This window comes from Ceratotherium simum, chromosome 11, assembly GCF_057802395.1.
Source record: "Ceratotherium simum simum isolate JZ-2026a chromosome 11, ASM5780239v1, whole genome shotgun sequence".
Classification (NCBI taxonomy): domain Eukaryota; kingdom Metazoa; phylum Chordata; class Mammalia; order Perissodactyla; family Rhinocerotidae; genus Ceratotherium; species Ceratotherium simum.
The window spans coordinates 44,119,983-44,264,161 of record NC_141910.1 but is presented as its reverse complement, the minus strand read 5'-3'; the positions used below and the strand labels follow the sequence as shown (position 1 = coordinate 44,264,161).

The 144,179-nt window shown below is 38.9% G+C and overlaps 2 protein-coding genes across 3 annotated transcripts; both read left to right on the top strand.

The window, feature by feature from the left end:
- The first annotated feature begins 33,973 nt into the window (after positions 1–33,973).
- On the top strand, positions 33,974–125,561 carry RMDN2 (regulator of microtubule dynamics 2). 2 transcript variants are annotated; one of them, XM_087436879.1, is made up of 11 exons: positions 33,974–34,029; positions 55,773–56,240; positions 84,441–84,615; positions 85,794–85,896; positions 89,398–89,458; positions 97,980–98,055; positions 99,411–99,488; positions 102,684–102,782; positions 113,594–113,647; positions 113,736–113,816; positions 125,196–125,561. In XM_087436879.1, exons 2-11 carry the CDS (start codon positions 55,789–55,791, stop codon positions 125,247–125,249), a joined length of 1,233 nt encoding a protein of 410 aa, XP_087293005.1. In that variant the 5' UTR covers positions 33,974–34,029; positions 55,773–55,788; the 3' UTR covers positions 125,250–125,561. The 2 variants fall into 2 exon arrangements, with proteins under 2 accessions (XP_087293005.1, XP_087293004.1); XM_087436878.1 differs by lacking the exon at positions 33,974–34,029 and adding an exon at positions 40,657–40,789.
- LOC147915988 (uncharacterized) lies at positions 68,575–69,652 on the top strand (the record flags this gene model as incomplete). Its single annotated transcript, XM_087436438.1, has 1 exon — positions 68,575–69,652. A coding segment is annotated over one exon (1,026 nt), but the record flags the coding sequence as incomplete, so codon positions are not given.
- Positions 125,562–144,179: the final 18,618 nt, after the last annotated feature.

The window sequence follows — 144,179 nt, the reverse complement described above, 5'->3', positions numbered from 1 at the left end:
TGCTCAAAAGTTGCTGGATGGTCAAAAATATGACAGATATCTACTAAACCTAGTCAAACCTCAGGTCATGGCATGGGTTTGGTTGTGAGTACCTCACTGAAGAGAGCATTTGCAAACTGGAACCAGGATAGCAGGGATGGTGAGGAAGCCTGACACCATGACTCAGGGGTATTTATAGATTTGGGGACATAAGGCCAGTCTTCAAGTCGCACGATTGATGTTTCCTAATGGTGAAGGAAGGGCTTGCCCAAGGAAGAGAGATTGGACTTGTGTGTCTCCAAAAGGCGATACTGGGACTACAGGGTGATATAGTAGCAGAGTGTTCTGCCTCTCAATCAGCGTGCCCCAAGGACAGACAATGGCCCCAGCAGGTGACGGGGTTGCTGTCACTTAAAGTTTTGAGGCAGAAGCAGATGACAATATGTTAGGGCACAAAGAAGGGATTCAAATATCAGATGAGGATTGCACTAGATGGCTTCTAGGTTTTCATCATTTTGTTCTTACCTAATAACCCAGTTATTGGTAGGTACTAAGGGCCAAATCATAATTCTACATGAAAGCAGTACTTTTAAGGAGAAAATGCTTGATTTTTTTTTATCTTGTCTTTATATTTAATTTTCTGATTCCTGATTCCTTACTTTCTTTTTTAACAGTAACTAAGTAACATTTTTAAAACAGTATAGCTTGTTCCCAATCTGACTCCAAAGTCTGGTTTTTATCTCGGGCCTTCTGCGGTGTTGGAAGACTTGACATGCCTTTTGTGTTCTGTAATGTCTTCATCTGAGCAACGGGCCTGGAATGGTTGATCCCCCAGTGCCGATGCCAAATGTTGACTGGATAGAAGTTGATGAATTTATATAGGAACTAAGCGGTTCCAATCTGTTTTCTTTTTCTATGTATGCGATTCCCTGTCTGCATTCCAACCTTCGTAGAGAAGCCCTGTTCAGCTGCCCCAGTTTATCACCTCCATGCAGAGGTGGCGGGGCAGGCTTGGGGCTGGGAGTGGGGGCCACGTTAACCTACTTCTTTCCACACTGCTCATAGGGTTACAATTTACACACGCGCACAAAATATGTTTTGGAAAGTTACTTTGCAAAACTGTGAGTCTAATGCAAGGCATACACACATTTCTAAGCTAAAAGTCAAGGTTTTTTTGCTTGGATTTAACCTAACCTTCTTTTGTTCTAATCCAAACTTCACATTGCTTGACATGACACAGATTTCCTGAGTGATCGAGGCACCATTAGTAACAGGCACTTAGGCCGTTGTGTCCTTTTTTGTAAAATGGGAAAAACAACTTCTGTTCATCTGCAAAGCGCAATAATGGATAGGTTTGCAGATAAGATGCCATGGTTTCTGAAACCGTCATGGACCCTGTGTTCAAAGAGTGGTGTATGTGTGCGTGTGTGTGTGTGTGTATGTGTGTGCATGTGTGCGATGGGGGTGAGGATAGGGAAGGGGTATAGGAAGCTGCAAAAATAATTTTAAAAAATTTCTTAGTGCTTTGCTGACCCTCTTCAACCAACTTTTAACCCAAATAACGAAAAGCAATTATGTGGTACATTCACAGGCATTTATTTATTTTTTCCTTTATTCTTAGAAAGCATTCCTTCTGGGTTGTTTTGTTTTAGTTCTGAGCAGACAGCTATGCTGTGTGAGAATAGAGGGAATCTTCATGAGCAGGTGTTGCAATCAAATAAAATTTACAACAAAAGATAGTCTGACAGATATTCACGATATGGATAATACCTCCAGCCTGCACAGTGATTAGCTAGAAACGCTAAGCAGTGATTCCTATAAATGACTGTAATTAGTAATCTTTTAACACAGCTAAACCAACTCATGGTGTCTCTTAGAATTTCTCTGGAATCTATAAATAGAATATGTTAAGCATCCCCCGACAGTCTAATTCTCCCGCAGAGACCCTGCCTTCTTTCTCTGTCTCCACTCCCCACTCCCTTTCTTTCTCCTTCCTCCACCGATCTCTCTCCTGCAGCCAACCCAGCTCAAACAGTACTTTTCACTCTCAATTTTTCTCTCCTTTTCATTAAAAGAGAAAAATTTTGCATCTGATCCCCCCTGCCCCAGCCAAGTGGGCAGAGTTGCACGTGCCCATGACCTCTTTCTTAAAGACTCCCTACAGGGCACCCCAGCTGTCTCTACTCCCCAGCCCTGCAGGGAGTAGGTGGGCTCAGGAGTCCAGGTGGCCACGGGCTAGCTGGGGTGGGATGTGGTGGGCAAACTACAGCAGACATTTCTTTACCATGAGCCTATATACTAGTGAGGAAAGAGTGAGGTAGGCAGGAAGGAGGCTGGGCAAAGGGGTGGAGAATGGATAGAGGAAACCAGCTGGCCAGGAGACCTGTGCCCCTCAGAGCATTAACCCCACGGCCCCACCCCCTGCTCCAGCACAGTGAGGCTGCGGCCAAGGCAAATAACTGTGCACTCTTACAACTCACCTGCTCCCCCCATAGCTCACCCAGAGCTGCAGAAAGACAAGCAAGCCAGCTGTTCCCACCTCCAATTACATGCAGATTCAAAATGTTTAGAGGTCAAATGTTAGAGAGAAGAGAGAAGATGAAGCTACTGAGCATTTGAAGTACAGCCCAAGAGAGGGTAATCAGACCGCACTGCGCCATCTGGGCAGTGCAAGAGTCTCATCTCCTCCCCTCTACCCTCCTGGCGTGCCTCCTACCCTCCACTTGCTCTCCCCTAACCCGCACACACACACTCAGACACCTTCAGTTCCCTGAGGTCGCATGTCAGAGGCAGTTATGGGGCTTGGAAAACAGTAAGAGGCTTCTGAAACCTAAAGAGGTAGAATGTGGACTTTTTGCAAAATGATTTCTGTTTACTGCTCCCGGCCCTGCAGCCATTGTGCCCCTACCTCCCAAGCCCCGCTGTCTATCAGGCTCCCCAAGTCTGAAGGCACAAGGTAGCTAAAAGGAGCTCTAATTCCTTCCTTCCTTCACCTCAAGGAAGCTGCTAACAAGACAGATCATTCTCATTGTCTCAGCAATCTCATCGGCTTCTGCTCTGGTCCTTTACCCGTGATTAGCCATGTCCTCCCTCCTCGAATTTCCTTGGGATTCTCTTCTGTTGCTACTGACTTCTTGTCCCTGGTACAAAGAACCCGGCCCTGTATCTGTCTGCTTTCTGGCTGGCAAGCCAGGTTAGGCTAGACTGGCTTGCTTTTGCCTTAGGGGCTGGGGGAGGCATAACAAGCCAGAAGAGGGACCAGGAGCATCGACCACCAAAAGGAGGAATGATCACAACTTGACTGTTTCATCTTTACAATTGCCAACACTTTCAATACAGTATCTGATATTCATTCAACAAATCGTTATGGAGGGCCACCTCTGTGCAGTCACTGTTCTGGACTCTGGAGTTACAGAGGGAAAAAGACAAAGTCCCTGACCTCGTGAAGCTTCCATTCTAGTGGAGGAGACAGGCAATAGACAATAAACATACAGTAGAAAACCAGCTAGTGTAGTGGACATTTATCATTCTTTTTGGCTGCCCAGAATCTGAACCTCCATCCTGGGTCTGGAGATTCCCTGCCTCATGGAGTCTTGTGGGGATGCAGAGCCCATGGCCCACTACATAGAAACCAAAGATAGTGGTTTGATCAGCCTCCCTTGTAGAATGAGTCAAGACACACTGGCCCACACTTTGGGTCAGGACCCAGGGCCTGCAGAAAATCTCCGCTCGTGGTGCCAGCATCTGCAGTGAGGTGGAGACTCCAGGACACTGGAGGCAGTGGGGTGCAGCAGAGCTAGTGTCTGGGACAATGGCATTGGTGACATAAGCTGTGGCAACGGGGCAGCAGAGTTCTCACCAACTGGTGTGATACATGCATTGTTCTTGGCTATGAACCACTGAGCCTTCCCAACCATTCCTTGTGCTCCCAAAGTCTATTAATAAATCCCTCTTCTTAAACTAGCCAGGGTTTCTCGTGCTTTCACCTAAGGCCAGGTAACACTTAATACGGGTAGTTACAAGAGCAGTGACAAAAACAAAGGGAGATGAGGGGATGGAGAATGATGGGAGGCTATTTTATTTAAGTGGTCAAACAAGCCTTTCTCTGGACTTTTAAGTCTCTCCAGAAAGCAAGAGGGCAAAGCCGCGTGAAAACCTGGGGAAAGAGAACCCCAGAGAGAGGCCCCCAGTGCAGATGTGAGGCGTAACCAGCTTGAGTCTAAGGAAAGCCAAGAGGGCCAGCGTGCCTAGAGTGGAGATATACATCATATAAGTTGAAGTCGGAAGGACAAGCGGGCGCCAGAGCCGGGGCTAGAGCTGGCTAGACCATTGCATGGAGTTTGAATTTCAGTCTGTCTGAGGGAAGCCCCTGGGTGGTTTCGAGCAGGAGACGACATGGTCTGGACGTTAAAAAGAACGCCCTGGCTGCTGTATGGAGAACGGCTCGTAGGCAGGTCAAGAGTGGAAGCGGAAAGACCGGAGACTATTGTGGCAATCCAGGAGCGAGGTGGTGTGGCTGGTCTTCATCAAGGCCTAGGGTATTTGAGGTGGGGGTGGTGAGAGGAGGTCAGATGAGGAATACATTTTGAAGATGGAGCTGACAGGCCTCATGGTGGATTAGATGTGGGGTTGGAAGGAAAGAGAGGAGTCAGGCATGACTGCAAAGTTTTGGGACTCAGCCACTTACTGAGATGGGGAGATTAAGAGAAAAGCTGGTTGGCGCTCGGGGAGGACGAGATCAAGAGTTCGGCTTTATCTTCTGTTACGTCATGTGTAATGCTGCATGATCTCCTTAATTTTTGACGGACTATAGTTTATTTAATCAGTCCCCTGTTTTTCATCATTTAGGTTGGTTCCAGAATTTTCCTCTTATCAAAGTTTTGTTAAAGCAAAGATTTTTATACATCCATGATTATGATTATAAGCTTAGAATATATTTCTAGACGTGAAATTTCTGGGTCAAAGGATGGCTTAAGACTTTTGATACATATTGTCAAATTGTCCTCAGGAAAATAACAACTAGTTACATTCTGCCAGCAATGGATGTGTGCCAGTTTCTTTACGTCTTATCAACGCTGACAATATTTTAGAAAAAGTTTACAATTTGACTAGCCATAAATTTCACTGTTTCAGTTTGCACTTCCTTGATTGTTAATGAAGCCAAACATTTTATAGACTTATTGACTATTTCTTCTTTTGTGAATTATTTTCCCTTTGCCAATTTTTAATTGGCATTCCACCTTTTTCTTATTTATTTGTAAGAACTATTTATATATTAGAGATAAGAAAATTTGATTTCATATACTTGCAATTTTTCCCCAGATTTCTCATCTGCTTTTAAATATAGTTTATGTTTAATTTTTAAAATATACATATTCTACCTTTTTAGAAGTTGATTATGAGGTATTTCATACATTTTTTAAATTTCTACTGTATATAGCACCTTTTTCATTTTATCTTTGAAATTTTTACTGCTAGGACAAGTATTAATTTACATATATTTATTTTCTAACTGACTATTCTCTGATATCTCTTTTATATTATTTTCTTTTTCAATAGGTTCTCTTTGGTTTGTGGTGTAGATAATTACATCACGTGCAAATAATAATTTCACCCTCCTTTCTTCTATACCCTCCCCTGATTTTATTTAATTAGCTAGAACCTCCTCATTGTTGCTTAAATAGCATCAAGATGGCCAACTTCTTCCATTCTTCCCGACCTTTAACGTGAAGGCCCCTGTTTTTCCACTATCTACATGGTGTTGACTACTGGGTCTACATTAATGTTCCGTCATTTATTTAAGTAGTAATCTTTAAAAAAAAGAAAAGAAAAGAAAGAGTTCAGCTTTAGATCCAGTGAGTGTGCAATACCTATTAGACGTCCCAGGGGGATGCAGAGTCAGCAGTTGGCTGTAAGAATCTGGAGTTCAGGGGCAAAGCCAGAGCCGGACTAAGCATGTGGGATTCCTCAGCACAGAGAGGGAATTTATAGCCATGCAACTTGGTGTGTTCACCCAGGGGTGAATGTGCCTAGAGAAGAGGGGCCTCAGGACAGAGCTCTGGGGAACCCAGATGAGGAGATTACAAAGACGAAGAGGATCCAGCAAGGGGACCGAGAAACAGGAATAAAACCCAGGCTGCTGTGTCCTAGAAGTCAAGAAAAGAAAACGATTTACAACGACCCTGTGGGCTTCCAGAGAATGCTTGTATCCCGCAGGTAAAGGGGCTGAGTCTCAGAGAGGCTGGGCCACCCGTTTCAGGGCTTGGCCCAGTACCTCTTCCAGAAGAGGCCCCCCCGACTCCAGAATGTGCTTCACTCCACACAGGGCAGGCAGCAGTGTGGCCACACACCATGCCCGCCCCCTTTCTCTCTGAAAAGAGCGCATTGTAACTTCTTTAGGAAGGAAACACCTTCATCAGGAGGAACATGATTCACTTCCTGTTAGAATAGATTTTTACTTAGGATCAAGCTCCATGCCAGCCCCATGCCCACAGGGAGCAATGAAGCAAAGAGGAGGAAGGGGTACCCCAGATGCACGCCTGTGGAAGCGGGTTTAGCAGGAAAGTCTCTGGAGAGCTTAGAGCGTGGGGTGCTGCAGGCCTGCACATGCAGCTTCTCTCAACCAGAAACTCTCCTCTCTCCTCCACGAGTCTGTCCTCTTGAAGGGCCTGAGAAGTGGCATAAAGGCAGTCAGTCTGGGTGCTTTGTGGGTGGGTTAGTTTAACCCTTAGAAGCCTGCCAGCTCTTTCCAGGGAAGGTTAAAGCCAATCATTCTTTCAGTCATTCAACAAACTCTGCTGAGCACCTACTTTGTGGTAGGCCCTTTACTGGGTATGGGGACACAGCAGTAAAGAAAAAAGATTGTTTCACATCCCCCTGAACTTAGAGTCTAGTGGGAGAAATTAAACAACCACACAAACACCTCTATAATCACAAATGTAATGAGGCTCTAAGGGAAAGTTCCCGGGGCATATGATGGCGGTCCTGATGGAGGCCAGGCAGGGATTCCTGCCTGCAGAAGTAATAGAATCTGTAAACGCAGGAGGGAGGAGGGCAGGAATTTGCCCCCTGGGCTTTTAGAAGCTGGCCAGTCACTGTTGTGCCATAGCAAGGATGCTTTTGGTCCCGAAAGCCCAGATCAAATAGTGGAACAGGAAAATGGGTCACCTATTCCTGGCAGGAACTGAGAAGCTGAATCTGGCAGCCTAAGGCGGCTGGTATGGGGAGTATTCTCCGGCAGCAGCGTGGGGTCCAGGTTCCTGAAGCAGAAATGACAATATCTACCATCACAGCAAATAATTGTGACTCTTTTGCTAAAAGAAGAGCAGAGAATCATATAATAGTTCTATTTTTAATTTTTTGAGGAAGCTCCATACTGTTTTCCATAACGGCTGTACTAGTTTACGTTCCTGCTAGCAGTGCACAAGGGTGCTCTTTTCTCCACATCCTCACCAACACTTATCTTTTGTCTTTTTGATAATAGCCACCCGGACAGGTGTGAGGTGATATCTCCTTGTGGTTTTGATTTGCATTTCCCTGATGATTAGAGATGCTGAGCACCATTCGAATTTCTTCTCTTGAGAAGTGTCTATTTTTTCATATGTCAAAAATATTCAATTAGCTGTTAAAAAAAAAAAAAAGAAGAGGAGCAGAAGGAATGTCTATGCCTCTCGTGAAAGTCAAGGGAGAGATTCCAGACAGGCTTCTTTAGGGTTGTGACTGTCTCGGTAGCTTAAGTATACCCAGTTAGTCTGCTTAGTCTGTGCCCCGCAAACACGTACCCCACAGACACACACCCCTGTCACCTCCACACAGACTCACACTCCCACAGAGCTGAGGACAGAGAAAACTGTTAGGGAAGGAAAGTATAGGCTACCTCAAATGACTTATATGCTTTGGATTCAAGTGTTCTTTTATTTAACTTTCTGGGTAGCTGAATAAGCTAAACATTCCTTTTATGGGTGAAAATACCTTAGTCCCTTTTTGTACATGAATCTAATACACCAAAGATTATTAAATTGTTCGTGGACAAATAAGGAAATTGAATTTTATTCTGAATTTCAGTTTTCATTGTGTTATGTTTGTATCTATAGGAGGTTGGGTTGAATGTATGGAAAGGATAAAGGCTTATTTGGATATAGGGTATTATAATTCCCAAGGTGTTTACACTACATTGCTGCATTTGATCGATGCAATTGTCCTGTGAATTAGGCAAGAAACGGTTCAGTTTTACAGATAAGGAAACTTAGGTCCTGAGACTTTAAATGACTTACTCAAAGGCTGGATAATTCATTTGTTTGGTTTTTTCCCCATCATATTCCTCTGTGCTATCTTCAGGGCTCTAGAATGGAAGTTACGTATGTTTTAAACTAAATTCCTAGTTGTCTTAATATTCACCTCTTCCTAAAATCATGGTGCAAAAACTAAAATCTGTCTAACAAAGAACTCTAAATTTAGTGTTTGTCTGGATAATTAAATTTTATTATATTTTGTTTTAATCCTGTTAATGAAATTACGCAAATAGCCCAGGAGATCTCCCCTAGAGTCCCAAATAAAATACACATGGATCATATACACGTCCAGCTCAATTATATGGTGGTTCCAAACTCTTAATTTCAACCTTTCATTGGAATGAAAATCGTTACTTTTTTTTCACCAGGTTTTTTTTTTTAACGGCTAAAGAAAGGAGTGGGGGTGGCGTGTATGGCGGCATCTTTCTCTCTTTTGACAATCAGCAGCGCCATCTACTGTCAAGAAATAAAATCATGAAGCATTACAATAACGATGAAAATTAGGGCTTCATGAGGGAAAGATAGTTTTATACCCCCGGGAATTTAACTGATATAGATTTGTGTACCCACATTTTAATTTTAGAGCACAACATCCTTAAGCAACTTACAGAAGGAACCAGATGAAATTAAAATATTATTTATGTATTGCTTAACTTTGGAAAAGGATAAAAACGGGGTGAGGGTCAGCTAAATTACTTAGTAGATATGCGACTTCTCCCACCCTCAGTCTCTTCATCTGTAAAATAGGAATAATTGTACTTAAAAGGTTATTTTGTTGATTAAATGACATACGTAAAGTTTATCCCAAAGCTAGCAGAACAAGGTAGCTGCTGTTAAATAACACTGACTAAGCACATGTTAAGTATCAGTCTGTCCTAGGAACTTTCCTCACAGCAATCCTGTGAGATGGAGAGATTCGAGAGAGCAGGTACTGTGTCCAAGATTACACAGCTAAGTGACAGCCGGGTTTAAATCCAATTTTTCGTCTAGTTCCAAAGTTGTTCTCATTCCTGTTAATTCAAAAACATGGCTCTGAATCCCCTTCTGATATCTTTCTGTGGATGTTCGCTCTGAGGCCATCAATGAGAATATGCTTTTCATGTATTGATATGGGCCCCATCCTTTGTGGTCTGATGCATGTATCTCATTGTATAGATGTGCCAAGTTTGCCTGACCATGCAATACATACATAAGAAAGTAATTTCAGGAAGACTCTCAGAGAGTTTCATATGCAACCTTGATCATAACCAAGGACAAAATTGATGATAAACCTACAGTTCCACATGTTCTCGTAGCATTTTATACGGACTTCTCTGTTACTATTATCTCATTGTGTTATCAAAGTTTTATACAAAGCTATCTTTCTTTCTGCAATAGAATTCCTCAAGGGCAGAATTCATGCTTGTTAAATGAATGAATGGATGAATGAAAAATGATTATGTTATTATTTCTCCCAGGATAGAGAGATGATGCCTCTGTAAGGTCTTTGAGGACAGAGACCTGAAATTCTCCCCACTCCAGCACATAGTGATTATTCATTTGAGATTTATTGACTGAAATTGAATCAGATTGGCTAAAAATTGTCCTCAAGGTATTTCCTTGCAGACAAACTGCTTTAGAATGCCATTCTTTCTCCTTTTTTTTTTTTTTTTTTGGTGAGGAAGATTGTCCCTGAGCTAACATCTGTGCCAATCTTCTACTTTGCATGCGGGATGCTGACACAGCATGGCTTGATGAGCAGTGTGTAGATCTGCGCCCAGGATCCGAACGCTCAAACGCCAGGCCGCCGAAGCAGAGCGCACAAACTTAACCACTACGCCACCGGGCCAGCCCCCATTCTTTCTCCTTTTTAATAACTAAATCCAAAGAGTATTTCTTTTAATTCAGATTTCTTCTTTAGGGAATGTGAGAAGATTTTACTGAGATTTAAAAATATCAACAATTAGAAACTGATAAAACGCATATATAAATCACAAAATTTTACTACTAAAGTTGCTTTTAAAACTAAGGGTGTTTTGCCACTCATCTGTTTAAAAAAGAAGAAGAAGAAGAAACCTACTGCATAGAAACGTTTTGAGTATTCTGTGAAATAACATGTGACAGCGTCTAGCACAGGGCTTACTCACTTCATTCTTACACTTAACAGTATATTTCCTGAGGTCCCACTGTCTGCGAGAGAGACAGTGTTTTAGATACTGATGGGACGACAGTAAACAAGAGAGATAAAATCCTACCCTCATGAACCTTCCATGGGAGATGGGGGTGGAAGGGCAGGAAGGGAATCTGACAAAGAATCTAACGAAAAGTGCTATAGAGAAGAGTCAGGCAGGGGCAGGAGACCAGAGCGCCAGGAGGCGCTGGTTTAGATAGATCAGTCATTGAGGGTCTCGCTGAGCGGTGATACTGGAGCGAAGAGCTGATAAGGAGAGAGTGCAGCATGGGGATATCTGGGAAAAAGCATTTCTGTCCCAGAGGACAGGAGAGATAAGGGTCCCCTAAGATGGAAGTATGCTTGGCTTAATAAATGCTAAGAGGTGTTCCTTCCCACCTCTGCTCCCACACCTGAGCCCTTTGGTTTTCCCAGTGGTGGCTCCCATGGTCATACTGATTTAAGATGCGTAGGTATTGGTCATGTCTGCATGTAGATGTAAGGACCTCATTGACAAAGACCTGGTGCTTGCAGTGTGCCTCAAAGGATATAAAGAAAAGTAGCCAAATTGAAGTTCTCCGTGGCAAACTTCAATTGAATTGAAGACCCTTCCTGCTTTATGACTATTTGATTTACCATGTTGTGAAAGGTGACTGGGTTTCCAGGTTAAACCTCAAGACCCCACTTAACATCTAAAGTAGATGGAATGTGGGGGATTTGCAATAGAATACAGTAGAAAACACCTCTGTTACCAGCGTATATAGCACAATGTCTTAAATTCCATTTCAGTTCTGACATTCTATAATTCTATGATATATAAAAGGAGCAAAGGGAAAATTCATTACTTTTAGTAGAGGTTGAATGGGCCTTTGTGAGTTGACCCAGAGACCCAACAAACACTTATACCATTCTCCCTACAGAAAAATGAGTTCTGGGTTTCAAATGCTACACTGATGGATGTTCTGAACACAGACCATTCGTGAATTGGAGACTTCCTGTGGTGGATGAGAGTGTCCCTGGTGACAGTGGACAGGAAGAAATTAAAGAGCAAAGCCCGGAACTACTGTAGCTGGAACACTATGGGGGAAACACTAATCATGACAGCAAGCCAGATACAGAGTCCTCAGAGGGCTACAAGCTACAAAATTGCATGGCAAGTGCTGTTAAAACATAAGGCAGCAAACCACAATTTGGAGAACACACTGCAAGCCTTCTGTAGAAGTCAACTGATCAAGCTCTGGAAGAGAGTCTAAAAATATTAGTGTGCCTTTCTCTTTAAATATTGGGGGTACATGCCCTTCTCCCTAGGCAGCCTGAGGTGTCATCTGTCTCTAGGATTAAGATTGTTACAGCAGGAATGCAAAGTGGGAAAAAAATTGATATTTGGAATAACACCTTCAGTTGTTCAAAATAGGATTTTGTAGCAAAACACCAGTCTGGAAAATCAGGGCTAATTCAGAGTTAGAGAAAGTTGTTCCAAATTCTTTTCTTTCCTTTTTTAACATATTAAAGTCCACACAGGACCGTAAAAGTCCATATAGGAAATAAAAAAGAGGTGAAAGGAAATTCTTTCTTTTTAGACCGGGGAAGTGTAGGAAAGAGAAAGGGGGAGGAAGCTGATGGAGTAGGTTAGACAACAAGCTTCTTCATACTCCCTTCATATTTCTTCATACTCTTATACTTCATACTTCATACTCTTCATACTCCCTTGGTGCAAGGAAACTTGCACCAGTGAATGTGAATCAGCTCACTGCTTTATTCATCGAGAAAATCATATTAAAAATCTTTTAAGTTAGCTGACCTACACAGTGTGCTCAGCGACATAGTAAAAACTGAATGATATCAAGGCCAACACGTTCAACTCAAATCGTTCTCTTTATTATGTATTAATATGGACGCTGAGCTATAACAATAACAACCATTTCTTGATAAGGTATGATGGTTATTGAGGGGACCTATAATTACTGTCACTACAATATGTAGAAACTGTGATTCTAAGCTTCTAACTTTTGTGCTTGCTCTTTGATCTTGTCTACCATTGAAGAGCATGCTGCCTGCCTTCCTTGCATGGAAGTATTATGATCATTAAAAATATTGAGGCCATCAAACAAATAAGCAAGTCTGGCTGTCCAGTTCACATCTACAAAAGCTGGAACTAAATTGGCTTCTTACCTTGGAGAAACACTATGAGTTCATTTCATAGTTCAAACATTCTTGACTTGATGATCTTAATCTAGCAAATTGGAGGAACGTTATCACCAAACATCTTATGCATTTGGTAGAATGCTTTGAATTTTTCCATTGAAAGACAATTCACACATAAGAAATCCATGGATATGGAATCCATTTCTTTCCCTGAAAGATCATTTAAATATTCCACAGTAACGAGGGAAGAAAATAGTAGAACTTCTACTTTCATTTTTAATTAAATTTTATTAATGTTTAATATTCAAAATATCAGTAGAATTGTACATAATTCATAAATAAATATACATATACTGGGGATGTGAGCTCCAACAATTTTTGCTGATTGGGGTACATAATCAGTAAAGTTTGGAGTCCACTGGATTAGAAGATAGAAATACCAGGATATTTTAGCCTGATACAATTAAAGATTTAATTTCTTTAATTCCCCTTGGACTGATTCCTGCTGATTATATCCTGCCACGTATGTATATCTATATGGAAAAAGAATGTTGATGATATAGACTTTGAATATTTCCAGACTTGTGACCATGATTTCTCATACTAAAGTAATAAAGTCGTTTCTGATTATGATTTAGTTTGCCATGTAGCTTAACTATAGGGAAAATATGTACATGATCCAGCCCATTTTTCTTATTGGGAACTGAGTAATTGACATTTTGGTGTTTACTTCAGTCTCCTGAAGTTAGTCTCTAACCACAGTTAGTCTCTGAGGGTTTGAGGAGTCTGAGGCTTTCTCTTTGGGGATCCTGGAACGAGGTGACTCGGGCAGGAGTGATCCAGCAAAGATCCGCCAGCCACCTAGGATCTTCTTTTTTTTTTTTTTTTTTTTTAAAGATTTTATTTATTCATTTTTTTCCCCCCAAAGCCCCAGTAGATAGTTGTATGTCATAGGTTCACATCCTTCTAGTTGCTGTACGTGGGACTCGGCCTCGCGTTGGACGGAGAAGTGGTGCCTCGGGGCGCGCCCGGGATCCGAACCCGGGCCGCCAGCATCAGAGCGCGCGCACTTAACCGCTAAGCCACGGAGCCGGCCCTAGGATCTTCTTTTTAACCAGTGGTTTCCAAACTGTGCTTCTGGAGCCCTGCCCCTCCACAGTCTTCTGCATTCTACCCCACCTCCACCTCACAGTTCTGCCTCAATCCATTTTCTATTTTCAGCTTTGGCATAAGATTTGCTTCTAAGAAAAGTTGGAAAACCACCTCCTTACCCGACTGCCACCATTTGCATTGCTTTCAACGCTGAGTTCTCTGGTTTCGTCGAGTTGTACCTGTAAATCTACAGGCACGTCTATTCTTGGATGAGCGTTTCTTTACCAGGCTCCATTTGTCTGCCTCCACATCAGATAAAGGAACAGTTTGTATGAAAAATTGAGCTGAAGGAAGAGATTTGAAGCCCAAGCCCACAGAAATGCACCTGAAGACTCAGAGAATTGACTGGATCCCCTTTTCCTTCCTTTCATATCCTGTTTGGGGCTCGTATTGATGGCTAAACCCCGGCTTGATATCTCAATATTGTAAAATGCCTTGCAGTCTGCACAGAACTTTACCATGCCCAATCGTATTTGATTCTCAAAACAGCCCCACGCTGGGCAGTCATTATTATTACCCATTTTACAAACAAGGAGACCAAAGAAACTCAGAGGGGTTCAATAACCTGCCCGCACCCCTTTTGAAGTCAGGCCCTCAGACTTTAAGTTCAACGTTGCATCTTAAAGTCCCTTGAATAAAGACAGTGCCCTCTTTTGTTTGACTTAGTGGGAAGCAGCCCAGTGAAACTTAGTGATTTATGTTTACCTCTGAAGCGAGTAGGTGGCAGCACGCTAGATTAGGTGGAGGCTGAAAGGAAATATAAGGCAGGCTCCAGGGAGCTTGCTGCCTTGTCAGTAAAACAACACATATGCACATGAAACTCTTAAAGAAAAATAGAAGAATCCATCCTATTTTGTCATCAGGATGTACCAATTTCTCTACATAGGGAATATCAGAGGAGTACAGTTCACTGCAACCTTGCCTTTTCAACAGTAAGTGAAATAAATACAAAACCCAGCAGTAGAAAGTTTACTTTTTGGATGTGTACCCATAAACTGGGAGAAAGAATGGGATGACAGATTTAGTTAATGGGGAAGAAGGATTTCCCAGGATTGGAAAAGAATATGGAAGAAAGAAGAGCAACCTATTCTGATTGTAGCATTGGGAGAGGCATGAAATTCAGGTAAGGCGTGTCTGCTGAACCTGCCAAGGAAAGGAGTTATGAGAAGAAGCCTCTAGACATCTTCAGATTTGTCCTCACCTGTCTGGGTTTTTCTGCATGGTTTTCCTCTGTGGAGGAAGACACTAAATAACTTTTCATATTTCATGATTTTATGATCTTTTTGACTGCCATATATGTAAGGAGATGAAGATATTTTTATTATTTCAGTGGCTGGTAGGTGAATTCCTCGTCACAGGAGTTTCATCCTTGTTGGGAAAGTACTCCATAGGGCCACTCAGAGTAAGTTAGTCTCTGGCCGGTTGGGGGTGGCCGCGTGGGCTGGTGCCAAGGCAGAATGGGAAGGGCATAGAGTGCAAGGGGATGGGATTGTCTGCCCCCTAGTGGAGGGATGGAGGTGAAGTTAGAAAGTGGAGGACGGAGAAGGGAGGATACAGGAGATGGCAGAATGTGGACTGTGACATCACACGACTCCCTCCTCTGTGACACCATTAACTTCAAGAGATGATTGAGGAGAAAGACCAGTTACAGAAACCTCCAAGGGCCTGAGTTTCCAGGTCGACAGGAGGCAAAACAGAGGAACATTTGTGAGTGAAAGATCTCAGCCAGGTTCCATTAGAAAGTTTTCTAAATCCTTTCAAAGGACAGGGAGGCCTCAGCTGACATCCAGGTTCCATAGTTACTCACTTTAAGACTTTTTATATCTGAACCAATACAAATTGCTTGCTTTTCTAGTTTTTAAGTTTAGGGGGAGGTTGTACTAGGTATCTTTTTGGTCCTCCTCAACTCAAGACACCATAATTCTTTTTATTTTCTAAATTACAGTTTCTGAAAATCTGGTCTTTGAAGGCCCTCCAGGTGGTCTGTGGCTGCCCAAATGCAATGAGTAGGTTTCGTTTGGAGAGTATTTTCTGCTAGAGACTTGAGTTCTCCATAAAAGGGTACAGAAATAGATATTTGAAAATTATAACCACAGAGATGGTCACATACTAGGCAAACACTTCAAATGATATGGTGTGTGTGCATTTGTGTGTGTGTTTTCTGTGGCTGCAAGCAGAAGCTTTGAGGTAGGTGGTCCAAGGGATTCCTTCAGTGTGGGTCACAGTCTGAAACCTCATTTGAGATGAAGTTAAGCCAAACACTTCTAAGATGCTAAGAAATCAAATCACTTTGTTACAGAATCTTTAAAACAGCTATTTGTAACGGATATTTCAACTGAGAAAATATCTTGACCCTAAACTTTTGCAATGCATTTCTGACCATAACGGAGGGATATCTTGGCCACATTACCCTCATGTCCAATTTTATTTCTAGTAGTATAAATAGCCACTCAGCTTAGAGGTTTAGTGCCCCTATTTTAGGGGATGGTTTGGAAAGAAATTGGATAGGAAATCCATTCTCAGAAAGGGTCTTTTGAAAACCTTCGTTAACCCTTATCATGGTACCTATTTTCTAACTTCAATATAAAGAAATGTTGCCCTATTCATTGGTTCAAATCCATGGCAAGAGTGCAGATCACTCAGACAGCAAGAATTTGGTGGCAGTATAGTTTTATCTAACCTCCCAAAGTCATAAAAAACAGATATGGCTGCTAGAACCGTAAAAGAAAAACACTGTGAACATCGTCAACAAAACTAGGTGAAAACAAATTCTCCCAACCCCAGAATATGGGCGGTGTGCCAAAACATGAGATAGCAGCAGGGCCTGAGAGAGAAACGATAGTCCAGAAAGATCTTATGAGCCAGAGGATCGATAAATTACCAGCAAAACTCACCCTGAAAGGAGAGGACCACACACTGTGTGAGAACCTAGGTGAGCAAATTAAAAAACATGCAGTGAGAAAGGCTCCAATATGGTGGGGAAGGTGGCTGGACTGTGCTGCTGTGGTAGGCTGAATCACAACCCCCCGAAACGTGTCCACATTCTAATCCCTGGAACCTGTCAATATGTTTCCTTACATGGCAAGGAGACTTAGCAGATATAGCTGAGTTAAGGATCTTAAGATGGGGAGATTATCCTGAATTGTCCAAGTGGGCCTAATATTATCACCCTGCTTTCTGGAGGGAGGCAGGAGGATCAGAATCAGAAAGGAGATGTGACAACAGAAGCAGAGGTTGGAGTGGTGTGCTTTGAAGATAGAGGAAGGGGCCACAAGCCAAGAACTTAGGCAGCCAATAGAAACTGGAAAAAGCAAGGAAGTGGATTCTCCCCCAGTCTCCAGAAGGAGTCCAGCACTGCCTATATGTTGATTTTAGCCAAATGAAACTGTTTCAGACTTCTGACCTCCATTGTTTTAAGACACTGAGTTTGTGGTGATTTGTTATAGTAGTCATGGGAAACTAAGGCAGATGGAAACTACATTTCCTAGAATCCCCTTTCGTGTCTGTCCTGGTTAGAGCTGGCCACAAGAAGAACTTGGACAAGATTTGGGAAGCAGAAGTGAGTGAAGCAGGAGCCATTTCTCTCTGAGGGTCTTGGTGATGAGACAAGATGCCCTGTAGGGTCCAGATTGGCCTCACGCTCCTCTGCTCCATGTCCAGCCCTTCTTCCAGACTGCAGACCCTGCTGACCCATAGTGGCCCCAGGCCTCCCAGCAGATGCTTGGCTGTGAACCCACAGAGGCCATAGCTACATTGAGGCAAGAGCTTCCTAGAACTCTCCACAAGCTCCCTTTCAGAGCCCCACTTCAGCACTGGACACTTGGCTTCTCAGATTCCATTGCATTCTCCAACCTGTCCTCCACTACCAGAGCTTTGAGAAGATTAGTCAGATAACGTCGGTGTTACTCAAAGTGATTATGCCATTTACTTGTCAATGAGTGGAAGTTTCTATTGCCCCATAACCCCAACAACACTTGATATTGGCTGATTCTTAAATTTTGACCAATCTGTAAGCTATGTGCTGATATCTCCTTGTGGCTTTAATTTGCATTTCCCTGATAACTAATGAGGTTTCGTATCTTCTAATATTTTTAGTGGCCTTCTGGATTTCCTTGTCTCTGAAGTGCATGTGACTTTTCCTCATTTTCCTACTAGGTTGTCTCCCTTTTTCTTATTGATTCATGGTTCTTTCTATACTCTGGATATTCATCCTTTATCGATTATACATATTGCAAATATCCTATCCCACTGTGTGGCTTGCCTTTTCACTATCTTTAAAAATTTCCTAACTTTGATGTAGTCAAATTTATCAGTTTTGTTTTAACGGTTAGTGCTTATTGTGCATATACTAAAACCCAGAAATGCTACTCCTAGGTATATACTCTAGAAAAACTCTTGCAAAATTCTCTAGGTACAAGAATATTCCTAGTAGCATTGTTTCTAATAGGAAACAAAACAAAAGAAAACAAGAGCTGGAAGCTCCCTAAATGTCCACCAAGAGAGGAGATAAATCCACATAGGCAGGTCCATAGAAGGTGATGAGCTTCAAACACATTCATCCACATGGATTTGTCTCACAAACATACTGTTAACTGGAAAAATCATTCCTTTTATGAAAAATTCAAAATCAGCCTGAGTTAAATAATATATTGTTTAGGGATTAAAAACAGAGGTGTTAAGCTTTAAAGAGAAGGAAAGGAGCACTTCAGGATTAAGGTTACCTCTGGGGAGAGGGAGGGGCTGTGAGATGAAAGGGGCACACGAGGGGCTTCGAAGGTGCTAGCGACTTTCTCCTTTTTAACCTAAGAGGTGTTTGCACAGCTGTTTGCTTTATTATTCTTCTTTGAAATGAGCATATGTTTTACATACTCATTGTCATATGATCTATTTTCCCAATAAAACATTTTAACAGATATTATTCTCCTAACAATCATATTTGTCATCCTGGTTTAAGGGAGCTGAATAGAAGATTCTGAATACTTTAAGGGAGCAGTTCCCACAAGCCAGCCTGAAGCTGTTGCATCAGAATCACGTGGGTTGTGGGTTAAAACTGAGACTGCCAGCCCCCACCAGGCTACAGAATCAGAATGTTCATGCTGGGGCCGAGGAATCATTGTCATTGTGCCCAGATAATTTTCTACCTAGATATGTCAGGCCATCCCAGAGCATCCAGTCCTCACAGTCATCTTTCTGAGGGCATCAGTGGCTCCCTACCTCCCTCTCGTGGCCAGTTTTTCCACCCAACCTGAGCAGAGGAAGCCAGCTAAGATGAGCAAGGAAGCAGACAGATTCTGTCCTAGGAAGTGGTCTGTCCGAGTTTGGCGGCAGCTCTGGACTTGCCAAAACAAAGTGTCTAGAACCAATTAGCTTATCTAGTATTTCTATTGAAGTCCTGAGTGCTCTAGCTCAGCTTACTTGCCTGTAACTTACCTGTGCTCCTCCTGACAGGGAAGATCTCATGGACCCATAGACCCCTCTTATCTGCTCCAGACCCTCCTGTCACCTGGTCCTCCCTGCCCACGGAGATGCCCCAACTGTGGATCCTGCCTCCCAAATTGGACCCATCATCCGCACACACCTGCCTTACATCATCTGGTCTCCTTTTCTGCCTGAACAAACATCTGTGGTCTAACTAGACCCCTGGTCCTGGGCTCTCCCGCATGATCCTGTCCTGTCCTGCCCTTTGACTTCCACAAGACCAAGGCTGATAAGAGGGTAAGAATCAAAAGCCACAGAGAAATGCAGCCCTGAGACAGATGAATGCCCTGAGGCTGCAGTGCACTTGCTCAGTGCCTGCTGCTTCCCCCACCCCCATCCTCCTTCCTCCTTCTTCTTTCTCCCCTCCTCAATCGGTCAGTTTCTGATTCCTGATATTGACCTCGGAATGGGCAGGTTCACTCAGAAAAATCATGGAATTGGTGTAACTCAGAGGAGGAGCCTAGATCAGACCCCAGGGGCAAATTCCAAGTGCATCCCCAAGAGCCCCCATTCACTTTGCCACACCACTGTCCCCAGCTCAGACCCTGTGAAGAATCCTGAATTTAGTCCCTGTTATTATACATGGCCACTGTGAATGTATTATACATTCTCTTGACTGAATAAGTCCCTGCTTCGTCCCCAGGAAGTCATAACCCACCCAGTATAGTGTAATGTATAGTGTAATGATTAAAAATATGAATTTAGAATAAGAATTGGATTGGAATCTCTGATTGCTTATATGCTGGATGATCTTGGGACATTATTTTACCATCTCTAAACCTCAATTTCCCCATCTATAAAATGGGGATAATAATATCTAACTCAAAGTTTATTGTGATTATCAAATGAGACAGAGCATAAAATACGCTTATCACATTTCATACCCATGGAAGTACTTAATAAATATTATTTGTTATTATTTATTATGAAGTCCAGACTTTTTAGGGCTCAAAAGGCTGTATCTTAGGAGTGGAATCATTTGGGGCCCTGGACAGCATCCATTGCCCAAAGGCTCCTTTGGAAACAGCCAGCTCGCCAGGAACTCTGTAGCGAATGCTCCTGTTTGATTCCATTCTGGCTGTCTCCTCCAAACTCCATAAAGACTCTGTCCCAGCAGCTGGAATCTTCCGCCAGGGATCACACCTGTCAGTCAAGTCAGCCAAGGCCATGCTCAATCAGGAGAGTGAACCCCCTTCCTTATATACTCTCCCGCTGGCTTTCTCCCTCTCCTCCTCACTGCTTTTCTCTCCCTTACGCCTTCATCCTGCTGAGAATGAGAACGAAATAATGTTTCACCCACACTCATCTACTGTCACTCAGAGTCTGGGGATTGAGGCTTCCTGGTTCAGAGAACACTGTTTTCTAATCAGGTGTCACATAGTTCCATGCTTCATATGTAATGGTTGAGTCCCTCAAAGAAACTCTTCAGAGCAGCCCAAGAAAACAAAACAAAACAAACAGAAAATGTGCTGGATATTGCTCTGTTGGGTAGTCCTCTGTGCACACATTCTGCACCGCTGGCAGACCTCTGCTCCTACCCTCCACTCTGCTTGGCTTACTCAGCGCTTTCTTCCTCCTGCCCTCCCAAGTCACGTCTCTGTGATAAGGAGCATGTCCCACTCCTTGGGATACCTCCTACTTGAAGGCGGCAGCCCTGTCTGCCGAGAGGGCCCATTCCTAGGGACTACGGCGTTGACCAGAATTCACACCCAAAGCAGCCTTTCCTGACTCACTGGGGATGTTTCCTTAAGTCATCCATCTGTTCTCCAGGACATAGGGCCTGGAGACTCTTTATTCATAGTTAGACATTGGGGAAAATGAAAACCTCACAGTAACTTGAGATAAGTAACCTCACAGTAACCTGAGATAAGTAACCTCACAGTAACCTGAGTAAGACCCGAGATATGGACTCAACTTTGCACTCATTGGCTTGGTAAGTATTTTCCCCTCTCTGGTTCCTCATCTGCCAAATAGAGGGCTAGGCTGGATGGTCTAAGAGGCCTCTTCCAGCTCTGATGGGTTGACATCGGGTTCACCAGTGCACAAGATGTCACACCTGTTCTTCCTGCAGCACTGCCCTTCTGAGAAGCTCCCGGCATTCGGACAACACGCCTGTCTGCTTTATTCTCCGATGCAACTTCAAGGCTAGGTCCTTGACTCAGCTAAGACACAGATCCTATAAGACGACTTGCTTGAAGTCATAAAGTAAATCAGCTTTAGAGGCCAAACCAGCAACCCAGTTCTCCCTCCCAGGTTTATTTCAAGACTGCCCAAGACTAAAACAACCCCCGCTGCCACTACCCCCACAAAAATTCTTGATAGGTTTCCATCCATGCAAAATTTCTTTTTAACTGAAATTTTAACTTTCAAAATAGTGTATATTTAAACATGTAGATTGTCATCATTCAAAACTCTTCCTTTAACCTGCATGAAACATGCCTGAAAGAACATTTAGAAATTGTGGTGAAACTATATCATCCTTTTCTTTCAATGTTCTTTTTTTAAACAAGAAAATTCAGTTTGAATACACGATGCACATGGTACTCAGGGCTTGGTGGCACTGATTTGACTTGGGGTACTTAGTATTCGAAGCCCTTCGTTTAAGAAACTGAGTGCTTTATATGCAAGGCTCACTGGCACAGAAACCCACATTGGCTCAGCTCTGAGTACTGAATCCTCAAACCAGTCAGGCTCCCAGGAGGGAAAACTACTGAAAGCAAACATTTTTTCCCAAGGCAACATTATCTTATCTCTGACTTTGTTCCCTTATCTAAGAAGAGAGGATCAAATTCTTCCTGCTTTCCCAGAGCTGTACTGTTGGAAGCAATTTTGATTTCTCAATCTCAACTTGCATTCAACTTTGTGAAAGGACATTAGGGATTTTGCAAGATTTCGTGGTCAGAAAGTCTCTTTTTAGATATTTATGCTTAATTGTGTCACCATCATTGTTACAAATTGGCCAATCTGTCTCAGAAAGTTATGCATACCCCACTCAGGTAGGAAAGCAGGCAAGGGTTTCTAAAACCCTGTGGGATGGAGAGCGAGTGGGGGAGGCGGAAGTGCTGAGAGGGTCATAAATCAGAAAAAGCTTATGGTTGGGCCACAGAAGAAACAAAATGCTAGACCTTGAAACTAAAGGCCATGGAAAAGACCACAGACATCAGCAGCTGAAACCAGAGCATGAGCCCAGAGAGGGGAGGGGATGGGGTTTGGGCCCTGAAACAAACTCCCTGTCATGGGAAGTGATTCAGAAACAGAGCATGGCCACACCAGGGGTATGCCAGGGTGATACACGAGCCTCCCCAGGAGCTTAGCTCACTCTCAGGGAAGAGAGAGAAGTGACTGGCCAGGGAGGGGAAGAGTCCAGACTTAAATTCTGGAAGTGACTGAGTTACCTTGAATAGGCAATTTTGATTTCTTCCATCGTGATGCTAGCCAGAATTAAGGGTTCTACCACTAAATGCAGTCACAGATTAATAAAGTGACATTTCTGCATGTTTGAATCTTATGACTGAAAGACTTACCTGCTATACTAGCAATGTTTTGTTTTATCGAAGGATGTTGTAGTGGATCTCTATAAGGATCCACTAACTTCCTAATTCCCACATCGTTTTGTGAAGATAAATGCTAGAATCTTTTTTTTTAAGTGCCATGAGACATGGAGCAAATTTTTCGTGTCCACTTGGAAATTTGTTTCTATATGTGTCGTTTGTCAGAGAAAAAACATTAAGTTGTTTTTATATGAATACAGAATGTGATTTGTGCAGGAAAAAAAATCTTTCTTGACCTCCTATATTATTTAGGCCTCTGTTATGTTTCTGGCAACATAATATGTTACTGGGACACATTCTCCTTTTTAATACAGGCCTTACTCCTTAAAGTGCAAAAGCATGTTAGCGGGAGGGCTAGCTCAGCTCACGCTCAGCATCACATTCCCTGAAGTCAGGTAATCAGCTAGAATTACTGTCAGGAGGTAGGAAACATCTGGGCCTGAGCTGTTCTGATGTGAAGTCAGGTTTAGAAATCCGACTCACTTTTGTTGAAACATTTAAAGGAAGATACTCAATCTGTTAAGAAACAATTGTGTCTTCTCGCCCACAAGGTTTACTGCACAATTTCCATTCCCCTCCCTGTTCTTGCCATTTGATAGAATGTCAATGAGATGCTGCTTCCCTCAACAGAGGTACAAATGACAGTTACTTGTTTTTCTAAAATAGATCCCTTTCAGCTGTGGCATGGGTATGATCAGTTATGGCCATTGAGACATAAGGAACATCTGGGGAAATTTTCACTCATAAAAAAGAAAGAGGTGAATGAGAAGAGCCTCCTTCTTCCCTCCTGCCTTTTGAAGCAGTTGTGAGAGGGCATGATTCCTGGAACTGTGGCAGCTATCTTGCAACCATGAGGATACAGGCCTAGGATGAAAGTCAATATGCTGTGGATAGCAGCATGAAAATATGGAAAGTCCCTGGGCTCCTAATGACACTGCTGAGATGCTGAATCAACCTGACCTCTAGAATTTTGGAGATGTGAGATAATAAAAACTCTTAGTGTTTAAGACACTTCAAGTTGGTTTTCTGGTACTTACAGCCAGAAGCATCCAAACAATACATTAAAAGTCATAGAAAGGAGAAGTAATTCCCATAGGCTATGAAAATGGGATAAAAATGTTTTAGATTGTGTTCTAATCTTCCTGCTGTGATTCTATTGGATCTAGAAAAATTGGACAGGGAGAATCACGCAGATGAGTATTCAGATACCATGATTAGACATCCATTAAAATTATTTTAAACATTTATAGACAAAAAGCAAATTTTAGTTTACCTATAATAATTCTCAATGCTTTGACTTGTTTTAAAAGTCATATTTTCTTTTTTCTTAAAAAAATCATACTCTCCAGGCCCAATTTCTTTCCTTACAGATTTTTGAGTCTACCTTGTATAACACCCTCAAGGCGCTATTCCTGAGAGCTCTCCTCTTTCAAAAGTGCTCACCCACCTGGTTACCATTTTCTCCTGTCCTCTTTCTCTTAATCTACCTCTCCCAATCCTGCTGAAGGCGTCTGAACCATAGGCTTTTACATCAACCACAGAATATATAAGAATTCTTGTTTCAGCAAAAAATCTTGCCTGAGTCTGCCAGCAATTGGTAGTTCCTACAAAGATATTCTTAGACTCCATAGTGTATGAAAATGCAGCATTAAATTAGGATACTGTGATTGGATAGACAGTGATGTTGCTTAAAAATTCTTCAGCACAAGAAGTCTCTTGATACAGTTATGTTAGTATATTATTGTATGACATGAAACATTAAAGAAAGTATTGTATAAAGACAAGAGAGGGACAGAGAAGAAGTTATCCAATACATACCCTAGGCATTTTAGATCCACTATTGTGTATTGCAGAGTTCCACATCTGGATGTTGGTTACATCCATTTCTGGCCAATGAGCTGTAAGCATAAGTTTCATGAGACAGCTTTTCTTTCCTGGTAACTGGCATCCTGTCTGTCTCTCTCTTCTTCCTGCATTGAGCAAGACAAGCATTAGGACCAAAAGCCAACTCTGAGGATGATAGAACAGAAAGATAGAGTCTGCCTTTGATGGCATCATTGATTGACAAGTCAATGCCAGCAACCACTTTTCTCTTTTTTAAAGTTACTGTTAGTCAGATTATTTTATTGTTATTCCTTATAGTTGGAAGTATTCCTAAGATATATATTTTTCCACTTTCTCCTTCAGGCAAAAATTCTCAGACCTCACTACATTTAGAGCATGTGACCAAAGAAACCCATGAAAGTATCAAATACATTCTCTACTATCAACCATAGATGTATAATTCCTCCTGTGTGTCCTCCTCCTCATCATCCTTTACCTAGAGATTTACAACTGCTAATGGTGAGCATGTGGCTTTCACCAATGAAATTTCCTGCGTTTATAGAATTCAATGGTGGAAGAAAAAATACTCCAACTACCGAAATTAGAAAGCAGAAAGTCCCATAGGCTGGGGAAAACACATCATTATCTCGAATATCATATCATACTCAATAGACTGGCAGACCTGGTAAATCCATACAGACAATGAAGTTGGTCTGTTGACTCAACATATTAACCTATATATAACCCAGATTTCACCAAGACTCCCCAAATAGTGAGTATAAGTAACATTACATTAATATTAGTACTCATTTGATGATTCCTTGTCCCCAGTTGCTGATACAGGATCTCAATTCCCTAAAAATTAGGATATCCCATGCATTTCTGGAAGTTCCCAGGAGGTGTCTTATATATCCTTACAAACTTTTAGAAAAGACTCTGGGCCTCCTCTCAGTATGACGTGTACACTGATCATCTGCTGTCTCCCAGTGGACACCAGGACTCGGTATTTGCCCCAGGATTTGGCCCTGGTCCTCTGGACTTCACATTATGTACATTAGAGTCTTCCTGGTGGCAAGATCATCTTCATGCCCTTCACCCTGAATCTCATTTGTCACTCAGGACCAAAGAACGCCATTTCATGAAGCCCTTCACTAGAGAGATCATATTGAGACCAGACCATCCTCTTCATCTCATTATCTTTCTCTAGGTTCCCAACCTCCTCCCTTTTACTTTGTGTGAACAGAATTTTATTATAAGTAAACTCTTCAGTGACTGCTCTATTAGTTCACAAAATAAGCCCAGTCATGCCCAATGCCAGCACACTTTATCTCCATGTCCCCTGCTACTTCCCCAGTCCACACCACCATCACTGTCCACTGGATGAACTAAACAGCCTCCCAGCTGGACTCTCTGCTTCTATGTTTGTCTCCCACTCCATTCTCAGAGTATCTAGGATGATCCTTTAAAAATGAAAATCAGATCCTTGTACTCCCTTGCTTCCCACTGTACTTAGAATGAAATCCAAACTCCTTTGACAGTCTCTATCATGTGGCCCCTGCCTATACCTCCAGCCCCATCCTGTACCACTGTCCCTCCATCTTATGGTGCAGCTACACCAGCCTTCTCCTCCTTCATCTAGCACTCTAAGCTCATCCCCACTCTAGCACCCTGGCCCAGCTGTTACCTTTGTTTGTATTGTTTTTCACTTAGATCTCCCATGGCATTCAGATCTCAGCTTAGAGGTCTTCTCTCCATGAGGTTTTCTCTGACCACTCAGTTTAAACTTGCCCTTCTGTCGCATTCTTCTGTTTCATTTGGCCATAGCCCTTAGCTCCGCCATCTTGTTTGGGAGTCGCCGGCTTGTTTATTGTCTCTCTCCCAATGAGAACATCGTTGCCCTGAGTCACTGTGTGTCTTGTTCACTGCTGCATTGCCAGACCCCAGAACAATGCCAGGCACATAGTAGGTGTTCAGTGGACCCTCAGATACAGCCTGGGTCATAAACATACAGCCTCAGTCCATAGACTTGCAGCAAAATCCTTTAAGTCACATAAACATGCCTTTTTCCTTTCAAGGCCCCAAAGGGCATACTGTGGAATATGTTTACATAAAGTCTTCATAAAGAAATCAGGGCAGTATTTCCATGAACAGGGTCCAGTACTAAGTAATTCTAGATATAAGGACAACTTTAAACATGTGCCTAAATGATGTCATTTCAGGGGTTATGACACCACCTCCTGTCCCTAAAATTCATCCAGGGCAGAATTTCTCAACTTTGGCACTATTGACATTTGGGCCTGATAATTCTTTATTATGGAGGGCTGTCTTGGATGTTGAAAGACGTTTAGTGGCATTCCTGACCTTTCCCTCCTAGATATTAGTATCTCCTCCCCAGTCATGACAACCAAAAATGTCTCCAGAATTTGTCCTGGGGGTAAAATTTTCCTGGGGTTGAGAACTACTGCCTAGGGTTTGTTGAGGTGAAAAGCCCATAATCAGAGCTATTAAAATGCAACTTCCTCTAGAAGCGGCCTCGTTTTACTCTTACTTCATCATTCTCTCACTTATTCAACAATTAATTATTCAGTAGATGCCATGGACCAGAACCAGAAATAAGCGGTGGAGATACAAAAGCCATGGAGACATACAGTGCGTGCCTCTGCACGCTTCCAGACTTGTGAGGTCTCAGATTGAGAAACAGACAAGTGCCAAATGGAGGGCCAAGGGTCGTGATGGAGGAAGTATGGGGGCCAAGGAAGGCCAGAGGAAGGCTAGAGAGGATTTGTCAAATCTTTTCTGGAGGACTCATTTTCAATAGGTCTGAGTGCTGGGGTGGGAAGGGGTGCAGAAAGGGAGACAAGGGGCCTCTAAAGACAACTCATTTGGCAAGTTGGGAAAGGTTTGGTGGCGTTTTTATAGAGAGAGATTTTAGCAGTCCCAACATATCAAGTCTACTAAGTCTTTCTTTGGTATGCAATCTCTGTATTTACTTAACAATCTTACTGAAGTTCAAAATTTAATGTTCAAAGGGTTGCCACCACCCTTAGAAGACTAAGAGGAAATCAAAGTAAAGGAGCTTTTAGGTCTGCTTTTCAGGGTAAAAGGAATCCCTGATTCCTTACATGGATGTGGTCAGGTCCAGCTTGAAGAGAGGAACAGGCACAGGAGTTGGGGGTGGGGCTTATAACAGTCCAGGGTGTGCATTTGTCTGGAGTGTTCCTGGTTGCCTCTGGAGGTGGAAGGCAGGGGGGTGAGGATTGGGAGATGATTCTATTTAATCAGCTAGTTTTTTATCCATTAACAGTACATTGTGACCATTTCCAATTTTCATATGTATACCAATACATAGTTCTCAAAGAGCAGACCCCAAATCAGCAGCATGGGAAACTCGGAGAAATGTAAATCCTCAGGCCCCACAGCAGACTTATTGAATCAGAATCAAGTCTTGAGTTTTAATAAGTGCTCCAGGTGATTCTGATACATATTAAAGTTGGAGAACCACTGATTTGTATCATCACCCTTGACTGCATAACATATCACTGATTGTATTACTTTATTAGTAAAAATATTTTCAAATTATGATAAGCAAATAAGACTTATTTTAAAAATTTAATAATGCTGTTCTCCTTGATTAGAAGTATAAGAAATCCTAGAGTTTGCTCATTAGTGCTATTACGTTGTAAAAATAAATTAATTTAATTTGGCCATTCCTCCAGGAACCTATTTGATTCAGGTAACAGCCCGCAGGGAACACCTACAGGGAAATAATCTTTCCCATCTTTCCTTTGGGTGAAATATTGGCATTGGAGTCTCTGAAAATTACTAAGGTAACTAATTAAAGCTGGATTATATTAAGTTTGGAAAAGCACCAAACCATTTCTTCTTCCTATGCAGAAGAATACCAATAGTCCTATACGATGAACACTAAGACATCCACGTCTTAACAGGGAGCTGAATCAGAACTAGGAAGAGTAAGTTCTTATGGTGAGTTCCAAACATCTCAGAAATAGATTCCTCTAATGTCAACTCATCTGCATATAAATATGGAACGAATTTATTACTCCAAACTGCTGGCAATTGTGTTCCATCAAATCCCCTTTGTCTACTGCATAGTGCGTACCCTTAACCATATTGCAGCCTGACCCCATATGGAAATGTAGGGAAATGGAAATGTAGCCTAGTTAACATTTCAGTCTTCGGTCCAGAAGGTCTATGGGCAGGCTAGACTTGTTCTCCATGGCTCCCGCTCCATCCTTCCTCTCCTTCCTTCCTCCCTTTTCTGCTGCTTTGTTATCAGCACAAGTAAGAGAGGCCGGAGAATAGATGCTTCCTTATGTGGCTCCCATATGCTAGCTGCCTTCTGCCTAGTTGGTTTTGATGCTCCCTTCAACAGAAACAGCTTCTGTTGGAGGTGGCCAGCGGGGCAATTCAGGTCCTGTCCCCCTGTCTCTTAGTCATCACAGCTGATCTAACTCATTGAATCATTGTAGCCTGGGTGTGGGCAAGTGGAGGGCACACCTGACCCTACTGGTGTGAACACAGTCCAAAACAGCTCCTATGGGTAATGGCAATCTCTTTTTCAATTTGAATGGGTATTCTGGCTCACCACCCAGCTGAGGGCACAATGCCACATTTTTTGTGCCACATTTTTCTCCACTCCTTATTACGGTCCCCAGTATGTCTGCAGCCCCCAATAACCTCCCTTACTCTGGGGAGTGTGGGCACTGATAGAGTCTCTCTTCAGTTTTTCTTGGGAACATTTCTCTCTCTCCAGCTGGCCACCTTACCTTGCCATCCTCCTCAGGGTTCTTCCCAGACTCTGCAGCATAGGGTGCAGGACAGCAAGCCCTGACTCCGAAGATGTCCAGCTGGAGATGAAGAGGACAGACACCCATTTTTGCATCACAAGCAATTCTCTTGGCAAACTCCCACCCATTCATAAGTCCCGCAGCTACAAGAGGGTCATGGAGCATCTAGCCTCTCTTTACAAACACTGCACTCCCCCGGGTGGTATTTCTCCCTCCACAGACTCAAGAACCAAGTTGAAGTGTGTGAACGGGGGGAGAGGGTCTGCTGGCAGTTGTGGAGATGGCCCCTCTTCACAAGCCCAGTAGGGAAGTGGCTGTTGTTCTTTCAACTTAGAGTGTGGGTTACTTAGCACTTCTTGTTTTCAGCTAAGGGTCCTATCACCAATTCTCGGAAAAACAAGAATGATCCCATTGGCTCCTTTGCTCTTTCTGGAGGTTCACAAGCCCTACTTCCTTCTCCTCTGTCCTCTCAGTACCATCCTCTCAGTGCCTTGTCTCCAATTCTAGTTCTGCTCCTAATATGGGTTTCTCTGGCACCCTGTTAGTGGTGCTTTTAGATGGCTTTTGCAGCCATGACAGATGAAATTAAAGACTTACTTATTATCCTGGATATTTAGATATTGTAAACATACATGGAGACAGAGTGGGCAGCCTTTGTACTATTTTTCATGACCTAGATTTTCTTTTTTTACCCTTTTCCTCTTCCTACCACAACTCTTAATGAATTATCCCTGTGTGATTTCCTTCAATGATCTGATTGATGATCTCAGATAGTTAGTCTAATAAGTGCCTAAAACCATAGTGTTCAAGATAAACAAAAAGTCCTAAGAGGGCTATTCTCTTTGAATTGGAATCTTGAGAATGGTTCCTCAAGCAACTCATATTGCAAATATGGGCCTCCCTTATCTTTGCTGATTATGGCATAAATTCAAAGGCTGCCAAATTTTATCATTCTTTTATTCCTGAGATATACCTCAAGAGGCTCCTACTTTGTGTGAGAATAGTTGTTAGAAATTGAGGCAATATTTTGAAAAGTACATTTTCAATTGATCAAGTGTTTTGAACCTACACACTTACACACTTAAATTTTCCTTGTCGGTTAGTCCAAACTTCCACTTGAAAGTGTAAATGCTTGCTCTGTTTGGGCACAAGTGTGACAGATTTTCCCCCAAGCTATGCTAATAAAGGTCACACCCACCCCCCACAAGGTCTCTGACTTTATCTGTAGAATCCTAGAAATGCTCCTGTAGATGTCACCTGAAGGTTTTTGAAAATCTAAGTGACCTCCGTAAGTCCCATCTACATCTTTGAATTTATAAACACACTACAGAACCTAGAGCTAAAATATGAATAAACTGTGTTTTCCAGAAAAGCACTGGACTGGAAAATCTGAAGACAACTGGAAATCAACGCTAGGTGAAGATATTGAACGTGCTTTATCGTCTTTAAGATATTGAGGATGTTTCATAAAAAACTGGGTATTTCTACAAAGCAACTAGTATTTTGCTAGTCACTTATTAATAAAGGGTAGCATTTTTGTTCTTTAATATTTTTAAGTTTCCTTTCCAACTAAGTAAAATAAATAATGCACAAGGGGGAAACTTAAAATCAACTTCTTATTTTGTGCACTGAGAATTAATTAGCACTATCTTATCTTCCTATGTACTCCTTGTCTGAACCTAAGCTTGCTATCACTGTCCAGCCAACACACAGCAGAAAAATACACTAGCAACTAGGCTTGAGCTGGAGAGGGGAGAAAGCCGTCATTTGTGAGTGAAGATCTGTGAGCTTCTATTTACTGTGTGACCTGGATAAGTCGCACTTAATCTCTGAGAGGCTGCATCTGCAAAATGGAGATGAAAATCCGTGCTCTGCCTGTCTCAGAGATTGGGGTGACAATCAAACACAATCATGTGAGAGTTCTTTGAATGCTCCAAAGTGTCCCATGAAGGCAAAGTGTCATGTGTCTGATAAAGGAGGCAGAAAGCATTCCCATCCTCTTGCAACAAATCTTTGATTGTACCTACTGGATATATACATCCTGAGAATTAACTTGTAGGAGAACAGGAATTTGGCAAGGAGAGAGAGATTGTGAGGCAAATGATTAATCTGGATGATAACAATTAACCTGTTGGCCAAGTACGAAAGAGCAGGTGCTGCTCATATGATCATTGCCTCACTTCAGGCCAAGAAGGCTTCTAGCACACGTGGGCTCTGAGAGCTGCCAAACAGGACCCAGAGCCCAGAGTGCACCTGTCGCAAGACATTGGAGAAGCAAAGACAGTTTCCTCTCATGCTCAGAGAAAGGGAACTATTTTCTTATCTCTCTCTGGCGGGAGAAATCACAAGGAGAACCTCTAGTGAAGTACTCAGTTTCATTCAGTACTCAGTACTGAATTTCATTTGGTTCCTTTTAACCAATGGTCTTTGAATCTCTTTTTACATAAAAGAACAAAAAGGAATAAAAGATTCAACAGTGGCTCCTCTAGGATAACGCTGCCTCATCTCATTTTTACTTTAGAAATTCAGGAGTAAATCATGGCCCATACTGCCACATGCATTGTTTCTCAAAGGGTGGTCCATGCAACATCCACTTGGAATAATATTTTGAAATGCTAACTCCTGGGCCCCATCTCAGAACTAACAATCTGAAGCTTTGGTGGTCAGAGAATCTACAAAATCAGCAAGCAACCTAGTTGATTTATATGCACATAAATATCCCAATCTTTCAGTGTGCCATCTTGATTACAAATGCTACCTAAAAGATTTAGTGGGCCTTGCAAAGCAGAAACCGGCGACACTAAAACATTTTAAAGTATACACATATTTAGAAAGAATTCCAAACATTGGATAGTATAATTCTGATGAGAAAACTAGTTTGATAAACAGAGCTGGCTTTAGGCAAAATTTAGGTTTCTGAGGTAAGGTCAAAAGTTCCCATTTAATTTTGGAAACTTCATTTCTCCTTTCTCAGCTTTCTTACAATTCCATATTCCATCATCAATGGGACTTTCTCCTCTGTAAGCTACCTTACCTGGCATTAGCCAATTAAAATATTTTTTTAAGCTATCACATAGGCTGGTCACACATGTGCAAACTTGCCAAAACTTCCAGTTGACAAGTAAAGAATTCAGATACCTAGATATTTTAATTTACCCATCAATCTATTTATTCATTCGTGATATGTTACTGAATGTCAAGTACTGAGGGGAGAAAAATGAATAAGACATGGCCCATGCTTTTAAGAGAAGGTACCCAAACTTAGAGATTAAGAACTTATATTCTTTCGATGTTGGAGCATTGCTAAACCAGCCCGCCCAAGCATTATTTAATTCTCAAGGAAAATGTGTTTGTGTTTGACCGTGCTATCTACTGTTAATTAAGGGTTGAGATTCTGTGAGGTTACATGTTAATTTATAGACCTACCAGCAACTAGTGGGTAGAGGCCAGGAATGCTGCTCAACATCCTACAACGGAGAATTCTCCCTACGACAAATAATTCTCTAGTCCCCAAAGTCAATAGGACTGGGGTTGACAAACCCTATTCTAAAGAGATCAAAAGCCACTAATCTGGGAAATCAGGAGACCTTTGTCCTCCTTGGTGAGAGCAGTTTTAGTGGCTTCTGCAGTGGGCTGATAAATGGTTTGGAAGTCAGGAAGTGAAGCCTGTGAGTGGAAATTTTTCTCTTAAAGTTTTTCGTAGTAAAGGGTGTGAGACAAGGTAGCAAAACAGGAGGGGAGGCAGTGTTAATGGAAGGTTTTTTTAGGTAGGATAATTGTTGGTACTAAAGTATTTTAAAGTATTTGTATCAACTGAAATGTTCATTTTTCATTTAGATGTTTGATGCCTTTGCAGCCGCAACTTAAGCCACAGTGGCAATATATTATTTTGATGAAAGATCTTTACAGTTTCTACATCTTAAAAAGGGGAGAAAATAATACTACTTATTTATGGTCATGTCTCCATAATCGCAAACATTTAGCAAAGGAAAATAATGACAGTGCCTTTATGTCTCAAGTTGGATTCTCACAATTAAATATTTTCTGAAAATCTTTGAAGCTATCATCACTCTGTAAAGTCTTATTGTATTTCTGTATGTAAATATCTAAATTATTCAAATTAGTGTGTTAACAGTCTTTCATTTATTAAATGCAGACACTCCTTGAGTCATGCTTCTTGTACCAGGAGTGACTAGCCAGTCATTATGTCCAGAAGAAAAGTTCCTCTCAGCGCTCTTCTGCTTGAGAAATGGGAGGTTTCCATTACCAAGAGAGGGAGTAAATGTCATTACTGTCAGAATTGTCTTTTTTTTTTTTTTTTTAAGGAGTGTAGAGGGTTTTTTTTTTTTTTTGCCTTAAGTGAGAAAGTTAAGGAGCCCTGTGGGTAAATGGTTAGTTCTTTTTTTGCTAGAAATCTGGCAGAGTCTGTGCTTGTGGGTAGGAAGAATTTTTTTTAATTAGCTGGTAAGCAGATGCCATAGCTGAAAGGTAAGTCTCTCTTTTCATTGGACAGTTATTAGCTACTGCAGCTGGCAGGGAAAAGTCCACTTTTTTTTTTTTTTTAAAGTGGAAAACAGCCAAGGCCATACCAACAGACTGGTGATTTCCTGACATCGGCAGTTCAGAGTTAGAATTCAGCTGAAAACCATACGGTATGTTATCATATAGATTATGAAGGATTTTGTGGGGTTACTTAGGAAACAAACCACAATTTATAAGCGTGGTTTTCATAAGATATGTTCCAAGTTCTTTTTTTTTTCCAAATTTATTTATTTATTTATTTTTCCCCCAAAGCCCCAGTAGATAGTTGTATGCCATAGTTGCACATCCTTCTAGTTGCTGTATGTGGGACACGGCCTCAGCATGGCCGGAGAAGCGGTGCCTCAGTGCGCGCCCGGGATCCGAACCTGGGCCGCCAGCAGCGGAGTGCGCGCACTGAACAGCTAAGCCACGGGGCCGGCTGTTCCAAGTTCTAAACAATCAAACTACGATTATTTTGGATCGCAATACATGTGGGTTGGTTACTTGCTTTATGAGGCAAGCTTTCTTCTAAAATCATTACAGTGGTGAATTTCAATTTTCATTCTTTTCTAGATTCACTTCTCTGAGTGAGAATATAAATATGTGTCTTAATTATAATGATTAGATTACAATTATTATAAAATGGAAAAAGTTTTAACAATGGGTTGTTATTACCGTGTCTCTGTTGCAGCATGAAGTGGGTTCTCTCTGTAGATTTTTCTGCATACCACTAAGAGGCTGTCTCTATCCACTGGACAATTTCTTGAAAGAGATCTGCTCCTAAAGGGAAAATGACTTTTCTTTGTATAATCTGAGGACAGTGGGTCTGGAAAACTGCTAACCTAAATTATTCCCAACAGAACTTTGTACAAAATTGACTTACCACCCAAGTCCAAAATGAAATCTTTTGTTCTACTTATAGTTAGAACTATCCAGTTATTTTAATTAATTTGTGCATACATGCATTGTAACAATATTTTGTGTAACTGATGAACATTTGACTTTATTTTTAATCTGCCACGAACAGTAAAACTGACCTTGGCTTGTGAAGTTGACTTATATATTGTCAAGGATGTCCCTGAACATTTTCTCTCAAGATGAAGAAAGAATGCAGAAGGGAGGGGCAAAGTTGCTCTTTAATCTGAATTTGTTGAGCTCCATTTTAGAGTGTATCCAAGGCTGTACTTTGAACAGGCTGACCATAGAAAATCAGTGTAAGAATGTGACTTACAAAATCTCCTGCAATTTCTAAAGAAACTTCATTCCTATCTTGAAGTGTCACAGAAAAACTGCTGATAATCATTGAGCAAGGCTAGTTTCAATCAGGCAAGGTATACACCTTTCTGAAAATGACTGTTTCTTCATTGAACAAAAGCTTAATTTTTCTAACCAAACAGCAAGTTTCTACTAAGAATTCTATGTTTTAATGAGCTAGGTATATTTTCAAAAAATTGATTCAACATTGAATTGCTAAGTAGTGTTACATAAATATTGTTGCCAACTTTTCTTTCATATACATCTTTCTAAAATATCGTTTCTGATTTATTCAGTACAGGAATATTGGCTCAACTGTTTTATTGTATTTAAGTGATTAATAGTTTACTACACTGATAAGAATAATAAGAATTTTCACATATTGAGGTATATGAGGAAGCCATTCTGGTTTAAATCTGATTCGGTCTAAAACTTGTTTTTCCCAGAGCAACCTGACTGATGGCCCACCTAATATGCATTGTACATCTGCTTCAAACATTTCCCCAAAGCAAAGAATTCACTCTTTAAAGAAGGATGAATGTCTCCCTTTCTCTGAAGCCAATATCAGTTCTTTGAAGATAAGCTTTTCTTCCCTGAGAACCAAGATCATGCTGACCTGCTGTGAATGTGCTAAACCTCGGCAAAACATGTCCTTGTGACTTTGGGGAAAAAACATTATATTCCTGTCATGCTTGATGTATGTTCTTTATTCTGAAACAGTATATAACCATGCTGTAAACCACGTTTCTCTGGAGTGCTTTCTTCCCTGGACAAGATAACACTTCTGGGCTAGTCTTCAGCATTAGCATGTTAAATATCACTCTCTTTCTCTTATCTGTAGATTGGTTATTGATTGTTTGCACCGACAACACTAATCACTTAGTCTTATCGAAATATTTAATAAACTTATCCTCATGCCTTTTTTGAAGAAAGTATTTTTGCCTTGGAAGGTCTAATTTAGTCATAGTTATCGTTCAGAAATTTTTTTTGGTAATTTTCTTGTGTTCTAGGGATCTCTTAAATTTAAAAAAAAAATACAAAAAACTGTTTATATTAGACACAGTATTATTTTTCCTCTTTTCCCCAAATCCTATTCCTAGCCTAACCTGAATATAATAGACCCACCATAATTGTATAGCTTAGAGATAATGGTAACCCCTACAGGGAAGCCCTCCGTGGGGTAAGGGTTCCGATCTGGAGATTCAGTCCCTCCTGTAAGAGGAGCAGTGAAGGCTGAACCCCAATAACCCCAAATATTCTTCTGTCCAGGGGAATGTTGCCAATTGGAATTGGTATTCAACCAATACCAATATTGGTTGAATATTACCAACAGAGAGTTGGTAAGGCCCTCTTCTGCAGACAGAAGAATATCACGTGAGAAGTGCTATGATGTGCTTACTAAAGGGTGCTATGAAGTTTCCCCTTCAAACGTTCTGTCAGAGGCAGCAAGGCCTGGTTCACAGGGAGTGGTTAGGAGGGAAGGCTCTCAGACAAAGCTAGGTTTGATTTGCCTCTAAAACTGACTGTGTGGCCTGGGACAAGTTTCTTCACCTCTTTAAGCCTCATTTTCCTCACCTGTAATGATATTTACCTCACTGGATTGTTGGGAACATGGAATAAGATAACTCATGTAGGGGCTGGCCCCATGGTGTAGTGGTTAAAGTTCAGTGCACTCCACTTCAGTGGCCCGGGTTCGCAGGTTCAGATCCCGGGCATGGACCTACACCACTTGTCAGCCATGCTGTGGCAGCAACCCACATACAAAATAGAGCAAGACTGGCATGGATGTTAGCTCAGGGCCAGTCTTCCTCAGCAAAATAAAAAAAAAAGGTAATTCATGTAAAGAACAAAGCAGGAACTGAGTATAAGACTCAATCAATGTTTTTGCTGCAGCCGCTGCTCCTGCTGTTGTTTGCTCTCCTCACAGTCCACAGGAGAACCTGGAGCTCCCGTTATGCCTGCTGGCTCCTCCCTCCACCCCTGCTCTCGTCTGTACAACCAGCCTTGAATCTCTCCTCTCTCTCTCAATGGTTATTGTGTTCTTCATTTTAAAATAATTTCTTCAGTTATTTAGCAATAAATTACTCTCTTCACCCCAGCCTGGAAAAGACTTTGCTGTTTTGGGGTAGGAGTTGGGGATGACATGGTGGTACTAACATACTTTCAGCTCAGCCCTCAGTTTACAGATGAAGAAATTCAGGGTGAATTAGAAAACTTGAAGAGCAAAAATGTAATGTATTGGAAGGTAAATTGTACTATCTGACCATCACTAATTCCTGAGCTTTAGAGTAAAATCCAGATCAAATTTCTAGAACAAAAAGAAGAGTATATCTTCTCAAGGAAATGGAGGCAAAACTCTTGATTGCCTTCTGACTAAATAGTTCATTTTCTCTTAATGGTCTATTGACTGAGTAAACTGACACGTGATAAAAGGATTTGGAAATAATTACACGACAAGGAACTCTAAGAATAGTTAGCCATGGAGTATACTGGTAACTGTTACAGGGCTAATACTAACTGTCATTTAACTGCTTCCTGGAAATAAAACCACAGATAAAACCCAAGAAAAAAACACACCCACACAAACCCTTGACACACTTCTCAAATTAATACTATATGAAGGGCTACAAATTTCTTAATGCTTTCCTCTTGAGTGTTCATGTTACTTTCGGAGAAATGTTTTCAAATATTTAGCTAATATAGAGTACATGCACTGTGCCAGGCTCTGGGGATACAAAGGTAAACACATTCTTGCCTTGAAGATGTTCACAGTCTCGCGGACACAACAGTCACTGACTAAGCAGTAACAATACAGTGACATGAGGGAGGTGTGCTGAGAGACAGCAGGGAGGGGTTTTGTATTCATTTAAACTCCTTATCCTTCCGCAAAAGTCTTGACGGGACACAGATGATTACTCATTTGGGGGAGGAAGAGAATGTGTAGAGCAGCTGCTCAAGTGAAGTGGATGAGACTGGATGAATTGGTTTTTGACAGGTGGCAAAGTGCAGGGTATTCCAGGCACAGACAGCAGCCTGAAAAGGACACAGAGACTGGAAAATGGGTGGCTTAGGGAAACATGATGAGGTAGTTTGGCTATAGCTGAAGTATTGGATGATGCCTGGTGAAAATGGTGGGGAAAAGCTGGAAAAGTGAGTGGGGACATATTGTGAAGGGCCTGATGGTCACAGGGGCCAGATGATTGTAATGCTGTGCTAGGTGTGATGAATAAAGTGTCTTAGGGGACCAGCCCAGCGGCACAGTGATTAAGTTTGGCATGCTCCACTTTGGTGGCCTGGGGTTTGCAGGTTTGGATCCTGGGCATGGACCTACACGCCGCTCATCAAGCCAAGCTGTGGCAGCATCCCATATAAAAAGTAGAGGAAGATTGGCACAGATGTTAGCTCAGGGCCAATCTTCCTCACCAAAAAAAATTATTAAAAAAAAAGTCATAGTTTGGGCTGCTATAACAAATGACCATAGATTCAGTAGCTTAAAAAACAAATATTTATTTCTCACAGTTCTAGAGGCTGGAAATTCAAGATCATAGTGACACTATGGTTGAGTTCTGGTGAGGATCCTCTTTTGGGTTGCAGACAGCTGGCTGCTTGTTATATTCCCACATAGTACAAATAGAAAGAACTCTGGTCTCTCACTCTTCTTCTAAGGGCATTAATTCCATTCATGAGCGCTCCAACCTCATGACCTAATTATTGCCCAAAGGCCCCACCTCCAAATACTATCACATTGGGGGTTAAGGCTTGAACATGAGTTTTGGGAGAACACAAACATTCAGTCCATGATAGACAGCAACTGTGAGATTCCTAGTGGTTTTCTTTTGTTTTTTATTCAGAAGTTCCTTTAAGACTGTACAGTCCTAGGAGGAGAGAGGAGGGTGAGAAGGGGGAGGCATTTCTTTTTTATGTCTTCCCTACAACAGTGCCTGGCAATGATAGCTTCTCTCTGTGCTAGTTTTAACTTTACCAAAGGTCAATGGTTATCACTGAGTTTCTACCTCTTAGATAATTTTTACCGATCAAGGAACAGAATGAAAAGTATTCAAGGGCAGGCAGAGGAACAGGTGTTACACAGGTGCACAGGAAGAGTCCAGCTATTTTACCCTACCTCCTGAACTTGAAGAACAAGTCAGTGCCAGCTGCCATCTTCCTCCTGGAGCAGAGAGTTGGTAAGGCCCTGTTCTCAGCCCACACGCCATATTTTTCTTAAGGACCTCTTCTGTGCTGTGTGCTGGGGATGCAGCACTGAATAACTCAGTGGGTTCCTCTGGAAAAGCTTAAGTCTCAAGGTGCCTTAAGCTTCTTTTAAGTATTAATGAAGAGACAGTAAAGTTTCTTTTGTCACCAAATCTTGTTTAAAAAACAACAAACTATTATCACTATGCATGACAGGTTTACATTATATTGTATTCTGGTTAAATAAATCAAATATTAGCATTATATTGTAATACTTTTGCAAACCATAATAAAATGGGAGTCAAAGCAGTTCTTAGAAGGGAGTGCTTTACTAGTTTCAAATCTTAGAGATTAAGGTTTGTTGTCTTGCAAAATATAACTTAGTTTTAATAAAATGACTATGCTTAGGCTTACTTATTCTTCAGTGCAGCTTGCTTAAAGTTCAACATACATCTTACAGTCTTAAAGATCCTACAGAATCCCCATCAGTAAACAGTATTGTTTGGATGTAATATCAGCCTTCTGATTTTTCAGAGGAGTTTTTTTGGTAAATAGGAGTGTACTCGTTTTTAATTTCGTTCAGTACATTGGTGAGGAATTTAGTAATCAAGACTAAGTTCTCTGCAAGCCCAGATTTCAAGCTCCACGTGAGGACAGTACAGAAGGGAGTGGGTGTGCAGTTTTTAAGAGTTTATTTGGCATAATTTTATTTTCATTATACAAACCACAGAAAGTGAAGCTGAGTAAACTCTCCAACGTTAAGCATCTGAGAAGATAATGGTTTTCATCCAAAGGCAACTAAGAGTGGTGGGGGGACCAACAGGTTGCGGAGTTTGCTCATTAAAAGGGAATGTGAGTTCAAGTGAAGTTAGGAAACGTGGCTGCGGACATGATTACTAATTAGTGCAAGACGTCTGCGGTTGCCTGTCATGCGGAGGAAAGAAAATTCAGGTTGCGCCTGGAGAGGGGCACAAAAGAAGGGCTGGGGGAGCGGGAAGGAAGCGGGGTGAGGGCAGGTTCGGGGAGCGGCAGCGATGGGAGGCAGCGCGCTGGGAGGTGGAAAGTGCGCGCCGAGCCTCCGGCCGGGCCGGGCGCGGGGGTCTGGGGGAAGACGGGCTTCGAGGGGAGGCGGCAGCCAGGCGACAATGTCCGGTGCGGGCCGAGGCGCCCGGCGGAGCGCCGTTTTCTTCTGTGAAAGGTGTGCCGGGCGCCCGCCCGGGGAGCCGAGCCCCGCGGGAAGAGGCGGGTGCCGCGGGGCGTGCGGCCGCGGGCTCCTCCCCCGGCGCCTCCGCTATTTGGGTCAGGACGCGGCGGCCGCGGCGCCGGACCTCGGGACCCGCGGGCTCCGGGGCTCCTGTTTGCCCGCCTCTTGCCGCCCACCCGCCCCGCCCGCAGGCCCGCGGTCCCCGGTCTCCGACAGCAGAGAGGCCTGCGCGGCGAGTACAGGTGCGTGCGGAGGTGGGCAATGGGCAGCTGGACGGGCGGCTGAGGCCGGGGGCGCGCGGAGGGCTCCGGCAGCACTTCCGGCGGCGGCCACTGCACTTCCGGGTGCGCGGCGTACTTCGACCCCGCGCTCCTGTGGAGTGTCCTCCCGCGGGCGGGCGGCCGCTGCTGTGCTTTCTCCCGGCGGCAGAGCCAGCCAGCAGCGCCTTCCCCGGGCTCGGCCCTCGATGAGCTGGCGCCTCGGCAGCTTCAGCCCCGGAAGTCCCCGGAACTTCGCGCTCGCCGCCCGCCGTGGGGTGCGTGGGGATCCGGCCGTGTGCTGCCGACCCGGCAGGTCCCTGCAAACCCCGAGGAGTTTCTGCTGGGGACACTTGCGTCCCCGCTGGCTCCCTGGGTCTTTCCTTTCACCTTCCAGCAGACGTTTTTCTGTTTTGTTTTGCTAAAACTTGAATTCTCTACCTTTTTTACAAAACGAAGGCCAGATTTTCAGTGCGACAAACATTTGCAAATAAGCCAAACATCAGGGAGCCCTAAATAAAAAAAATTATAAAATAGGAAAAATAATGAAAACCTGGTGAAATACGAGTATTAGAATTCGCTTAGAAAGTATCAGATTATCCAGGTCGCTGTGGGTAATCTGATCGCTAATGCAAGGTCTCAGAGCGATTCCCTTGGGAAACTTAAACCTCAGGCTTGTGTGTAACCGTAATGTTCCTTTACTCTTCTTGCAAGATTTTCATACATCCCCGAGTTTATCAAAGTTATGTATTTTATATATTTCCTCCTATGAATCTGCTGATGACTTAAGTGACTATATATGCTAGAATATTGCTGAAAGCATTATAAATAACTTGGTAAAGCATAATTTCCTTATGTAAAAATTAATTTTAATTAAAGCTAGATAGAACACAGAATTAAATAATGTTCTCTGAAGTTAATTTTTCATGACAGTTTCTACAAAGGAATTTTAATATAGAAATTTCTTCAGAGTTGACATTTTGATGATTTATTATTTCAGTAGAACTCTTGATTCTCATCTCTGCAAAAACCTTTATGTATTATAAATTAATTTTAGATGCCAATAGTTTATATTAAAATAATGTCTATCATTTTTCGTTGTTATTACTAGTTACAAATTGAAACTCGTAACAGGAATAATACTTAGCATCTGATTATCAGGTCAATAGATTTTTTAATTATTGTGTTTTTATATTAAAATGCAAGTGTATACTACTAATTTGATAATTAACTGTATTAAAGTTATATAAATGACATAACTTTTGAAATTATACTGCAGGCAAGCAAGTGTTGTGATTTATTACTTTTCTACATTACTTTTTAATGAATGGCATTTTTCAGATTACTGGCTTAAAAGCACATTCATTTTATACTGATATAAAACTCAAACATAGCTTCAGCTATTTGTGTCTAATTATGGTTATTTAAAACCGGTACCTGCTCCATTGATTCTAGTTTTTTTCCAAGGTGGTTTTTATAGTTCTGAAGTCATATTTCAGCTCTGAACATTTCTGCCCAGTCAGCATTCCCCTTCATGTCCTTGTTGATGCTTTCTGAACCTTCCTCATGCAGCAGTGCATCCAGGAGTTATGAAGGGTAACAGTTCTCACTTCCTAGTTGGATGACCCCTGGGTAAATGATTTGACAGCTGTGTGCCTCAGTTTGCTTATCTGCAAAATAGAGATAATAATAGGACCTGCCTCAAAGAGATAATTTGGGATTGGTATAATTCCTAAAGAAAAGGTCAAAGAAAAATTAATATTTTTGGAGGCCGGCCCTGTGGCCTAATGGTTAAGTTCAGCACGCACCGCTTTGGCTGCTCGAGATCAATTCTGGGGTGTGGACCTACACCGCTGGTTGGCAGCCATGCTGTGGTGGAGACCCACATACAAAATGAAGATTGGCACAGATGTTAGCTCAGGGTGAATCTTCCTCAGCAAAAATAAATAAATAAATAAATATTCTTTCCCACCTATTTAGACCTGGTACCGACTCAGGGATAAGATCTCTTTCCTTGTGGATTTTGACTCCCATTTATTTACTTATTAAATGAAAAAAATTTCAAACTAGGCTTTGTTTTTTAATGTAAAGTTCAAGGAAGGCCCAGCAGGAATTAGCCAAGAAAGCAATCAGAATAGGAAGATTTCTTTTGATAGACCTCAAGATCAGCATATGAACATCTTGCATTAATTTTTTTTATTGACAAAAAAGAGCAAAGATGATCAAGCTTGATGCATGATTATTAGATGTGATGCATATATAGGTCATGGGCAAATAGTGGCTTTTCTTATCTGTTTGCCTTTTTGCAGTAATCTTTCAAAATAATTTTGTGTTGTGATATAATTTTGTGGAAATAAAATTGAACAGCTAATAATAATAACCTACAATTTTAGCTAAATTACAAATTGATCTGAATCTACTGCTGGCATGCCTCCTGGATAGGATGGGAGTGGACAGATGGCTAGACTTACAGTTCACAGTTATACCAATTAGGGTAAAAATACTTTTTGCTTAAAAAATAATTTATTCCAGGCAGACTGTACCCTGAGGTCAGGCAGGCCAGATTAAGCACATGGGCTTTCTACTGGAACCCTTAGCTTCAGGAAAAGGGATTCTTAATTCTCATGGATATAATATTCACCAACGCCTGAGGTAGTTTCTGGAAGATTATTATTTTAAAATCATTACTCTTCTTTTACACTTAGATCTGTAATGAAATAGGGGATCCAAATAGAATACTTCCTGTGTTCATTGCATGTAGTCTAGTATATTACTCAGGATTCTAAAGAGACATTCTTTTAGGATTTCTTGGAAATGGATTCTTGCTGCTGCTGCTTTCTCTTCCATAGGGCGTCATTTGAAACATCACATTTAGTTGGCCATTTAGAGTATAAGAAACAATAATGCTTTGCTTGAGTATGTGGGATCATAGGATATAAACCACAGGAAGGCGTATTTCAGCTATACAACTGAATTCAGAATTTGCCCCTTTCTGATGCTCATTCCTGCATTCTCACTGTCAGCTGTTTATTTTGTGTCTTATTTCACTTAGAACAATGAAGCAATCAAAGAGAACTTGCATAAGCTTCCACCATCACATCTACCCACCTTCCTGAGTCTGCTCACATAATCTGCCTTTTCTTTCATTGCTCTGAATGAACGGTTTGTGTTTCCATCAAAGGTCAACCTCTGCCCTTGTGCACTAGAGACCATCCATCCGTTTTGCCTTCTCGAGTTTACTGATGCAGCATTTCTCTCATCTTTCTTTTGCTTCATTAATTTATCATCTTATTTTTTTATTTTTTTGTTTATTGCAGTAATATTGGTTTATAATATTGTATAAGTTGCAGGTATACATCATTATAATCTGTTGCTGCATGGATTACATCATGTTCTCATGTTCACCACCCAAATACTAATTACAATCCGTCACCACACACATGTGCCTAATTATCCCTTTCACCCTCCCCCCTCCCCCCTTCCCCTCTGGTAACCACCAAGCCAATCTCTGTCTGTATGTGTGAGTTTGTTGTTATTATCTACTACTTAATGAGTGAGATTATATGGTATTTGACCTTCTCCCTCTGACTTATTTCACTTTGCATTATACCCTCAATGTCCACCCATGTTGTCACAAATGGCTGGATTTCATCGTTCCTTATGGCTGAGTAGAATTCCATTGTGTATATATACCACATCTTTATCCATTCGTCCCTTGATGGGCACTCGGGTTGCTTCCAAGTCTTGGCTATTGTGAATAACGCTGCAATGAACACAGGGGTGCATGTATCTTTACGCATTGGTGTTTTCACGTTCTTTGGATAGCTGGATCGTATGGTAGTGGAATAGCTGGATCGTATGGTAGTTCTGTGCTTAATTTTTTGAGGAATCTCCATGCTGTTTTCCATAGTGGCTGCACCAGTTTGCAGCCACCAGTGTATGAGAGTTCCCTTCTCTCCACATCCTCTCCAACACTTGTTTCCTGTCTTGTTAATTGTAGCCAATCTGGCGGGCATGAGGTGATATCTCATTGTAATTTTGATTTGCATTTCCCTGATAATTAATGATGTTGAACATCTTTTCATGTGCCTGTTGGCCATCTGTGTATCTTCTTTGGAGAAATGTCTGTTCAGGTCTTTTGCCCATTTTTTAATTGGGTTGTTAGTTTTTTTGTTGTTGAGATGCATGAGTTCTTTATATATTTTGGAGATTAATCCCTTATCAGATATATAGTTTGCAAATATCTTCTCCCAATTGTTAGATTGTCTTGTTGTTTTGTTGATGGTTTCTTTTGCTGTGCAGGAGATGTTTAGTTTGATGTAGTCCCATTTGTTTATTTTTTCTGTTGTTTCTCTTGCCCAGTTAGACATGGTGCTTGAAAATATGTTGCTAAGACTGATGTCAAAGAGTCTACTGTGTATGTTTTATTCTAGAAGTTTCATGATTTCAGGTCTTACTTTCAAGTCTTTAATCCATTTTGAGTTAATTTTTGTATATGAGGTAAGGTAATGGTCTACTTTTATTTTTTTGCATGTGGGACAACACCATTTGTTGAAGAGACTTTCCTTTCTCCATTGTATATTCTTGGATCCTTTGTTGAAGATTAGCTGTCCAAAGATGTGTGGGTTTATTTCCAGGCTTTTGATTCTATTCCATTGATCTGTGTGTCTGTTTTTGTGCCAGTGCCATGCTGTTTTGGTTACTATAGCTTTGTAGTATATTTTGAAATCAGAGAGTGTGATGCCTCCAGCTTTGTTCTTTTTTCTCAGGATTCCTTTAGCTATTCGGGGTCTTTTGTTGTTCCATATAAATTTTAGGATTCTTTGTTCTATTTCTGTGAAAAGTGTTGTTGGAACTTTGATAGGGATTGCATTGAATCTATAGATTGCTTTAGGAAGTATGGACATCTTAACTATGTTAATTCTTCCAACCCAAGAGCACGGAATATCTTTCCATTTCTTTGTGTCTTCTTCAATTTCTTTCAGCAATGTTTTATAGTTTTCAGTGTACAGATCTTTCAGCTCTTTGGTTAAGTTTATTCCTAGATATTTTATTCTTTTTGTTGCAATTGTAAGTGAGATTGTATTCTTAATTTCTCTTTCTGCTACTTTGTCGTTAGTGTATAGAAATGCAACTGATTTTTGTATGTTGATTTTGTATCCTGCAACTTTACCGTATTCATTTATTACTTCTAAAAGTTTTTTGGTGGATTCTTTAGGGTTTTCTATATATAAAATCATGTCGTCTGCAAATAGTGAGAGTTTCACTTCTTCCTTTCCAATTTGGATCCTTTTTATTTCTTTTTCTTGCCTGATTGCTCTGGCTAGGACGTCCAGTACTATGTTAAATAGGAGTGGTGAGCGTGGGCATCCTTGTCTGGTTCCTGTTCTTAGAGGGATAGCTTTCAGTTTTTCACCATTGAGGATGATATTAGCTGTGTGTTTGTCATATATGACCTTTATTATGTTGAGGTACTTTCCTTCTATACCCATTTTATTCAGAGTTTTTATCATAAATGGATGCTGTATCTTGTCAAATGCTTTCTCTGCATCTATTGAGATGATCATGTGATTTTTATTCTTCATTTTATTAATATGGTGTATCACGATTGATTTGCGAATGTTGAACCATCCCTGCATCCCTGGAATAAATCCCACCTGATCATGGAGTATAATCTTTTTAATATTTTGTTGTATGTGATTTACTAGTATTTTGTTGAGGATTTTTGCATCAATGTTCATCAGTGATATTGGCCTGTAATTTTCTTTTTTTGTGTTGTCGTTGTCTGGTTTTGGTATCAGGGTAATGTTGGCTTCGTAGAATGAGTTAAGGTAGGCTGCCCCCGTGGCTTAGCGGTTGAGTGTGTGCACTCCACTACTGGTGGCCCTGGTTCGGATCCTGGGCGCGCACCGACGCATCGCTTCTCCGGCCATGCTGAGGCTGTGTCCCACATACAGCAACTAGAAGGATGTGCAACTATGACATACAACTATCTACTGGGGCTTTGGGGAAAAAAAGGAGGAGGATTGGCAGTGGATGTTAGCTCAGATCTGGTCTTCCTCAGCAAAAAGAGGAGGGTTACCATGGATGTTAGCTGAGGGCTGATCTTCCTCACAAAAAAAAAAAAAAAAAGAATGAGTTAGGGAGCGTCCCCTCCTCCTCAATTTTTTGGAAGAGTTTGAAAGTATAGTTATTAAGTCTTCTTTGAATGTTTGGTAGAACTCACCAGGGAAGCCGTCTAGTCCTGGACTTTTATTTTTGGGGAGGTTTTTGATTACTGTTTCGATCTCCTTACTGGTGATTGGTCTATTCAAATTCTCTATTTCTTCTTGACCCAGTTTTGGAAGGTTGTATGATTCTAAGAATTTATCCATTTCTTCCAGATTATCAAGTTGGTTGACATATAACTTTTCATAGTATTCTATTATAATCTTTGTGTGTGTGTGTGTGAGGAAGATCAGCCCTGAGCTAACATCCATGCCAGTCCTCCTCTTTTTGCTGAGGAGGACCAGCCCTGAGCTAACATCTATTGCCAATCCTCCCTCCTCCTTTTTTTTCCCCCTTTTTCTCCCCAAAGCCCCAGTAGATAGTTGTATGTCGTAGTTGCACATCCTGCTAGTTGCTGTATGTGGGATGCCGCCTCAGCATGGCTGGGCAAGTGGTGTGTCGGTGCACACCCGGATCCGAACCCAGGCTGCCAGTAGCAGAGCGTGCACACTTAACTGCTAAGCCGTGGGGCCAGCCTCCCTCTTATAATCTTTTGTATTTTTGAGGTGTCCGTTGTAATTTCTCCTCTTTCATTTCTGATTTTACTTATTGGAGCCTTCTCTCTTTTTTTCTTGGTGAGTCCAGCTAAAGGTTTGTCAATTTTGTTTATCTTCTCAAAGAACCAGCTCTTGGTTTTATTAATTTTTTCTATTGTTTTTTTAGTCTCTATTACATTTATTTCTGCTCTGATTTTTATTATTTCCCTTCTGCTACTGATTTTGGGCTTTGTTTGTTCTTCTTTTTCCAGTTCCTTTATGTGCATTGTTAGATTGTTTATTTGAGGTTTTTCTTGTTTGTTGAGATAGGCCTGTATTGCTATAAACTTCCCTCTTAGAACTGCTTTTGCTGTATCCCATAAGTTCTGGCATGTTGTATTTTCGTTTTCATTTGTCTCCAAGTATTTTTTGATTTCTCCTTTGATTTCTTCATTGATGCAATTGTTGTTCAGTAGCATTTTGTTTAATCTCCACATATTTGTGGCTTTTCTGATTTTCTTCCTATAGTTGATTTCTAGCTTCATACCGTTGTGGTCAGAAAAGATGCTTGGTATTATTTCAGTCTTCTTAAATTTATGGAGACTTGTTTTGTGGCCTAATATGTGATCAATCCTGGAGAATGTTCCATGTGCATTTGAAAAGAATGTATATTCTTCGGTTTTTGGATGAAATGTTCTGTATATATCTACTAGGTCCATCTGTTCTAGTGTGTCATTTAGGGCCAATGTTTCCTTATTGATCTTCTGTTTGGATGATCTATCTGTTGGTGTAAGTGGAGTATTCAAGTCCCCTACTATTATTGTGTTACTGTCTATTTCTCTTTTTATGTCTGTTAATAATTGCTTTATGTATTTAGGTGCTCCTGCATTGGATGCATAGATATTTATAAGTGTTATGTCCTCTTGTTGGATTGTTCCCTTGATCATTATGTAGTGCCCTTCTTTGTCTCTTTTTACAGTTTTTGTTTTAAAGTCTATTTTGTCTGATATGAGTATTGCTACCCCAACTTTCTTTTCATTGCCATTAGCATGGAGTATCTTTTTCCATCCCTTTACTTTCAGTTTGTGAGTGTCTTTAGGTCTAAAGTGTGACTCTTGTACGCAACACATATATGGGTCTTGTTTTTTAATCCAGTCAGCCACCCTATGCCTTTTAATTGGAGCATTTAGTCCATTGACATTTAAAGTAGCTATTGATAAGTATGTACTTACTGCCATTTTTTAACTTTTTTTTCTCAGTGTTTTAGGAGTTCTTCTCTGCTCCTTTCTTCTTCTCTTGCTCTCCTCCCTTGTGGTTTGATGGCTTTCTTTAGTATTATGTTTGAGTTCCTTTCTCTTAGTTGTTTGTGTATTTATTATAGGTTTCTGGTTTGTGATTACAGTGGGGTTCATATATAGTAACCTACGTATATAGCAGTCTATATTAAGTTGATAGTCTCTTTAGTTTGACCTCTGTCTGAAAGCTCTACTCTTTAACTCCCCTCCTCCCACATTTTATGTTTTTGATATTATATCTAACCTCTTTTTTGTGCATTTGTATCCATTACCCTCTTATCATGGAAATAGATAATTTTTCCTATTTGTGGTCTTCTCTTTTCCCCTTAAATGAGTCCCTTTAGCATTTCTTGTAGTACTGGTTTCTTGGTGACAAACTCCTTTAATTTTTGCTTGTCTGGGAAACTTTTTATCTCTCCTTCCATTTTGAATGATAACATTGCTGGGTAGAGTATTCTTGGCTGTAGATTTTTTTCCTTTTAGCACTTTAAATATATCATGCCACTCTCTTCTAACCTGTAAAGTTTCTGCTGAGAAGTCAGCTGATAGTCTTATGGGGTTTCCTTTGTATGTAACTTGCCTTTCTCTTGTGGCTCTTAGGATTCTCTCTATCTTTAATTCTGGACATTTTAGTTATGATGTGTCTTGGTGTGGGCCTCTTTGAGATTATCTTGTTTGGGGCTCTCTGTGCTTCCTGTACCTGAATGTCTGTTTCCTTCCTTAGGTTAGAGAAGTTTTCAGCAATTATTTCTTTAAATAGATTCTTTGCCCCTTTGTCTTGCTCTTCTCCTTCTGGGAAGCCTAAAACATGGATGTTATTGTGCTTGATGTTGTCCCAGAGGTCCCTTAGACTGTCCTCGCTCTTTTTAATTCTTTTTTCTTTTATCTGTTCAGCTTGGGTGATTTCTTCTAGTCTTTCGTCCAGCTCGCAGATCCGTTCTTCTGTATCCTCTACTCTGCTTTTGAGTCCCTCTAGTGAATTTTTCATTTCCAGTATTGTATTCTTCATTTCTGATTGGTTCTTTTTTATATCTTCCATTTCTTTGTTTACGTTCTCACTGAGTTCATCCATTCTTCTCCCAAGATCAGTGAGCACCCTTAACACTCTTTGTTTGAAGTCTCTGTTGGGTAGGTTGCTCATTTCTGTTTCACTTAGTTCCTTTTCTGGGTTTTTTTCCTGTTCCCTTACTTGGAACATGTTCCTTTGCCTCCTCATTTTGCCTCTTTCCCTGTGCTTGTGTCTATGTATTAGGTAGGTCAGCTATATCTCCTGCTCTCAGAGAGGTGACCTTATGTAAGTGATGCCTTATGAGGCCTTGCAGTGTGCTTCCCTCTGTTCCAAATGTTCCAGGAGTGACCCCTATGTGGGCTATGTGTGTCCTTCTGTTGTGGCGGGGTTGTTCTTCCCGTAGGTGCCCAGGGAGGCTGAGCTATGCCCCTGGCCAGCTGTTGTAATGCTCATCTGCTTGTAGTTGTTGTGGGCCCTTCAGTCTCTTTATCGGGTGTGGGGAGCCCCAGCACAGTTGGCTGCAAGGTCTAATAGCACGTTCTCTTGCCATATTTCTATTAAGTGAGTAGGCCCCCAGCGTGGCAGGTTGTTAGGCTCAGGGGCTTACAATTGCTATAAGCCTCTAGCCTTTAGGTCTCTTGTCAGCTCTCTGAGGATTGCTGCCGGGTGGGGCTGGCCTCAGGCACAAGAGCACCCAATTGTTTCAGGCTTTGGATGGTGGGGCCAACCCCCTATGTGGCTCTTTGAGAAGCACAAGTCTTCTGCAGCTGACAAGTCCCACTGCCCACAGGTCCACACACACAGTCAACACAGTCCTGCCCCGTGTGCACGCCCTGATCTCCTGAAGTGCGCTCAGTCTCTCCAAGGCGGGAGCCCCACACATTCTGCCACCGCCTCACACTCTCCACTGGCTCCTTGTGCACGCCCTGCCCACAGAGGTGGACCCAGTCGCAAGGCTATGGAGAATCCAGGCAGGTCTCTTAGCAGGCCAACAAGTTGCCTGAGGGCTTGTTGTTGGGTGGGGCCAGTCCCTAGGGTGGGCTGCCTGCCCTGGCTGAACTGGATTAAATCAGTGCTCTAGTGGGTGGGGCAGACGCTGGGCTAGCAGGCCACAGGGTGAACTCCAATGGTGTCTGCCCGCGTCTGTGTCAGCACGCCCACACCAGGCCACAACAATGGCCGCCACCAATGTCCCAGTCACTGGAGAGGTCTCACCTCTCACCAAGATGCACTCAGGGCCTATCTGGTGAGTCTCTTTTCACCAAAGTGCTGTGCACCTTTCTTTCTCGTGATTTTATGTTGCTTTCTGAAATGGGTGAGTTTGTGTGTGGGCCCTTTAAGAGCTGGTTTTAATTTCTTTGTGAACCAGCTTTTCTGGTGGTACTCCCCAATGTTTTAGTAGCAAGCAAAGTCAGATATTATGCCACTCGTCTCGATTGTGCTGGTTCCAAAAAATACCTATAGCGGGGGCACTCCCCGGCTCAGGGCCCGCTCCTCCAGGGAGGGCTGCGGACCTTTGGGCTGCTCCTGGGCAGCTGTGAAGCTGGTGGCTTGTGGAGGTGGCGTTTTTTCTCTCCAGAAGGGATTTCTGCCTCTTCCACCTCGATTAGCATTGTCGTTTGTTGCAGGAGTTCCTCTTATCCAGTTTTCAGTTCTCTCTCAGGGGTAATTTTTCCAAGAGTAGTTGTAAATTGGCTGTGTCCTCTGGAGGAGGTGAGTTCAGAGTCTGCCTACGCCGCCATCTTGACTTCTCCTCCCTATCTTCTTTTTTTAAAAAGAAATTGGATCTTTTCTATTGGCAAAGAGAAATACTGTTATTTTGCCATCTTTGGGCGCCATTTTCCCATATAGTCATGACATCATTTATTTTCTTTATTTGTTTTGTATTTGCCATTTGTTCTTTTTTCACCCTTTCCTGACTTCTTTGGGACTAATTGAATATCTTTACTATTCTATTTTTATCTCCACTATTGGCTTATTTTTATACCTTTGTGGAGTTTTTGTTGTTGCTGTTATTGTTTGCTTTTTCAGTGGTTGCCCTTGGGTTTACAACTGTGCATCTTTTTTTTGTGTGTGTGTGAGGAAGATTAGCCCTGAGCTAACATCCAATGCCAGTCCTCCTCATTTTTTTTTTTTTTTGCTGAGGAAGATTGGCCTTGGGCTAACATCTGTGCCCATCCTCCTCTACTTTATATGGGATGCCACCACAGCGTGGCTTGACAAGCGGTACATCGGTGCGTGCCCGGGATCTCAACCTGCGAACCCCGGGCCGCAGAAGCGGAGCGTGCGCACTTAACCATTACACCACCACGCTGGCCCTAGACCTGTGCATCTTTAACATTATTATTAACACTGCATTATAATCTAAGACCCTTCTAACAGTATATTCTGTTTGTCCCTTCCCATCCTGTGGGCTGTTGTTATGCTCCTTTTTTACTTCTACACATATTATAAACTTCATGATATGTTATTATCATTTTTGCTGTAATAAGAAAATATTTTTTTTTTTTTAAAGATTTTATTTATTTATTTTTCCCCCAAAGCCCCAGTAGATAGTTGTATGTCGTAGTTGCACATCCATTCTAGTTGCTGTATGTGGGACGCGGCCTCAGCATGGCCGGAGAAGCGGTGCGTCGGTGCTCGCCCGGGATCCGAACCCGGGCCGCCAGCAGCAGAGCGCGAGCACTTAACCGCTAAGCCACGGGGCCGGCCCGAAAATATTTTATAAAGACATCTTAAAATGAGAAAAAGGACTTTTATTTTTACCCACATATTTGCCACTACTGGTGCTCTTCATCCTTTGTGTAGGTCCAAGTTTCTGTCTGTTATCTTTTTCCTTCTGCCTGAAGAACCTCTGTTAGCATTTCTTGTAGTGCATGTCTGTTGGCAGTGAATTCTCTCAACTTCTCTTTGTCTGTGAAAGCCTTTATTTTACCCTCATCTTTGAAAAATATTTTACTGGGTATAGAAATGTAAGTTGATAGTTTCTTTCAGCACTTTAAAGATGTCACTCCATTGTTTTCTTGCTTGAATAGTTTCTGAGGTGACATGTCTGAAACATCTGCTGTAATCTTATCTTCTCTGTATACAATGTATCTTTTTTCCACTGGCTACTTTTAAGATTTCTTTTTTTATCACTGGTTTTCAGTGTTTTAATACTGTTGTGCCTTGGTTTGGTTTTCTTTACTTACTCTGCTTGGATTATGTTGGTCTTCTTGGATCTCTGATTTTATAGGTTTTGTCCAATTTGGAAATTTTTTGGCCATTTTTCCTTTAGATATTTTTTGTCCCCCTCCCCTCCTTCTTCTCTGTAACTTGAACTATGTATGTTTTAGAGTGCTTGATGTTGCCTCATAGGCCCTGCTTGGTTTTTTGTTTTAGTTTTAGTCTTTTTTTTTTTTTTTTTTAAATCTGTGTGCTTCAATTTGGATGGTGTCTTAGTCCATTTGGGCTGCTATAACAATAACAAGACTGGATGGCTTATAAACAACAGAAATTTATTTCTCACAGTTTTGGAGGCTAAGAAATCCAAGATCAAGGAGCCAGCAGATTCAGTGTCTTGTGAGGGCTCGCTTCTTGGTTCATAGACCACACCTTCTCACAATCTTACATGGTAGGAGGGATGAGGAGCTCTCTGGGGTTTCTTTTATAAGGGCCCTAATCCCATTTATGAGGGTTCTATCTCCTAAAGGCCCTACCTCCTAATACCATCACCTTGGGAATTAGGATTTCAACCTATGAATTTGGAGGTGACACAAATATTTAGTCTGTAGCAGATGGTTTCTATTGCTTTGTCTTGAGGTTTGCTGACTGTTTTTTCCTGCTATTAATCTCATTCCATAAAATTTTATTTCAGATATTTCATTTTTTATCTCTAGAAGTTCTATTTGGTTCTGCTTAATACTTTATATTTCTCTCCTCATCATGTTTATGTTTTCCTTTAACATATTTTTAATATTTATATTAAATAGTGAACATATTTGTAATAGTTGTTTTAACATACTTGTCTGCTAATTATATCATCTCTGTCATTTTCCTGCTTATTTACATGTCTAATAATTTTTGATTCAATGATCAGCATTGTGATTTTATGTTGTTGAGTTCTGAATTTTTTCTATTCCTTTAAAGAGTGATGGACTTTCTCATGAAGGCAGTTAAATTACTTGTGAATCAGTTTGATCCTTTGGAAGCTCGTTTTTAATCCATTTTAGGGCAGGTCTAAATAGCCTTAACTTGAGAGTTAATTTAGCCCCATTTCCAAGGCATTACCTGTCTGAAGTCTCTGCTGAAAGCCTCAGGTGTTTCATAAACACTCTCTGCTCTGGCTGGTGGGAACTTACACCTCCAATTTGTGTGTAATCTTTGGGAATAGTTCAGCTTATAACTCCGTGGTAATTGTTCGTTCCCTGGAAATTGTTCTTTGCTTGGCCTGATGAGGCTTCACTCCATGCACATGCAGACTAGTATTCAGTTAAAGGTTTAAGGAGACCCCTGTGCATATTTCTGGAGCTCTTTCTCTGCATGCTTCCCTCATCTTCAGAGCTATGCCACACAAATCCTATGTGCTTCAGTTTCTCTGAACTTGAATCTCTGTTCAGCTCAGTGAGACTACTAGGCTCTGTTTTGGTTTTTCCCTCCCTGTGCCGTAGTCTAGAAATTGCCTACGGTTGGAAATCTGGGGAGATCTTGGGATTTACCTCATTTGTTTCCTTTTTCTCAGGGATCCTATGTGGCAGTGCTGTAATAATCTGTTCCTCGAGAAAGTGTCAGGAAAAACAAACCAAAAAATTTGCAAATTTAATTTCTTGTAATGGACAGTTTACCATTATTTGTAACATTTTTCACAAGTTACTAACAAAATTTAATACAAGTGTTTACCTGTTTACAAAATAGGGGAAATTGATGGGAAAAGAATTTTGGGAACTTCAAAGTCTGTAAAAAAGCCTTACTATATTTTACTCTGATTACAAAAGTTTATCATAGTACTAACATACTTATTGGCATTTTAAAGTCTCAGAAGGAAAGGGGGGCTTTATATTACTGTTTTCCTTTAATGGTCTTCTGATTTTAAGAACAGAGATAAGCAGTAAAACTAGTGAAGAGGGATATACTAAAGAAAGCTTATGATGAGTTTAGTCAAAGTAGCTGAGTTTATATGGAATTAGGTGGGCAAAGCTTGGACCTTGAATCCAAAACGGCCCAAGTTCTGAAGGAGAAAGGAGTCAAAGAAATGACTTTTTTATTACTTAAAGAAAGGGAAAATATGAAAGAAAATAAAAACATTAAGACCTTAGGCAGAAATAGAAATGTAAGGAGCAGAGGAATTCTGGGTCAGAAGAAGAAAGAAGATGAAGCCTGCACATATGTTGGCATTTCTGCTTTCCGTGCAGAATAAAACAGAGATAGGGTGGGTTCCAAACTTGCCACAGCTCTCTAATATATTTTATACCCTAAAGCCCTGGGCTTTTAAAATGTTGTTTATCATTCTAAGTTTAAATACAAATGTGAACTAGGTGCTAAGGAAGGGCTTGTTCTTGGCCTTCCTTAGAAATTAGATAAGATCCAGAAATCAACACACTAATTTTATACAAATAAAAGGTTCAGACACAGTTAAGCATAGCTTGAATTCTTAAGTAGTTTTTTCAGAAACATACAATGATGCTTTTATCTCTATTTATCACACCCTTTAAAAATATAAGTAAAGAGTAAATTTCAGATCTGTTATGTAGAATACAAATTTCCATTGGGCCACATACATTATAGAGGTAATTACTTATAATATATTTTTGTATGATTTATCAAGTGGTTTTTTTTTTGTGATGATGTAGACTTGGCCTGTGTTGATTTAAAAAGCTCTAATATTTTTGTCTTGGGCAAAGACAAAAATCAACATTCATTTACATTTATGCTTTTAATTTTAGAAACAAAAACCAAGAAATGCCTCATTCCATAAACAAAGAACTGATACTTGGCATCATGGTGGGAACTACTGGAATCAGCTTGCTTCTTTTGTGGTACCACAAGGTTCGTAAACCAAGGACCGCAATGAATTTACCTAAATTTCTTTCTCTGGGTAATACATTTCATTCAATGACTTTGCAAGATGAAGTGCGTAATGGCCAAGGAACAGCAGCGATCTTTCAAGGAAGGCAAATTCAGATATTGGAGAAGTTAAATGAATTACTGACAAATATGGAAGAACTCAAAGAAGAAATCAGAGTTCTTAAAGAAGCCATTCCAAAGCTGGAGGAATATATACAAGGTGAACTTGGAGGGAAGATAACTGTTCATAAGATAAGTCCTCAGCACAGAGCTAGAAAAAAAAGACTTGCCACAGTTCAAAGTTCCGGGACAAGTAATAGTTCAGAGGAAGCAGAAAGTGAAGGAGGGTGAGTTTCTTTAAGATGTTTCCATGTTGAATGGATTATTTATTGCATTATTGCTATTATTTAGGCACTTTTATTATGCATCCCCAGTCATATGTTCTGCTACTAAGAAGACGTACAAAAGAGTCATTATTTTGGCTTACATTACAATTAAAACCATTTTCAATAGAGGTCAGTATTTCAGATAGTTTATACTGCATTGACAAAAAGAATATAAGTAACTTACTAGTGCTAGGTGGCATCAAGTGAGTACTGAGGAAGACAATAATTGTTTGCCAAAATGTGTCACCTGTTTTTATATGTGGCCACTGTGTAGCCCCTTATATAAGAACTGTCCAATAAGTGCTGACTAGTAGAACTTTCCCTGATGATGGAAATGGTCTAAATCTGTGCTGCCCAATATGGTAGCCACTAGCCACGTGTGGCTGTTAAGCACTTGAAATGTAGCTAGTGCAACTGAGAAAATGAATTTTTAATTTTTTAAATTGTGTTAATTTAAATTTAAATAGCCACATGGGACCAGTGGCTACTGAAACTGGGCAGTGCAGACCAAAAAAGATTTTCTGAGAAGGTACGAGTGATTCAGTTTCATTCTCGCATGGGGTAATCCACTGAATTCTAAAAGCAAGAATAAAAATAATATTTTTTAGAGAAAAACAAATGATTTATGAATAAAGAAATTGTGTCTGACTAGTGTTTTTGAAGAGTAAAATAAGCAAGTAAATAAAGAAGCCCTAGTGAATATGACGTAGCCTAAAATTCTTTAGAGCAGGGACCCTATGTTTTCATTGTTGTACTCCTAACACATTATTGTTGTGCCTAGGGCATAGGAGATGCCAGCAAATATTTCTTGAATGAATGAGTGATCTGCTAAATTATATGGATTTGGAAGAAGGGATCTGGTGAGAGGAAACAAAGCTTAGGGATAAAAGGGTGGTTTCGTAGATAAAGAAATGTAAATGGTTGATCAGGTCTTTGAGGTCGATGCTAGCACTGGCATTAGCATCTTGATATACGAACTGGAGAAATAACTATATGCAAAGTTTTTCAATTAGGAAAGAGCCACAAATGATAGATCTAGATAACAGGAAGGTCTTAAAAATTTGTGTTCCTGAACAAAAAAAAGTGGTAGACTGGTTTTAAAATAGGCAATGGAATGTTTGAAAGGAATCTAAAACAGTTCTAAATAATTCAGAACTGTAACTCACAAAAGAGACTTGTTAATTATTATAGGTATAGAGAACAGCAGCTTAGTTCCCTAATAAAGACAAAAATCCCAACATAACATTGAGCATCATTGAGAGTAACTGAGGACAAACCAATGGTCATCTTACCTTTATGTAAATCTGTGGCGTTTCCTCATCAGGAGGCCTGTGTGCAGTTTGGCAGTCACGTCTTAGGAAGGACATAATGGAACTAAGGACTGGCCAGAGAAGATCCACTAGACTGAGAGGGGAGATGGCAGCCCTGGTAAAGGAGTGTGGGCCAAAAGGATGAGTGGCCCTTAATCTAAAAAGACCCTGGTCAAGTTGAGCACAGGCTTGTTCAAGAAATCCTAAAGTTCTGGAAAGAGAAGCAAACTTGGATAAGTTTAGAACAAATAAAAAGAAGATAATTATGGGACTTAATTTTAACTTCAAGTAGTGTATAGACATAAACTATTTATGTGGGTTCAAGAAGGATTTGTGAAATTTATGAATCACAGTCACAGATGGCTGATAAGAAAAACTAGACATATCAAAACTTTAAGATTGATGTCAAGTAAGACATTCCCTCCTCTTGCTGATCCTGGGTGTCTTTGTTAGCAGTAGAATACTAGAAGAGATGTAATCGAGCCCCGATGACTTAGACTAGATTACGGTGACTGCCACCTGATAAAGTGGAGGCAGAGAAACTTTTTCCTATCTAGCTGTATTTCAGAAAAATAAACAAAACAAGCAAACAAACAGAAACTTAATTTGGTTTTTTTTTTTGAGAGAAAGGAATAAGATACAGAAAGATTTAACACATCTGTCTATACCTAGAAACAAACTTTTTAAATAAAAAATAATAATTTTTTAAAAACAAGATCTTTGTAAAGTATATTAGTGTAAATTTTAGATTGCTGTGGGACAGAGATGACTGGTCATGGCAAGATACAGTCATAGCCCATTACCACATTTAAGATGGGATGTATCCTTGATTCATAGTGTCCTTGAGAGCAAAATTAAAACATGAAAGGACAATTACATGTTCCATATGTAAAATTTATCTTTTGTAATAGGTACCTAGAGATTTTGACTTCTTTTAGTAAAACAGATGTCAGTCACAATTTGCTGATACTATTAGTTTTAGACAAGAAAAGAAAAAATCTAATTATATCCAAGTTGTCAAAAACTTGAGTGGGTAGATTAGTGGAATGCATTTTCTGTAAGCATTATTAGAATCTTCTGCATGCCTCTGTTAGTACATAGCATGCATCATCATGGACTTAGGGATTTATGCCTTTTTTGGACTCAGCTAATTTCATTTAATTAGTTGTGGAGGTCATGATGACTGATGCTCAGATTCTCATACTGTGACGATCAGAGGGCCTGCCAAGGTTCTTCCTTTTCCTTCTTAGCACTAGTGTGACCATCTTGGAAGGCATCTTTGTTTCTTGGTAATATTATGTTTCAACTGATTTTGGTTTTGCCCCTGCTCCAAGACTTGGAATCAGCTATTACCTTTGCAGCATTGGTTCCCTTCAGTGAGAAACAGTACTAGATACCAAAATCTGGGTGTATGGAGGAATACTGTTTTTAGGCAGGATGATACCAGAGGCTGCTTTGGCCCCCTTTAGGACAGGGTAAAAGAAAAATAGTTTTAAATATTTTTAAGGTCACTAGTTCACATTGTTGTTTTAGTTTAAATTTAAGTCCTCCCTTATTTCTGAAAACTTTTTAGTTCATTTTCTTTTTTAAGCTGCACACTTCTCTTTTCTCTGTCAACATTTACCTGTATTGCTCTAGCAAACTACAGGTTTAAAAAGTGTTATTTAAATCACAATGTTATGTAAAGCTTTAGAACCCTCCCTTTCACAAGTTAAATCTTATTCCAGTTTAGATTAAAGTAATACTCTATAATAAATTCGTTATTTTTCCATCTTGTGTGGGCTTTAAGAAGAATACATGTGTTCAAAATTAGACAATTCTGTTAGGTAAAGCAGAGTTGTATAGTGACCCTATGGGCCGTCTTTCTTTTTTTCTTGACTTATGTATTTTCATTTTAGTGTTGCGTTCATATGATACCTTTAGATAGTATCAACAGACACAATACTGACTGTTTGAAAAGAAAAAGAAACCCCACAAATCTGCCCCCAAAAGAACACCAGCATAATCCAAGCCATAATACACTAGTGCCTTAGATGATATTACTTGATATATAACAGAGGATGGTGATGAAAGTGAGACCACAGAAAGAACAGGCTTTGCGGTTTTATTTAAAACTCCTTAAACTTTCATTTTCATGAGCCAAAATATAAACTTTGCTTTTTTGCAGTTATGTTTTTATTCTCACCATTATTTACTTCTGCCAAGTCAGTTTTAGTGTTGAACTTCAATTTTCAAGGCCTTGAGAGAAAGACAAATTCAGATATTCCTTACGTGGTGATTTTGTATTCTTTCATGTTGTACAAGTACAAATTTGCAAAAAAAAAATTCGTTTTTTGTTTCAGATCTTATTTTTAATAAAACATTACACGTATAATTGAAATCTTTGTACTCCTTTCTCTCAGAGGTAACCGTCATCTTGAAGGTGGTATGCATTCTTCCTTTGAGAGTTTTAATGTTCCTCCTATGTGTGCATGTTTACATAAACAATGAATAAATGGTCTTTGGTTCTTAAATTTACATAAATGGCATTATATGTACATAACATTTTGTAACTTGCTTTTTCATCAAATGTCTTTTGAGATTTTTCCATATCGATATATGTAAACTTATTTCATTCTTTTCAGTTGCTATGCTGCATTCTATTCTATGAATATGCCTTAATTTGTTTTCTTATTGATAGATGTTTAGGTCACTATTTTTTTGCTCTTATAAACAATGTTTTATTGAACACTTTTCTTCATAATTCTTTAGGTACAGTGAAATATTTTGAAAGTACTTAGAAGTGGAATTGCTGGGTTATAGACTAATTTATATTGTTATTGTGTATGATTCAATTATTCTTCAGAGTCTACCAATTCACAATCCTATAAGCAGTGTATGAGAATTCTTATTTTCCTGTACAAATTCTTATATTGTTAGAGTTTTTAATTTTAGCCAACCTAATGGCGATGAAGTGATAACTAATCATTATTTCAGTTTGCATCCCCTGAACACTAATAAAATTGGGCATCTGTTCATAGTTTATTTGCCATTTAGGTCTTCTCATCTATGAATTGATTTAAAAAACTAAAGGAAGGGTAACACTAACAGTTTATTCATTCAACAAGAGTGTCTTCTCTGTGCGAGGTACTGTGTAGGCTCCCTAGACACAGCAGGGAACAAAGTCGCACAAGTCAAACAGATTTTTTTTAAAATGTAAGAGAGTGTTAAAGAGGGATGCTCTCAGTCTTGGTTATAACCAGAGGCCCAAAGGCCAAGAACAAAAGTGCCAAGTACCGTCGCATTCTAGAGCCAAGTGCTAGACCCTCCTAGGCAGGACTTGCTAAGAGATGGAAGCCACTGCTAGCATGAGCAGTCACCCACCTGCAGCCTATGAAAGGAAGTGGCCGAAGGGCTGAGAGATGCATTTCTTTGGGGGAAAGTTGTTCATGTGCTGGGCATCTTACCAGTATGTGTGTGATGCTGAATGCTATAGGAATGGATGACACTGCTCAGGCAGAATGTGTAGCGTGGGAAGAGAGAAGTTGGAGTACAGAGCCTTTTGGAACCAGTACTGAGGGAGTGGGCAGAAGTGGATGAGCCTGCAAAAGAAAGACTGAAGACTGGTCAAAGAAGTTGGAAAAGAACCAGAGGAGAAAGATGTCACAGAAAGCAAGAGAGGACAAGGTTTCAAGAACAGTGGTGAAGGCCACCGGTTTTGGAATCATTCTGACCCAAATATTCCTGGCTCAGCGCCTAACTGGCTACGTAACTTCACTTCTCCAAAACTGAATCTATTCATCTTAAAATGTGGTCAATAATACATATTTTACATTGCTTTAAGTCTTAAATAAGATGATATAAGAAGAGACTTTGCACTGTGTCTAATCCCTAGTAAATTCCAAAAAAAACCTTGAGTTATTTTACCAATAATATGGAAATGATCAAATATATTAAATACATTAGAATGGGGATTGGCAAACTTTTTCTATAAGAATTTTAGGGTTTGAGGATGATACTGTCTCTGTCTAAACTACTCAACTCTGTCTTGTAGCTTGAAAGCAGCCATAGACAATGTGGGTATGGCTGTCTTCCAATAAAACTTTATTTACAAAACCAGGTGGAAAGCAGATTAGACCCCCAGGGTGCAGTTTGCCCACCTCTGATGTAGAAAAGTACACTTAATAGTAGCCTTTCAGTTGTAATGTTTTGGGTCAAGTAAAACGAAGACTGAAGTATGTTTCCTGGATTTGGGTCTTAGGAGGTCGTTTATTGTTGAGCTTTGCAGGAGCAGTTGCCAGGTAGTGATGAGTACAGAAACCTGATCTAGGCCTGGACAAGTGCACGAGAGGTAAAGGTGTGGACAGCAGAATGGTAGACCCTTATTTCACGGAACTTGACTTTGAATAGAAGGAGAGTGCATAATGCAAGAAGGGGATATCAGGTTCAGAGAAGATTTATTTTTTTGTTTTGTTTTTGGTTTTGTTTCAACCTGAGAGGCACCTGTGAATATTTATAGCTGCAGAGAGGAAGCCAATACAGAGAGTGAGAGTAAAAATGTAGGAGAGGTCTTTTTTTTTCAAGTCAGAAACAAAAACAAAGAGGAAATAACCCATGAAACAAGGTGTGGTGGCCTGGCCCTTTTAGCAGCGGTCCACCTTAGGTAGTGAGCTAACATGTAGAAAAAAGAAAACTTTATCACTTGCAGACTCTCAGGAAATTTTATTAATCTCAAGATAGTATTTGGGAACATGGGAATTGACGGTATAAAGTCTCTAACACTCCCACTCCAAATAAAGTAGCACTAGCTTGGAAAAGGTTACATAGGTTAAGCCCTATTCTGCGTTGCCTCATCTTCCTGGTCAGTGCCCCCATTACCATAACATTTATAAATATAAAGACCAATGGGTTATTAAGAAAGATGGGAAGAACAAGCTTGTAAATTCGTTCGTTTCTGAAACAAATATTTATCGAGCACTGACTATGAGCTATGCTCTTATAGGTGGTACAGTGGTGACACGCCCCTGCACTCGTAGAGCTTACATTCCCTTGGCTTTTACCTCCAATTTGGAGACATTTGTCTTTAGAAGCCTCATCAAGTGATCTTCCTTCTTGTGCTTTGTTCACAACTTGAAGGGCACTACATTCATCCATTCTACGATAAGTCCACAAATGAATCTGGGTGCTGCTGGCATCATGGCACCAAGGATCATACTTAGATTCCTGACTGTCCTCTCCAAGTCCCAGGACAAATAGATACGATTCATACAAAAATTATGGTAATTCTACATGTCATGTAAGGGAAAGGAAAAGATTCCAGTTCTGTGACTGCACAGATACTATAGAAGAAAGTGGAAGTCAACTCCATCAATAATTTTTTCCTGTCATAAATGTTTTATATTCATTATCTCATTTAGTCCACACAGTAACTCTCTGAGGAAGATGATACTATTATCCTCATTTTCAAGATAAGGAAATGGAGTCTGAGAAAGATTAGGTTGCTCACTAGTAAGGGGCAGAGTCTGTACACGGTGCTGCACTGCCTCTTTCCTTCCTCATCCCCGTTTAAGAAAGTGCAAGGTGTCAGAGTGCTCTGAAAGCATTATCCTAGGAGATAAAGTGGGGAAGGATAAGGCCAATGTGTGTATGAAATACCTGCTGAATTCAGACTTCACCTCCCAAGGTGGCTACTCAAGTATAAAACTCACTCAATTCCATCTGAGTGCCCTTTTAACCCTACTCTAAGTAAGGAGGAGTGTGTGGGTTCATACATACTGTGTCATTGATTATAAGATGAACATTTTTTCACATTTTAACATCTCCTAAATCATGATATGTATTACCACCCATTAATAGGATCGTATTGCTGCATCGTAGTTTAACTGGCAATGTTTTTTTCCTTTCTTGCAACTGATAGTGTTTTTGATTCTATGAAATACAAGGTTGAAACAGATACCTTTTTGGGTGTAAGAGCCACAAGTTGAATGAGTTTCTGCCTTAAAACCCTGGTTTTCTCAGGGAAGAAGGTCTGTAGGTCATCTTCTGGAGTGGAGGAGAGTGTACGCTGAGACGTTTGAGGGAGGGCAGTGAGATTCTTGACTCCTCTCTTCCCAATACCACCCCCTCTGCCATCCTCTATCAATTTCCAAGTCTTAGGGCTTTGACCTCCTTAAGAGCCTACACTAATGTGTTTACTCGGGTGTCTCTAGTGCTTAGCACAGTGCCTGGCATATTATAGATGATCATTAAATATTTGCATTAATAAATGAATGAACATATGAACGAAGAAAGTTTGGAAGAGCAGTTGTGGGGAGTGGAAGAGGGCGTCAACTAGAAACAAGAGTAAGGATTACCCTGCAGGCTGTTGCCCCAGTTGAGGTTCAAGACTGTGTACCAGTATGCACTGTTGCGTGATTTTTTTCCCTAATTCTTGGCATTTCATATATGAGAGTAGAGAAGTCAGAGGGCTGAATTGATACAAATTAGGAGCTTTGCAGGGTGAGTTAGAGAGGAAAAGACTGAGGATGTTGAGAATTCAGGTCAGGAAATGTCGTCTAATGTTGCTGAAACACATCTGTACTTACTTGTTGACCTAAAATATATACTTTTTTGTTTCTTTTGTTTTTAAATTACTTCCAGGGCCAGCCCAGTGGCGTAGTGGTTAAGTTCGCAAGCTCCGCTTTGGCGGCCCAGGGTTCGCAGGTTCGGATCCCAGGCGTGGACACATGCACCGCTTATCAAGCCATGCTGTGGCAGGTGTCCCACATATAAAACTAGAGGAAGGTGGGCACAGATGTTAGCCCAGGGCCAATCTTCCTCACCAAAAATAGGAGGATTGGCAACAGATGTTAGGCCAGGGCTCATCTTCCTCACCAAAAAAAAAAAAAAAAAATTCCAGTTTGTTATTAGATCAGTTCAAATCCTTGATTGTGTACTGTTTCTTTATCTTTACTAGACTGCATTTAGCAACTATATAGTGAATTAATTTTATTAACCTTCTTTCTTTCAAAATGAACTAATAGTGGATAAGAAAATTCTAGAAATAGACTATGAAATTATTTGACAATCCCCAAGGAATATTTTTTCTACCTTCCAAGTCACATACAGATAACCATGCTATCTGAGTAACAAACTACAAACAGCGAACCTATGTGGATTGAGTTTAATATTGTAATGAAAAAAATATGAGAGTTAACCTGGTACTAATTTAGCAATGAACATTATTGTTATTTTGCATAATTAAGCATATTTGATAAGCCATTTATACAAATACAATAAGTAATATAATAGATTGAATAATTTACATTCATTACACTCAGATTGGTTAAAGATGTAACCGTATATTACTGTATAATTGAATTTCGAGTAGCTCATTTTTTGTCTTGGATAATGTGGGAAAACTTGAGTTTGCCATTTCAAGTTAACTCAGTCAATTCTAGTTTAGAGCCGGTCTTTTTGTGTTAAAGATTCAGTCATAATCTATTGTTTCAATTTACAAAAGATGTCCTTTTGGAAAAGGTACTCATGAATCTTAGTGTGACTTAGGAACAGTAGACAACAATCTCACAAGAAAGGGAAAAAAATAATAGATTGCTGTAGTGAAAGACAGTGCTCTCTGGGCTTCTTATTCTCCTATACGTGTTCCTAGGTGTGCCAAGAATGTAGGGCCTTGACCACTCTTTTTTTTTTTTTCCCTTGATTTTTTAAAAATTGAGACATTATTTTTTAGAGCAGTTTTAGTTTCACAGCAAAATTGAGGGGAAGATACAGAGATTTCCCATATACCCGCTACCTCCACACATGCATAGCCTACACCATTATCAACATCCAGCACCAGAGTGGTACATTTGTTACAGTTGATGAACCTACATTGATACACCATAATCACCCAAAGTCCATACTTTACATTATGGTTCACTCTTGGTGTTGTACATTCTGTGAGTTTGGACAAATGTATAATGACATGTATCCATCATTATGGTATTGTACAGAGTATTTTCACTGCCCTAAAAATCCTCTGTGCTCCACCTGTTCATCCTTTCCTCCCCCTCAACCCCTAGCAACCAATGATCTTTTTACTATCTCTATAGTTTTGCCTTTTCCAGAATGGCATATGTGTTGGAATCATAGAGCGTGTAGCCTTTTCAGTTTGGCTTCTTTTACTTAGTAATATGCATTTAAGTTTCCTCCATATCTCTTTATGACTTCGTAATCATTGCTTTTTAGTGCCGAATAACATTCCATTGTCTGTATATACCACAGTTTATTTATCCATTCACCTACTAAAGGACATCTTGGCTGCTTCCAAGTTTTGGCAGTTATGAAGATAGCTGCTATAAACATCCGTGTGCAAGTTTTTGAGTGGACGTAAGTTTTCATCTCATTTGGGTAAATACCAAGGAGCATGATTGCTGGATTGTATGGTAAGACTGTTTAGTTTTGTAAGAAACCTCCAAACTGTCTTCCAAAGTGGTTGTACCATTTTGCATTCCCACCAGTGATGAATGAGAGTTCCTGTTGTTCCACATCCTCGACAGCATTTCATGTTGTTAGTGTTCTGGATTTTGACCATTCTAAGAGGTATGTAGTGGTATCCCATTGCTTTAATTTGCACTTCTCTGATGACATATGATGTGGGGCATCTTTTCACATGCTTATTTGCCATCGGTATATCTTCTTCGGTGAGGTGTCAGGGTCTTTGGCCCCTTTTTAAGTTGGGTTGTTCATTTTCTTATTGTTGAGTTTTGAGTGTTCTTTGTATATTTTGGATAATAGTCATTTTTTAGATGTATATTTTGCAAATATTTTCTTCCAGTCTGTGGCTTTTTATTCTCTTGACATTGTCTTTCGCAGAGCAGAAGCTTATCAATTATTTCTTTCATGGACCTTGCCTTTGGTATTAGATCTAAAAAATCATTGCCATACCCAAATTTATCAAGGTTTTCTGTGTATTATCTTCTAGGAGTTTTATAGTTGTGCATTTTATATTTAGGTCTGTGGTCCATTTTGAGTTAATTTTTGTGAAGGGTGTAAGGTCTGCGTGACCACTCTTTATCCAGGCCATTTCTCAGGTTGTAGTGAGAAACCTTAAGGAATGAGGTCACGTTTCCCTCCAGAACCAACAGCAGATTTAGCAGATTTGCTTACTGCTTGCTATAAAAGTGGTGGATTCCCTGAGCTCGGTGTTCTTTTCTTTGTAATACAACTCACTGCGAATGCGAGAGTTGTGTGGTGGGCCCTCTGCATTGCCCTGTGGGACCTGGAGTCAAGGAGAACCAACACAAATATGCTGTGATCACACTGCTTGGTTTGCTGTGAGTGATAAAGTCCTCTGTCTGTGACCCAAGAATTGTGTGTCTCTACCAGCATCCATGAAATAGTCACAGATTAATCTATTAGCTTGTATGTAGGATAAAATCAAATTATAATCTGACAATGATATGGTGAGAATTAGAGAGCTTTAGGCTTCTGGAAAGGAATTTGTTCAAGGGTTTACCAAAGAAGATTGTTGGGAAGGGAACAAAAGCAGGAGGTGGTAGTAGGGTATTTAGAATATTGAGAAGTAAAAAAATTATATTTGAGGTGGTGTTTTATGTCATAAGAGGCTATACACATACACCTATTATATGGGCAGTGCTCCAGGTTGGTTTGGAAAAGGAGAGGACAGTATTTCTTTTCTAATAACTCTGTTAATCTTGCCTTTAAATGAGTATATGTTGTTTCAAGGGATTATAAACAGTGGTACAGTAGATCTCCATAATCTGTGCATGAGGGCCACAGAATCAGATGGCACTATTTACTGCCAAGGTAGGGGAAGCTTGTTTCACTCTGGGGGACAGCGACATTTGTAATTTAGGCTTTTTTCCCCCATCTCAATATATCTTCGGACCAAAGTCTGTAACAGTCACTTTTCCTTATCAGTGGAGGATGTAAAAACTTGGAGTAAATAGTGTTCAACTAAAAGAAGAATGAGTTAGTAGGCCAGGTGTGTGGAAAGGGCAGCTAATGAGGGAGACAATCCCAAGTAAAGGATTATGCAGATATCATATATGTTATTGCCTTCATCCTGCTGTTTTCTCGTCCCTTGATTTGTTGGCTAACTCCTTGAATGTAATGAAGTTAGAACACCCATTCCACAGTCATGTGAACTGCAGCTTTTCAGAAAGGTGAGCCACAGAACAATTTTATTCTAAACTGATGTCATTAGATTCTAGAGTCTGCTGTCATCAGATTCTGTGTTATTGCCATGTTAATTCCACATGCAGCTTAAGCATTCAGTCTTCTGACCTGTTCCACCTACACAAGGCATTTTATGGCTTAAGGATGAAGGCTTAGAAAGGAAGGGAGAGATTTACTTTGGATTAAATTCAATATGGGAAAATGCTTAAGGTAAGCTTTTAAAAAGAAAAAACACTTCTCCATATGTTTCATGTGCTAAAGAACATTGAAATATTCATAAACCAAGCTTTAATGCTTCCTTTAGTTTCCCAGAATAATATCTGGAATATCTAGATATTTACCTGAAATACTCTCTCCAGAGAGGTTTTGCTTCATCCGTGGTTAATATGTTAAAATGCATTAGTCAACAGAGTATAAATTTATTCTACTTAACGCCTTTAAATATAGTAGTGTCGTAGTCTCAAACAGATATTATGATTTATTATATTTAAAACAGGAAGTTCTACCTTTTCCTTGAAGGAATCCTTTAGTTCCGGTGCCCTGTCATATGTTTCCCCTGATCTTTCTTTCTGCCTGCTTCCCTGAGTCTTTCGACTTATCTTCCCAAGGTTTAATAGACTGGGCAGGTACTGTGTAGGTAGTTAGAGATAATCTTTTAGACTTAGGCATTCTTTTGGGTATATCTGTGTGACCATCAACTTCAGCTGCTGTAATTTTTTTATTCCCTGTGGTTTCCGTATTGATAAGGTGGATATCATTCTTCAGGACGCTTGGCAGGTTTCCACCTCTGCTCTCTATCTTTTTTCCTCATTTGACACTTTTCTCACTCTAGCTGCTGCCAAGAGGACCAGAGCTTCCAACCAAATTGTCCTGCAAAGCCAGTTACTTCAGATCCCCTGCACCATGGAACCTCTTCTATTACTCAACCAACTATATCTCTTGATCTTAAAAAAACTCGGCCTTCTGCAATACGTAAAGTCATTCCACCTAGAGGAAATAAAAATTTATCTCGATCAAATAAATCTACTTGCTCATCTTTCTCTGGAAGAACACGTTCTTTATGTATTCAGTTTCAGAAAAGCAATGCTTCTCTTCGTCGTCAACAAAGTAGAGCCAACTTTGACGCTCAAGAAGGAAGTTCCAGTGATTTAAAATCTTCCTCAGACCATTTTGGCTTTAGATCTCAAAGACTTTTCTCTGCTCCTAGACTAAGTATAGTTACCTGTTATGAGAGTGCTACTCTTTTTGACCTTCAATCAAGTAATAAGAGCATTTTAAATCCAGATGAAATTGAAATGATTTCTAAAGACTCAAGTATTATTAATGCTGAAAAATATATAAGCTGTGGTTCTCCTGAATATAACTTTAAACATTTTATGAATTTTGGAACGAAAGCTAATTCGGCCCGTCAGAACTCTGTTGATAGAAGCACGTATCAACAAAGCACACCAACCATCCTTTCTTTTCCAACTATTATTTCCTATTCCTATCAACAAAATGGAATTGCCACTGATAGTCAAAAAAGAGACCAATTAAGGAAAGATTCCCTTCATCCTGGTTCTCAAAGTCACAGTACAAATCATTCTCCAGCTATGATTCAACAGCATCCTGCTAAAACTTCCCCCATTCTCCATAATGTTGGATTTTCTTCATTTTGTAAAAATACTCATAGCTTTACCCCAGCAAAAAATGAAGTTACTTCAGGTCCTTTTGAAGATGAAAACATTGCTATCTCGTCTCAAGATCAAGACAAATCTTCACCTATTGAAATTCCTAAAATAAGGTCAACTCAGACTTTACCCTCTCTTAGAAGGGCAGCTCAAATCAGTTTTCCCACCAGGCACACTCTATAGTCTGTAGAAATCACTGCTCAGGTCTCACAGACGTTTCCTCCCTTACTAAACTTCACTGCATTCACTGAAAAACATCTCTATGTTGCAGTCTAAATTTAACTTTGCTGTATTTTTTGAAAGATAGTTTATTAACATTATTGGAATATGGAAGTCAAAGATTATTCATCTGTTTCAGGCTTTTAACAGATTTACTGCTTACAGATTGACTAGTCCCAAATTTCTGAGTGACTATTGTAATACTTCTGTGGTGGAAAATAACATCAAGCTTTGATATGTAGGTCTTCTAAATGTATTGCATTCTTTGAGAGTTTAACATCTTCTTTTATCCTGCTCTAATCATTAGAGATAGTATTCCTATATAATCTACAGAGCTGTATTTGTCAATTCACAAATTTTCATTTATATTAGCCTTGCTAGCTATATTTCTCATGCTACACATTCCACTGACAATGTTTTTACTAATACAAGGATCAAATCATAAGTAAAAACATATTGTAATGGAAATATGTAGAATACATTGAAACCAGATATTTTAACTAAATTTTAATACACATTTGTGTATACATATGTCTGGGAATTCAGAGAACTCTGAAATCAGAGATAAAAATTTATATATTAGGCTTTTTTGTGTGTTTTTTTGCTGAGGAAGATTTGCACTGAGCTAACATCTGTTGCCATTCTTCCTCTATTTTGTGTATGAGTCACTGCCACAGCATGGCTGCTGACAAGTGGTGTAGGTCTGTGCCTGGAACCTAACCCAGGCCGCCAAAGCGGAGCTTTCTGAACTTAACCAATAGGCCACCAGGGCTGGCCCCCTTTTTTATTTTTAAAAGTGAATATGTTTCAAATTTTTTCCAAAATTTTTATTTAAATAAGATTTTTATTTTAGAAAGTATTTCCAAAAATTTTATTAAGGGTATTTTTCAGATTTTTTCCATTATATAAAACAAAGTTTATAAATATATATCAGAATAACTAGTGAATGGAAAATGCGTGTAGGCAATTAAAAACACTTAAGTTAGACTATAATTAGTCTTTGTAGAGGAAAGGAATTTGCATTATTTTCAATTATTTGTCATAATAAAATGCCCCTAAATCTATATCATTGAGCTAAGATGTTATTTTTACTTTTTTGTTTTTCTCCTCCTTTTAGCCTGTATCCTTAAAAAATTTTTTTTATTTTAGTTCTTTTTTATTTTTTGTTGATGTCATAATAGTTTATAACATTCTGAAATTTCAGTTGTACATTATTACTAATTTGTTCTCTTTGTCCATGTGTTTGTTTATCTTCCACGTATGGAAATCATATGGTGTTTGTCTTTGTCTGGCTTACTTTGTTTAACATAATACCCTTAAGGTCCATCCATGTTGTTACAAATGGGACGATTTTGTCTTTTTTTTTTATGGCTGAGTAGTATTCCCTTGTATATATACCACATTTTCTTTATCCATTCATCAGTCACTGGACACTTGGATTGCTTCCATGGCTTTGCTATTGTGAACAATGCTGCAGTGAACATAGGGGTGCATAAATCTCTTTGAATTGTTGATTTCAAGTTCCTTGGGTAAATACCCAGTAGTGGGATAGGTGGATTATGTGATATTTCTATTATTAATTTTTTGAGAAATCTTCATGCTGTTTTGCATAGTGGCTGCACCAGTTTGCATTCCCACCAGCAGTGTATGAGGGTTCCCTTTTCTCTACATCCTCTCCAATATTTGTTGTTTTTTGTCTTGGTAATTATACCCATTCTGACAGGTGTTTAAGGTGATGTCTCATTGTAGTTTTGATTTATATTTCCCTAATAATTGGTGATGTTGAACATCTTTTCATGTGCCTGTTGGCCATCTGTATATCTTCTTTGGAAAAATGTCTGTTCATATCCTCTGCCCATTTTTTATTGTGTTGTTTTTTTGTTGTTGAGTTGTATGAGTTCTTTATACATTTTGGAGATTAACCCCTTGTTGGATATATGATTTGCAAATATTTTCTTCCAGTTGGTGAGTTGTCTTTTCGTTTTGTTCGTAGTTTGCTTTGCCTTGCAGAAGCTCTTTTGTCTGAGGTAGTCCCATTTGTTTATTTTTTATTTTGTTTCCCTTGCCTGAGTAGACATGGTATTCAAAAAGATGCTGCAAAGACCCATGTCAAAGAGTGTACTGCCTATATTTTCGTCTAGGAGTTTTATGATTTCAGGTCTTACCTTCAAGTCTTTAATCACTGTGAGTTAATTATTGTGTATGGTGAAAGATAATGGTCTACTTTCATTCTTTTGCATGTTGCTATCCATTTTTCCCAACACCATTTATTGAAAAGACTTTCCTTTCTCCATTGTATGTTCTTGGCTCCTTTGTCGAAGATTAGCTGTCTATAGTGTGTGGTTTTATTTCTGGGCTTTCAATTCTGTTCCATTGATCTGTATGTCTGTTTTTGTGCCAGTACCATGCTGTTTTGATTACTATAGCTTTGTAGTATATTTTGAAGTCAGGGATTGTGGTGCCTCCAGCTTTGTTCTTTTTTCTCAGGATTCTTTTAGTTATTCAGGGTCTTTTTTTGCCCCACATGAATTGTAATATTCTTTGCTCTATTTCCGTGAAGAATGTCATTGGGATTCAGGTTAGGATTGCATTGAATCTGTAGATTGCTTTAGGTAGTATGGACAGTTTAACTACCTTTAGTCTTCCAATCTGTGTGCATGGAATATCCTTCCATTTCTTTATATCATCATCAATTTCTTTCAATAATGTCTTATAGTTTTCGCTGTATAGGTCTTTCACCTCCTTGGCTATTCCTAGATATTTTATTCTTTTTGTTGTGATTGTAATTGGGATTATATTCTTGAGTTCTCTTTCTGTTGGTTCATTATTAGTGTATAGAAATGCAACTGATTTCTGTAAATTGATTTTATACCCTGCAACTTTGCTGTAGTTGTTGATTATTTCTAATAGTTTTCCAATGTATTCTTTAGGGTTTTCTGTATATAAAATCATGTCGTCTGCAAACAGTGAGAGTTTCAGTCCGTTGCAATTTGGATACCTTTTATTTCTTTTTCTTGCCTAATTGCTCTGGCCAAAACATCCAGTACTATGTTGGATAAGAGTGGTGAGAGTGGGCACCCTTGTCTTGTTCCTGTTCTCAGAGGGATGGCTTTCAGTTTTTCCCCATTGAGTATGATGTTGGCTGTGGGTTTGTCATATATGGCCTTTATTATTTTGAGGTACTTTCCTTCTATACCCATTTTGTCAAGAGTTTTTATCATAAAAGGAGATTGGATGTTCTCAAATGCTTTCTCTGCTTCTATTGAGATGATCATGTGATTTTTATTCCTCATTTTGTTAATGTTTTGTATCACATCGTTGATTTGTGGATATTGAACCATCCCTGTGTCTCTGGTATAAATCCTACTTGATCTTGGTGTATGATCCTTTTAATGAATTGCTGTATTCAGTTCGCCAATATTTTGTTGAGGATTTTTGTATCTATGTTCATCAGCAATATTGGCCTGTAATTTTCCTTCTTTGTATTGTCCTTGTCTGGCTTTGGGATCAGGGTGATGTTGGCCTCATAGAATGTGTTAGGAAGTGTTTTGTCTTCTTTAATTTTTTAGAAGAGTTTGAGAAGGATACATATTAAATCTTCTTTGAATGTTTGGTAGAATTCTCCAGAGAGGTGATCTGGTCCTGGACTTTTTTTGGGAAGATGTTTTTGATTACTGTTTCAATCTCTTTACTTGTGACTGGTCTATTCAGATTCTCTATTTCTTCTTGATTCAGTTTGGGAGGTTGTATGAGTCTAAGAATTTATCCATTTCTTCTAGGTTATCCAATTTGTTGGCATATAGTTTTTCATAGTAGTCTCATGTAATACTTTGTTTTTCTGTGGTATCCATTGTAATTTCTTCTCTTTCATTTCTAATTTTATTGATTTGAGCCCTCTCTCTTTTTTTCTTAGTCTGGCTAAGGGTTTGTCAATTTTGTTTATCTTCTCAAAGAACCAGCTCTTAATTTCATTGATCCTTTCTACTGTTTTTTTGGTTTCAATTTCATTTATTTCTGCTCTGATTTTTATTATTTCCCTCATTCTGCTGACTTTGGGCTTTGTTTGTTCTTCTTTTTCTACTTCTGTTAGGTGTAGTTTAAGATGAATTATTTGAGATTTTTCTTGTTTGCTGAGGTGAGCCTGTATTGCTATGAATTTCCATCTTAGGACCGCTTTTGTTGCATCCCATAAGAGTTAGTATGATGTATTTTCCTTTTCATTTGTCTCCAGATATTTTTTTATTTCTCCTTTGATTTCTTCATTGATCTAATTGTTGTTCAGTAGCATGTTCTTTAGTCTCCACATATTTGTGACTTTCCGTGCTTTTCTCTTGAATTGATTTTTAGTTTCATAGCATTATGGTTGGAAAAGATGCTTGAGGGGCTGGCCCGGTGGCATAGCAGTTAAGTTAACATGCTCTGCTTTGGCAGCCCAGGGTTTGCAGGTTCAGATCTTGGGCAGGGACCTGCTTACGGCTTATCAAGCCGTGCTGTGGCGGTGTCCCATATAAAATGGAGGAAGATGGGCACGGATGTTAGCCCAGGGCCAATCTTCCTCAGCAAGAGGAGGATGATTGGCAATAGGTGTTAGCTCAGGGCTAATCTTCCTCACACACACACACAAAAAAGATGCTCGATATGATTTTAATCTTCTTAAATTTATTGAGGCTTGCTTCAACAGAGAATCCTCTGTTGGTTAATGAATATCTCTTTAGTTGTAACTTGGTGGGGAGAGTCTAAGGGAACAACTCACTCCACCAGGATGCTGACATCACCGAGTATGGCTTTTTCTTGATTGAACATTCACTTGGTTGCTGCAAATCCTTAAATAGTTTCTATATCTCCCACAAAGCTGTTTCAATCTCTCTTGTTCATTTACTATTTCCATGGAGGAACAAGGGCATAGAGTTTCCTAATGCACCATCTTGCTGACATCAGTCTCTCTTAGCATGTATCTTTTGGGAAAAAAAAGGGTTGGAGGGCAGTGAGGTGTCAGGTAAGGCAGTGCAAAAGGAACTGAAGCTGAGTGCCTGATGTGAGGAGAGACCACAGTGCTATAGCCGGGCAAGTTTTTGCCTATTCTGATGCGGCTCTCTACTGATATACTTCTGTAAATACGCTACTTTATTTTCATGGTAAATAATATCATTTTCTCTTTAAATAATGTAACCATGCCTTCAGAGATGCTATTATTGCTATAGAAGCAAGTAATTGGTTGTGCCGAAATGAAGGAATAGGGAAAATGGCATAGTTCTTACTCAAAGTGGGAACAGAACGTGGGGCCTGAAAAGTACATGAGGAGACAAGTGTTTGTAAGTAAATTTGACATTTTTGGGTGAGCTTCTCCATGCCTGTTAAAAGAGTGTTGAAAATTCTATTTGATATCCGATAATCTATGAAGTGCTTTTTTGTGTGTGTGCCCAAGTATAAATCTAAGCTCTAACCCAAAGTTAATACATATGGTTGAATTTTCCCAGGCATATTTAGATATGCCCTATTTTTAAAATTTGCTTTCACAACTTTCTCATAATTTTTTGAGTAATGCCCGGTTTATAAGTAGAAGATTCCTGTCCAAAGTGGGAGAACAATTTTTTCACACTTATATGTTTTTTAATGTGGGAAAGAGACTAGCCTAGATGTTCTCTTTTGTTTTGTTGGCCAGTTTGTCTTATGCCAGTACCACATTGACTTAGTAGAGTCTTATCCTTTATACTGTGGTCCTGATATCTGTTCTTTACAATTGTCTTGGCTCTTCTTGCACTTGCCCTTCTATATTAATTTTAAAGTCAGCTAAGTTCCATAGGAGAACACCATTGTGGTTTTGATTGGAATTGTTTTTAAAGTGTAGATTAATTTGGGGCCATTGAAATCATTTCAATGTTAAGTTGTTCTGTCCATGGATATGATATCTTTTTGCATTCATTTAGGTACTCTTTAATGTCCTTGGATGATTTTTTGTAATTTTCTAAAGAAAAGTCTTAAAAAACTTTTGTCGAATTTTTTCCTAGGTGCCATATATTTTCCCTACTATTATAAATGTTATATTTTATAAAGTTACATTTTCTAACTTGTCTTATAGATATAAGAACACAATTGATTTTCAAAAATTGATTATAGGGGGCCGGCCCTGTGGCTTAGTGGTTAAGTGTGCGCTCCGCACTACTGGCGGCCCGGGTTTGGATCCTGGGTGCACACCGACGCACCACTTGTCTGGCCATGCTGAGGTGGCGTCCCACATACAGCAACTAGAAGGATGTGCAACTATGACATACAACCATCTACTGGGGCTTTGGGGAGAAAAAGTTAAAAAAAAATGGAGGAGGATTGGCAATAGATGTTGGCTCAGGGCTGATCTTCCTTGCAAAAAAATAAAATAAAATAAAAAATAAAATACCATTAAAAAATAGATTATAAATGTTAATTAGTTTTATTTACTGTAAATTCTGTTAGGTTTTTTTATTATGTTAAATAATCTTTAGATTATCAAACAGTTCTGTTTCTTCTTTCCCAATTCTTACAATCTTTATTTGTTTTTCTTTTAATATTGTGTTAACAGGACCTGCAGTACAATGTTGAATAGAAGGAACAATATTGGACATCCTTCTCTAGTCCTAATTTTAATGCTTCTAATATTCCATCATTAAGTGTGAAATGTATTATAGTTTTTGGTATATAAACTTTATCAGCTTATATACCAGAGGTTCAGAAGTCCTCTTCTATTCCTTGTTTATGGGTTTGGTATTTCTTTTTTCCTGAGATGATGTTGGATTTATTGAAAAAATTTTTTTTGATGACCACTGAAATGATCATATAGTTTTTCTCCTTTCATCTGTTGTGCTACAAAAATTTTCTTTTTTAAAAAAAAAAAAATCATGTAGCTTATCATTTTATTTTTTATTTATTTTTTTCCCCAAAGCCCCATTAGATAGTTGTACGTCATAGGTGCACATCCTTCTAGTTGCTGTATGTGGGACGTGGCCTCAGCATGGCCGGAGAAGTGGTGCGTCGTGCGTACCTGGGATCGGTGCGCGCCCGGGATCCGAACCTGGGCCGCCAGCAGCGGAGCGCACGCACGTAACCGCTAAGCTATGGGGCCGGCCCAGAAATTTTCTAATGTTAAACTGTGCTTGTCATTCTTAGGATAAACTCAATGTGGTTATGATGCATTCTTCCATGTTTCTTGCAGTTTTTTGGTTAATATTTTATTAAGGATTTTCGCATCTATGCTTTTGTGTGAAATTGGCCTATAATTTTCATTTCATACTACCCCTGTTTGGTTTTGGTATCAGTTTTGGTAGCTTCATAAAATGAGCTAAGGTGTGTTCCTTCTTTTTTGGTTCTTTAGAAAAATTTGAGTAAGTCTCATGGATATTTGGTGGAAATCACTATGTACTATGTTCACTATGAACACGCAAAACTATGTTCTCTGTGTGTGTGTATGTGTGTGTATGTAATAGATATATAAATTCTACTTTATTTATGGCTATAGAAATATTCAAATTTTTTTCTTTTTTTCTCATAAAAAATAACATCTTTGTTGAGCTATTATTCATATACCGCAAAATTTACCCTTTGAAAGTGTACATTTTGGTAGGTTTTAGTTTATTCAGAGTTGTACAGCCATCACCACTATCTAATTTCCAAACACTTTCATCTCCACAAAAAGAAACCCTTTACCCACTCATTCTCTATCTACCCTCATCCCTAGCCCTGTCAACCATTAATCTACTTTCTGTTTCCATGGCTTTGCTTATTCTGTACATTTCATAAAATGGAATCATACAATATGTGACCTTTCACTTAGCATAATTGTTCAAAGTTCATTCATGTTGTATCATGCATCAGTACTTCATTCTTTTTTATTATTGAATAATATTTCATTGTTTACTCATTTTGTTTCCACATTCATCAGTTGATGGGCATTTGAGTTGTTTTTATTTTTTGGCTATTATGAATAATGTTTTTACTAACATTCCTGTACAGGTTTTTGTGTGGACATATGTTTTAAATTCTTTCGGATATGTGCTTAGGAGAGTAATTGCTCAGTCGTATGGTAACTCTTTGTTTAACATTTTGAGGAACTGCTGAATTGTTTTCCAAACCTGATGCACCATTTTACAATCCCATCAGCAATGTAGGAAGGTTCCAATTTTTTTACATCCTTATCGACACTTGTTATTGTCTCTCTTATTTTAGCCATTCTAGAAGGTATGAAGTAATATTTCATTGTAGTTTTGACTTGTATTTCCTTAATCACTAATGATATTGAGCATCTTTTCATGTGTTTATTGGCCATTTGTTTTCATCTTTTGGAGAAGTAGCTATTCAAATCCTTTTCTTATTTTTAAATTGAGTTATTTGTCTTTTTATTATTGAGTTGTAAGAATTCTTTATGTATTCTATATCCAAGTCCCTTATCAGATATATGATTTGTAAGTATTTTCTTCCATTCTGTGAAATATCTTTTCATTTTCTTGATGATGTGCTTTGAAGCACAAAGGTTTTAAATTTTGATAAAATCCATTTTATCTTTTTTTTCTGTTGTCACTTGTGCTTGTAGTGTCTTCTGTACAAAACCATTGCCTAATCCACTGTCACAAATATTTGCTCCTGTGTTTTCTTATAAGAATTTTATAGTTTTAGCTCTTATATTTAACGTTTTGATCCATTTTGAGTTAACGTTTATATATGGTGTGAGGTAAGGGTTCAACTTCATTCTTCTGCATGTGGATATCCATTTGTCCTGTACCATTTATTGAAAATATTATTGTTTCCTCTACTGAATTGTTTTGGTACCCTTGTCAAAATAAATTGACCATAAATGTAAGGGTTTTTATCTGGACCCTTAATTCTTAATAGACCCTTAATCTCTATTCTGTATGTCTGTCCTTATGCCAGTATGACACTGTCTTGATTACTGTGGCTTTATAGTAAATTTTGAAATCTGGAAGTGTGAATTCTCTAACTTTGCTCTTTTATGAGATTATTTTTGCTACTCTGGGTCCCTTGCACTTCCATATGAAATTTAGGATCAGCTTGTCAACTTCTGAAAAGAAAAAAGGTGCCAGCTGAGATTTTGATAGGAATTGCTTTGAATCTGTAGATAAATTTGGGAGTATTGCCATCTTACCTATTCAAAGTCTTCCAATCCATGAGCATGAGATTTCTTTTCATGTATTTAGATCTTTAATTTCAACAGTGTTTTGTAGTTTTCAGTATACAAGTTTTGCACATCTTTTGTTCAATGTATTCCTAAGAATTTTATCCTTTTTAATAATATTTTAAGTGAAATTATTTTCTTCATTTCATTTTGCAGTGTTCATTGCTAATGTATAGAAATACCATTGATTTTTATATGTTTATCTTGTATCTTGCATCCTTGTTGAACTGGTTTATTAGTTCTAATATTTTTTTTGTACATTCCTTACGATTTTCTGTAAACAAGATTATGTCATCTGTGAATCAAAATAACTTTACTTCTTTCTTTCCAATCTGGACACCTTTTTTTTCATTTTCTTGACTAATTGATTGGTTTCTTCTTGAGCAGTTTTAGTTGATTATATTTTTCCAGGTGATTATCTATTTCATTTACACTTCAAATGTATAAGCATAAAATTGTTCATGGTAGGCTGTTATTTAAAATCTGTGCTCCATCTGTAGTAATAATGGCCTTTGTTTCATTCCTGATGCTGTTTATAATGACTTCTGCTTTCTTTCTTTTCTTACATTCTCTTATGTTTGAGGTGTGAATTTTTAAAATTCTTTTTAAATTTTTGAAATAAAATATATATGTAGAAAAGTACACAAATAACAAGTATATAGATGAATGAATTTTTACAAACAATACAACTGTGAAGTCAGCTTCCAGATTTAGAGACAGAATATTATCAGCACATCACATATTCTGAACAGGCTCTCTTCTAGTCACTCCTTGCCGCCGGCCCCAACAGGGTAAACCCATCTTGATTTCTAAATGCATAAATTAAACATATTTTTCTACTTCACATAAATGAAATAATACACTATGTACTCTTTTGTGTCTAGCTTCTCTCAATTGACATTATCTTGTGATATTCACCCATTTTGTTGTGTGTAGTTGTAGATCATTCATTCTCGTTACTAAATATCCTTCCATTGTGTAAATATACCACATTATTTAAGCTTTCTATTCCTAATATGCATTTAGTTTCCTGGTTATGGACTATTATGATTGGAAACACTTATGTACACATTTCTTTTGGATATATGCCTAGGAGTGAAATTACTGGATCCATAGAGTATGCATATGCCAGCTTTAGGGTATATTGCTAAATATATTTCCAAAGTGATTGTACCAATTTACACTCCCATCACCCATGTATGAGAGCTCCATTTTCTCCACTTCCTCACCAACCCATGGTATTTTTGTCTTTTTCATTTTAGCCATTCTGGTAAGCATATGGTTAGAGGTGTATTTTTAAATTATTTTTAAATATTGGGGTTTTTTCTCCTACTATTTAGTGGTGATTTTCCATTTAGTTGCATTGTGAACAGAGAATATGGTCTATGTAAGATTGTTTGTTATCGTTTGTGGGTTGCTTCATGGCCTTGTGTACATGGCAGTTTTCATAAATATTCCGTAAGTGCTAGAAAAGAAGATGTTCTCCTGATGTTCGATGTCTAGTTCTATATATGTTGGTTGGATTTTAGCTTGGTAATTTTGATGTTTGAATTGTATCCTTACTATTTTTCATATACTTTCTCAGTTACTTAGAATGTTATGTTAAAAATCTCCCATTCTGATAGTGGATTTAATTTCTCTTTGTATATCTGTTAATTTGTTTTTATATGTTTGAGGTTTGTGTTTTCAGATGCATGGAAGTCTAAAACTGCTCCTTCCTCATGAACTGAACCATTTGGGGTGTTTTGTGTCCCTCTTTAAATTTAATGCTTTTTACTCTCAAGAATATTGTGTTCAATATTAATCTAGTTACTTTCTTTTGGTTATCATTTTCTTACTGTATCTCAGTTGCATAGAATTGGATGAAAAACTATCTTAGCTCAGGCAAACTCTGATTATTGGTCCATACATGTGCCACTTTTACTTATTTATTTATTTGTTATAAATAATATAATAAGCATCCGTGAAACCACGTCCCAAAACAAAAGCTACAACCTAGACAATAATGCTCATCAAACCATTTGGCTCCCGTGCCTCACTTCACCTGAGGGTAACTGTCATCCTAAATCTACAATCTTTATTGTTCATTCTTTGCTTTCCTTTGTATATAATTTTATTGTGTATATTCTTTAAAAATAACATTTAATTTTGATTGTTTTTAGAGAAAGGGGATCATACTGTATATAATTTTAGAAGCTTATTTTCCCACTTAATATAGATTTGCTAAGATTCCTCCATATTTTGCATATCACTGTATTTCTTTCATTTTGACTGTTGTGTAATATTTATCCACTCTCTTGATAGGCTTCTAGGTTGTTTCCTGGTATTTACTATTGTGAAAGTACTGTTGTGTCTGTTCTTACACATATCTCCTTTTGTACATGTACAAGAGACTTGGGTTGCTGGGTCCTAGGCTATATGAAAGTTCAGTATTAAGAGATAATGCCAAAGTGCTTTCCTAACTGGTTTCACCAATTTACATTCATATCAGACCCTGTGGATTGACTTCCTCTTCAACATTTGGTATTATCAGACTTTTCAAATTTTGTAAATGAAACAAGTGTAAACAGTATCTCTCTGTGGTCTTTATTGTATTTCTCTGATCACTAGTGAATGTTGAACAACTTTTCTTATGTTTTTTGCCTATATGTATTTTCTCATTTGAAAAAGCCTATTTATTTCTTTTGAGTATATTTCTATTGAGTTTACTGTGTTTTTGTTAATGAATTTTAGGAAATATTTATGTATTCTTGATATTAATGTTCTCCAGTTGTATGTGTTGCAAAATATCTATTCCTGGGTTTTAATCTGTGTTTTGCATTTTTGAAAGTGTCTTTTGATTAGCAGCAGTTTTTCATTTTAATATAGTCAAATTGATTTATCATTTATAATTTATAATTATTTACAGTTAATGCTTTTGTATCTTGGTTAAGAAAATCTCTTACCCCTAGGACTAAAATATATTCACCCTTATTTTCTACTTAAGAGTTTAAAAAATTATTTTTAACACTTAATTCCGTATACCATCTAGGGTTATTTTTTTAATATTATAAGGCAGAGATTCAATTTCATCCTTTTCCGTAGAGATAACGATTTTTTTTCAGCTCAATCCCTTAATTTCCCCCTGATCTGACATGCTAACTCTGTCGTGTACCACATTTCCATTCATGTATGGGTCTGTTTCTGGGCTCTATTATATTCCATCAGTCATGCATCTATCCTCATACCAAGGCACACTGTCTTTAATTATTGTAGCTTCGTAGTATCTGGTGAGGTAAGAATGCCCTCCCTCGTCTCTTTCTTCAAGTGTGCTTTGGCTATTCTAGGCTCTTTACTTTTCCGTATAACTTTTAGAATGATCTTATTAAATTTCATGGAAATTAATTGTATTGAATCTGTAGATTAATCTGGAGAGATTTTACATATTTATAATATTAATGTTTCCAGCCATGAACAGGATATATTTTTCCATGAATTTAGGTCATTTTATAAACATCTTTTAATACATCTTTTATAATATTCTCCATAGAATCTTCACATATCTTTCATTAGATTTATTCCTAGGTGTTTCATATTCTCTGACATCATTGTAAATGAAATATTTTATTTAATTATGTTTTTTAGGTTTTTTTGCTGCTAATATATGGAAGTGAAACTAACTTTCATATGTTAATCTTCTATGCAGCCAACTTGCTAAAGTTTCCCATAATATCATAATTTGTAGATTTGTTTAATGTTTTCTGTGTAAATAATCATATCATCTGCAATAATAAGAAGGTTATATGAACAAGGATGTGAAACAGGCAAGGAAGTAAACTATGTGGATATCCAGGGAAGAACGTACCAGGTAGAAAGAACAGCAAATACAAAGATATTAAAGCCGGAACGTGACTGATGTGCTCAAGGCATATCAAGGAAGCCAGAGGGCCTAGAATGCCCTGAGCAAGCAGGAGAGTGGCAGGAGATGAGGTCAGAGGTGTTGGACTAGATTATGTAGGGCCTTGAAGACCACTGGATGGACTTAGGTTTTCACTCTGATTTGGGCATCCATTGGAGAGTTTTGATCAAAGGGTGGCATGATTTGATTCAGGTTTTTAAGGACCATTCTGGCTATTGTGTTGAGAATAAACCATAACAGTCAAGGACTAAAGCAGGGAGACATGATAGAGGCCATTGCGGAAATCCAGATGAGATGATGGTTTAGACCAGGGCAGTAGTGGGTAGAGGTGGTGATAAGTGGCTAGATTCTGGATGTATTTTAAAGACAGAACCAACAGGAATTTCTAACAGACTGGAAGTTGTTTAGGAGAGAAAAAAGAAGTCAAGGATGATTCTAAGTTTTTCGGTTTGAGCAACTGGAAGATGAAGTCTCCATTAATGTTCTTAAAGAAGTTGAATATCATTTTATATAGTGTCATCTTTATAAGGACTTCGAAAGAAATTTATTTTGAGTCTTGGTATTGGAAATAGTTACATTTCACTCAAGAACTTGCCTCATTTGTATCTTTGTTAGTATCTGTTGGGGACTGTGACTACGTTGGCTGCTAGAAAATGTAGAACCACATTTGTGTCCCTCGTAGCAAGGATATAGATATCTAAAGTATATGTATTTTTTTTTATTGACCTCACTTACATTTGGCCTTGTTTTTATCTTTTCTCACTACTTCTAATTTGTTTTCTTGTATGTTATATATCCTTGTATACCTCCTTAAAATATTTTTAGAACAGAACAGGGTTTGAATAAATGAAGACAAGTTGTTTGCACTGTATGCCGCCAAAAAAGAAGTGTGGGAGGTAGCATGAATTTTTGAAAACTTAGCTGAGAGTTAGAACATCATCTTGAACTATAAATAATATAAATATAGATGTGTGTGTGTATATATTACCTATATATAGTATATATATATGTTTGAGTGCCTACTGGGTTCCTACAACTCTGTATTATCCATTCAACAATATTCAGTGAGTATCCACTATATGTCAGGTGCTGTTTTATGCACTTGATACATCAGTTAATAAAATAAGGAAACCTGTTCTCAGTGAGCATGCATTCTAGTGGGGGAGATACTGACAAAAGATAGCACTTGTAGTAGATTAGTAAATTATACAGTATGTTAGAAGATGGTACGTACTACAGAAAAAAAAATGTCAAGCATGGTAAGGGAGATTGGAGGTGAAGGGAATGTGGGTGGGTTAGAGTGTGGAGGTTGCAGCATTAAATAGAGTGGTCTGGATAGGCCACGTTGAGAAGATGACATTGGAGCACAGACTTGAAGGAGGTGAGGGCATGAATTATGTGCCCGTCTGAGGGAAGAGCAGTTCGTCAGAGGGAACAGCACGCAATGTTCCTGAGGTAGGAGTGTACCTGGCACATTTAAGGAGCGGCTAGGTAGCCAGTATGGAGTTGAATGAGTGAGAAGAGTGATAGGAAACAAGGTCAGAAAGATGATGGGGTTGGAACACAAGTCTCATAGGGCCTTGTAGACTGTTGTTAGGACTTGAGCTTTTTCTCTGAGTTAAAGGGGGCACCATTGCAGGGTTTCAAGCATAAGGGTGGAATGCCTTGACTTGCATTTTAAAAGGATCACTCTGGCTATTATAGTATAACTTTCAAGGGAGTTAATGATTATTTCTGCAATTTTAGGTATATTACAGCTAATACTGACACAGAAGAACAGAGTTTTCCAGTCCCTAAGGCATTTAACGCACACATAGAAGAATTAAATTTAGATGTCCTTCTTCAGAAGGCAGATAGTTTACGTATGGATGAGTCTAGCAAGATGGACAGTTTTGAACTACTTTGTGACCACAAAGAAAAGGTAAGAGATATGTGATAATAATATGTTTGTATAGGTTTACTTTTTGATGTAACCTACTATCCCATTCGTGTTATGACTGTAACAATTGTGTCACAGTTTACACAAGCTAAATGATTGGTGCAAAATTTTTCTATGACTAAAATGTTTTAAAAGTAAATATAAGAGTTTATTAGGCTCTAAGATCATAAAAATGAGAACCAGAGATATGATTATACAGATTTATTTGATTTTTATTAATTCGATATATTTAATAAATATTTTATAACAGATAAAAAACAAGACATACTGCTTCTCTCGGGGGAGGAAAAGCTACATTTTAAGTTTTCCATCTTATAGTTATTAATATAACAGCCATCGGTATTTCAGTCTATTTCTACCTATGGTTATTTTTCAGTGTTTAGTGTTGGGCTGAATTGGGAAAGCCCATCCCTCCCACCATCACTACCAAAAAAACAAAAAAGGGTTTGCAATATCCAAAGGAGCAATAAATCTTTTTCTTTCCCATGAGCAATTTAAGTCTAGCCTTTGTCTGAGGATTTAGCAGCTCTACCCTAAACACGTTGTCTAAAAGTTTTTAAATCTCCAAGATCATATTTAGGTAATTTAGGTAAAAAACGTGACTGTTCTTTTGAGTACATGTGATCCGTAACACCGTACAGATAGATATTATCTGAAATGCTTGTTGAGGCATCATACTGATAACTTAGAAAGGAAATCAGAAGAAAATACCACAGCCCAGGGAGAATTTATAGATTCTGGCACCTATCAATTCTTTCTCTTCTGTGGAGGTGTGGAGCTAGTGTCTGGATAATATTAATTGGTTTTAAGATTAAAATGTAACACTATATTAAATCACATTTTGTAGCCTTGAATATTTGAATTTAAAATGTTATATGCAACAGATGGTTACTAGTCTTATCAGAGTGATCATTTTGTAATGTATATAAATGTTGAATCACTGTGTTGTACACCTGAAACTAATATGATATTGTATGTCAACTATACTTCAATAAAAAATAAATAAATAAAAATAAAATAAAATGTTATATGCACGTGAATAGATTTAGTCATCTATAAGTACCAGTTTACCTGCCTAATTTTTTAAAAGTTGCAGTGGAAAACATTTATAGTGTGGTCAAGTTATTAAGTTAATCTAATGTGCAATTCTATCTTTTCAGTTTAGAGATGAAATAGAGTTTATTTGGCGGTTTGCTCGTGCTTATGGAGACATGTACGAGTTATCTACAAATACTCAAGAAAAGAAACATTATGCTAATATTGGTAAGTATTTTGTAAAGATTTATTATCCTCAAGTGACAACTATTATCTGTAATAAACCACTAATGAATTTTTTAATTAAAGCTAAATTTTCTTAGCTAAAAGCAATATGTTTAATCTATTTCAGTATTTCCTGATACTAAAAAATACTCATAGTCTGACAGAAAAGTTTTTTTGACTAAAGTATATGTTTTTTAAAATATTTGAGCATTAGAATAGGCAACTGAAAAACCCAAATTTCAGCTTTTAAAGTTTATAAAATTACAGAAAGATGAGACAATAAGTGGTGATGTTTTGAGAAGCAATAATAGGCAGAGGACAGTTGTCTTCAGCAGTCGTCTTTCACCACAATTAAAATAATGCTCCTTACTTCCCGTGACGTAGAACTCCAGGTACCGTGAAGAAATAACCATTCAGACGTCAGTGTTTTTTCAGATTAGTCTTGATAAAACAACATTAGCCTTGGGTTGATAATTGTTTAAGCTGAGTGATGAGTACATGGTGGCTCATTATACTGTCCTCTATACTTTTTTGCATATTTTTGAAATTTTCCATAATAACAGCAACAAAAGAAAAAGCCAGAATATCAAATCGTCTATACATATATATCTCACCTTAACTTTCACTGAACATCAAAATTCTTTCTTGCAAAAAGCCCCTTAACTCCCATCTCTCTGAGGTTCAGGGTAGTAATTTGACATCAAAACTTCTTTAACTCTTTTATTGCAAAGTCTTCTCTTTTCCAAGCTTTCCTTCTCTAGATTTCGTGAGGAAGAAACAGCAAGGAGATAATGATACTGCAGATCGCCTTTCAGTCTAGCTCCCTGTCATTTTTATTTCCAAGAAGGAAATATTTCCAAACTCCTCGTAATTATATTTCTTCCACTTGTAGATTTCCTTGCCAATTGACCTCTGCACTTTAATTCTCTCTCAATGGGAGGAGGATGGGAGGAATTCCATCCTCTTGTTCTTTGCATATTCATCATCAGCTTTGTGGGGCAATTTTTCTATAGCAATCTGTCTTGCAGGCCATATACAAAATGGAATTCTAGAGAAGACATTTATTAACTTGAAGGTAAATAAAAATTTAACCAAAGAGAACAGACTGATTTATTTTCATATCTACTGAGAAAATCAAGGATAGCTGTAAACTGTTCCAACATTCATCAATATGAAACACATTTTTTTTCCTTAAGCACCTGCCCTACCCTGGGCATTAGGGCTCCTCCTGTATTAGGAGGTAGAACTATGAAAGCAAAATAGACATGTTCTCAGACTGCAGAGGAGCTCCTGGCTTTGTGGGGGAGGCAGTATTATTCAAATAATCATACACAGAAAGAAACAAACTGAAATAAGTTGCTAGTAAAGAAGACTGCAGGGTGTTAGAGTGTATAACTGAAAGAGGCTAGGACGGCAGGGTGGGGTGATGCAAGGACATCTTTCCTATGGAAGTGACAGTTTCACATAGGTAAGATTACTTGGGGTCCCTATTTTAAAATGGAGTGGGAGTTTAATTGAGTTAATGTATGAGATGGTGAAAATGGAAAAAGAAATAGGCTGGAGGAAATTTGGGGACAAGAATGGAGCATAGATTGGAATAAGAAATATCCAAAAAAAAAGAAAAGTTTATAGTGTCAAAGAAAAAGAGGTGAAGCCTCAGATACGTCATTCAGATATTGAAATAAATTTAAAAGAATTCCTTTTTTTCACCCATTTAAGAAGTATTTGTTTGAGATTACTATGTCCAGGAACAATGTTAAAATGAAGGGTGGAGGGAAGGAGTGAGAGAAGGAGGGACATAAATGTCATTAAGGTGGTGCTGCATGAAGGAACTTACTATATGGATCAATATGGGGTCAGCTAATGTAATTCAGTGTGCAGGTGGTCAGTGCCCAGGAAAGGTGATGACAGGACACTGGAGCTGAGCCCAGCCCTGGAAGGACATTGGAACTCAGGGTGAGGGAGGAAGAGTGCTGAATGTTACTCCTCATGATAGTATCTTTGACATTGGTGTGCCGAGGGAAGGTTTGATTGCTGGAGAGTGCAGAATTCTTTCGTAAAACTCAAAATGGGGTATATCATTATGCAGTACATCTTTTGAATACTGTGATTGATCATAACTTGTATGCCAAATAAAATCTGAATCTTGTATCTAAAGGCACGTTATTACACTTTCTAGAATTAAATGAAATGATCGCTACAAATGCCTCAAATAGATCACAAAATACAATTTTGTAAGAGAAATAGCTTCCTTTTCAGGCTTCAGCTGCATAAATGAGGCTGCGAAACCAGTCTGTGTACTGCCAGCTTCCTTGTGTGGTCTCAGAGTGGTGGAAGCTCCTCTCTCTTAGGCTTGTGGTAGTGCGCTAAAAGCTATTTTTGTTCATTTGGCAATGTAGCTAAAATGTTGATTTAGTTTTTAATGTTCGTAAGTTAAAAAGTATTTATTTTTCAATCATTCATTTACAGATTACTAACTCTTTTAATATATGTCCACAGTGTAATATCAGTTATTATCAAAATACTTCACTTTTTAATTTTTTCCGGTTTATGTAAATTTCTGCACAGGGTAGTTCTCTTAATGGATAAAGCTATAAAGTACCACTTTAACAAATAGAGAATGGTTTTAGAATAAAAGATTCTTATTTATAAAGATTATCTCAACTACTTATTTAGAAGGGCATTTTGCAGATTATTGGATTTTCTCTCCAAGGCAAAAAAAAAAAAAAAAATGGAGCAGGGGAAAAAGGAGATGGTAAAAACAAAGCAGTCCCTTTTGGAGAAAGATTTTCAGAATGTGGTTCAGTTTTGTTGTAAGCGTTTAGATTGTTCAAGCCAATAGACAAACCTGTATCCAAAGTAATTATTACATTGTTAAAAGTTATTCTAAAACTAAGTAAAATGGTCTGGGAGAATTATTTCTGTACTGAGCCTCTTTATTATCGTGAGTGATGAGGCGAGAACTCTGGGATGCCTTCCCTTACCCTTTAGGTAGAGTTACTCACCCTCTTCTCTGCTCTCTTTTTTGTCTTGCTTTTACCTTTTTGCTTGTAATTTGTTTGTTTATATATCTCTGCCTACTGAACTGTGAACCCTTGGAGGGCAAGGACTGTCTTATTTGACTTTTTATTCTGAGAGGCTCACATAATATGGCACTTAGAAGGCACGCAGTAAATATTTGTTGAGTTAATTATAAAACAATTTTTATTAACACTTCTGAGTAATGATTGACTTTTCTTGCGCTTGGTTAAATCGCCTACTCCAGTGAGTCTCAAACTTGAGCCTACATCAGAATCACTAGAGGCTCCTTAAAACAGATTGCTGAGTCCCAGAGTTTGTGATGGAGGAAGTCTCCTGTGTGGCCAAAAATGTGCTTTGCTAAGAAGTTTCCAGGTGATGCTTCTGGTCTTGGGACCCTACTTTAGGAAGCACTGACTTAATTCAATAATCCACCTCCCACCGATGCACATGAAGGTACTAAGCGTAAGTACATTTATCTTTCAGGAAAGACGTTAGGTGAAAAAGCTATTACCAGAGCACCCATGAATGGACACTGTCATCTCTGGTAAGTACATAGAATTTATGCAGCCTATTTAAATTCTAATATGCCTTTTTGTAAATTAAAATGGATTTAAAAAATATTTTTGATCCATTTAACCTGTCACATTCACTGAAAAATATAATAGGAGATAGCACAGTGACCGTTCTTGTTCTGTTTATTCTCATGTATTTTTCAGTGTGTCTATTTTAAATATATTTAAGGTAAACTTTCACTGAAGATTTCATAAGTGAATCTACCAAGTCCAATGGCTTTGAACATGATAAATTCTAATTAAATCTAACTTAATATAACATTTTGTGTGAAAACAAATACTAAAATGATGTCATGTTTCTAAGCAAAATGTAGAAAGAATGCTTCTAAGAATAAAAGCACATCAGCCATTTCTTACACCTTGATGAATCAAGGTATACAAATTCCACAGGTCAAAGAAAAGCCGTTTATAATATAAGACAACTCAAACAAAGGGAATTTAATTAGTTGGATGGATATAGGTGAATATCTTTGGGGCAAAAAAATTTGTTCTTGAGTGTGTTTTGTTCTGGATCCTTTGTATGTTTAGAATTATAAATCACAAATAAGAAGAAATATATTGTTGTTAATTAACACTTCTTTTTAGTCATAGTTGCATTTCTACAACATTTTTTAGTTCCTTAGTTTTTTTTCTCCCCAGCAGTTCTGGTACTTCAGATGCTAGGAAGATACAGAAATAAATTAATTTGTGACCTCTCTCTCACACCTAGGTTTCTAGAAGTCCACCCTTCTTTGGGATTATTTTATTATTCTTGGGCACTCTTAGGCAAAAATCTCTCTTGAAGTGGCTCCCTTTCTGTAGGTCCACATTTGTCTCACAGGAAATTCGTTTTTGCCCCACCAGCTCTGAAGTGCAAAGCATTTCCCCAAAGCAGACCTGTTTCTTTACTCTGCCACCAGCAGGGGGAGCTCCACTCACACACTCATCTTAAAACTTCCCTGGGCAGGAGTTAGGTAAAATTTTTTATGTTCTCCAAACACCAAGGGACACATACCAAAATAAGAATAAGTCTTTTGAAGCTGCCCTCACCTGGCTTAAGATGAGATGTAAGCTTGCCCCTTGCCCTCTCCCATGAGAAGGTGGTAGGTGGAACCCAAGTACCCTAACAGTTCTATCCACAGAAATCCCCACTCCACGTCTCTTCCTCCACCAGTGAATTCTTGCCTTCTCTTATATGGCTTGGAGATGGGTGAAGGGCTAAGCCTGGCAGAACCTGTGGATAATTTCTTTAGCGTGTCGCGCATGGGTAGTAGAGAGTCTTGCTTTAGGAATTGGAGTATGTACAGATAAAGTATTATTCTGTGCTCTGGGTGCCCCTGCCACGACTCTGGGGGAGAGGTAATTTTGCGGTTAACGTTCTGATACATGCCTTTAAGATTATTTCCTCAGTATGTAAGAGTCTTGGCTATTATTTCTATAGCCAACTTTACCATCTTCATCTAATTTGCATAATACTAATATTAATAAATTAACTTATATATGCATTAAGGTACTGCTTCCACTCTTCGTTGTAGCTGTAATGAACTTACACTGATCAAGCCACACTTTCTTCATTTCCTTTGATTTTGGAGGTGTTTGGGAGCTGGTTAGCCAGCTTTGGATGCAGAAAGGACACCGCGGTCCTACTCCTAGCTTTAAGCTGTGCCTCTTCCTCCTCCTTCTCCTCCTGCTCTTCCTCTGTTGTCCTCTTCCTTCTCCCATACTGCATCTGCGTCCATGAAGAATCGCGTTAAAAATGTACATGTAATATTAATCCTCAATTTGAGAACATTTATTATCAATTTGAGCTTCCAAATTTTCATAGAGGAATAATGTTGAATCTTCTCTGAGGGCTTCATAAGGACCTTGAAATCCATCTTGTGAGGACAGATTATGCTTAACTCTTCCTTAGTGGGTTTCCTGTCTTCCACTCATCTGGCTGCTGCTCTTTTGTTAATCTTTCACATTTTGTTGTGAACTAATTGCCTTGTTTATAGCCTTGGGATTTGACCCCAAGGTTAAATCTTATCAACACAGACACATACACACACTCACACACACAGAGTAATTATTCTATTGTGTTTCACATGATTTCTTATTCAGTATCAGTTTTTACTTTAAAAAAATTAAAATCTAATCAGCTGATAAAATTTAATAAATTTGAATGTCAATTTTATCTTAATTCTTACATGGTCATCTCAATAGATGCAGAGAAGGCATTTGACAAGATACAACATCCATTTATGATAAAAACTCTCAACAAAATGGGTATAGAAGGAAAGTACCTCAACATAATAAAAGCTATTTATGACAAGCCCACAGCCAACATCATACTCAACAGGGAAAGACTGAAAGCCATTCCTCTGAGAACAGGAACGAGGCAGGGCTGCCCACTCTCACCACTCCTATTCAACATAGTACTGGAGGTTTTGGCCAGAGCAATTAGGCAAGAAAAAGGAATAAAAGGAATCCAAATAGGCAACGAAGAAGTGAAACTCTCACTATTTGCAGATGACATGATTTTATATATAGAAAACCCTAAAGAATCCATTGGAAAACTATTAGAAATAATCAACAACTACAGCAAAGTTGCAGGGTACAAAATCAATCTACAAAAATCAGTTGCGTTTCTGTATGCTAATAACGAACTAACAGAAAGAGAGCTCAAAAAGATAATACCATTTACAATTGCATCAAAAAGAATAAAATATCTAGGAATAAATCTTACCAAGGAGATGAAAGACCTATACAATGAAAACTATAAGACATTATTGAAAGAAATCGATGATGACATAAAGAAATGGAAAGACATTCCATGCACATGGATTGGAAGAATAAACATAGTTAAAATGTCTATATTACCTAAAGCAATCTACAGGTTCAATGCAATCCCAATCAGAATCCCAATGACATTCTTCACGGAAATAGAAAAAAGAATACTAAAATTCATAGGGGCAACAAAAGACCCCGAATAGCTAAAGCAATCCTAAGAAAAAAGAACAAAGCTGGAGGCATCACAATCCCTGACTTCAAAACATACTACAAAGCAATAGTAATCAAAACAGCATGGTACTGGTACAAAAACAGACACACAGATCAATGGAACAGAATTGAAAGCCCAGAAATAAAACCACACATATATGGACAGCTAATTTTTGACAAAGGAGCTAAGAACATACAATGGAGAAAGGAAAGTCTCTTCAATAAATGGTGTTGAGAAAACTGGACAGCCACATGCAAAAGAATGAAAGTGGACCATCTTTTATTGCCATTCACAAAAATTAACTCAAAATGGATCAAAGACCTGAAGGTGAGACCTGAAACTATAAAACTCATAGAAGAAAATATAGGCAACACACTATTTGACATTGGTCATAAAGGAATCTTTTCGGATGACATGCCTACCCAGACTAGGGAAACTAAAGAAAAAATAAGCAAGTGGGTCTTTGTCAGATTAAAGAGCTTCTACAAGACAAACAAAACCAGAATCAAGATGAGCAGACAACCCACCAGCTGGGAGGAAATATTTGCAAAACATATATCTGACAAGGGATTAATCTCCATAACATATAAAGAACTCACACAACTGAACAACAAAAAAACAAACAACCCGATCAAAAAATGGGCAGAGAAAATGAACAGACACTTCTCCAAAGAAGATATACAGATGGCCAATAGGCACATGAAAAGATGTTAAACCTCACTAATCATCAGGGAAATGCAAATCAAAACAACACTAAGATATCACCTCACGCCTGTTAGAACGGCTATAATCACCAAGACAAAAAACAACAAATGTTGGAGAGGATGGGGAAAAACAGGAACCCTCATACACAGCTGGTGGGAATGCAAACTGGTGCAGCCTCTATGGAAAACACTATGGAGATTCCTCAAAGAATTAAAAATAGAAATACCCTATGATCCAGCTATCCCATTACTGGGAATTTATCCAACGAACCTGAAATCAACAATCCAAAGAGGCTTATGCACCCCTATGTTCATTGCAGCATTATTCACTATAGCCAAGAAGTGGAAGCAACCTAAATGTCCCTTGACTGATGATTGGATCAAGAAGAGTGATATATATATATATACAATGGAATACTACTCAGCCATAAAAAAGACAAAATCATCCCATTTGCAGCAACATGGATGGGCCTGGAGGGTATTATGTTAAGCCAAATAAGCCAGAAAGAGAAAGACAAACACTGTATGATCTCACTCTTATGTGGAATATAAACCAACACATGGACAGAGAAAACTCTATTGTGGTTACCAGGTGCAATGGGGGTAGGGGGTGGGCACAAGGGGTGAAGGGAGACATACATATGGTGATGGACAAACAAAAATGTACAGCCCAAAATTTCACAATGTGATAAACTATTAAAACATCAATAAAAAATATTAAAATCTAATCAGCTGATAAAATTTAATAAATTTGAATGTCAATTTTATCTTAATTCTTAGAATGTATTATAATGTATCTACTGAATGCAAGAGTTCTCATTCAATTAAATAGTAGGGGGATGAAAAAAAGAAAAATTAAAACTTAGTCTTGAGAAGCAACAGGTGAAATTTAGATTGACTGATTCCATAATTAATTGTAATAAAATGGCATGAAAAGGTCTTCTGCTGGGACCTTTCAGTGTGTTAAGACATTTTCTCATTCGTTCAGCATAAATGGCAAGCTATAGCCTCTAGGCCAAATCCAACTGCCAGCTTTTGTAAATAAGTTTATTGGAGTACAGCCACGCCCATACATTTGTGCACAGCGGTGAAGTTGAGTAGTTGCAACAGAGACTCTCTGACCCCAAAGCCTAAAATGTTTGCTGCCTAGCCCTGTGGCAAAAGTTTGCAGACCTGTGGTTTACAGGGTTATGTGATGCTTTATAAGCCTTCAGTTTGAAATAAAAGATGTAATCTTTAGGAATAATTATCGTAAAGGATTAACATTGAGGGAATAATTGAAAAACAAAAGACTTGTTTTTCATCTCCATCTTTTCCAAAACAAGATTGCTTTGTAACTTTAAGGCTACTTAAGCATTCTATAAAATTCTGTTGTTTTTGTTGTACCAGCCTGAAATACTTCAAGCATCAAGACAGTAAAATCACCAATAGACTTGGAGTTTGTTAGCCAAATAGGCCTGATCTTAATTATAATGTCTTAAGTATTTGTTGTGCTCTACCATTCACAAATTATGTCCACATGCCTTATAGGCATTTACAGAACAACCTGTTTCCATTTTATAGAGAGGGTAAGCAAGGCAGTGTGTGTGTGTGTGTGTGTGTGTGTGATGTGTTGAGTAGTAACCAAGGGTCACACAATAAGTGGAAAAACAAAAACCATGTATTATATTCTTATGTACTCGGTATTTCTTCTTTACATTGTTCTTCCTCTCAGTATAAATAGCATTGATGCTAAATCAAAAGTGCTGCAGGGAAACTAATGGAGTTATTTTAGTAGTGTTGAAACAAGAATGTTTGCCAGTTATTAAAGATATATTCAATATCAGTGTAAAGAAAAGACAGAATTTTTGTCAAAGCATGTATAGTTAGCGCAACCTCTAGATGGAGGTAATAGACCATATTGTGAACTAACTTTCTTCTGAGTTTCCATCAACCTGAGAGTTTACGAAATAAAATTTTAAATTACATTTTTAAAGATGAACAATGTAAAAACACACACAGACACACGCGCGCGCGCACACACACACAAACATAAGTGGAATCAATTGCCAGAAAAGAAGTATTGAACCTTTGGAAAAAGAGGTTTTGTGAAAAATATAAGACTCTAGTGACAGATTACTTATAGGGAAAAATGTACATATATCGTATAGTAGTATTCATAAATCATGGTTTTTTTCTTTTTTCCTTCACTCAAAGTAACTTGGAGAGAATGTGCTGAGAGAGCACTGTAAAGCCTAGAGAGGTGCATAAGTAGTTCTGATTTTCAGAGAATAGAAGATTGATTCCACCACCATAGATTAGTGAACATAGACTCTTTTCCTTTGATTCCAGTACTAATAGTTGAGTTGTTCTGTGAATCTCTGGATGAGGAAGTTCAAATAGGCCCAACATAGATTTTTATAAAAATGTGACATGATCTGTTTTTTATTTCTTTGCTAGTAGATAGAGTAGGGAAATTGAGCTCATATATCTGGATTTAAGCAAGACAAGACAAGTTCCCTCATAACGTTCTTGTGGACAAGACGGAGAAGTGTGGGCAAGCTTCTGGGTTACCCATGCTGACAGAAGGGTTTGAGCCTCAGTTGTTCGACGAAATAACTGTTGACAATATCGTTGTCAGTCTGGAGATGATTCTAGGGTTCCAGGTTTAGATATTAGACACTAGTGTGTTCGGTTATTTTGTCAGTGGCTGAAGATATAGGAGGTATGCTTATAAACATTGCAAATAACACAAAATTCGGAGAAACAGGGTGTATGATTGATGACATTAGTAATTCAAAAGATTTTCACATGTTGAAAGAGATACTGAACAAGGTGTTAATTAATAGGGATAAATATGGAAGGAGGGTTGGAAAGAAGTGCCAAAATTGAAGGACATTGGGGGAAAACAGATGGAAATTTAAAGAAAGTATGGGGTTTACTTAATATTAATGTATTAATTTTGGTTCATTGTGAAAATTATGTATCAATATTGTATGTCAATATTGGACAGTTGTGATAAATGTACTATAGTAATGTAAAATGTGAACAATAGAGAAAACTGGATATGGGTATAGGGAAACTCCCCATACTATCTTTGCAACTTTCCTGTAAATCTCAAGCTATTTTAAAATAAAAGATTATTTTTTTTAAAAGTGGCCTAACGGGGCTGGCATGGTGGCACAAGCGGTTAAGTGCACGCGCTCTGCTGCGGCGGCCCGGGGTTCGCCGGTTCGGCTCCCGGGTGCGCACCGAGGCACCGCTTGTCAGGCCATGCTGTGGCGGCGTCCCATATAAACTGGAGGAAGGTGGGCATGGATGTTAGCCCAGGGCCAGTCTTCCTCAGCAAAAAGAGGAGGATTGGCAGATGTTAGCTCAGGGCCGATCTTCCTCACAAAAAAAAAAAAAAAGTGGCCTAAGTTTTTAAGTCCAAATAAGTTGGAAAATGATAATGCCCATAACAAAAATGGGGTGTTTGGCAATGTAGTTGTGTGGAATTTTGCTCCACAGTCTGGAACTCTGTGGGAGGAATGAGAGAACAGAATGACAGGGAGAATTTCAAAAGAACGTGTGAGGCCGCAGACGGCAATAGCAGTTTTCACAGGGGAGCCGAGAGTCTTTTTCCTGTTTCTTATCTTAAATGCTCAATCTCTGGTGGGTGCAGAGATATATGTGAAATACAGTCTGATTTTAGAATTTGTGAGTAGTTGTATTTCCTAATCTAGTTAAATTCTCACATCTCTTATTAGGGTGATTTAGTCATCACTGGTTTCTACTGTAGCAGATTCCATTGATTATATAAAAAACGAAAATTAAGAGGTCAAAGAAGTAATAACTGAAAAGTGGCCATTTTATTGGTTGTGCATAAAGTGTGTGAATTATGTGATCTGTGTCCAGGAATGATCTTACTGTTCCAAATTAAGAAAATTGTTCACTTCATTTCTGTACTTGAAGATTATGCTTATCCACAGAAACAATCAAGATAAATAACACCCAAAATTACGTTTTTCATTTCACTTATGACAATGCAAGTAAAAATTAACACCTAGTCTTGAAGTATTTAGGTAAATGAATATTTTGCCTCAAACAGAAACACTCTGAAATACTCTGAAGACTTTTACATAGACAGAAACACTCTGAACATGAAAAGTAATATATCCCTCAGTTTTTAGAGTAAGCATTTGCTAATCAAGTATTGCACTCAATTTATAGTCAAATAATTATTTATGTAAATTTTGTATTTCCAATAGAAAAAAAGTAAATAATCCATGAGATGCACTATTCTAGTAATGCACTGTGTCCACGGAAGAATTGAAGGACATGGGGAATTTTTTGAAAAAGCATATTCTAAAATTACATTTGACTTTGTTTGTAGTCATGATATTTATTTTTATTTTCAAATGACATTAAAGGAGGCCAATAAATTTTTATTTTTATTTTTATTAACAAGCAACAGGGATCTGTCAACACAATACATTTTTCAGTTTAATACTTTTGTGATTAGACTTTTTCTGAGAGCCTCCTTGTGACTTTGATGTTCCTGATGGTAATAGCGGCAGCTAACATTTCTTGAAACTCACTCTGTGCCAGGCACTATTCTAAGCAATCGCATGTTTTAGGTATTTTACCCTCACAACACACGTATGAGATAGATGGTGTTAGTATCCCCAGTTATAGACGAGGAAACCGACCTCATGTTAATGTCAAGTATTGTTTTTAGGGCCTTTGCTTCTATATGAATACTTTTGTTAAATATTAGTGAGTACTTTAGAGATATTTTTTAAATATTACATTTGGTGGTATTTGATTAAAAGTTCACACGATATCCACTGTTTTTATTCTTTTCAGGTACGCGGTTTTGTGTGGCTACGTATCTGAGTTTGAGGGCTTACAAAACAAAATCAACTATGGACATCGCTTCAAGGTATTTCTTGATATTAAAAATGTTTTAATGTAGCTATATGTTCCATTAACAGGTACAAACCAAATTATTCAACAAATTAATCTCTAGGAATTTATCTTTTTCATTTAAATGAAATGATAGTCATTTTTTTTTATTTTGGTGAGGAAGATCAGCCCTGAGCTAACATCCATGCCAATCCTCCTCGTTTTCCTGAGGAAGACTGGCCCTGAGCTAACATCTGTGCCAAGCTTCCTCCACTTTATGTGGGATGCCGCCACAGCATGGCCTGACAAGCAGTGTGTCGGTGTGCACCCGGGATCCAAACCCAGGCCACCAGCAGCGAAGTGCACGCACTTAACCGCTACGCCATGGGGCTGGCCCTGAAATGATAGTCTTTAAATAGTACTGTGCCAAAAAGAATCAAATTATTTGTGTGATTAAAGATTATTATTATTCTAGATGCTGAAAGAAGTCATGTAGTAGATGAGTATTATTTATTCAAAGATACAGGATTGGGGCCAGCCTGGTGGCGTAGTGGTTAAGTTTGCGCATTCCGCTTCGGCAGCCCAGGGTTCGCGGGTTTGGATCCCAGGTGCGGAGCTATCAAGCCATGCTGTGGCAGGCGTCCCACATATAAAGCAGGGCACAGATGTTAGCCCAGGGCCAATCTTCCTCAGTAAAAAGGAGGATTGGCCACAGATGTTAGCTCAGGGCTAATCTTCCTCACCAAAAAAAATAGATATATATTTATATATATAGAAGATTTGCCTTTTGGTCATGAGCTCTGCATGTTGATTTGGTGGGCGGAGTAGAATCCAATCTAGGGCTTAAATCTACCACGATGGATGAGTAAAATAAGTAATGCATTTACACATCATTCATAATGTGCTTCTAGTTATAATAGCTCAATAAATAACCTCTCAGGGTCAAATAGTTATAGGGATGGGCAAAGAATTCTTTGTTTGCCAGCTCCCTATAACCGTTTTGGTAATGTCAGTGGAGTAGATGCCTCTCCCACCCAGTTCTGCTATTCTTTCCCCCATTATACCCTAATTATTTGATATTTGCCTCTGAATCAATAAGTATTAGCTAGGCAAGTCATGGACAGACAAAAATGTGACTCGGATGTTTCCTATTTTTATAGTGATATTTTGACTTTATCTGTAGCCTTATTAAATCATATTCACAGTTCTGGTTCTAGTTGTAGCAATCATTTTTAGTAAATGAATTATTGATAAGACTTAATTATATTAATGGTAGGGATTGAAGAGGGGAAAGAAACAACATGGGAAAGCTCCTTTGAATTTACTGGGCACAGTTCCATTCAACACCTCCTGAAACTGGGGAGATGATATTTCTTTCACATTTTCTTTCAGGAACATCTAGATAAAGCAATCCAATTTTTACCTGAAGAACCCTTTTTGTATTACCTCAAGGGAAGATACTGTTATACTGTAAGTTGAATGCTTTTATTTATAAATCTTATTTGAATATACTATGGTTACATGATGTATTTTCAGTGACTTATTCTTTTACTGTTTTATGTAGCGCTTACTGTGGGGAAAATGATAAAATCAATACATACTTTTCGAGTTTGTAACTTATGTATTAAGTTATATACAGCATGTATGTGCTGTATACTTTACATATATGTATATGCTGTATACTTTACATATGCATGTATACTTTTTCCTTTCCTGCCCTTCCCTTCCCCTGCAGCAGTCATACTGACTCCCTTCGTGCTCTCTCAGGTGGTGATCTGCCGCCGACCCACATGCGCCCTCTACTGGTGCACTATTCTCTGTTTCCTGGGAGGACTTTTTTCAGTTATGGGAGCTTAATGAGCGTAAATTATGTGCTCACTGGGCAGAAAATAAATACAACACTGCCCTGGTCATCAAGGAACTTAGTTTAGAAGGGGACATGAGATGTATAGAGATAAATACAAAGGCAGCTGGTAAGTCTAAGACCCAGTGTCTTAAATGACATTCATTCATGGGAAATTAGCAGAACGTGAAAATATATCTTAACAGATGCATGAAAAAATTACCATGAAGAGAAATGCTGTTTCTGGATGAGAAAATTAGGGGAGGCAAAAGAGGAAGCTTTTTAATTGAGACTTGAAGAGGGTTAGGGATGAAGAAGGAAGCTTGCTTTTATTGAACACCTGCTATTTATCAGATGTGCATTTTATACTTTATATTTCTTATCTTGTTTAATCCTTATAACAGCCCTGGAAGCAGTTTTTATTAGGCCAGTTTTAAATATTAAGAATCTGATTCTTCATGAAGGCAGGAGACCTCCCCTAAGATTTAAAAACCATTGAGTCAACTTCACATGAGTCTGGGCCTTGAATGTACATTACTTGTTTAGGCTTAAAAAACCCAAGAAGGAAATTTTAATTCAAAATGGAACTGCATGTTCATGCCACAGATAAATGGCAGAAGCTAATGCTAACCCTCCCTAGAGGAACGTAACTTCACACAGGCCTTAAAAACTCTTACAGAGTGACCCAACAATAATGGGCTTACGGTAAAAAATAATAGAATATACAAAGATATAAGCCATCAGGAATGATAGTCAACAGAAACGAAAAAAGAATAGAAATAGATCTAAAAGGACTTCAGATTTTGGAAGCATGGAATGCAAAAGATTAAACAGTTATCCATATAATGTGTTTTTAAAAATTAGAAGAATTAGGGGGAAAAATGGATGGGGAACATGAGACTACAAAAATGACCAGGTAGATTTGAAAAAGATGAAACAATTTTTGGTACAAAAAGTATATTATTTGATGTTAAAAGAAAACTCAATGGAAAAATTTAGCACTGCTAAAGAAAGAATTAGCAAACTTTAAGATAAATCTGAAAAAGTTGCCTGCAATGCAGCACAGAGGAACAGAGATAGAAAATATGAAGGAGAGATGAAAAGACATGGAAGGTAAGTAAGGATACCACATGGTGGTAAATTTTCACCCACCTCTTCTGGTTAATTAATAGAATAAGAAAAACAAACAAACAAAAAAAGAATTAGTAAGTATGTAAAACATTGGAGCCTCACATTTAATAACCTTGATCTAATAAACATATATGAAAATATGTACCTAGCCGTTGGAGGATACACATTTTTCAGGCATATATAGAATGTTTACAAAACTGTCTATATATGAGATCATGAAGCAAGTCTTAATAAATTTCAAAGAATTGATATCATACAGGTTTTCTGATCATAATGCAATTAAAATAGAAGTTAAAAAAACAACTTAAAAATGTAAATCTTGAAATTAGAAATAATAGGAAATGATAATTACAACCACAAGGAGATACCATTTTATTCCTACTCATTTGATAAAATTTAAAAATATCAATATGACATATTGCAAGGATATGGAGCCACAGAAATTCTTACATTGTTGTGGGAGCATAAATTGGCACAACCACCTTGGAAACAATTGCATATTATCTTTTAAATTTAATTATTTGCCTACCATATGACCCACACTGCTGCCTACCCTAGAGAAACTCTTGTGTATGTGCTTCAGCAGGCATGTACAAGAATGCCTGTGGCAGCCATGTTCCTAAGAGCAAAAAAATGGAAAGGACCCAAATGTCAATTGACAAAAGAGTGGATGAAAAATTGTTGATGTATGTTTTAATGATGGAATATTTCACAGTTATTTAAAAGACTGAGCTTCAGTTACACTTACCAACCAGGAGGAAATCTTAAAACTATAATGTTAAGTGAAAAAATAACTTGTAGAAGGAAATAAACAACATATTTTTTTTAAAGTTCAAAAAAAGCAAAAATAATCATAGCAATAAGTAACATTATGTAGAAAAGCAAGGGAATAATTTTTTTTTAAATAGAGGTTAATGGCTGCCTGGAAACCTTGAAGATGGGATTGGATTGGGAGGAAGACACTTGATGGGGCTGGGGAGAGCATCAACTGCATCATGCCCTTTTAAGTATTCATTTCTGAATCCATTTAATCTTTTATGATAAACACCTAATATTCATCTTTGGGTAAAATAAAAAATATTAAAAAGAAAGCAAAAAATAAATGGTAATATGAAATTTAACTTTGTTGGTTATTGGTTAAAAAAAAACTCCTAGATTGTAAATATGTATACTGGGCCCTCACTCTACACTCCCTCTGGGTTGAGGATCCTCATTCTGTTTACATCTCTGAGATGCTGCGCTCTAGGTCGGGTTGGCAGCATGGAGTCGGCAGGAAGAGAGCAAAAGCAGGGTCCTGTAGCCACTACACTCAGTGCAAAAAATATGACCTTGCGGTCATCTCAGAATCATGAATCAGACGAACAAACAAGATCTGCATTATTCCCCCCACTCTACCTACTTTTCTCTGATTGAACACAGATCTCCTTATCATGAGTATTTCAAATTGGTTTTTTAACCAGTGCTTTTAGAGCTCATAGTTTGTTAGAATTATGAAAAAGGAAGGCAAAATATTAATACCATAAAGGTGACATCTTTCGTATGTATTATTTATGGATATGTATTTATATTTATATATATTATATTATACACATATACATACATATATACATACACACATGTATCTAACTGGGGAGATTATTCATTCAGAAGGTGAATAGCTTTCTAAGAGTGATGTTGCTATGTATTTGCAGGTCTCAAAACTGAGCTGGATTGAGAAAAAAATGGCTGCTACTCTGTTTGGAAAAATACCATCCTCAACTGTAGAGGAAGCTTTGCAAAATTTCCTTAAGGTATATTTTGTCTATCTAGTCTTTTAGTGTCAGACTAGCTACTATCTGCACCATTCCCTCCTACGCTTGTCGCCAAGGAAATCTTTCTCTTGTCCATTTATAGATCTCTAACTGAAGCCCGAGGTTGAATCCTAGTTTTGGCATGTTGTGTTTTAAGCCTCTCATAATGTGACTTATGTCTTAAATCTACATTACTTCTTGGAGCAGCTAGTCATGCCCCGGGTCCTAGTTTTGGTAGCCCTTACTACCAAATCCAAGAGCAACTCTCCAGGGCGTGCGAACATATGCAAAAGCATTCATGTCCTGATTATTAGACTTTGTCCCAAATACCCCTGATTAGCCTCATATAGAAACAGTTTAATCTTAAAGAGCTGAAAGATGCCAAAAGGAAGAGTTATTTTAAAAGCCACTCTATAAGTTGCGGACAGTTCTATGGAACATTCTTGGGGCATCAGACCAAACCAGTATTTCAATCCTGACTTAAAAATGTATAATTGGCTGTGTTAATAAAATGCTGAACAGTCATACATGTGTGTGCACGTGTAAATGTGTAATATTCTCCCCATGTACTCAACTTCCTATTGAGCTAATCCCGTCAACTTTCCCTGGAACCAATTATAGAATCTTATAGATACTCAGATGTTTTTTATTTCCCCACCTACCTATTGCAGATTTATAACAATATAGACCAAATCAGGCGCTGAACTGTATTGTCCAACATATTGTACATGTTAATATTTTTGTTGTATTGTAGGGATCAATTTTGTAGAACCAAGAGGGGAATTTAGAGATCATATGGTCTAAGATGGCAAATAGGTTTCATCGCACTTTCCATTTCTGAACAAGGGCTAGCGGCTGCCTAGAGTGCTTTGTGAAAAATAAGTGTTCTGAGATCAAGCACGAGCCCAACAGAAAAGAGTTCAGGGGATAAGGGCACAAGGACCATACATTTCTTATTTTTTACTTAATATCATCTTTTTTGTTTTATAAAAAAGGAATCAAGACCTCGGCAATTTAATTTTTTCCAGTGTCACATGATGGCAAATCAAAGATATGAATGAAATCTAAGACCACATCATCCCCATATCTTCACTTTTTTCTACCACTGAGAATTTGGTCTCCCATTTTAAATTTTATAAGCATATAGATCATGGTATATTTAAGATAAATGATTTATAAAAGGTGCTAAGTTAATTAGCAAAAATGTCACATGAACTTGAAATTCATTTCTTCATGGTATCAAAGTTATAACTGGGGAGTCAGGTTTTCGGGACACTGCACAAAAGTTCTTAAGGTGCTAATGTACCTGAAATATTACACAGATAAAATCGAAAGTGGTAAGAGGTGCAATAATGTAGAGGTAATGATTACAAACTGGAACCAGACCACCTAGTTAGATCCCAGTTCTCCCACTTACTGGCTGCTGAACATTGGGCAAGTTACTGAGCCTCTTTCTCTCAATTTAGTCAGTAACATGGAGATAATAGACCTGACTTACAGTGTTATTGTGAAGATTAAATAAGTTAATACAAATAAATGGCTGAGGGAGTGCCCAGCACCCAGTAAAGTGCTCAATAAAAGCTCACAGAATTTTAACTTCATTAAAATGTAAACACCTTGGCAAACCATCTTGGGGACTTCAACATTCAGTCATGACGTAGATTCTGTCTGAAAATGCATTCTGCGGTATTTGTCAAGAGAGTGAGGAGGCATCAGGAATGCTTCTCCCCATATTTACTGCAGCAGCTGAGGGTGCTGCGGAGCTAGAGTGCTGAGGGCTAAGGGTGTGGAGGAGCTAAGAAATCCGGGAGGTGGAGGGGAGGAAAAGGAAACAGCACAGACTGTGGATCCCACCCCCTGGAGGGTCAGGAACCCCTGGACCTGACAGAAGGTGTTGTTGAAACCCAGACTGTAGGACTCCTGCCCGCCCCCCCTACAAAGAGGGTTCACAGGGGCCAGGAATGTTTCCCCAGAGCCATCCACTTTGGTCCTATAGGGATCAAGAGCACTGGCTTTAGAATCACACAGTTTGAGACCTGAGCCTTTTCCTGTCTGTGTGACCTGGGCATGTTTCTTTGTTTCTCCTAATCTTAAATTCCTCATCTGTAAAGAGGGTATAATAATAACCTACTTTGTATGGTTTTCGTGAAGATTGCATAAAATAATACTTGTAATTTTCTTGGCCCAGGGTCTAGCATGTAAAATGCTCTGACTAAAAATAAATGTTAGCAAGGGCCAGCCTGATGGCACAGCGGTTAAGTGCACGTGCTCCGCTTCGGCGGCCCGGGGTTCGCAAGTTTGGATCCTGGGCGCGCACTGATGCACCACTTGTCAGGCCATGCTGTGGCAGCATCCCATATAAAGTGGAGGAAGATGGGCACGGACGTTAGCCCAGGGCCAATCTTCCTCAGCAAAAAAGAGGAGGATTGGCATTGGATGTTAGCTCAGGGCTAGTCTTCCTCACAAAAATAAATAAATAAATAAAAATAAAAAATAAATGTTAGCTGCTATTCTTTTGCTCTTATAACAAGTGAAATCTGGTCCTCCACAGCCTCAAAACATCTAGGGAGGTGGTTTTAGATCAGCTGTCATCTACGAATGCCCTGTGGGAATTCTTGCAAACTATAGCATGCTTTCCTCCTCATCCAAAATTCTGGCATGATTCTCTTGGGCAGTGGTTCTCAACCTTGGCTATACATTTGAATCATCTGGAGAGCTTTAAAAAGGTGCCAGCCCAGGTACCCCTGGAGGAAGTGGAAGGAGGCAAGGAGAACGCCTCTCCTTCCCCAGTGACAGGGACCCTGGGACCGGGACCATGTGGCTCTCTGAGAGGAAGAAGGGGCAGCTCTCTGCAGGAAAATTGTTGCTCTCCAAGTTCTCTCACAGCCTGTGGGAAATTCCCATACAGAGGAGACTGAACTGTTGTGGGGGTGTCTTCATCAAGCCTGCACCGCAGGACAGCAGATAGTGAAGGAAGAACCCCGGGATCAGGCAGGTGAAAGAAAGAGCCCCTCCCCCCACCTGGAGCACCAGCACAGCCAGTGGGCCAGAGCACCCACAGATCGTGGTGGGCTTAGAATACACAGCTCTTGACCCCCACCTGGTGGCAGCAGGTGGAAGCTGCAACCAGATATTTTCAGAATGAGGAAAAATAAGCCCATCCCTCAAGCAGTATGCAAAAATATATTAAATCTCGAGACCAGAAGGAAAATGACAAGCATCCAGAAATCAATCCTGAAGGCACAGAAAATTATAACCTAAATGACAGAGAATTCAAAATAGCTATCATAAAAAAGCTCAATGAACTACAAGAAAATACAGATAGACAATTCAATGAAATCAGGAACTTCTTCACAAAAGAGATTAAAACTATAGAGAAAAACTAATTAGAAATGTTGGAGATGAAAAACACAATGGAGGAGATAAAGAAAAATCTGGAATCCTTAAAGAACAGAGCTGACAATATGGAAGAAAGAATTAGCAATATTGAGAATAGGAATGCAGAAATGCTCCAGGTGGAGGAGGAGAGAGAACTAAGACTAAAAAGAAATAAAGAAATTCTCTGAGAAATATCCAACTGATATTGATGATCTGATAGATCATCCAGACAGAAAGTCAAGAAGGAAGTAGTAGACTTAAACGAAAAACTAGATGAGATGGACTTAATAGATATACAGAGAGCACTCCATCCAAACACAGCTGATTACATGTTCTTCTCAGGCGCACATGGAATATTCTCAAGGATAGACTGTATGTTGGGAAACAAGGCAAGCCTCTGTGAATTTAAGAAGATTGAAATGATAACAAGCATCTTTTCCAACCATAATGCTATGAAACTAGAAATCAACTACAAGAAAAAAACTGGGAAATTGACAAAGATTTGGAGAGTAAACAACACGCTACTGAACAACAAAAGGATCATTGAAGAAATTAAAGGAGAAATCAAAAAATATGTGGAGACAATGGAAAATTAAAATACACCATACCAACTCATATGGGATGCAGCAAAAGTGGTCCTGGGAGAGAAACTCATAGCAATACAGGCCCACCTTAACAAACAAGAAAAATCCCAAATAAGCAACCTTAAACTACACCTAAAGAATTAGAAAAAGAAGGACAAACAAAGCCCAAAGTTAGCAGAAGGAGGGAAATAATAAAAATTAGAGCAGAAATAAATGAAGTTGAAACCGAAAAAACAGTAGAAAGGATCAATGAAACAAAAGCTGGTTCTTTGAGAAGATAAACAAAATTGACAAACCCTTAGCCAGACTCACTAAGAAAGAAAGAGAGAAGGCTCAAATCAATAAAATTAGAAATGAAAGAAGAAAAATCACAACGGATACCACAGAAATACAAGAGATTGTAAGAGAATACTATGAAAAACTATATGCCAACAAATTGGACAGTCTAGAAGAAATGGATAAATTCTTAGACTCATGCAGCCTCCCAAACTGAATCGAGAAGAAATAGAGAATCTGAATAGACCAATCACAAGTAAAGAGATTGAAGCAGTAATCAAAAACCTCCCGAAAAATAAAAGTCCAGGACCAGATGGCTTCTCTGGAGAATTTTACCAAACATTTAAAGAAGATTTAATACCTATCCTTCTCAAACTATTCCAAAAAATAGTGGAAGATGGAAAACTTCCTAACACATCCTATGAGGCCAATGTCACCCTGATACCAAAGCCAGACAAGGACAATACAAAGAAGGAAAATTATAGGCCAATATCACTGATGAACATAGATGCAAAAATCCTCAACAAAATATTGGCAAACTGAATGCAGCAACACATTAAAAGGATCATACACCATGATCAAGTGGGATTTATACCAGAGACACAGGGATGGTTCAACATCCACAAATCAATCAATGTGATACACTACCTTAACAGAACGAGGAATAAAAACCATTTGATCATCTCAATAGATGCAGAGAAAGCATTTGACAAGGTACAGCATCCATTTATGATAAAAACTCAACAAAATGAGCATAGAAGGAAAGTACCTCAACATAATAAAGGCCATACATGACAAACCCACAGCCAACATCATACTCAATGGAGAAAAACTGAAAGCCATTCCTCTAAGAACAAGAACAAGACAAGGATACCCACTCTTGCCACTCCTGTTCAGCCTAGTACTGGAGGTTTTGGCCAGAGCAATTAGGCAAGAAAAAGGAATAAAAGGAATCCAAATAGGCAATGAAGAAGTGAAACTCTCGCTGTTTGCAGATGACATGATTTTATATACAGAAAACCCTAAAGAATCCATTGGAAAACTATTAGAAATAATCAACAACTACAGTCAAGTTGCCAGGTACAAAATCAACTTACAAAAATCAGTTGCATTTCTATACACTAATAATGAACTAACAGAAAGACAACTCAAGAAGACAATCCCATTTACAATTGCAACAAAAAGAATAAAATATCTAGGAATAAATTTAACCAAGGGGGTGAAAGACCTATGCAATGAAAACTATAAGACATTATTGAAAGAAATCAATGATGACATAAAGAAATGGAAAGATATCCCATGCACATGGATTGTAAGAATAAACATAGTTAAAATGTCCATACTACCTCAAGCAATCTACAGATTCAGTGCAATCCCAATCAGAATCCCAATGACATTCTTTACGGACATAGAACAAAGAATACTAAAATTCATATGGGGCAACAAAAGACCCCGAATAGCTAAAGCAATTCTGATAAAAAAGCACAAAGCTGGAGGCATCACAATCCCTGACTTCAAAATATACTACAAAGCTATAATAATTAAAACAGCATGGAGGCGGGGCTGGTGGCGTAGTGGTTAAGTTTACGTGCTCTGCTTCAGCGGCCCAGGGTTCACAGGTTCGGATCCAGGTGTGGACCAACGCACCACTTGTCAAGCCGTGCTATGGCGGTATCCCATATAAAATAGAGGAAGGTGGGCATGGATATTAGCCCAGGGCCAATCTTCCTCAGCAAAAAGAGGAGGATTGGCAACGGATGTTAGCTCAGGGCTGATATTCCTCACAAAAAGAAACAAAAACAAAACAGCATGGTATTGATAAAAAAAACAGACACACTGATCAATGGAACAGAATCGAAAGCCCAGAAATAAAACCACATATCTAAGGACAGCTAATCTTCGACAAAGGAGCTGAGAACATACAATGGAGAGAGGAAATTCTCTTCAATAAATAGTGCTGGGAAAACTGGAGAGCCACATGCAAAAGAATGAAAGTAGACTATTTTCTTTTACCATACACAAAAATTAACTCAAAATGGATCAAAGACTTGAAGGTAAGACCTCAAACTATAAAACTCCTGGAGGAAGACATAGGCAGTACACTCTTTGACATGGGTCATAGAGGGATCTTTTCTAATTCCCTGTCTACTCAGACAAGGGAAAGAAAAGAAAAAATAAACAAGTGGGACTTCATCAGACTAAAGAGCTTCTGCAAGGCAAATGAAACCAGGATCAAAATGAAAAGACAACCCACCAGCTAGGAGAAAATAGTTGCAAATCATATATCCAACAAAGGATTAATCTCCATCAAATATAAAGAACTCACACAACTGAACAACAAAAAAGCAAACAACCCGATCAAAAAATTGGCAGAGGATATGAACAGACATTTTTCCAAGGAAGATATACAGATGGCCAATAGGCACATGAAAAGATGTTCAACATCACTAATCATCAGGAAAATGCAAATCAAAACTACACTAAGATATCACCTTACACACATTAGAATGGCTATAATCACCAAGAAAAAAAATAACAAATGTTGGAGAGGTTGTGGAGAAACAGGAACCCTAATTTGCTGCTGGTGGGAATGCAAACTGGTGCAGCCTCTATGGAAAACAGTATGGAGATTCCTCAAAAAATTAAAAATAGAAATACCTTATGATCCAGCTATCCCACTACTGGGTATTTATCCAAAGAACCTGAAATCAATAATCCAAAGAGGCTTATGCACCCCTATGTTCATTGCAGCATTATTCACTATAGCCAAGAAGTGGAAGCAACCCAAGTGTCCCTCGACTGATGATTGGATAAAGCAGATGTGGTATATATATACAATGGAATACTACCCAGCCATAAAAAAAGATGAAATTGTCCCATTTGCAACAACATGGATGAACCTGAGAGTATTATGTTAAATGAAATAGGCCAGATAGAAAAAGACAAACAGTGCATGATTTCACTCATATGTGGAAGATAAACTAACACACGGACAGAGAGAACAGTTTGGTGGTTACCGGGAGAAGGAGGTGGGGGGTGGGCACAAGGGGTGAAGGGGTGCATTTATATGGTGACTGACAAACAATAGTGTACAACTAAAATTTCACAATGTTGTAAACTATTATGACATCAATAAAAAAAAATGCCAGCCCAGGCCACAACCCAGACTAATTATTTCAGAATATCTGAATATATTAAGGTATAGTTTATATACAATAAAATGCACCCATTTTAAGTGTGCAGTTCGGTGAAGTTTGACAAATTTGTATACTCATGTAACCAGCATCATTTCAAGAGATAGAACATTTCCGTCACGCTAAAGTTATCTTTGCCCCTTTGCTGTTTGCTGTCAATTCCTCCCACCCCCTTCTCCAAGCAACCACTGATCTGCCTTCTGTCTCTATAGATTAATTAGTTTTGCCTATTCTAAAATTTTATATAAATGGAATTGTAGAGCTTGTACTTTGTGTGTATGTGACTTCTTTTGCTCAGCATAATGTTTTGAGATTAATTCATTTTATTGAATGTATCAGTAGTTTATTTTTATTGTCTAGAAATATTCCACTATATAAATATACCACAATTTGCTTCTGCATTTACTTATTGGTGAACGTTCGAGTTGTTTTCAGTTGGGGCTATTCTGAATAGGGCTTCTGTGAACATTTATATGCGAGCTTTTGTGTAGACATTTTTAAATTTTTCTTGAGTAAGTACCTAGGAGTAGAATTGTTGGGTCATATGGTAAGTGTTTTTAAAGCTTGATCAGTGTTTCTAAAGCTCTCAAGGCAATGCCAGTGTGCAGCCCATGGCATGGTTGAGGACCACTGGACCAGTGGATGGGTGTGTGTAGTAGATGACAGGTGTGGCAATGTTGGGGGACAGGCCACCCTGAATTCACCCACTGTTTGCCATCATATGATCCCTGAATCTCCGTTAGTGGTTTCACCAGCTGCAGAGCCTTCTTCTGTGTCTTGATATGATGGAGGGCTGCTGCATGAGATTATGAGATGGTTTAAAACAAAGCTAATTTATTTAGCAACGTTTATTAAGCACATACCTAGTACCAAACAGAGTGTCTAATATAGAGAACACAGAAACGATCAACACAGCTCCTGCCTCCAGGGAAACTGGACAGCCAAGACCAAGTAAACTAGTGCAATAATCTCTGCCAGGTGTCATGAAAGAGTGTTCTAAGAGCCCAGCTAGAAACTGCCCCTTAATTAGAACATTGTACTGAGTAACACTACCTTCCTCGTTATTCAGCTAAGGCCTTTGGTAAAACGTCAGAATCCGCTACATTTTAGGAATTTGGTGTTGTTAGCAGCCTGCCTGTGTTCCTTTGGGCTTCTTTTTTTTAACCATGAGAGCAAAAAGATGTTCTGATTTATAATCATTCTGGTTAATTAAACATAAGTGTTAAGGTATATATGCAGAATTAAAATGCCAACAATGAAGAAATAAGAATCTGCTTTTGTGCATATGTTGGGGCAAGTTATCTAGATAGGATTTGGACAGAACCGGGGCAACTACTGGACAGAGAAGAAGATACAATTGAATGAAATTTAATCTAGGTCCTTCTTATTAGAATGACTCAAGAAATGCACTTAGTAAACTTGAGTAGAAATGGAAATAATTGGACAAGAGAGAAGCAGCAGGAGAACCAGACTCCATCAGCACTATGGATGGCTCTAGAGGGCTTTCAAGGCTCTAACCAGGACTGAATTTAACAACTTCCTTCGGTCTGTTGGCAGCCTTGCTGTCTCACTGGCCGGTTCTAGCCAGATCTACACACTGTTCATCTACTCAATCTTAAAGAGTTACACCCAGTCTGGCTCCCCAGCTCAAGAGACTTGGTCCCCCTCCTCCCAGGACCCTTCCCTTTCGACTCTGTAGAGAGTAAATGTCCTTTACAAGAGATGTGTTCTCACAAGGTGTTGGAGCACTCCTCAGCACCCTGGGTCTTGGATTCCCCTGTTGGTATCCACCTTTAAAATGTATGTATCCTTTCACTCATCAGCTCACCTTCTAGGAAACTCTCCTGCAGATATCACACTTGTACACAAGCATATGGGAGCAAGTATGTTCATTGATCATTATTAGTAATAGTGAAAAATAAGTCTAAAAGTTTAATAGGGAATGCTTAATTTAATTATGGTATATGTGTAGTATGAAGTATGGCTCTTAGGAACAATGAGGTAGATCTGTGTATGCTAACACGAAAATGTATCTGTGATATGTGGTGTAGAAAAACATTTTGGACCGATACGTAGAAAATGGTCCCTTCTTTTTTTTTGGTGAGGAAGACTGGCCCTGAGCTAACATCTGTTGCCAATCTTCCTCTTTTTGCTTGAGGAAGATTGTCCCTGAGCTAACATCCGTTCCAGTCTTCCTCTATTTTGTATGTGGGACGCCGCCACAGCATTGCTTGATGAGCAGTCCGCGCCTGGGATCCAAACCCGCAAACCCTGGGCCACCACAGCGGAGCGCGCGAACTTAACCACTACGCCACCGGGCCAGCCCCCCCTCTTTTTTTTTTCCAAAAACCAATATGGGTTTTTTTTGGTTTGCCTGTGCCTGGTAAAAGGTCTTGTAGGATGGATGTCAAACTGTTGAGAGTGGTTACCCCTGGGGAGTGAGATTGAAATTGAGAATAAAATTAGAATGGAGAAACTTTTACTTTTTAATTTTGGAAATGTCTGGATTGTTTGTATCTTGTAAAAAAAATAGCATGTTTTGTAAATTTTTAAAAGTGTTCATCTTCTGTTGGGTCCTACATCCCTCCGGGTTGCAGACTGGGGTCAGGTTGGGAGCTTACTTGCCTAGGCCTTTACAACAGCAAAAGCTGGCTCTGATACGAAGACTGACTTTGGTTCTAAGAAGAGCTGTCTGGTAGTAATACCATCTACCTGAAAGAATTCTTATTTACTGGAGATAAAGAAAAGAAACTGGTACATAGAGATTAGTAGATGAGGAGTAAAGTACCTTCATAACACCCACTTATTAAAATCTGCACATAGGTCTACTACTCGGATTAGTTGTTTCAGGATCTGTCTTTTCTTTAAAAGTACTTGATGTGATGGACTTCAGATATTATTCCTCTCACGTGGAATGTGTTGAAATCAAGTATTAATGTAGTGGAAGATGCTTGTCATGGGATGCCAGTCACGCTCTACTCTGGTTTCCTCAGTAGATTGTAAACTGTAGAGGACTTGTCCTGGGCAGAGTGTATCACCAGTTGTTTTTGTTCTTGAAAGGGAAAGAGAGAAAGAATAAAGAAGGAAAAGAGAGGAAGATGCTTATACAAAGGAATCCCCAGACCTTAAAGTAGCTCGTTGCTTTGTAAGCTTTCTGACCATAATAATAATTTCATTTTAATGGATAAGCTCAAAAGCTGTATTTCCACCCAAAGAATACTTGAAATGATAAAACACTTCGGATGTGACACAGCCAACCTAAATTCTTGGGGCAATTTGGTTAATATTTGACTTATTGAAATATATCTTCTTCATTTGTTGTTACTGTCATCATTTTAATATTGCCCTTATTCTCTTTTCTGTATTCTCTGAAAATCAGGTTGAAGAACTACACCCTGGTTTTTCTAAGTCCAATTACGTGTTCTTGGCCAAGGTAATAAAGACCATTCTTTTTCAGATCACTTTGAATCCATTACGTAAAAATGTGATTACCTTTAATATTGATTATTTTTCATTTCTAGTGTTATATCGATCTTGAACAAATTGATGATGCTGTGAAGTTCTGTGATTTGGCAGTGTTGCTTCCTTGTGTAACCAAAGAAGTAAGTCCAAACGGTGGCAATGAGTGCCATTATTTTGTCACTACTAATCCAGCTTCAGACATGAACAACTGGCTTAGACACATCTGGAGTTTTCTTCTATCCTAAAACATTTCGACTTGGATTTAACGTGTACTATGAACTTTTTAAATTGCTATAGGTACCCATTCACCGGTAGATCCCTTGTATCTTAAAGGGACGTGCAAATCATGGGCTAGCAGGTAAAACATCCTGATGCTTGTTAGTTGTTACAAGTGGGGATGGGGTAAGCCCCACTAGGAAGGAGGGAGCACAGCATAATTCTGGGGAGCTGGTGATTAAACTACCATAGGCGGCAAACAGGCTAGACAGGCTGCCCATCCTGGAGCAAGAGCAGTGTCCTGGGGTTGCCGTCATCAGTCCCCAGCTCACAGCAGCATGCGGCTGTCCTATCCAATGCCATGAAGAAGAGGAAAAATGTGTACTGACGTTTTCTTGGTCTTTGAACACCATTAATGAAAAACTTGCATTGATTCTTGCCCTTTTTTCACTAATTCAGGATTCTAGATGTGCTCTAAGTTTTAGGAGTTTCACAGAGTTTAACAGCTCTGTCTCTGTTCCTGCGAGCCATTTACTGATATTGTGGGAATAAAAGGAAATAGATAAATGTTTTCCTGCTCCGTTCTCATACCACCAGACATTATCATCCTCTGAATCACCAACTGAAAAGAAATACCCAGAAATAAGCACTCCTCTTCTTCTCTGTTGGAGCAATACAAGCTCCAACGTTTGCTGTGATCTGGAACATAAACATGTAAGACATGCCTATTGCCCCTAGGAGCTTGTAGCCTCGAAGAGAGCATAAAATATATTTCCAAGTAACTGTAGCTCAGAGTAGAAAGCATGAAGTGCTAAGAGAGGTACAAATAATTGGCTATGGAGAGGCTGGCCCTGTGGCGTAGCGGTTAAGTGCACGTGCTCCCCTGCTGGTGGCCCGGGGTTCGGATCCCAGGCGCACACCAACACACCGCTTCTCAAGCCATGCTGTGGCGGCATCCCACATAAAGTGGAGGAAGATGGGCACGGATGTTAGCCCAGGGCCAGTCTTCCTCAGCAAAAAGAGGAGGATTGGCATGGGTGTTAGCTCAGGGCTGATCTTCCTCACAAAAAACAAAACAAAACAAAAAAACAAATAATTGGCTATGGAAATGTTGAAAAGGGAGAGATTATTTTCTCAAAGAAGAGATCAGGTAGCATCAGAGGTGGACTTTAAAGATGCATGTAATGTGGAGATGTGGGTGAAGCACGTCATGGATCATGAACAAAGGCACAGAGGTGGAAAAGCAAAGGTTTGGTTGCCTGGAGAGGAAGGAGTGTTCAGGGCAGAGATGGGAAATAAGGCTGAAAAGGGGAAGTGAAACAAGACCTTCCCAGGCACTTCAGGGTTCCGGGATGCCTGTGTCTGCACACAGGGCCAACCAGGCCCCACTGGCCTCTCAGCAACCACCTGTGCAAGGTCTTGGGCCACCTCTATGTGTCTCCCGGATGTTTGGGATTTCCTACAGTGTCGATTGTCCTTCTAACTCGGATCACTCAGTTGGTTCCGTTGGTTAAAAAGAGGCGCAAAACAGCACAGTCTCAGTAACAGCACTCCTCTAGAAGATGGTTTGTGTCATTTTTTTCAGCAGAAAACAGATTTTGTCCCTCTAGTTGCTTGCTCCATGTTGGTGATTGGGACCTACTGTCTTTTATGTGTCTGCTGAACGGTATCAGTTTGGGTTACATGCAGTCATTTTAAGCAAGGTGTCTATGCATTCTTATTAGAATATGAGATTAGAATACAATATGATAATAAGGTATAATACCTGGTTTGACATGCAAATGTTTATGCATGAAATTTAGAGCTCTCACAGAAGGGCTAAATCTGGACCATCCTCAGGGCTTGGTCATTAGTCCCTAAGTCTCTTGTCTCCTCTCCCCTTTCCTCCTCCCTACCTCCCCAAACCTATCCTCCATGGCTTCAAATGTTATCTACCTGCCAGGGGTCCTCAAATTTATATCTCTAGACTTCTCTTCTGAGCTCTAGACCTGATTCTCTTGATTATCCAGCTTCCTACTTGACATCTCCACTTTGCTATCTTGCAGGCATCTCAAACTTAACTCGTCATCAGCCCTTTGGATCTGCTTTTCCTCCATCTTCCCCTCTGAGTAAATGACACTTCCATCCACTCAATTGGGAAAGCTAGGAATCCTTGACACCTCCTTCTCCCTCAGCCCCCCAACCCAGACATCCACCCAGCCAGCAAGTTCTCAGAGTTCCTCCTCTAAAACATGCCTTGAGCCGTCCAACCTCTCTCTCTAATGCCACCACTCTGATCAGGGCGCCCCACTCCCTTTCACCTGAACTACAGTTGTGCCGGCCTCCCAAGTGGTCTCCGCACAGCCTCCTTGCCTGCACGAGGTCCTTCTTGGCTCTCTATAGCAGCCAAAGCAACAGATTAAACATAAACCTCAACGTGTCACTTCCCTGCTTTAAAACCCTTTGCTTTTAGGATGAAGTTCAGAATTTTTAGGATGCCCTTCAAGGCTCTAATCTAACTCCTACCAATCTCTCAAGCTTCATATGTTCCCCTCTCTCCCTGCCTCTGCACCATGTTCTTCCCTGCCTAGCACCCTTAGGACATACTGTTCCTTCTTCCTGAAACAGTTCCACCCAAACCCTCCACTCCCGTTGCCAGCTTTATTCCTACTCATCCTTCAAGCCTCACCATGAATGTCATTTCTTCAAGAAAGACTTCCTTGACACCCCCAGGCAGGAAAGTACCTGATACTTTTCCTTCCTATCATTCAGCACCATTGTGATTATATAGTTGTGTGTGCTTGTTCCATGAAAGTAGCAGCTCGGTGTGCTTCATTTGCCACTCCATTCCTAGTTCCTGGCATGTGGTAAACACTCAGTAAGTATTGGTAGGAAGAAAAGACTAACACCATACAAATAAAAGTAATAGCGCGAATAGTAATAATAAATAGGATTGATAATAAATGTAACTAAGAAAGCTGGACACTGTGGAAATATTTATATAACAAGCAAAAGAACATTAGCAAACATTTCCCACATCTTTTTTCCAGTGATGTTTCTATTTGTATTCCTACCACTTTTATTTCAACTAGTAAATGTACTGTCAGGAGTACCTCAATTTCCTTTTCAACTAGAAAATAGAATGAGGTGAGTTATCTGTAGTACCCCCCCATCTCTATATAAGTCTTTCCAGATTGAAATATACCCCATTAGTGATTTTGCTGACCAGTTTATTCATTTTCAAAATGTCTAGCATTGGCACTAATTACAATGAAGACAAGCCAGCCATCAGTTTTCTCTCCCTTATGTGAACTTGCATAACGTATTTGCTTCTTTCTTGTGGCACTTGTGACCTCTTCCTGGCATTGTAGTCATTTGTGAACATGTCTTCTGTCCTTCTGAGGGGGCTCTCAGCTCATCACACTGCGCTTGATATTGGGAATGTCAGCCCTTGGGCTCTGGAGCCCAGGTTCATGCATGTAAGCAGCTTTACATTCCCAGAACTTGACACTACAGTGTTTCATTATTCATGTGGACTTTTCTTGACCCTAGGAAGGTAATCTCAGGTCCTGAGAAACATGCCTTTTTTTTTAAAATAAAAGGGATTCCTGTGTCTAAGGCAATGTGAGAATGATTGCTGAGTGAAATCATGACTATACCAGCAGACTTGAAAGTGGTTTGTCTGGAGGAAGTATTCAAGTTATTGACCTGGACTATGCTGAGAGAACCCAAAATATAAAAAGCATTCCATAATGTTTTGTTTTACAATGAGGGATGCACTAACTTGGTAAAGAAAAAAACTATTTTAAAATTGTTGTAATATTTTGAAGTGACATTAATCACTCTCCTAAGACAAACTCTTATAGGATAGTAAATACAATGTATCAGAAACAACTGCAGAAGAAGTGGGTTCTGGGAGTACTGAGAGGAAGAATACTTCTTCATATTTACAAGTGGGATAGTTGTCTATGAAGTTACCTGTTGTTTCAAGTCCTGGGCTGCATTTCCAAGCTGTTATGTAGATTGAGAATCATCCCTCTCATTAATAACCACTCTTAGTAACAAAATCCTAATCCTGTTTTAAATGCTCTATCTTAATTAAGACCTCATCTTTGATTATCTTAATTAAGACATTGGTTTTTCAGATAGGGTTAGAAAATATAATTAGTCAACAAATGTTCCCCCTGCCTTCCTGTTACAGGAACGTGACAACTCAGAGTGATGAGTGGGTCACTTATAGAAATCCAGCAATGTCGTCCAGGGTCTCATTTGATAGAAATTCTTATTTGCCTATTTCTTTCTGGTTTGAACTTATTTCTTATAGATTAACTTATCTGTGCTATCCATGCCTGGAGAATTTATTCTTCCTTGTACATTAAAAAAAATTAATAAGGCCGTTGCAGGATGGACAGACTTTTCCCAATGTCTGAACAGACATTTTCATGAGTGGCAGGCAGGGAGTGTTACTCTGTGTACAACCTCCTATTTCTACTCTTTGGCTCTTACCTTCTATTCATTTACACTCAAACCGTATTATTTCTTAAGCTTTCTCAATAGATAGTGGCCTTGGTTGTATTCTTTTTTTTTTTTTTTTTTTTTTAATTTTTTGTTTATTGCAGTAACATTGGTTTATAACATTGTAAAAATTTCAGGTGTACATCATTGTACTTCTATTTCTGCATGGACTACATCATGTTCACCACCAAAATACTAATTACAACCCATCACCACACACATGTACCCAATTATCCTTTTCACCCTCCTCCTCCCCTTCCCCTCTGGTAACCACCAATCCAATCTCTGTCCCTATGTGTTTGTTTATTGTTGTTATTATCTACTACTTAATGAAGGAAATCATACGGTATTTGACCTTCTCCTCTGACTTATTTCACTTTGCATTATACTCAATGTCCATCCATGTTGTCACAAATGGCTGGATTTCGTCGTTTCTTATGGCTGAGTAGTATTCCATTGTGTATATATACCACAGCTTCTTTATCCATTCGTCCCTTGATGGGCACTTAGGTTGCTTCCAAGTCTTGGCTATCGTGAATAAGGCTGCAATGAACACAGGGGTGCATGTACCTTTGCAAATTGGTGTTTTCAAGTTCTTTGGATAAATACCCAACAGTGGAATAGCCCAACTGTTGGGTTGTATTCTTTAAGTTGATGTTAAAAACATGTTAAAGTTTTTTAGACCTCCATTTAATTAATTTTCTTAAAATAACTGATGATATAGCATCAGTTTGGGATCAGTCATCTTTAACCAGTACTCAGTCTAGTAAAGTTGATGTTTGATAGTCGTTACCCAAATGCTAGGAGTATAACAATTTAATATAAATGTCTCTTATTTATCCAAAGTCTTTAGCAGACAGCATTGATGTCTTTTCCCAAAACATATATCTCCCAACACTTTCAGATCAAATAAATCTATATTTTTTAATGTGTGTTTCAGTGAGTGAAAAAGATTATTTATTTCTATTACAAATATGGGGATGCTCTATTAGAGGCTTGAGATATAAGGAGAAAAAAACAAATAGTATCTTTGCCACCATGAATTCTGTGGTCTAGTGGAGAAGGCAGGCCCTGAACAAGTAATAGCAATGAAGTGTGATGAGTGTTATGGAAGTGAAAGCACAGAGATTTATGAGAAAATAAAACTGGGACTGCAACCTGGACCAGGGGCTAAGAAAGGCCTTCCTGAGGTTTGGATATGTAACCTGAGATTCTAAGGAAATTCGAATTTAAACCCAGTGGTTTAAATCTTTAAGACTTGCTTGGGAGTGGGAGCTTGTTAAAAATACAGATTCCTGGCCTTTTTCTGCAGTGGGAAAGAAGGTCTGAGCTGCAGAGTGTGGTGACACCAACCCCAATATCAATGTGATCACACTCAAGTTTCCATGTATTTGGATTCTGCTCTGCCAGTTAGTGCTCAGACTGTCCCTGGGTGAAAAAAAACAGAAGAAGACAGGTGGTGGCTGAATTCTTGACATCGCAACCTCAGGAAATGATGACCTTTGAGAACATGCCGTGGACTTTATTCAGAAGGAGTAGGTCTGGTGGACCCATCTCAGAGGAAGCTGTACAGAGATGTGATGCTGGAGAAGATCAGTCATCTGGTCTTGCTGGGGTGTAAGCTCTGAAAATCAGATAGGACTTCCTAGTTGATGCAAGGGGAAGAGCTGTGGGGGGAAGGAAGAGGATTTCCCCAAGGCCAGAGCCCAGGCAGGAAGATCTTAAAAACCAAAACATAACTTCCATGTGGAATATCTGTAGAAAGGAACTATGTGTATGTCGTGGTAAGACTCATGAGAGTGAGCCCTCTGATTGGGATAAGTTAGGAATGCAGCACAGTCACATGACTTCAATATGAGGTGAGAGAAAGTGTGCTGTCTCAGCAGAAAGGCTTGGATGGTTTGAATCTGGGGAAGAAAGGAATAACCTGAGCTCAAAACTAAAATCTGAGTTCTTATAAGAGGACATTTGCACAAATATGGTCCATATACCAAGTTCTTGAAAGATAATGGAGACCTCAAAATTAATCAGATAGCTATGCAGTTGACATGCTACAAAGGAAAATCTTCTGTTTATGCAGGAGAGTAACACACTATGTGAATGTAACCAGTGTGGCAAAGACTTTAACTGGAGATTATCACTAAATGACCAGCGTAGAATTCATATGTAGAAAAATGAATAGATAAATGGATGTGGGCAAACCTTTAACAGCCTCTCATCTTTTCCTCAGTAGCATAGATTTCACACTGGAGAGGACTTCTTTGAGTATAATGAGAATGGGGATATATTCACTCTCGGCTCAACATTGACTCAACATGTGTTAACTCACACTAAGGATAAGCCCTACAAATGTAATGAATGTGGGAAACACTTCAACGAGAGAGCTTCCTTTTGTTCACACCAGAGAACTCACACAGGAGAGAAACCCTTTGTCTGTGATTAGTGTGGAAATGCCTTCAGTAACAATTCATCCTTCCAATGACATGAGTGAATTCATACTGCAGAGAAACCATATGAATATCATCTATGAGGGAAAACCTTTAGTTGATGCTCGAACCTTAGCCATCATGAGACAATGCACACTGGAGAGAAGCCCTATAAATATAATGAATGTGGGAAACACTTCAGCCAAATCTCAAGCCTTGGTATACACAATATATTCCAAGTAAAACAGGAAGGAAAGCAGCAAGTCTTTACCAGGAGGAGGAAGACATTTAGGAAATACCAGATCATTCATGTTAGAGAAGCAATTCAATGAGATAAACATGGGAAAACCTTTACTCATAACAGCAACACTCCAGGACGTGAGAGCATTCTCATTCTACAAAACACTGTCAGTGTCCTGAAGGAAAGAAAATCTTTAGTGGTCATATATACCTTAGTCAACCTTAAAGTTCTCGCGCTGGAGTTCCTCAGGCCTCAAGTCAATGTAAAAATGCCTTCATCTGGAACTTATATAAGAAATCTCTTACTGGAAAAAAAAATCTATCAATAACCCTTTAGAACACACTTCAACATATAATTTAGACTTTTGCCAAATGGCATGTTACTGAAAACAATGTAGTATAAAGATGTAGAACTGTGATACATTCTGGGAAACGTTGAATGCAGGATTTGGTAAGATGTAGTAAGAAATGAGATAACCTCTCTTCACTGGATGAATAAAAGTTGTTGATTAAAAATCTGGTACGTTAGTATTTGTTTTTAAAAATCATGAAACATGCTGAGTATTGGGGCATTTTTGCTTTATTACATCACTGTTGATCAGTTGATCAGTTTCCATTTTTTATGCAACTCTAAACATATTTACAAAGACTTTGCTCAATTAGAAAACAACTTTTAATGTAACTGAAAAAATTTACAACACAAAATAATGTGTTCTAATTATTATATTAGTGTTTAAATATGTATCTACATGGCAAAGGTGAATAGAAACATGGACAAGTAAGGACACACTTTGTAAGTGATTCACATATCCCAGGTGATACTGATGTGGGTGGTATACACACCATACTTTATGAAACACTAGAAAACACATAAAGGCTTGGAGGTGAGAAATATGATACATAAAAGCACTGAATCAAGTGTACAATATGGCTGAAATGTTGAGTACTAGAGGGAGAGAAGAGATGAGAACCTTGTATTCCTTTTTCTTAAAGGCAAGGGAAACCTATTAGAGGGTCTTAAGCCACAAGTAACACAATGAGATTTTTAGAAGGGCACAGTAGCTACCATGTGGAGACTGATTTGGATTGGAGGGGAGCAAAATTGGAAGTAAAAATACCATTTAGGTGACTACTGCAATAACACAGAGATGAGATGTTGACCTGGACTAGGAGAATGGCAGTGAGGAATGAAGAGGAGAGGAAAGATTTAATAGATTCTCTACAAGACTTGAGATTGAATATCCAGGAGATGGAGGACTCAAGAATGACATGTTGGTTTTGGGCTTGGGAAACTGACCAGGGTAGATGGAGGTACCCTTTACAGGCACAGGGAATATTGGAGAACCAGGTTTGGTGGAGAGGGTGAGCTTAGTTTTGGACATTGTGAGTTTCTGTTAGATTTTCAAATCCATAAAGTGATTGGATATTTGGCATGTAAATGATGTCTGAAGCTACAAGTATGGCAGAGATCACCCAGGGAGGTTATGTAGTACGTGAAAAGCAGAGGGCAAAGGATCAACCCCCGAGAAACGCCAACATGATGGAATGGGCGAGGAAAAGGAACCTACAAGTGTGATTGAAAGAAGTGACCAGAGAAGACAGCCTCAGAAGCTAATGGATGGTGGAAGTGGTCAGCTCTGTCGGATGCTCTGGAGAAGTCAGGACTGGAGTGAGTCTGTTGAATTTAATGGTGTGTGTTCATTGGTGATCTTAACCCAGACTGTTTCAGTGGAGCGGTAGAGGGGGAGAGAGTGCAGAGCTCCAGAGGTGAGAAAATGCAGTAGGTATGTGTAGACACCCTTCCAATAATTTGATGGGGAAGAGAGGAGAGATGTAAGATGGAAGTTAAAGGAGTGCTTGAGTTTAGAAATAGTTTTATTTTAGATGGGAAATACAGGAGCATATTTAAATGATAATGAGAAACGACCAGCAAAGAAGGAAGGGTTCAAGAAAGACTGGAGAGAGATGATTGATGGACTAAGGTCCTGAGGAGGCCAGAGAGAATGGGATCCAGAGCACATTAGGGTCCTCTTCATCACAGGCTAGATACAGAAGTCAATGGGTTTGTAGATTTGTGGATTTGTAGTGAACCAGGGAAGGTACCACAGAGGGAGAAAAGATTTTAGACTTTTAGTAAGATAGTACGTGGATTGGGAACCTAAGGTGGGTAGAAAGTAAGTCAAAGCAGGAGAAAGCTGTTAGAGAACAATAAGGAAAAAATTGCTTAATGAACCCTTGAAGTTGAAAAATTGGTGTATTGAGAGTAATTGGATAAATGACCCAAAAAGATAGACAGTTGTGTTCAGGGAACAGGATTCCTATTCAGAGGTAGAGCAGTTTTAGGTCACAACACAGCCCAGGGTGTGCTCATGGGGGTGGTCAAGAAGGACATCAGAGATGAGGAGATGACCTTCTAAAAGGCTGGGATACACGGTTCATGTTGGGAGGGACCCAGTCTTCTAAAAGCCTGGGATACGCGGTCTGTGGGAACAATGAAGTTTCCAACAGTAATGGCAGAACTTGGTGTGGAGAGCATGACCCAGGTGCCCAAGTCATAAAAAATAAGTAAAAATTTCAAAAAAGAGGAGTTTAACAGCTATAACAAATGGTGGAGGGCAGTTATTCTCCATTGGCTCTAACTCACCTTCCCCCAGTAATATCCCTCATCTTCTCCCCACCCCCTAAAAAATATTCTCTTTGCAAATAGATTACTTGTTATACAAAAGTGAGTTCAAAACAAGTCTCGTAACAGGAGTTCCAGGGAGCTCCTTAGAAATGCCTGAGAAAAGAGGAGGAGTGGGAGGTTGAGTCAAGGGAGAGAAAGCATAGAAGAGCAGTATTGGGGTGAGTATCAAAAGAGGATTAATGGTCTGAGGGATGCACATTTTGGGCAATGACAGAGGAAAGTATAATTCGCGGTGGTGGTTTTAGCTAGCTTTTGAGCTAAAAAGGCCTGCCAGTGCCCTCTATACATAAATAAAATAAAATACTTGAGTGGACACCCTGGAAAGGAGGTGCATGTATGTGTGTTGGCAGTTGGATTGTGGTGGGAGTTGGGGGAATTCTTGTTTCTGGTGCATGAGTGCAAATATTGCTAAGCCGTGATCTTAGTTTTAAATTTTTTATTATAGTTTATGCATATTCATTTCTTTAGGCACCTAATTGAAATAATTTTCTTATCTACGTTGTTCTTCTGTGAGAAATTGATTCCTGGATATGGGAACAGTTACTGTGTCCAGCATTTAACCACTTCTTTAGCAGGCATTTATTTAGGGCATTTTAGGTGCCAGGCCCTGAACTAGCCCTGGAGTTACAAAGAAAAATGTGAATTATGGCTTTTTCACAAGTCCTTTTAAATAATACGTTAACATCCTAGATACATTAATCGTATTTTCTTACAACCTTCAAAAGATATTGATTTGATAGGTTCACTTCTAGTTAATCAGACACTGCAGTAGAATCAGTGTATTAATGTCTATGATTAAAACTATTGAAGAACTGCCAGTTTTAAAAAAAGTCTAGCTAACAGCTATTTCCAAAATCTGCTTTGTCCAGTTTTCCTCATCTGTTTATTTTAAATTTGTTAACAGTCCTTAGATCCTTTCTGATAGGTGCTCAGTAAATGTTTGTTAAATGCAAAAATCCATGGGAGTACGCTACACTATTTCTAACTTCCACACGTTTTAAAGAAATAAGAATACATATGGAGTCCTATAAAACATATTACATGATTTTTAATCTTAAATATAAACTGCCTCATCAAGTCAATAATGAAATATGTATTTGCTTCTCTGGATCTTACAGTGGAATCTAGAGCTAGGACTTTTTCCACATCTTATAGTTGAAGAAGAAAACAGTATTATCATTAACACACTGGTGGGATCCCATGTGACAGCTTACATGGAAGGCTCGCTCCTTCCTCTCCCACCGCTCCAGACCTGCTGGAGGAAGAGCCTGGAAATAGCTCTCCTGTTACCCGCATTCTCAGAGATCTGAAGCATGCCTGGTCCTAAGAAATCCGCAGTTTGTTTGTAATGGTCTTTTAAAAAGTATCCCCTCACTCAACAAAAGTCTATTTCAAAGTACTTAGAGTATCAGGATGAATGTGTGAAATTTCATTGTGTATTTGTACTTTCTTTATAGGATAGAGATGCACAGAAAGAGGTGAAGAAAATAAGCACTTCCTTGAAGAGGTAAATAAAAGAACTTGCTCTTCAACAAATCAGATGTGGTCTACTAAAATTTAAACTAATCAAAGTTGTGTTTTTTATTATCCTTTTTTCTTTTTTGATGTAAGGGTAAATGTGCTCAGATTTGAAAGTAAAACCACGTTTCTGCAGAATGCATTCCAGTAGTAGCACTACAAAACTAATCATGTTATTTGGAGAAATCTATTTCCTATAATGTCAGTACAAAATGATCTTTAAACATGTATACTTTATATTTTTCCTATCAATAAACTGTGGTATTCAGAATATTTCTTTAAATAAAATATTTAATTTAATCCCATCTAAGTGTTCTGTTGTTGCTTCAATGGAGACTACAAAACAAGATAATTTCATTAATGTGGATGAAAAATGGGAAAAAAATGGGCAAAGGACATGATTAAGTTGTTGACTGTAGTGCCATCTAGTCTGTTCCAACTTCTAGCGACCCTGTGTACAGCAGAGCAGAAACCTGCCTGGTCTTTTTGCACCATCCTCTCACTTTCCAGTGCTATATCACCTAGTGCTCTGCTGCTTTTCGTAGGGTTTTCATGGCCAGTTTTTTCAGAATTGGGTGGCCAGTCCTTCTTCCTAGTCTGTCTTGGTCTGGAAGCTCCAGTGAAACTTGTCCACCATGGGTGACCCTGCTGGTACTTGAAATACCACTGGTATAACTTTCAGCATCACAGCAACCTGCAGCCACCACAGTATGACAACGACAGACAGATGGTGTGGTTTCCTGACCAGGAAACAAATCCTGGCCATAGCGGTGAGGTGCCGAATCTTAACCACTAGACCACCAAGGCTGGCTAAGTTGTTAATAGAAAAAAAAAAAAAAAAGAGGAAATATATTGTAATTAGTAATCAGAGGAATGTGAATAAAATTACAATGAGATACTGTTTTACCGTCAAATTAGGAAGAATTTTTTTTTTCTTTTAAGAAACATTCGATGCTGGCAATGATGCCATGAGGTGGAACATTCTCATACACTGCTGGTGGGGGGGTATTTTGATGCAAACGTTTGGTTAAATGTATCCAGAGCCTTAAAAATGTATTAGCTCTTTAACCTTGTCATTTCTTTTCATGGAATAATCCTAAAGAGAAAAAGTACGATTATTTATGCACAAATGTTCATAGCAGCATTATTTATTCCAGCAAAAAACTATGTCCAACAAAAGAAAGCAGTTAACCATATTAGAATATAACTATAATAGAATATTATTTTGATATTAAAAATAATTACAAAAATGATATAGGGAAATGCACACAGCATCTTAAGTGCCAAGTACAAGACAAAATAATATATACATATTATCTCAACTTTATGAAAATGTGACAGAAAACATCTATTGGAAATACACTAAAATGGTGGTAGTTCATATTTCTGTGGAGCTATGTATTATTTCTTTTATTGCCCAATTTTTAATAATAAACCAAAAGGATTTTTTTATAATTGAACTTGGCTGGCAATAATCTATAATGATTCTACCCTTTAATCAGCCTCATCCTGGAAATCAGGTCAAAACTTGAATTCCCTTTTTGCTATCTGAAATACTTAGACACACACACACACACACACACACACACACACATCTATACAACTCAAAATATCAAGCCCTGACCTAGTGATGCCAGTTAATTAAATTGAGCTACTTTCTCCTTCTCATATTTTATAATGGCCCATCAAGATACCTGAATCAGTCCAACTGATTCTTCCCAAACTCTGACAACTGGTCTAACATTGAATCTACTGCTAGAAGGGGCAAGAGTCTTGCCGGTGCCCTCACGGATACACAGTGTCCACAAGGCTGTGGATACCTCTGGCTATCTCTAAACAGCTAAAAGAATGTACCCATTGAAACAGGTGATTCCAGCTAGCAGCAAATGACATAGAATCAACCACATTATAGGCTCCGTGGGAGCAGCTCATTCCAGCAGAGAGCAGTACAAAGACTTGCACTAAGAAATATGAGGAACATCCAGACTACATTTCATGGATAATGTTGGGACTTGATACTCATAAATGGAACATGACATAAGATCTAACCAATCTTTATTTGTTTTAACAAAATTCCTATTTGATCCCTGTAGTCAGTAGGTCTTCAGTGGACAAGTTGATGCCCCTTGATTGAGTGATCGGTTTCTGGATAAGGACTTGACCCAATAGGAGTATAACACTCCTAAAAGTTATTTGAATCTTTTAAGTATTAGGAATTTCTGACACATTTGACAATTTCTCCAGCAGGTTGTTAACAGAGGAAATCTTCCTCCTCATCACGGTGATACTGTATCCCCTTCAAATTCACATTAAAGCCCTGCCGTGTGCTCCATTCCAGGGTCACACCTAGTCAGATCTAGTCTTCGTCAAATTATATAATCAAAGGGTCAGTGTGTGATGAGGCCTACTAAAGACAATTTCCACATTAAATCTCCCCCCTTCTAGAAGCTGAGTATTCTTGGCAGCACCAGATGTATATTATTACACTTACTCTGGTGAATTTCTCACAATGTGAACCATGTGAACTGTAGCTTTCCTTTCTGTGGTTACTTCACTCACCGCTCATGCTGCTGACCTGAGAGAAGACAGATTAGCTGCAGAGTGTTTCTAAAATGATTTCTTCTGGTAGCTCACTAAGGCCGAGCTAATGGTACACCCTGCATCACAGATGAAGTACACAAACTCCTAACTTTTCAAGGGACTTCTTGCACAGCTTTGGAAAGGGAAAGTTCTGATCCAGAACTTTGAATATGTTCAATTTCAGAAGATAATAAACTGTATGTTAAAATTTCTCATAAAACATTAAAAAAGTAACTTCATGTTCCACTAAAATTTTAACGATTGTCATGCCCATGTAATTTGCAATGTTGTTATCTTTCTTAATAAATAACGAATGACCTTCATTGTAACGTGTAAAAAAGCTTTTCATTTGATAATATTTGTGTTATTTTGAATTGTAAAAAACAGTATTAACAGCTGGACAGGACCCTATAGACCAACCTTCTCATTTTGCCAATAAACTGTTTAAGCTCTGATGCATAAGTAACAGGGACGGGGTCAGAGAACTGGTGACTGGCCAAGCCAGGACTGGGTTCCAGGTCTTGGAATCTCATGGCTTCTGCACTGTTCTTTGAGCCCAGGGCTTTTTACATTTAACTGATTGGAATCCCTGGAGTAGATGAGGGGCTCTGAGAATGGTACCACTTGCATGGTTCTACCTGTTCTAAGTGCTTTACCTATATTAACTCATTTAATCCTCACAGTAACCCTATAAGGAAGGAACTTTTGTTATTACTCTATTTACAGGTAGAGGAGCTAAAGCACAAGATATTAAATACCATGCCTAGAACGTCATGAGATTTGAACTTGCGCAGTCTGCTCCAGAGTCCATGCCATAGTCTGAACAACTATGCAATCCTGCCAGCAAATGGGAGTGGAGGGGTGGGGAGTAAAAGACAGACGGTAGAAACAGAGCAGGGAAAAAAAGGAAGGAAGGGAAAGAAAGAAAGGGGGTATACAAAAAAGGAACAGTAGAGAGGGATTGTAAGGAAAGAAGGAAAAGAAAAGTGAGAGCAGACTTAAAAATCTTTGCTTGCATTTATTTTTTGGATATCGATACTCATTTTCTGGTTTCACATCATAAATTTGTATCTTGCATTATATTAAATCTGTTTTCATATTCCCTCCTTCTCTTCCTCCTAAGATAGGGAAAGAGAAAAAAGGGGATGGTTAAGCCTGTTTTAAAAGACTTGCTCCACTAGATCTGTGTGTGCAGAGAAAGCCTCATTATGGACTGTGTGAGCAATTAACAGGAATATTTTATTTCACAACTGAAGGCAAAGTCATGTTTTAGAACCAAGTATAGTTAATATCTTGATGTTCTGTCGTTTTTGCAGCTCCCAAACATATTTTGTTCTAGGTGCCTGAAGTCAAATCGTAAGTTTTTTTTTTAAATAGATTTATTGAGGTATAATTGACATACAAAAAAATGCACCTATTTAAAGTGTATAATTTGATATGTTTTGAGATATATATATATATGTATATTCATGAAGACATCACCACAAGATAACAAACATTTGCATCACCACAAAAGTTTCTTCATGCCCCTTTGCCATCCCTCTCCTGCCTCTCCCTGCACCTCCCATCCCCAGGCAACCATTGATCTGCTTTCTGTCACTATAAATTGCATTTTCTAGACTTTTATATAATTGGAATTGTACATCACGTACTCTCTTTTTTTTATTTCTTTCACTCAACATAATGATTTTGAGATTATGGCAGCAGGACTTTTCTTTCTCAATCTTCCTAAAAAGGGGCAGGAAAGCATCCTTCTCCCTACTTTGTCTGGCGGCTGCTTGAACTGCCTGAGGTTGAAGGCGGAGGGTGGGTTATCTACTGGTGCAGTGAGTGGTGAGTCCACCTCCTCACGGGACTGGAACTCAGAAGCAGGAAAGCCAGCAGATTGAAGTCTGTTGCAACTTCCTGAGATTCCTCCATTTTTTAGTGTGTACGAATAGTTTATTCCTTTTTGTTGCTGAGTGGTATTTTATTGCATGGATATACCGCAGTTTTTTCCTTCATTCAGCTATTGATGAACAGTTGGGCTGTTTCCTATATTTGCTTATTACAAATACATCTATGAATATTCATATAAATTCTTCAAATGGACACATGCTTTCATTTCTCTTGGATAAATGCTTAGAAGTAGAATGGCTGAATTGCATGGTAGATGGATGTCTAGCATTTTAAAAACTTGTCAAACTGTTTCCCAAAGTGGTTGTACCATTTTACACCCTCACCAGCAATGTGTGGGAGTTCCACTTCCTCTACCTTCTTAACAACGCTTGGTGGGTACGGTCAGTCTTTTTACTTTTAGCTACTGCTCTAGGTGTGTAGTGATATCTAATTAGAGTTTTAATTTGCGTTTCCCTAGTGACAAATTATGTTGAGCATATTTTCATGTACTTATATGCCATTCATATATCTTCATTGGTGAAGTGTCTATTCAAATGTTTTGCCTATTATTTTAATTGAGATGCTTGTTTTCTTTTTTATTGAGTTTTGAGAGTTCTTTCTATATTCTGGATAGAAGTCCTTTATCACATATAATTTGCCAGTGTTTTTTCTCAGTCTGTGGCTTGTCTTTTAATTCTCCTAACAGAATTGTCTTTCACAGAACAAAAGTTTTTCATTTTGATGAATCAATTTATACTTGCATGTTTCTGGTTTTTTGGTGTTGTATCTAAATATCTTTGCCTAATCCAAGACCATAAAGATTTTCTCCTATATTTTCTTCTAAAAGTTTTATAATTTTTGGTTTTACGTTTAAGTCCGTGACCCATTTCGAGTTAGTTTTTGTATATGGTGTGAGGTATGGATTGAAGTTCATTTGTTGTGTATATAGAATTGTTCCAGCATAGTGTGTTGAAAAGACTATTGTTTCTCCACTGAATTGCCTTTGCACCTTTATCAAAAAATTAGTTTTCCACATATGTGTGGGTCTATTTATATACTTTATATTTTGTTCCGTTGATCTATTTATCAGTATTAATGCCAATACCACACTGTGTTGATTATCGATTTCTATAAGAATTTAGAATCAGTTTTTTAATTTCTATAAAAAAGAAAATCTATCTGGGATTTTGATTGAGATTATGTGATCAATCTGAAGATAATTAACAATTCTGAGTATTTCAACCTATGAGTATGGTGTATTTCTCCATTTATTTAGGTCTTCTTTAATTTCTCTCAGAAATGTTTTGTAGTTTGCAATGCACAGGTTTTTTGTCAGATTTATCCATAAGTATTTCTTATCTTTGATGCTATTGTAAATTATATTTTTTAATTTCAATATGATTGTTCTTATTATTTAGAAATGCAATTGATTTTTGTATATTGATCGTGTATCCTGCAACCTCTCTAAACTCACTTATTATTTCCAGTAGGTTTTTTTTGTAGATTCAACTAGATTTTTTACATAAGTGATCATGTCATTTGTGAATAAAGACAGTTTTATTTCTTTCTTTCTAATCTGGATGTATTTTATTTCTTTTTTTGCCTATTGTATGAACTACAGTAAGTGTATTGGTTAGAACTTTCAATACACTCTGGAAAACAAATAGTGAGGTTGAACATTCTGTTTTCTTCCTGATCTTAGGGAAAAGCATTCAGGGTTTTGCCACTGATTATGATTATTTGTTGGTTTTTTTCTGGTTACTCTTTATCACATTGAAGAAGTTCCCTTTTAGTCCTACTTTGCATTCCTGGAATAAATCTAACTTGGTCCTAATGTATGATCCTTTTTATATATTATTGGATTTGATTTGCTAAAATTTTGTTTAGCATTTTTGAGTCTATGTTCATGATGAATATTAATCTTAGTTCTCTTTGTCTGCTTTTGGTATCAGAGTAATCCTGACCTCATAGAATGAGTTAAGAAGTATTCTCCCCTCTTCAATTTTCTGGAAGAGTTTGGTAGAATTGAAAAGACTTCCTCTTTCAACATTTGGTAGAATTCATTAGTGAACCCATCTGGGCCTGGAATGTTCTTGGTTAGGAAGGTTTTTAGCCACAATTTTAATTTCAATTCTTGTAATAGATATAGGGCGATTTAGGTTATGTTTCTTCTTGAGTGAGCTTTAGTAGTTTGTATCTTTCAAAGAATTTGTATATTTCATGTAAGTTGTCAAATTTATTGGCATAAAGTAAATAATATTCCCTTTTATTCTTTAATGACTATAAAATCTGTAAGTATATCACCTCTCTCATTCCTGATATTAGTAATTTGTGTCTTTTCTTTTTCCTGATCAGTCTGGCTAAAGGTTTATCAATATTATTGAGCTTCTCAAAGAAATAGCTTTTGGTTTCATTGATTTTCTCTATATTTCTGTTTTCTATTTCATTGGTTTCCATTTTAATCTTTATTATTTTCTTTCTTCTACTTACTTTGGGTCTCATTTACTCTTCTACTAATTTCTTAAGGTGGAAGCCGAAGTCATTGATTTGAGACTTTTCTTCTTTTCTAATATAGGCATTTAGTGCTATAAATTTCCCTCCAAGCACTGCTTTGGCAGCATCCCACAAATTTTGATATGTTGTGTTTTAATTTTCATTTAGAGGAATTTTTTCTAATTTCCATTTTTATTTCTTCATGAGTTAGTTTTGAGTTATTTGGGGGATTTTTCCAAATATCTTTCTGTAATTGATTTCTAATTTAAATCCAGTATCATCAAAGTAATAATTTGTATTATTTGAATCTCTTAACAAAGTAATGCTTTGTACTAATTGCATCTTTTTTAAGCTTATGAGACTTGTTCTGTAGCCTGGAATATGTTCTAGCTTGGTAAAATGTCCTATGTGCACTTAAAAAAAATGTGTATTCTGCTGTTGTGGGTGGAGTGTTCTATAAAGGTCAATTAAGTCTAGTTGTTGATAGTGTTGTTCAAGTCTTCTACATTCCTTGTTCTCCCGAGACTCTCAACTTTGTCTCCTCAACTTAAGGAAATTGTGAGATTCCTTTAGGGTTCCCCCTCTGTGCACTGTTGCCTGGAAACTCCCTTAAGGCAATAATCTGGGGCAATTGTAGGGCTCACCTTTATGTTACCCATCTCACAGGGATCACTGTCCTTCCTTTCCTGCTGTCTAATATCTCGAAAAACATTGATTCATATATTTTGTCTATGTTTTGGATTTTGAAAGCCAGAAATTGTAACTTTGGGGAGTTGTAACTCTGCAGCACTTTCCAATCCTATAAACCATTATTTTGTATATAGCAAACTCAAGCATATTAAATTTCTTTTTTAAACAAGTTTTTATAATGTTCAAATGGATCCATTCTATAAAATAAAGTAAGCTGAGCAATTGTACTTGAAACTAATTGTACTATAAAATCAATTATTTATTTGGACTTTGGTTAGAACTCTGAGATGATTTTATGTTTGTTTTTATATAGCATTCTTAAGCTTTGGCAAATAAAGTTTGCATATGAAGAATTAAATTATACCTTTCCTCCTTCTTAAATACTTTATATTTACACATCCCAACTAATTTAAAATTGGAAAACCTTATTGGGAAAATAATCTGCTGAAAATTACAGGTGGAAGTGGGGTTAGAAATTATGAATGCCATATAACTGTGCCTCTAGCAGATCTCTAATTGGACAGCCACTTCCAGTCAGGCAGACTGGCCCCTCCATGGGGTAGTGTGGAATTCAACTGGAGCTCAACATTGGCTGCCCTAACTTTTAAAAGGTCCCAGTCATGAAGATAGTGATTTTCCAGCCAAGCTACTAATTCAGTTATTTATTTTGTATCTTTATTTGAAATGCATTTTATTTCCTTAGTGTTTTCAGTTCTAGGAGCTCAGTGTACTTGCAATTGTAATTAATCAAACATTTCTTAAGCTAATGTTATGGAATCATCTAAGGGCTGATCCAAGTTTTGTGGGGGCCTCAAGCTTACACAATTTGGGGATCTTTAAGAAAAAGAATACAAAATTTCAAGTACAAAATTAGGTATGAACCTAATTTTGTACTTGAAATTATTTTCGAAATAATTTCATTATTTAGAATGAAAAATACATCACAACAAATTATAAAATTTTAAAAGCTGACGAATGCCACAAATATTAAAAAATCCAGAAAATAAGAATATATCATTATTTGTTAACTGTGTGATGCCCCTCTAGGACACTTTTTTCCTACATTTTCCCACATATACTGTTCATTTTGTCATATGGCATTAATTTTTATAATGTCATTTTCTATAGAGAGGATAGAGGACAGAAAAATTGGTCTTTCCTCTAGCATGATTGATTGACATTTATTTGTTATTACTGATGGTTTAGAAAAGCTCCTCTCAGCCTCACTTCTTGTTAGTAATGCATGCAATGATTTCCTCAGCAGCTCTGCTTACCCAGGCTGAGTCCTGGAAGAATGCCAGCCCTCCCGGCACATTGAACTGGGCCTGGGTGGCCCTGCTGCAGCTAGTCCAGCTCTGCCCAGCCTTGGCACCTCCACTTCCCAGCCCCATCTCACTCTCAGCCATGAGTGAAGCCTAAGTCATGAGCCTTGAGCCTGAGCCTTGAAGCTTGGGTCATAGAGGGCCCTGAGCAGGAACCAACCTACACCTTGTTCATCTCCTTCTCCTTGGAGTCAAAGTCAGGGGCTGAAGATCAGTGCAGGCCCCAGAAGCAAGCTGTCATGGGACCAGCTGATATGGAGGTTGGAAGCTGCCCGCTGGCCATCCCTACCACCAAGTCCACCATGGGATGTGTAGGGGACCCTCAGGCTGGGCAGCTCTCCAAGCCCTCTTCCTGGAGCAGGCGGGGGCTGCTCTTATCGGAGCAGGGAAGGGACAAGGAGCAGGAGGGGGGTAAGCACAAACTCATGCAAGTGAGGTCCCCTGAATAAGAACAGATTAATACCACTATCTTCTTCCAACTGCCTACAGCATAAAGGCCAAAGTCTTCAGCAGGACTTTCAAAAACCCCATGCTCCCATGCTCTAACCCAATCTGTCTTTCTAGTGGAGCTCCCACCATTCCCCTACCACACACACACAAACATGCAGGCATGCACGCACACACTGTCTGCGTTCCAGACAGACTGGATTGATTGTTGCCCAAGGCCTGCCTGGTGCTCTTCAGCCCTCTGGCTTAGGTTTTTTCATGCTGTAGGGCCACCTTCCCTCCCTCATGCCCACTTGCAGAAATCTCCGTCCCCACTCTAGGCCTGGCTCAAGTGACGGATGTTCTGCCACCAAACCTTACTGGTCCACATGACCAGATGTGCTCTCTCCCTCCTCAAAATTGCAGGGCACTTTTTGTGTCCTCTTTTAGCGTAACCAACCGTCAGATTTTCAGCAAGGTGAGGGTAAGGACCATCTATTATTCACCTTTGTATCTCCCAGCTAGCCATAGATACTCAATTAACACGTGTTCAATTAAGCAAAACAACTCAAGAAAGAGAAAAGTATTTCACATGTTCCCAAGTTTCCTAAAAGAGAAAACTGAGAGTCATTTCTACCCTCAGAGAAGATGTAACAGGGAGAGAACAGAGGGAAGGGGGGAAGGGCAGGGTAGGAAATGGAGAAGCCCAGCAGGTCAGGGACCAGACAAGAGACGGGAAGTCTGAGGCAATGCCAAGACCAGCCCTAGATTTCAAATTCATGGCATCCTTTTACTCCCCTAAAAACAATACAGATGTGTGTCCATTCTGTTTTCTCTTTTTACTGCCACAGCCTCCATTGGATGGAATACAGACCACATACTACGGTTAGTCATTGTGGCATTTCTATGATCCAATTGCTTTTTTTTCTTTTTGAAACTTTAATTTTTATTTCTTTTCTAGGCTTCAGTTTCCAGTCTATTGTTTTAGCAATAAAGTAACTCCTGCAATACCTCAGTGTGAAAATTAAAATGATTTAGACCAGTCACAGAGGACCGTTCCTGACAACCTGGTAAGAGTGAGTGTTGCTCTGGGGGATACTTAGTCCCTGTGCTCATTGCTAACAGATTGGAAAATGAAAAGATAACAGATGGTGTTTATTGCTTTAGAGACCAGTCTGACAACATATACATATAGTGATAGCACATATATTATGTTTATAACGTTTTTAACATTTTCTTTTAAATGCAAGAAAATTCTGCTTTATATTCATATTAAACTTTTAATTTTTCAAAGTGTTAGCACATCTAATATTTCAATGAAAGCTTTTTACTAGCTGAGCTAAGTTAAGAAACTGATGCAATCTCATCTGACTGTTGAGGAAACTGGAACGAAGGTTAGATTTGCTGAAGGTCACAGACATAGTGAATGAGAGGGCAAGGACGAGACCCAGGTGTCCTGACTCCCAGCCAGAGCCTGTGAAGCGAAGAAAGAAATCATATTCAGAGCCATACAATTAGTCTTAAACCATTTCGGATTTAACGTCTTCGGGAACTAACTCTTTGTTTACTTTTCCTTCGTTTCCATTTACCTGAAAAAGTGCTGAAAGCAGCTAAAAAAAGTCAGACTTTTGAAAACAAAGATGGAGTTCTTGAAATTTGTATAATTGTTAACTTAGCCAACGACGTACAAGTATCGCCCACGGTGGGAGAAATGGTTCACTGGAAGGGAAAACAGTAATTTAAGATGGGCTTTGGATGGGAGTTAGTGTCCATATAAGACAAATTCATGGGAATGGCCTGGAAAGGTGCCTTGTTCTACTTGGAAAACAATTTACTTAACGTCTACTTGTGGTAATTTCTCCACAAGGTGTTGCTCATAGTCAGACTTTGTTTCCCTTTTAATTTTGATGTAAATATGTGAATTTTCACTGTTCCATGACTATGTTACATTTCATAACATACTTAGCTGAGATTATGATCTATCTCACAGTTGCAAATCCCCCCCACCCCCAAATGGACTGTTCCATTTGGCTCATTGAGTTGGCCAGAGAAATTTGGGGCTGAGAGGAAAGTTTATCTGGATTTTCCCAAACTCAGCTCGGTATTGTTAACACCTAGTTTCTTTACAAAGAGGACAGCTTGCTAGGGCTGCAGAAACAATGGCTGCACATCTCCTCCTGACCTCCCACCTCGGTCTCAGGCTGGGCACGCACTCACAGCAGGAGCCCTCCTAAGGATGCACAGGGTCTGTGAGGAATGCTCTTCTGAACACAATGAGCTAGACCCCAATTTAAGTTTCTTATTTGAGAGGAGCCAGCAAATTGAGTCAGGTCTCAAAAGAATCATCCAACCAAGCAGATTGTGCACCCAGCTGCCAGCCTATGACTGGGCCTCAATCCTTTTACAGCATTTTAGCAGATTTGGGGACAAGCACTGTTCCATCACCCTCAAGGCATTCTCTCAGAAGTAAGTGCCATTTCTCACTGGTCTACCTGTCCCTAAAGCCCATTCATTAGAAGGGATACCTCTTTCTTTTCTTTCTACATCAGCTTTATTAAAGTATAAATTACATACAACAAAGTATACCCATTTTAAGTGTACAATTTGATGAGCTTAGACGAATATATACAACAGTGTAACCCCTACCACTATCAAGATACAAAATATGTGCATCCTTGCAGAAAGTTCCCTTAAGTCCCTTCCCATTTTGTCTCCCATCTGCACCCTGGCCTCAGGCAACTGCAGATTTGCTTTCTGTCGCTATAGGTTAATTGTTTTTTAGAATACCTTATAAATGGAATCATTCATTTCCTGAGCATGTTTTTTGAGATTCTTCTATGTTATTGGGTATATCAATAGTTCATTCTATTTTTTTGCTATGTAATATCGCACAGCTTGAATATGCCATAAATTGTTTTATTGTCACCTCTTTGCGGTTGTTTATAGTTTGGGGTTATTATGAGTGAAGCTGATATGAGCAATCAAATACAAGTCTTTCTGAGGACATGTTTTTATTTGGAGAAGGGAGGTGAAAACCTGGAGGTGGAATTGTTGTGGCAACTTGGTAAGCTTATGTTAGCTTTACAAGTAACTGCCGTACTGCTTTTAAGATAGTTGTACCATTTTGCATTCTCATCAGAAATGTATGAGTTCCAGTTGTTCCACATTCTTACCAACACTTGGCATGGTCAGTGTCAGTCTTCAATTTTAGCCATTCTAATGGATGTGTAGTGGTATCTCATTGTGGTTTTAATTTGCACTTCGCTGAGTAATGATTTGAGCATCTTTTCATGTGCTCATTGGGTATCTCCTTCCTTGACTCAATTGCTCTGACTAGCTCAGGGACACTGAATTCAATAATCCCATAGCTAAAAGCATCCTTGTCAGTTGCTGGTAGGTTGTCACTTTTTCTTTCTTGCCTTAACACAGGCAGTACATAAAAACACTGACAGAAGCTCTGATTTCCTTCCTGTCTCAGGGTGAGATCATCAAAATAGACCTTTAGAAATCCCCTGCATTGAAAGTTGAGCAGGTAGATTGAGCCTGTGGTGTTGGAACATTGCTGGGAGAAGAGAGGTATAAATCATATGTCCTTTTTCCTCCCTTGCTCTTCTATACTTATAGGAACACCTATTGATACAAGCCCAACAAGCAGTCATGAGTTCTCTGACCTCTCACAACACAGTCTATGCTTCTTATTTTGTTATTCAATTCTATAACTTCTTTGAATTGTTATCTACTCCATAAGCACATGTAGTCATTCTCTAAATAGATTAAAGACACTGCTTCTGTGTTCCCATGGTGCTCAATAAATACTTTTAAAGTTGAATTAAATTTGCAATTATATATATAGAGAGAGAGAGAGAGATTGAGAGAGAGACTGAGATTGAATTTATTCTAGATTTCAGAGTAGTCATTTCATGTGAACTCAAACTTTTCATCTCCAAGACTTTATGAGATTCCTCCCCCTGACTCCCTACTCTTGTTGACAATGTAAAACAAACCGCAGCTAGCCTGAGAATTATCTTTATGGAATAAATCAACATATTGTTTTGAGTTTTTGCACTGCACGTAGTAATTTAAAAAGAACACATGTCTTGGTTCAGTAAAAATTTGCAGAAAGCCAGACATCCCATAAAAAGAATTTGTTAGTTGAGATGTTTATCCCTCCAGCTATCTTTTTCCTTTTTATGACTACAAAGAATACTGGTGTTTCTTTACTTTTCAGAATCATCTACTCAGGAAGGCTTCTGGCAGTGGCCCTGACAGGAAGTACCACTGTGCTGAAGCAATGGGTCTTTATGAGGTCTGCTTCCCTCTCACTCTTTGACTGGTCTGCCCATAGGTGTGTCATCTCCCACCTACCTCCAAAAGAGCATCTTTCAGTCAGGACACTCTATTTGTGCAAGGTGTGATCCAGAGAGGCCTGGCCCATGCCATACCAGCTCACCCTCTATCCTTGCCTCCGCATATTGTGGTGTCTATATGATGGGAAGTTTGGGGCCTGGGGGAGCCTAGCGTATTGGTGTTTCACGGGAACTGTCCAATGTAGAGGAAGACATTCAGAGGACCACAAAAATCAGACATTTTCAGAGGAGAACTAAAGCCTTCCAATGATTGATCTTCAGTTAACCCATCTTCCATCAACTGATGATAACCAATATCTATAAAGATGATCCTAAAGCATTAAAGATCCTGAAGTGCCTTCTGCATTAAAAAAGAAAGATTAAATTGTGTGTGATGTTAATATTTTAATATAAGTACTTTTATTATAATCTTCTAAACTCATTGGTCTCCAAACTTTTTTGATTGCATGCTTGAATCAGTTTTAAAAAACTGGCATTCCCCAATATCTTTACATTTACTTATTTATATATTATACATATTAATACACAACTAAAATGTTCATGATAAAGCACATATACATACAGGACATTTTAAAGGGTAAGTCTGCCTCCTTTCTTGATTAAAAAAAATTTTTTTAGCAAAGTAGAAATACAGTCATCCCCCTTATGTATGACTTCACTTTCTGCAGTCTCGGTTACCGGCAGTCAACCGTGGTCTGAAAATATTAAATGGAAAATTCCAGAAATAAACAACTCATAAGTTTTAAATTGAACACCATTCTTAGTAGCGTGATGAAATCTCCCACTGTCCAGCTCCGTCCTGCCCTGGACATGAATCATTCCTTTGTCTAAGGTATCTGCCCCTTAGTCACAGCAGACATCTGAGTTATCAGATCAACTGTCCTGGTATTGTAGTGTTTGTGTTCAAGTAACCCTTATTTTACTCAATAATGGCCCCAAAGTGCAAGAGTAGTGATGCTGGCAATTCGAATAGTCCAAAGAGATGCCACAAAGTGCTTTCTTTAAGTGAAAAGGTAATAGTTCTCTACTTAATAATGAAAGGAAAAAAATCATACACTGTGATCACTAAGATCTACAGTAAGAACAAATCTTCTATCCATGAAATTGTGAAGAAGGAAAAAGAAATTCGTGCTAATTTTATTATCACACCTCAAATACGTACGTATAGGAAAAAACATAGCATATATAGGGTTCGGGACTATTGGCGGTTTCAGGCATCCGCTGGGGGTCTTGGAACATATTCCCCATGGATAAAGGGGGGCTACTGTAAAGGGATACTTTCTTAAGATGATAAAAGATATTTATCTGAGCCCATCATGCTTATTAGCACAGCATTTAGAAGCATTTGTGCTAAAATCAGGGACAAGACAAGGATAACATTACCACTACTATTATTTAATATTGTTCTGGAAGTACTAGCTCTAGTTAGAAAAGACAAGTAAATAACATTTGAAAGTAATATACTAACCAAGTATGACAAATATCATTATTTATGTTGGTGAATAAACTTATATGCATGAAAAACCTGAGAGAATTAACTTCAAAACTATTTTCAACAGTAAGAGAATTTACTGAGGTAGTGCAGTAAAAAATTAATGTGTAAAAATCAATAGCTATCACAAATACAAATAATAGACAGCTAGGAGATATAATAGAAGGTAATACCCCATTTACCATAACCACAAAACAAAATCAGATATCTAGGAGTAAACCTAAGAATCATGCCTGATAGATAAGCAGAAATTTAAGGACCCCAAGGGTTTGAACAAATAGAAAAACATACTATATTTTGACTAAGAAGACAGCACCCTAAAGTTATCAAAGTTTCCTCAGTTAGCCTACAAATTTAGTGTAATTTCAATTAAAATACCAAGAAGAGTCTTTTTGTGTTCTAAGATTCAAATGGAAAAACAAACAGCAAGAGTATTTGTAGAAATTCTGGACAAGCTGAGTAAGGAGGGGCAACCATACCTACCAGATATGAAAAAACGTATTATAAAGTTATAATAATTATAGCGGTATTGTGAATGAATAGATGAACAGATCAGTGAAACGAATAGGAAGGCCTTATATACTTGCAAATTTAATATACAATAAAGGTGGCATGTAAAATGCATCATTCAGTAAATGAGCTCCTGGAAGAAAAGGAAGGTGGAAAAGACGGAATAGACTGTAAAATTAAGCAACCAGTTTAGATCTAGTTTAACCAGCAGGAGGCAGCAACATCTTGAGATCCGTCCTCCCATAGCACCATAATGTTCACGGATCCCCTTAAGGGCACCAACTCTTACATCGATCGTTATATTCCAAGCACGCACAACTGTGTCTGGAACTACACACAGTAACTGCTCACTGAAGGTCCATACCCTCTTTAGCTCTCAATACCACCGCAGGGAAAGATATGCCAACCAGGAAGGAAACCAAGGCTCAGAATCAAAGAGGACAAATAGAAAAAGAGGAAAAGGGAGGGCGAGAGTAGCCTAGCTGGGCACACACCCAGGAGACCCTTGAGGGACCCAACTGAAGATAAGGAAAGAGGTGCCTATGATAGAGAATCATGGAGATGTCATCACAGAGAGATCTGATGTGTCATCTGGGAACATCTGCCACCTTCAGGACATCCACACCAAGAACCAGAGCCATGGCTCTGTGTGATCTTGAGCGAGCCAAGTGCCTGCAGTTGGGGATATTTCTTCCTGCTCTGCCCATCTCATGGGGTTCACATAAGAAGGACATGAAATGACAAATGTGAGGACCCTTTGCAAACTATGGTCAGAGGTAACTGTTCACTTTGGGTTGAGCCTTGCTTGTAACATGCGCTCACCTCACTTTTATTTCCAAAGGAGCCATGGACTATATAGATCTAGCAAGAATCCAGATACCCTCCCCCAAAGGAAGTTAAGGTTGGGAGCCCAGGAGTAATCAGCATCTTCTTGCTGCTGTCCAAATGCAGGTCCCAGGAAGGAGCGTTTACCCTGTGAGCCTTCTGCTTCATTTGCCTTCATCTTGGCAGGCAGTGAGGCTTCTTGCAGAACTTGATGAAAGACACAGAATTCAAGCCAGAACACTGCAGCAGCGCGGGCTCTCCTAGATGCGGAGCTCACAACAAAGCTCTCTTCTTCAGCGCCCACATATGTAACTCTTTAGCCAATCTGATAACACACACACAGACAGACTCTCAGGTTCCTGTGGGGAGAAAACAGAGCCAGAAATGGGCTGTGCTGAGCTGGCAGATACAGTATTCTTGCTGCAAAAGTCTGATGGGAAAGCAACTAGGCCCAAAATCCGTTGTGCTGGATATACTGCGAGGATGACCAAGGCTGCCTCAGGGATCCTGGTGGCTTTAGTATCTATTTCCAGAGAAATAGTAGGAAGGGATCAAGAGCAAAGAACATGAAAAAATGTGCTGCTTTATCACTAGAGTTCATTTATTTCCCAGAAATTTAGGATTCGGGGAAAGGTGGCATGATATAAAAGACAAAAAAAGTACTGGATTGAGAATCGGGTTCAAATCCAGACCTGGCACTTGCTATGTGTCTAAACTTGGGCAAGTGACTTAAGCTCTCTCAGCCTTAATTTCCTCATCTGTAAAACAGTGATAAAAATTCCTACTGTGCAGGATTTTGTTAGGAAGATTAAATAAATGTACATAAAATAATTGGTACATAGAAATGGAGAGTATTTCTCAGCATCCCTCCTGGAAGGACAGAGACTCTTCTGGCTGTTCTATATCTTCCCTAGACTTTTCCACATTGCTTTTTATCCCCATATCCCTGTAACGCCACTAAAGTTGTTCACATCTAAGAATTTGGTGCTCGTTGACTATTCCCCTAGATTCTGGTTGTTTAATAAATATCTACAGAAACAGGCCCAGCAATGAGCTCACTGCCCAGAATCCCAGAAGAAGCGCATGATGGCACCAGAGGACCTTCGTACAGATCCTGGGAGAGGAGCTGTGCCTTTCATTCCATCACACATTGCATTGCCCCCAACACTGTGCTGCACACACACTAGATGGTGAACTGGTGCCGGTTTTCTTGACTTAATTGGATTTCAACACATAGTTCAGAACCCTGGTGAGACTTTCCTGAATTCACATTTTTTTGATTGATGGTGTTTTCAGTTTCCCATTGGCTGCTGGGAGCTTGAAATAAACTCAAGGAGATACCTTGTGATATTCTTTACACACTTGGGGTCTTTTAATCCTCCCCACAAGGTCATAATGCCCATTTTACAGGTGATGAAACACAAGCTCTCTGAGGTTAAATAGCTCACGCAGTGTGACAGGGCTGGTGACTGCCTGAGCTGGGAGTCACATCTAACACTTTCAGAACGAGATGGTGAGAGAATGAGAATTTTAAGGAAAGATAAGATTGCAATACTTGCAGGTGTGTTGTGAGCCTCTGGTAGTTGTTGACTTTACTCGCAAGCCTGACATCCAGGATTCTGCCAACTCCCTTCCCCCTTCTCATCTCTATTCTCCCTCTTCCCCTTCTTTCCTTTCTTCCATTTCTCCTCCCATTTAGACCATAGAAAGGCACTTACTGGCTCCATTTTAGCCAGCAGAAACCTCCCAAGCCCAGGAGAAGGACTTTGGGGACTTTCCACGGGAGGCCCTCCGCCTTAGTCTCGGGAGCCCTTCACAGAGACGTGCACAGCGTCCCCGGGATGCAAGGAGCATCTGGGCAAGGCAGGGCAGACTGCTGATTGCGAGTCTTTCTTTGTACAAGGCACTTTGCCTTTCCTTCCCGTGGGATGTTTTTGGTTTTTCCCAACAATCAAATAAGCTAAGTTCTGTGTTACTGGTTCAGTTATCTCAGCACATGGGGGAAAGAGCCAAGGAGGAAACTGATACCCCGTGTTGTGTAAGCTGTTTTCTGGGAAATTCAGAACTGTCTTCTGCGTGGCTCAGGGCTGGTTACTGCTGTCTGCATCCCGCACCACGGGGCCGTCTGCGCCTTTAGGGAAAGAGCCTCAGCATTTGGGGGCATGATCTGTGTCCTCTTTTCATCTTTCTGAGCTATGGCACAGCAAACAGAAACCACACGTCTTCAATCTTTGTGTCCACAGCATCTAGAATAAAACTTGCCACATAGCAGGCTCCCAGTATAAATCTTTTGGAATCAGAACAGAAGGTGGGCTGATTACACTGGGTGCTTCTCACAAG

What these genes read in the sequence shown, in the direction of transcription:
- RMDN2 (XM_087436879.1), top strand. Translation starts at nt 55,789, where the DNA reads ATGCCTCATTCCATAAACAAAGAACTGATACTTGGCATCATGGTGGGA. An exon ending in GAAACATTATGCTAATATTG is followed by an intron (nt 85,897 to 89,397) that starts GTAAGTATTTTG and finishes TTTATCTTTCAG; the next exon opens with GAAAGACGTTAGGTGAAAAA. An exon ending in ACTATGGACATCGCTTCAAG is followed by an intron (nt 98,056 to 99,410) that starts GTATTTCTTGAT and finishes ATTTTCTTTCAG; the next exon opens with GAACATCTAGATAAAGCAAT.